Below are 144,179 nucleotides of genomic sequence, written 5' to 3' on the forward strand. Positions count from 1 at the left end.
CAGAGAGTAACTAAGTATCATCAATTTCTGTCAATTTCTTCTAATATTTCTTTCTACTATTTCATCACTTTCTCATGGTCACTGCACCACAACCCTAATCCAAATAATTAATGGCCTGGACTGCTGTTGAAATTTTTTTTAAAAAGATGTTATTTATTTGAGAGAGAGAAAGAAGGAGAGAGAGTATGCACCAGTGGAAGGGGGAGGGGCAGAGGGAGAAGGAGAAGCAGACCCCACCCTGAGCTGGGAGCCTGATAATGTGGGGCTCAGTACCAGGACTCCAAGATCATGACCTGAGCTGAAGGGAGAAACTTAACCAACTGAACTACCCAGGTGCTCCTGGTGCTGAAATTTTTTAACAGTGGACATACATCTTTTTTGCACATAAACATCTGCTAGAGTAAATTTTTTCCAGATGAAAATCTTATCTCTTCACTTTTAGTAAAATAACCTTTAAAATTACCTCTTAAAAAATAAAATAAAATAATCTTTTAATATATTCTCATTCAAAAAATAAACAAAATATTTTTTGGATTACAAAATTAACACAAGCTATTAATAAAACACACAAAATTATTAAAAAATTCTATTGCAGAAGTATCCATTGCTGTAACTGTAGTGTATATTTTTTAGATGTTTTTCTATGCACTCATATATGCACATATTTCCAAATTAGATAGCAGTTAACATATTCCTCAGGAAAGTTAACCAATATGTTTACATTTGGCAATTCATTATGAATATTTTCAGTGTCAATAGCTTATAGGATTAATACTACAATGTTTGATGGCTAGGTACTTCATACTGTCAGATCATAGGGTCTTCTGCATTTTTATCACCTTAAGCAGTATTTTGAGTAGTGTGTGCAAACATACAGAGTGATGAATGAACACGTTGAGGAATTGTTGGCAATAAATATGTAACTTCATTATATTTTATAGGAGGTAGGATTAAGATATTGATGAAACTAGAAAAATAAGCTACGGTTGAATAGTGAAGAGTCTATATGCTATAAAGCTGAAGAATATGAAAAAAGTTAAGTGTGATTTATGTTAATCCTGGCTATAATTTGTCCCCAAAAATGTAAGTGCATATTATTTTTTCACAAAATTTATTCTTCTTTTGAGTTGTTAGAAGTTTAGTCATGTAAATTTCTCATGGAAGTGAAATTCACATAAAATAAAAGTAACCATTTTAAAGCATGTGATTCATGGGCATTCAGCACATTGACAATGTTATGTAACCACCACTTAATATCACATTCTAAAATATTTTCATCACCTTCAAAGAAAACTCCAAATTGATTACACAGTTGATTCCCATTCTCCCTGACTGCTGGTGCCTGACAACTATCAGTTTGCTTTCTATCCTCTGTGGATTTCACTATGCTATTTATTTCACATAAGTGGGATAATGAAATATGTGACCTTTTTGTCTGACTTCTTTAACTTACCATAAAGTTTTTAAGGTTCATTCATGTTATAACATATGTCGGTACTTGGTTCTTTTTTATAGGTTAATAATATTTCATTGTATATACCACATATTATTGATTCATCCATCTGTTGAGTGGAATTGCTGGATCATATGGCAATTCTGTGTTTTGCACAGTGGCTGAGACATGTTGCATCCCCACCAGCAGTATATGAGGGTTCCAATTTCTCCATTTCCTCATCAACATTTGTTATCCCCTCCTTTTAAAATTATAACTATCCTAGTGGTGCAAAGTGTGTCTCATTTGGTTTTTATTTTTATTTTCTTAATGATTAGTGATGTTGAGTGCTTAGTAGCTATTTATATATTTTATTTAGAGAAATATCAATTCAAATACTTTGCCCATTTTCAAAATGAGTGGTTTATCTTTTGTTGTTGAGTTCTGAGAATTCTTTATATGTTCTGGATATTAGACCCTTATTAAACACATGATTTGCAAATATTATCTCCAATTTTATAGGGTATCTTCCACTTTTTTAATAATGTCTTTTGATGCACAAAAGTTTAACATTTTGATTGAGTCCAATGTATCTATTTTTTCTATTGCTACTCTTCCTTTTTGGTGTCATATGAAGAATCCATGGCCAATCCAGCATCATTAAGATTTACACTTATACTTTCTTCTAAGAGTTGAATAGTTATAGCTCTTGTATTTGCATCGTTGATTCATTTTTAGTGATTTTTTATAGATGGTGTGAGGTTGCAATAAATTAATTCATTCTTTGCATATGAACATCCTGTTGTCTCAGCATCATTTGTTGAAGTGACTATTCATTCCTCTATGAAAGATCTTAGCAATCTTGTCTAAAATCATTTGAGTTTATTTCTGGAATGAATGAATAAATATATTCTGTTGGTTAATAGGTCTATCCTTATGCCAGTAACACATTGTTTGATTCCTCTTTGTTGCTTTCTAATTAGTTTTTTTTTTTTTTTTAAGATTTTGTTTATTTATTTATGAGAGACACAAAGAGAGAGGCAGAGACATAGGCAGAAGGAGAAACAGGCTCCATGCAGGAAGCCTGATGTGGGACTCGATCAGGCTACTCCAGGATCCTGCCCCGGGCCAAAGGCAAGCACTTAACAGCTGAGCCACCCAGGCTTCCCTCTAATAAGTTTTTAAGTCAGGAAGTGTGACTCTTCTTTCTTGGTTCTTCTTTTTCAAAATTATTTTGGCTCCTCAGAGCCCTTTGTAATTCTATAGGAATCTGAGGATTGGTTTTTTGTTTCTACAAAAGGTCCATTGGAATTTTAATTGAATCTGTAAATTCCTTAGGGTAGTATTGTGATTTTAACAAGATTATCTTCCAACCACAAACACCAGATGCATTTACATTATTTAAGTTTTCTTTATTTTATCAGTGCTTTAGAGTTTTCAGTGGACAAGTCATCCACTTCCTTGGTTAAATTTATTCCTAGACATTTTATTCTTTTGAATGCTGTTGTAAATGCAATTGTTTTCTTAATTTCATTTTTAGATTGTTCATTACCGGTGTTTAGAAATGCAGCTGACTTTTGCATGCTATAACCTGGCTTAATTTATTTATTAGCTCTAACAGTCTCTGTGCATTTTTATTCCAGCTTTAAGCTCATGACATCTGCAAATAAGGATACTTTTACTTTTTCCTTTGAAATTTGGATGCCTTTAATTTTTTTCTTGACTAATAACCCTGGCAAAAGCAAACATTCTTGTCTTGTTCCTGATCTTAGGGTGAAGGCTTTCAGGCTTTCACCATTGATCATGAAGTTAGTTGTGGATTTTTCATTAATGTTCTTTACCAGATGGAGGAAAATTCTGTTTTCAGTTTGTTAAGTGTATTTTTTCATAAAAGATTGTTGGATTTCACCAAATTCCTTTTATGCCTCAATTGGGATAATTCTATTTAAAACATTGATTCTATAGATGTGCTCATGAAATAAGTCCTATTTGGTCTTTGCAGTGTCCTTGAATGTTTGTATTCCCTCTCACCCCCAATTCACCTGTTGAGACACTAATCTCAGTGTGTTGGTATTTGGAGGCAAGGCTTTTGGGAGGCAATTAGATCACGAGGGTGAGCCCTCATGAATGAGATTAGTGTCCTTATGAAGGACACCAGGGAACTGGCTTTTTATCTCATTCTGCTCTCCTCTATGTGAGGGTACAATGACAGCTGGCCATGTGCAAACCAGGAAGCAGGGCCTCACCAAGAACCTGACCCTGATGGCACCCAGATCTCACACTTCCAACCTCCAGAACTATGAGAAGTTTATGGTATTTTGTTATAGCAGTCTGAGCTAAGATAGTTGTGCTATTAATGTTTTTAATATACTGCTGGATTTGCTTTGTTAGTATGTGAGGATTTTTACATCATTATTTATAAGGGATTTGATCTGTAGTTTTCTTTTCTTACGTTGTCTTTGTCTGACTTAGGTATTAAGATAATGCTGTCCTTAAGGAATGAGTTAGGAAGAGTTCTCTCTTCTGTGTTTTAGAAGAGTTTGAGAAGACCCAATAGTATTTCTTCATTAAATGATCAGTTGATTTCTTCAGGGAAGGCATCTATTCTTGAGCTTTTCTTTCTTGGGAGGTTTTTGATTACCAATTCCATCTCTGTTCTGGTAATAGGTTATTTGGATTGTCTGTTTTTTTTTTCTTGAGTCTGTTTATGTAGTTTGTGTGTTTCTGGGAATTTGTCCAGTTATCTGTGTTGGTAAACAACTATTTATAATATTCTCTTATAATTTTTTATACTTCTATTTGTGCAAGATTGGTAGTAAAGCTTTCTCTTTCATTTCTGATCTTATTCAGTTTACTCTTCTGTGTTTTTTCCCACTTAGTAGAGCTAAGTGCTTGTCAACTTTATTGATCTTTTAAAATAACAACTTAGTTTTTCTCTATTTTTTTGGTATTGTCTATTTCATTTATCTCTGATCTTTTATTATTTCCTTCTTTTTGCTGGCTTTGATTTTAATTTGTTCTTCTTTTTCTAGTTCCTGAAGGTGTACAGTTAGATAATCAATTTGAGGCCTTTCTTCTTTTTAAACATAGGTGTTTATGGCTCTAAATTTCCCTGTGATTTCTTTTTTGATCCATTGGTGAATTATTAAGGGACTATTAATAATTATTAATTTCCATGTATTTATAAATTTTTCAGTGTTCCTGGATTGATTTCTATTTTCATTTTATTATTGCTAGAGAAGCTATTTTGGATGATTTCAAGATTTTTATATTTGTCAAGGCTTATTTTGTGCCCTAATATATGATCTAATCTGGAGAATGTTCCATGTGTCCTATTATTTTTAGGAAAAAAGACAAACATCTTAACATGTCCTACCAAAATAAATAACCTGGCCCTTAACTATTCCTCTAGCCTTATTTTGTACTTAACTCCCCTTACTCTCATTGCTTCTGCCATACTGCTTTCTTTTATGCCCTCAGATTTGCTCAACTTCCTCTCACTAATGGGCTTAATACTGGCTGCTGCTTCTTTCTGGCATGCTGTTTTCCCCCTAACTAAAATCCACATTATAACCTCTTATTGAACCACATTCTTCTCTTTAACAGAGCATTTCACAGTTGAAACATTACATTTATTTCTGATTATCTGATTCATGCTATTTTATCCACTGGACTCTAAATTGTGATAGCAGGAATCAAGTTTATTTTGCCTCTTATTTTGTCTCCAGAGGCTAGTACAGTTCTTGGCACATAATAAGTTCTCTATGAGTATTTGTAGAACACATGTATAAATGAAAGTAAAGGATGTGAATCTTCAATCTTCAAATTGCACCAACTATTCCAATTTTATTTAAGTCTGGTCACTAAACCCAAACATAAAGAAGGGAGTCTAAATGATTAAATTGGCAACTATTTTTCAACACATTCTTAGAATTAATATACAAACATAGTTTCACTTGGAAGGAATGATTTCTTGATGGCACCATTTACTGAGTTATTTGATATATTACATGTATTCTTATGGGAAATTTAAATGCCTATTGTGCAAAGCATTAGACACAGCATATAAAAAATTATTTGATAGTACGTTAAGCATTCAGTTTTTCTCCCCTCATCTTACTTCTCCAATCAAAGCATTTATAAACTATAATCAAAGCTAAGATAAAGGGGATGACTTTTGGATTTCTTTGAAACTGAAAAATTCATAATTTTATCTTTGTGCCACAGAATATGAAGATATATCTAGGAAACACTTTACAGATAATCCAATACTCCCTCCTTAATTTACAAATGTGTAAGTTGAGGTTGAGACTGACTAAATAATTATTTGAAGGCACAGAGCTAGGAATTTAATCCCAAATTTCTAAAACCCTTAAGAAGACATATTCATTATAAAGTGTTGATACCATCATATTTCTCAATTCATTCAATGAATATTTATAAGTTTATTTTCCTTATATTAAAAAAAAAATGTGAGTGCTTCTGGTTTGAACCATGAGGTAGTATGAGGTAGTAATAGATTTCAGATCTTTTAGATCTTCCCACTACAAACCAGGAGAAAACAGCCATATTCAGGCACTGGAGGAAAGACAGCATAGGGCTGGGATCCTTAGGAGAGGGGAATGTCATGAGACAAGTTTCACATGTCCTTGGCTTTCTTACTGGGGGTGCTTTGCAAGCCATGCCATAGGGCATTCAAGCCCAGAGTCTAGTGGGAATACTGGGTGGAGGAAGCACAGAATAAAGTTCAGGGTCACTGAGGTGCCTAGGAACATAAGGAACATGACATAAAAGAAGGTGTCCAGAAGACGAGTTCTGTATAGGAGTTTCCTTGAATTTTTACCCAAATACCAGCACTACATACATGGAATAAGACTCCCTAAAGTCCTGCAGGGAAGAACTACTAGGGCTGTCAGGGTCACACAATGCTGGCAGATGCTGGAGAGCTGTCTTGCCATAGTGAATGCCACAGGCATCCATTTGAGAGCACAACAAGGCCAGAACACAGGGCTATACTAGTCACAGAGTAAAGGATGCTCTCGACCAGTCTAAAAATTAGCACGATAGAATATAATAGAATGAAGCTGATTAGCCAATAAATGAGTAAAACAAATTTAAATATTATCATAAGGAAGGTAACATAAACTCTCTGCAACATAAAATCTACGATTTTCAGAAAGCCATAGAAAATGACTATCCCAAGAGATGTTGGAATTATAAAGTAAGGGCTTCTAAACAGTACTAAGCCTGGGTGGCTCAGTAGGTTAAGCATCTGACTTAATTTCAGCTCAGTTCATGATCTTGGGGTTGTGAGACTGAGCCCCATAATGGGCTTCACACTGGGCATGCAGCCTGCTTAAGATTCTCTCCCTCTCCTCTGCCCCTCCTCACACCTCTGTTCTCTATGTCTAAAAAAAATTAAGTAAATAAATAATTTAAAATTTAAAGCAATTATCAATGTATTCAAGGTTTAAGGGAAAGGGGGATAAAAAAATGACAGATGAAGACTCAGCATAGAAATTCACATTTAGAAAAAGAACCAATAAAAATTCTGCATCAGCAAAACACAATATCTGAATTGAAAATTTTTTTCTGATAGGCTTAATGACAGATTAGATAAGTACAGAAGCCAGATTAGTGGGATTTGAGATGGGGTAACAAAAACTGAAGCAGAGAGAGAAAAATAACTAGAAAAAATCAATGGGACATGGTCTAACATATTTGTGACTGGAGTGCCAGAAAGACAGGAGAGAGAAGTTGAGGTAGAAAAAAATATTTACAGAAACAATGATTGAGAAGAGTCCAGATTTAATGAAAAACATAAACCTGTAAGTTTAAAAGCAGGAAAACACAAACAAACCACAATATTTTGGACTGATGTAAACAGACAAAAGGAAATCTTAAAAGCAGTCAGAAAAAAAAACCACATTTGCCATATTTGATACAGGGGAACAATAATAAAAATAACTGCTAAACATTCATCAGAAACAGAACAATCAGAAGGACAGTAGAATGACTCCTTTTAAATAGCAATATTAACCTTGAATTCTCTATTTTGCAAAAATGACCTATAAAACTGAAGGAAAAATAAGAACATCTCAGATACATAAAGGCTGAAATCATTTGTCTTTGGGAAACCCACTACAAGAAATCCAAAAAGAAGTTCGCTAAAGCTAAGGCAAATTGCAGCAAATTGAAACTTGTGTCTACAGAAGGAAGCAAAGAGCACTAGAAATGATAACTATGTAAGCAAATACAAAATAGTCCTTTTCCTTATTTCTGTCCTTTTTTTAAATTATTATTTCTAGCTGTCTTAAAGGAAAGCTGTTTAAAGCAAATATTAGACACTCTATTCTGGAGTTTATAATGTAGGTAGACATGAAACTCCTATATGAGAGGTAAATGAAAGTGCACTGCTGTAAGATTTTTAAATTACAGCAATAATATGAATTAAAGGTGAATTGAAATAAATATGCATGCTATAATCTCTAAAACAATCTATAAATATGAAGCAAAAAGTGTAGCTTAAAGGTCAACAGATGTCATAAAGTGAAATATTAAAAATTGTTTCAGTGGTGCCTGGATGACTCCCTCAGTTCAATGGCCAGCTCTTTGTTGGGCGCTCTGCGGCAACACAATCAGGGTCCGGAGGGTAAGGGGATGAGGAAAATAAAAGAAAAGTAAAGAGATGGGGACAGGAGGGACACAGTGGATGATGTCCAAGCAGTGTCAGCTTTATTCAAGGTTTTACAGCATTATATAGCATAAGCAAAACAAAGATAAGGAAGTGTCCATTCTTAGCACATTTGTGAATCCCTCCAAGCTTTCCCTTTATCAGCATGCAAGACAGACCCACAGGCGCCAGAAGATTTAGGGTTCTGGTTAATATATAAGCTTGTTGCTCCAGGTGTATATACCTCGAAGGAACATTATATATGGTTAACAGACCAGCAAGGACAGCACAGACCCTTATTTAAGTTTATGACCAGGCCAGAATAAATTGTATCTATTGCGTTATGTGGGTGATCACATAAAAGCAAATTCTGAAAACCATTGCTCAAGCCCTTTCTCAAGTGTCAGGCTCCCTAGCCTTTTGAGTGAATGAGGGATGCAAGTCCGAGCTTGGTTTGGTTTAGTAACTCTAGCTAGTCCGTGGCCGTCCACAGCTCTTGATTTTGGCTCAGGTAATGATCTTGAGGTCCTGGGATCAATCCCTGTGTGAGGCTCCATGGTCAGTGGGGAGTTTGCTTGAGGATTCTCTCTCTCTCTCTGCCTCTGCCCCTCTCTCTGCTTTCTCTCTCTCTCTCTCTAAAAAATAAAGAAATCTTTAAAAAGTTTGCCAAAAGTAGGCAGAGAAAAGAGAAAACAATAAATATAAAGCAAATTAAAAAGAAAAATGGTAGACTTAAAACATATAAAGACATATAAATATCACAGTGAATAAAAATGGACTAAATACACTATTTTAAAAGCAGTGATTATCAGACTGGATAAAAAAGTGAGACAAATGCTATTTGAAAATATATATACTTTAAATAAAAAGACACAGATTGTTAGGAGTGAAAGGATAGAAAAAATACCATGCAAAAACCAACCATAAAAGTTTTAGACTGATTTTTCTATAAGACAAATTAAAATTCAAAACAAGAAAAATTTCCAGAGATAGATACTTCATTATTATAAAGAATCAAATAGTAAAAAAAGTAAAAAATTCCTAAATGTGTAAGCACTTAATAACATATGCAAACAGGCATGAAGAAAGCATTGTTAGGTCTAAGAAGAGAAATAGACAAATTCAAATACACAGTGGAAGAATTTTTTGTACCCTGTTCTCTGTAATGAGTGTAACATGTAGACAACAAATTCAGTAAAGAATCTGAGAATCTGAACTACCTACCACCTTGACCTAACTGAAAATTATCCAACACTATATTTTTTCTAGTTTACGAAGATACATTATTATGCTAGGACATAAAGCACAACTAGATAAATTTAAAAGGATTGAGATCATATAGGACTTGTTCTCTGCTCATAGCAAAATTAAAATAAACACAGTAGCAAAAAGATACCTGGAAAATTACAAATACTTGATAGTCAAGTAACATGCCTTTAAGTAATCTATGGTCCAAGGAAGAAATCACAAGAGAAATTAGGAACATATTTTGTATTGAAAATTAAAACTCAACCATATCAAAACTTGAAATTTATATTTTTAAATGATTAAAACAGAAAAAAAATGTTTAAAATAAAAGATCTTAATCTAGGAGAAGAGCAAATTAAATTCAACATAAGTAGAAGGGAAAAGTAGTAAGGATAAGGGGAGAAACCCCCAGGGGCTTCTCTAGTGGTTCACACAACACTGCCCCTAGTGTCTCTATGATCTGTCTGGGCCACTTTGGTGAGCAGATTCAATCCAATATGGGGAGACCACTAGTCAAGTCTCTGGACACAGTTGGTCATCCATTTCCCCCTTTCATTTTGGACTTTCAAATATAGAAGAAACACTCCCTAAACACCCAGTTTCTTTAGGGGTATACTTTCAACCACAAGATTGTCCTGCCAAGGATCACCTCCTTTAGGCTGGCAAAGTCTAAAACCCTATACCTTTCTGTCTACAGCTAGTCAATTGACTCTTACTAGCATGAGAACCTATAAGCACTGGAACAGACCTGAGGGTGGAGAGGGGTGAATGCCTCCTTAGCAGATGCCCTGGTGCTGAAGGCCTACAGTTTAAGTTTCCTAGCCCCAAATTCTGCAGTCTTGTTAGTACCCCATGGGTTTTGAGACGTTAGTGCTCTAGTCTCAGGCATGGAAGAGTCAACAATAAGATAGTGATTAGTTAAGTTATCCTTCCTAGATCCAGGATATTAATGTTTAATGAATTGATGAATTATAAATAACAATTTAATGTAATAAATCAATGTAATTATACATTAACATAATAAATTAATGAATCTAATGTTAAATAGGTTGAGCATAAGAACGGTTTTAAGGGACCCTTAAAGAAGGACGTAAAATGTAGAAGTTTCTGCCAGCATAGGTATTGGGGAAGATACTTGTGAGCTGGAGTCCAAGGCTTTCCGAGTCATATTGTAGATGAAATTTTCATCTTCTCATAAAGCAGTCTTGACTATACTAGTCTAAATGTGGACATTTTACACTTGGGGCCCTCACACATTCACATTCCTACTCTTCTGCATAAGCTCAAGGGATCTCTCAACTAATAAATCAGGCAGGGGAGGGGGAACTTCTGATTTCATACTTAAAAAAAAAAAGACCACTTCAAAGTTAAAAAATACTTTAAAAATCTTTTAGAGTAACCTTTAGGCCAAAACAGCTGTTTTATATTGGCATTCCACTTCCTACCATCTAATCACGGCATACACAGGGTAGAGCTGAGAAATAGTGTGCCAATACAAGGGATACCGATGAGATAGTTTACAAGAACACAGACGTTGTTACTCTATAAGACAAACACCATATGATCTCACTCATATGTGGAATTATAGAAAGTAGATGAACGTCTGTGAGGGAGGGTGGAAAGGAGAGAGGAAAGAAAACCATAAGAGACTCATAATGATAGAGAACAAACTGAGGGTTGATGGAGGGAGGTGGGTAAGGGATGGAATAGATGGGCGATCGGTATTAAGAGGGGCACTTGTTATGATGGGTGCTGGGTGTTTTATATAAGTGATGAATCACTAAATTCTACTCCAGAAACCAATATTGCATTGTACGTTAACTGACTAGAATTTATTTATTTATTTTTAAAAGTTGTTATTCTATAAAACCTTGCCCCAGCCCTCACCCCTCCCCTGGCATTCACCCAGCTGGGAGTTGGGTCTTATTTTTTTTTCATGCTTCTTGAGTGACTTCTTAAGTAATATTTAAAAACCCTCTACATACATGTTTTAAAAGGCTCTTGAGTGGCATGTCAGAGTCCTCTGCATTCACCTTCAATTTCTTGCAAGGTCAGGATATCCAGCTTCCAAAACACTCCATATCAGCCTCAGCCACACCTAGATTCTCTGAGCTACAAAGGTGGGTTGTGAAGTCTTGATTGACTCTCCTTCCTTCCCACCTCAAAAGAAAGACTCCATTAACCCCAAGTGTCTCATTCAAATTCCAATCCAGTGCAAAGGTAATCACATATTGCATTTCTGGCACATCCCTTGCTTTTAGCTTATGCACAATTCAACATGGTAGCTACCACAGCATTCTAGGACATAAACAGGTTGAGACCAGGAAATATCCACCATAAGGGGCCAAAAGGAAGAAAATCATCTTGCCACACAGTCTGAATGGTTTCCCTTTGGTTGAGAAGGAATTTAAAATGAGGCTTTAGCTTCTTGTAAAGTTTACCATTATATTTACTCAAGCTACCACCTTGATAAAGTTTTTAGAGCTAAGAAGGGTTGTTAAACCTGTAACCTGTAATATAATTCACATTTATAAAGGTAGGGAGGGGAAAGGATCTAAGACTTCAGGCCTTCAAATACGTTGGAAGAATTTCTCCTAGTTCCTACCAGCAGCTCTGTTAATCACATCATGGCAGAAAATACAGAGCTGACTGTTATGATATTGTACTTAGAAAGCTAGGCTTCACTCAGTAAAGTACCTGATAAACTTAGGTTGTTGAATTACAATGGAAAATCCATTGTACACACACAAACACACAAGAACTGGCGACTATTCCATCCTCAATTCCTGGCACTGCTGAGACACAAAGTAAAACAGTGAAGGATACTTAATCCCTAGAGATATTTTGGCTGTGGTGATTTTAAAGGCGCGTTAGCCCTTCCTGGTACTGCGGGTGGAGCCAGAATTGTGTAAATATGGGTGTTGCAGGGGGCCTCCACAAAACAGGACCACAGGCTCTTCAGATGTTGAGTGTGAGACACCCACCTCGTGAAACCTTTATATGGGGATTTTACACCTCTTCTTGGTAATAAAATCAAACCTGTTTTTACACCAAGGAATTCCAACACGGAAATTTCACATATGAAGGACTTTCATGCATAGGGGAAAACTAAAAACTCTCTTCTCACAGCCCTGCCTCCCTGTAGCACAGCAAGGGGCTACCATTTCCCATTCACTGGATGTAGCGGCTCTGCTCCTACCTGTCAGATGCATTTACAGGACCAGGGGGCAGGACTTGCCACTGGATGGCTGTGAGGGAAGGGGAGGATAGGAGGAAAAGAAGGCAAGAAGCTTAAAATGAACTTCAGAGTTGCCACATCTTCTATTAGATCTTAAAGCATTACTAACTTGAAGCCTACATAGACAATGTCTCTTTTGTAATTTGTTTCTTTTGTAAAAAGAATTATGCTATGCCCAGTAACAATTCAAAATAGCTAAATCAGACAAAACTGAAAAAGATTTTGCCTTCCCCCCTCTTACCAGCTGTATATATGGGAGATGAAAGTGGATAGGACCAAGGCAAGGAGCCTGAGAGGGAAGGTATTAAATTTTTTAAGTAAATTGAAACTGAAATTATAAGTGAGTTGGATTTAGCGAATGGATCAATAAGACATGATTCCTACTACTGAACAGAAGTTTTCAGGTCCTGTCTACTCTTTGGGTAGATTTTTGACAGCTTGGTGAAATGAATGAAGGTTTATTCCCGATAGATTCATCAGGACAACCCCACCAAAGCACCTTTGGAGGACAGTGATAGTAAGTGGCTAGCAGTACACTGCTCTTGCTGGTTGGGTCCTTCCTTCCTCCTTTCTTCCCATCTCTCTTGAAGATGCTGCATTTTTGTAGTTTCCAGAGAAGAGCATGAGAAACAAACCACCCTAAATATGGGATGATGGGGGCACAATGGTGAATGTGGGAAGTAATCTCCACCCAAATGCAGTCATGGAAACTGAGGCTGATTTATCTTTGTCCTTTAGTGATGAGGAATTGAATTTAAAAGGAAGAAAAAAAATTTGTCTATGAAGTATTCAAATGGTAGGTCATTTTTCAGAGGATCCTTGAGTTATAAAAAGTTTGAGTTAAGAAAAAAATAAGCCTTTGTAATTTTTAAAAATGATCTGAACTACTATAAGTCCACAAGCAATGGCTCAGACTTGGTGCTTTTTTTAAACCCTAAATCATAAAACAATGTACTAGTTTTTCTTTATTGGGAGCATTAAATCAATTTGGATTAAAATTTTAAATTATTTTAATTTGTTTAATGAATTAATTTTGTGACATTTTAATCTTCATCAAAAGTCTTTAGATTTCAACTTTTTAAACCAGATTTTAAAATGTGTCTTTTTACCAATAAAATTAATGAATATTCTTTTTCTCTGCCAATGGCCTTTCTGCAGCAATTAATTATTGGCCTATTGTTAATTTTATACATCTTTATAAAAATTTTTTTTAAAGATTTTATTTATTTATTCATGAGAGACACACAGAGGGAGAGAGGCATAGACAACAGGCAGAGGGAGAAGCAAGCTCCATGCAGGGAGCCCGATGTGGGACTTGATCCTGGGACTCCAGGATCACACCCTGGGCTAAAGGCGGCGCTAAACCGCTGAGCCACCCAGGCTGTCCCTAAATTTTTTTTATATGTATATTTTTTTATTGGAGTTTGATTTGCCAACATAGAGTATAATACCCAGTGCTCATCCCATCATGTGCCACCTCAGTGCCCATCACCCAGTCACCCCATCCCCCCACCCACTTCCCCTTCCACCATCTCTTGATTGTTTCCCAGAGTTAGGAGTCTCTCACGTTTTGTCACCCTCTCTAATTTTTCCCACTCATTTTTTATCCTTTCCCCTATAAGGTGCTTTTGAAGTATTTCATCCCTCCCTACAAGGCAAAAGCTGCATGGAGAAAGAATGGGCTCTCTACCTCTGTTTAGGGATCAGGAGCTAGAGGGCGCCATTCCTGCTGGGCATGAGTGCCACGAGTAGGCATTCCAGGGGGATTGGCAGCCATAGTCACTGGTGAGCACACTAGAGGCCCGAGGGGGTGAAGCAGCTGGCACTAAAGAAATCCATGATGTCACATTGGCACTGCTGACAGATGTACTGCACCCATCCATTGTAGACGAGCCCATTCATATGCTAGATGAGCCCATTCAAGCCTGGTCCTTCACAACAGCATGGAGATAGGAGTGATCTATGGCCTGTCTTGTGGTAAGCGGTGACTGAAGGCAGATTGCCAAAGCCTGCCCAGAAAATCGAAGACCTCAGGGCAGACAAGCTGCTGGTTTGCATTGTGGTCAAACTGTTCCCATTGCTTACAGGAGCATCTGCCCAGGATATCATTGAAAGGTGGGTCTAATTCCATGTTATATTTGTCAGTGTAGTCATACGACATATATAATCTTCTGACCCCAGAACCTAGGCTATCTTCACTGACTGAATGTAATTTTATGTCAGTGGAAAAATGGCTCCTTCCAGAAGATCATGCTTGCCACATACAACCCAAGCTCTACCTATCCAACCTCTGTAGAATCATACATCTGATAGTCTACAGTAGCTCAAGACCTCTGAAGTATCAGAAAACAGTTTGGATGTTATATTCTTGAGCAGGATGGTAAAACTCAGCCAATCCAGAGTCTGTTAGCCATAGCTTTCTGTGCTCATGACCAGTCATGACATGAAGGAGCTTCACTTCCCATGAAGTATTGTCCTATGCTGTGACAATACTCCGGGGCCTTCAGGATCTCATACACGTAAACCAAGTATCATTGTCTGTTAACAGTGGTACAATTGCTTGAAGTCTGTGTTATTCATGTGTTCAAAAACTGAAGTGGGCTTCGTGATACAGAATCTTTCACAATGCCTGCCAGTGAGGTGATGTTGGGATCGCCTCATAAATTCTTCAAAATTTTTATTTCACACTTGATTTTCTTTGTCTTTATTGGGTTGAGAAGTTTAACAACCTTTTCATTATTTGTAATGTCAATGTTGGCATGGGTCCAACGTGTCAGACAGGATGGCCAACAAAGCTGGATTTGACATTTGGATATCTGGCAGCCCCCAGGTTCCAAAGCCTTGGTAGGCAAGACCTGGTTTCACATCTGTTTTCTTCACACTGCAGGGAAAGTGGCAGCATTGCTTCTGGAACCTTAGCTTTGAACCTCAGTTAAGTTAACTTCCTTCTATCCCCAAATCATTCTTTTTACTAGTAGACTTGTTTTTTGTTTTTTGTTGTTTTTTTGCTAAGATTTTATTTATTCACTTGAGAGAGAGAGAGAGAGAGAGAGAGAGAGAGAGAGAGCGCACAAGCTGGGGGAGTGGCAGTCAGAAGGAGAGGGAGAAGCAGTTTCTCCCTGAACTGGGAGCCCAATGTGGGGCTCAAGCCCTGGACCTGGAGATCATGACCTGAGCTGAAGGCAGACACTGAAGCATCTAAACCATTCAGGCACCCCGTGGTAGACCTGTTTTCAGAAAACTAATTCACATATAAGCAAACAAGCAAACAAATAATGTTTGTGAGAATTTATTTTCTCTCTTGTTAAATAATAATACCTGCATATAACCTTGATTTTGACTTCTGGGTTTCAAAGTCTAAAATATTTACTTCTGACTCTTTATTGAAACAGTTGTTTTAAATCCCTAGTGTAATACCTCTTGTAAGATGAGGCATTTTCTGTATATTTGTGAAAAATCACTGCATTTTTGCAGTGTTTGCAGTTAATATGCCTTGCACAATCAAAGTACCTTGAGTAGAAACCATATATATATATATAATTTTTTCCTTCCTCGGTGCAACCTGTTACTTTTTTGAGGGTCCAAATGGTTCATATGCACCAGGAATTGATATTATTAACTTATACTTGAAAGTATAATTAATAATTTTGGCTATGAAAGTACAAATAGTTTTAACAATGACTTCTACCTTGTAAAAGTCAGTGGTGGTTTTTGAGGCTCCTTTTGGACAAAATATCAATCCTTCCTTTGTTCTTTCCTGGAAGCCATTTGTTCCATGACAACTGCTCTTTTTCCCTCCTGCTTTTCTGACAGTATCTCCTCAGGCCTATTTCTTAATTCTCCACCTTTATTAAATCTTCAAACGTTAAAGTTACTCCAGCCTTAGTCATTAACTCCTTTCCCCCTCCACAATCTCCTTTGTTTTTCTCAATCATTCCCAAAGGCTTCAGCTACTATTTGATAATTCTCAGGTAATTATCTCCTTTCTAGATTCTCCCTTACAGATCCAGACTACCCAGGAGCTTTTCCAGAGTTCCAGATACTTAGTAAGCCCCATGATCAGGAAGACACACACCGATCCTTCAACCTCGCATATCCACACTGAGCTTGTGATTGTTCACTTCCCAAACGGACTTCCTTCCTCATTCTTGTCTCAGTGGAAGGTCTCCTTAGACACTCGGTTGTGCAAATCACATACTTGGGCATTGCTCCCTCAGCCAGTCAAGGCCCATCACCTATAGCTCAAATCAGGTGTACCATTTCCACTGATGGTTATCTATGACCATGAAGTATGGTGACCAGTTGTCCTGGTGTACCCAGGACAGAGGAGGGTCCCAACACTTGGGCCTCTCAGCCTTAAAATCAGATGGTCTTGGGAGACTGGTCCCTATTTCCTTGAGATAGAGGGGTTTCTGGGGATGTAGTACTCTCAGTTGTGAAATTGGGAAAATCTAAGACAAACTGGGGTAAGTTGTTCACCTTAGTTTTTGGACTAAGTAGTTTAAGTTCTTGAATACCCGCCCCCCCCCTTTCCTTTGTTCTCCCAGTTCCGTTCTATGACTGTGTCATCCTGCTTGCTACCTCAGGGCCTTTATTTGTGCTCTTTTTGTTGCTCTTCTTTTTCCTGTAGATTGATTATCTCTTCCCAACCATCAGATTTGAGCTAAATATTATTTCCTCAGAGAAATTTCCCTGATATCCTAGACTAAGGCAGATGTCCCTGTGATATTCTTTCTAATTATTTGTGCACTTTTTAGAATAGTAATTAAGTTATTCAATGTGTGTGTCTCTCTGGCGGAGAACACTTGGAGAGGGGGCAACATGCACATGTGCTTCTTCAATCTGATACCCAGCGCTTGGCACAGTGCCTGCCACAAAGTAAGTATGCATGAGTTATATGTTGAATGAATGTCTTCTTTTACCATCCTATGATTATAATGTCTATTTCCACAGTCACAGTAGTTCCACAGCAAAATGCTCAGGTAGCCCTATTTTCTGTAACTTATATATTTAATCAAATCATGTTGCAAATTCCTAGAATAATTGACCCCTCCCTTTGTTTGCATTACAATTCCCTTTCAGCCAATTAAACTGACTGAATGACACAATCCTCCTTTCCAAAGGTTAAATTCTAGGGAAAATGATGGGCACAACCATGTAACCATATGAGCTAGTATCCATTAAGTAGCCTCTATTTGTATCCTGTGTATATTTCAAGAAGTCTGAATAATAGACCCACTCTATCACATATCACCAAATGAGTAATTTTATAAAGATACCATGGACTCATGAAGAAGAGGAATCACCCTGCAAGCCTCATAATGGGAACTGAAGGAACTACTCCAAAGGATGGCTCTTGATGTCATTTTTCCACCTCTTTTACCTCTCACTGTGGCCTCCAAAATGGGTCTGTCTTGCTCCAGGATAATTCAGGCCCTTCTTATGCTCTGCATACCTCCCACAACAAAGCAAAACCCCAACCCAGGCCTATAAGTCAGTTTCCTGTGCCTTAAGCACAACCTTCAGAGGTCTTGTTTCATTTCCTTTCCACATCCCTTCTTTTCAGGAAACTATATTTTTCCATCCATAATACATAAGCCCATAAGGAGTCTTAAGGCAGTAATTATATAATTAGAAAAGACAATAAGTATCTATCAAGGAAAGACAGATGAAAACTTGGGTTATTTTATTATTATTATTATTATTATTATTATTATTATTATTGGGAAAAAAAACCAACAAGAGAAATTATACTAAAGTTTTGGTCAATAGGGGGCTAGTAACAATTCTCTCCCAAGGAGGCTGTCCCCTCATAAGCACAGAGTGCTTTACCACATGCTGCTCAACTGAACCCAGGCATAAGCCTGTGCAATGGGGCAGACACAGAGAGGTGGTTCTGTGGATGAATCCAGACTTTTTGTCATCAGTTGTGCCTCAGAGGTCTCAGCTGGAAAGAACTGGCTGCAGGTTCTCTGGACCCCACTGAGCTAATGGGGCAAAGAGAGGCAGAGGAGCCACCAAACATGCAAAAACTACAAAAATATGAGCAGAGCACAAGTCAGTATAGCACCTTCCAGGAAAGTCCAGCGCACAGAGAAACACACTGTCATGGGTCAACTGACATCACAATGCCACAGATTCTACTCTAGTTATCTTTGCTGCTTTCTCTGTTGACTAAAACTAGCCAGTCTTGGAAGAATCCTAGAGCCCAACACTATCAGGGATGGAAGAGAACCGACAAATCATCTGGCTCCTCTCCTTCATTCATTAAATAATAATAAAACTCAAGCTTAGAGGGATTTGTGCCACTTGCTAAAAGGAAAGTCACTCAGTTACTTGAATATAATGAAAACAACAGTCCTTCCGGTTGCCAGCTAATTGAGATCCAATCTTCAATGCTCCTCAATAAGAAATTTCCCCTAACATATATGGATTTGTAGTCTAGAAAATCAACATGATCCATGGTGTCTGTTTTTTAAAACAAAAATCAGAGCAAAATGAGTTTTAAAATGAAGAGTTGATTAAAAATAGACTTAGCGGAAATAGCTGTAGTCATTACTCTGCTGTGAATGGCTTGGAAACTTAAAGTGATTTTTAATCATTTATTTCTTTCCCAAAAGTTTAATGTCCATCTTTAAATAAACAGCAGGATTTAATCAGTGGAGTTGGATGAGCAATTTCTCTCCTGAGAATTAGCACAGTATTGAAACTCATTGAGTTTCATAGTTTCCAAACACAGCCTGTTTCAGTGGCCCTTGTATTTCTAGATATTCCTCTAAGTAATTGTGGATAGCCATATGTTGGTCACAAGTCAGACTACTAAAGTCAGAAGTGAAATATATTGACATCCCATTAAAAGTATAGGGGAGCATATTGACCCCAGGAGATATGATATCACAGAACTCTGATCTTTTTACACAGCTGGTCTCCTGAAACTGTTTCATATGGGGCAGCCATTCAGGAGCCCACTGGGAGGTGAGCAACAAATCAAATTCATTTAGCATGGGAAGACAGTTTATATTAAGCACCCATTTTATGCAGGAATAGCTTTTCTTTCTTAAAGACTTCAAGGCTTTTTTAACAGTTCCAATCCTTATCATTGTCTCTCTCAACACTATGCCGGGCACAGAGCAAGGCCGTAATACATATGAACTATTTGATCAGAGACACAACTTAGTGTGTTTTAGACTTTACATACCTTCTCTTGTTCCATCTTTATATTAGTCCTGAGGTAGAACAGAAAAGGTGTTGTCATCACCATGTTATAAATGAAGATGTGCATGTAGAGAGATTGGGCATCTATGCTGAGGTTCAGAGATGCATGCATGCAGGGGTCCTAATCTCTCTGTATTATTGTCACAATATCAGTTAAAGGGAAATGGTAGGGGTCTCACTTTCTATTAATTGTGTGGGTGATTAGTGGGTAAAATGGTTAGCAGAAACTGAGAAAAGTGTCTATACTGCTTCATACTTCCTTTCTCAGAGACAAGAGTGTCTGCAGACTGCGGTGTCACCAGTGATGCTGGGCCATGTATCTCCTTGCCATTCTAGAAGCATCTATGCTAGCTTGGCTCAGAAGCCTTGGTGTCAGGGTTCTAGGTTCCCAGGTATCATATCAGGAAATGAAGACAGATATTCCAAACAAACAACTGGACTTCACGTCTCTAAAGATTTCTTTAGTTTCAACATCTTATGGCCTCCATACTTTTTTTCCTTCACACATGGCCTCAGACACCTGGATGTCACCTGCTTGTCTCCAGGGCTAAGAACAAGGTCTTTTGGCTTCAAGGTCAGTGCTATTTCAAAATACTTCAATTGGAATCCCTGGGTGGCCAAGCGGTTTGGCGCCTGCCTTTGGCCCAGGGCGCGATCCTGGAAACCTGGGATCGAATCCCACATCGGGCTCCCGGTGCATGAAGCCTGCTTCTCCCTCTGCCTATGTCTCTGCCTCTCTCTCTCTCTCTCTGTGACTATCATAAATAAATAAAAATTAAAAAAAAAACAAAAAAACAAAATCCTTCAATTAGTGTGCTGGAGTATAGTTTAGTAATTGAGTTTGAACCTAGATTTGAAGCACGCTCTGCCACTTACCAGTTGTGTGAATAGAGGCACGTTACTTATCTTCTCTAAAGCTTCCATTTTTTCATACTTAAAATATGAAATGAAGGTTGTTGAGAAAATTAAATGAAAAATGTGAAATATGTTGTGCACATACAGAAAATTTATAAGTGGTAGCCATGATGGCTATTAATGCAATTGTTAATATTGCTATTCCTGACTTATGTTCAGCAGAAGAGGGAGCACATGCCTAAAATTCCCTGAAAACTTGCTGAACATAAATTTGATGGAAAGTTTGAAGTTCGCCCTCTTTAACAGAGTTGGACAAAAATCAATTAATCAACACTGTTCTCCCTGAGCCCCAATCAGTGCTGCCACAAGGGTGAAATAAGTTATAGGTGGAACTCAAGAGACAGAAAGAGAGAGAGAGACCCTAAAACCCAGTATAGCGTCTGGCACAGCCCAGCCCACCCCTCCAAATCAAATCTGCACACTTTTCCATCTTGTGTGTGTGGAGGCTGACTTCTTTGCATTGTATTAACCTAGCTTCCTTACTCACTGCAAACAAGTGAATGATGAGACAGCACCCATATCAGGCCCTGATAGGGAAAACTCAGGAAGATGACATCAGTAGGACCAGTATGGATGCTCATTTTCCATCCTTTCTTGAGCAATACTCGGAAGTCTAACAGGGTTGGATGTTGTAATAAAACCTTGGGTTGTGGCATTTTTAGCTGCATGATTAGGGAAGCACAGATCTGTTCAGATGCACAATGTGCCGAACACTTTGACTCTGGTGTTTGCCTTTCAGCTGAGTGTTTGCATGTGTTAGAGGAGCACCAGCTTTGGGAGCCCAAGCCATGAGGTTATCCAGGAAATGTGGCCTTAAGCACTGGGCTCTAGCAGCTTTCCATGGAACTAGAAGGTGACCTGCTATATTGCTTAGAGATCAGTCTGCATGGATCACTCTTGGACAAATTACCTTTACCTTTTACTTGTCAATTTTTGGTTGTGTTTGTACCAGTGAGAGACTGCAGAGGGGACAGACAGAGAGGAGGGGGCATATTGTCCCACCTCTCTGGGGCATTTTGAGTCTGGCCATGGCCTGCCTTCTTGCACTCAGCTCTCCCATGGCGACAACCTGTGGCATCTCAGCCCTTTCTCTTGCCCCTTAGGACCTACAGCTGTTGAGAGTTCTGGTGACTTTCACCACCTTCTTCTTAGGCTCCTCTGAACCCACATTGTAGGCACTGATCCTGACACTGAACTTCTTGTATTTGCTCATGGGAGTGACCATCTGTTTCCTGCTACAACCTTTCCTGGCACACCATGGAAAAATGTCTTATTTATTTAAGATGTGAACATTGCTCGTTTTAGTCACTTGGATGGATCTCTCACATATGGGTCTCTCTAAACCATCACAATTTCTCAATATTTTCAAATGCATCTTTTACTCTAAAGAGAAAAATATAAGAAGGAAGGTGAACTTATGTTACAAAGACAAATGACTAAAAATGCTTTCCTTTGTCCTATTTCACTATCTTACAAGTGATTGAAAAAAACAAGTGTTATTGGAATTCCATAGCTTGCTGTGTAATCAAAGCAAATGTAGAAATAGGAAAGTTCCGTTATTAGAGAAAAATTTCTCAAATGGTTCTGCTGCTCAAAATGACTCATTTAGACATGTCACAGTTCTTTGTTTTTGTACCACACTCTAAGCAAGTACAAATAAAAATAGCCAAGGAGGAAGCTTACGTATAAGCTCTGGTACTAGGGTTTTTCCATGGGAAATTGATTTATTCTTCACAAGTCTATAAATTCAATTTATCCCCATGACTTCCTGTATTGATACAAATGTCATGGATCCAGGGAAAGCTTAAGCAGAGATGTCTGGAAAACATTTCCCATTTTTCTTTCTCAATTAGATGACCTAAAATTGCATTACAGACTACTGTGCTCTGAAAGACCATAAATATATCTAATACCCACTGTCTGGAGAAATATAAAATTGTGCAGGCATCTGCCCTCTCGACCCTGGCTTGTAATTTTCTCACGTCTTCCAGTGAAGCCAGTTTTCCTCATAGTCGTTGTTAGCAAAGAGCTGAAGAGACTGCCCCTGGCTGCCTATTTTTATTTTACATTGCTGAAGAAGTGGTTGATTTTCTTATGTACACTCATATATAAATAATAAAGTTTTAACTTGGTTCACCAAGCTTATGATAACTGGGTTTTAAAGCTGATTTTGGAAAAATCATTTATCACTCATTCATTCAATTCATTGTTAGGAACTTTCTGTGAACATACTAGCCCTTCTTAACATGACTGCAGAGGAAATTAAAGAAGACAAAGTAAAAATGTATAATTCATCTCTGAACATTTGAGAATGTGCCAAATACTGTGGTTTGTGCTGTGTTGGGAAATGAGTGACACAAAAAGAATTAAAAGCTGTATCTCCATCTGGAGGGGTGTGGTATCCTATTGGTGAATGAAGGGGTAGAATCAATAAAATGCTACTAATCAAAATTCTGGCTTTATTCCAGTGAACACATGAAAAATTTTTCAGTGAACTTGTTATTTAAAATTTTGTTACTTTTCCACTGTCAGTTGGAACAATTGCTTATTCAGCACCCTGGACAGAAGGCTAGTTTTAGTCCGTATTTTTATGTGTTGGTCATCTTCAGCCTGTCAGAAGACTCTAGCTGGCCTAACAGAAGCTTGTTCCCAGTAGAACTGCTAGCACATTTTGATGAGTACATCACCTCTCATTGGTGTTTACTGGGGGGAGTAGTCTACAAGGGTCTTTGAAAGTAGACAGGAGAACACACATCTAAGAGCACAGGTTCTAGAAACAGATATCCTGAGTGTAAAAGCTGCTTTTGACAAGTGACTTAAATTTTCTGGGATTCAGTTTCTGTGTAGGAAAAGTGTAAATAATAACAGGACCTATGCTAGAGCTTGTAAAGCATTTAATATGACCATGAAAAATAATCACCGAGTATCAGCTATTAACTATTGTTATCAGTACTTTCCGAGGCTGTAGGACCCTAAAGACTGGTCTAGTCTAAACAGGTGACTGGTAAACTGACAAATTACCTGAAAAAGCACATTGGTGCTATTAATTTTTTCATTTTATATACATTGAAATATTTCTAGAAAGTACTTTGAATACTTAGTCTTATTTAAGATAAAAATATACTTATCTTTGTATAATGAAAAAGAAAATTATAATATTCTGCTCAGTGAGTCAGTACAGAGAAAAAAACTAGAGAGACAGTAATCTAGAACGGGAGCCTCTAAAGAAATGCTCATGGGACCTGACATAAAGTGGCTTAGGCAGGGGGGTGATGAGGGCTCTAGTCATGCCCTATAACATGATGTCCATGAGGGAATGACAAATAAAAATTGAGAAAAATCAATACTGTCCCTTAGTAGTTACTCCTAAAATACATTATTTTCAGTGAACTCTTATTTGATTAAAGATTAATAATTTTAACTCTATTTTTTTAAAAAAAATCTTATTTATTTTTTTTGGGAGAGAGAGAACACAAGCAGAAGGAGAAGCAGACTCTCCACTGAGCAGGGAGCCTGAAGTGGGGCTCAATCCCAGGACCCTGGGATCATGACCTGAGCTGAAGGCAGATGCTTAACTAACTTCACCTGAGCTGAAGGCAGACGCCCCTAACTAGATATTTTCAATAAAATAAAATGCCAATGCTTCCCATTCATTCATCCAAAAAATGTACTAAGAACATACATGAGGCACAGTGGATGCAAAAATTAATAAACTGTGTCTTCCATGACCTTGCAATGCAGGAAGGAGAGACATCACATGGATATGTAGGTCAAAGGTTGGTCTCCAGTGAGGAGCTTTAGAGGAATGTGCAATATATTAATGTATAACTAGAAAATAAAAATAATTTAAATAAATTATGTAAATTACTCAAAATATGTTTTGACACTGGTATTTTCATTTGGTTCATATGTCCAGCTGTTGCATGTTATGGGATTTATAACACATCCTCTGTGCTATGTATCGATGTATTATACCATGTATGCTTGTAATATGTATGTGCCTAATAAACCATTTTTGTGCCTTCTGTTGCCTACCTTTGGCTGAATTAACCTTCACAACATGGATGAGGCTTAGAGTAGCTTCCTGCAAGAAAGCTGCAGCCTGAGGATAGTACCAAAACTTCCAGGAAAGCTGCAAAAGGAAAGAGAGAGTGGTAACACCACCCCACCCCTATTCCTAGTGGAATATTTCATCAGCCTCAATATAGATAAAAACTGTGACAATCTAGAAACTTCTTCAAGAATTAGATTGAAAGGAATTCTAAATAACCAGAAAGACTGTTTGATATGTATATTTATATCCAATATTATTGTCAGTGAATCTCATCCCAAGTGTGTATTCGGTCTTGAGATTTTCATGAATGATAGTAGTGTAGATTTACTATTTATAAATATACTACGTTGATAATGTGTGTTCCAAATTTCTTAATGATAGAGGCATGTGATCAACAGTTTGGAGACTTCTGGATTTATGTGTTATAATTCCAGGAGAGCAGCAAGGGGACATAGGCTTTATTTTCAATATTCTTTTAATCTGCCTTTTCTAAAAAATATTTTCACCATTTTATTTTATGTTAGTTTATTTTTAATTCAAGTATAGTTGACATACAATGTTATAGTAGTTTCATATGTACTATATAGTGATTTGACAATTCTATACATTACTTGGTGCTCACCGTGATGAGAATTGACACCATCTGACACCATACAGCAATATTATAGTATTATTGACCATCTTCCCTATGCTGTACTTTTCATTCCCACGACTTATCAATTTTGTAACTGAATGTTTGTATTTCTTAATCTCCTTCACCTGTTTTGCCCATCCCTCCATCCTCTGAAGAGATATTATTCTAAAGAACGCATCCAGATGGCAAACAGACACATGAAAATATGCTCAACATCACTTATCATCAGGGAAATGCAAATAAAAACCACAGTGAGATAGCACTTCACACCCATTGGAATGGCTAGTATAAAAAAGAGGAAATAACAAGTGTTGGCAAGGATGTGGAGTAAAGGAAACCCTTGTTCACTGTTGGTAGGAATCAAACTGATGCAGCCACTATGGAAAGCAGTATGGAAGATCCTCAAAATATTAAAAATAACTATTATATGATCCAACAATTCCACTTCTGGGTATGGATCCAAGGAAAATGAAAACACTAATTCTAAAATATATGTGCACCCCTATGTTTATTGCAGCATTATTTACAATAGCCAAGATCTGGAAGCATCCTAGTGGTCTATCAATGGATGAATGGATAAAGAAGATGGTGCATATATCTATATTAATAATATATATTATGTACGTAGGCAATATGTTATATATAATGGAATATTACTCAGTCTTCATTAGGTAGTTTTAAACAGCTTTACCCTCCTTATATACCTCATTCCATTTGTACACTGAGAGGTTTTCTTTGTGGTAGATGTGGAAGGACTATTCCAAAGCATCCCATCCAGGTGTGGAGATGCATTTTACTTCTTAGAGATGATACATTACTATTAATTATGGTGTATTATTGCTCATTGTACAGTTGACACTGCTATTGTCAAAAGATTTAAAAAGTACTGCCCTTGAAAAATAGAAGTTTTCAGATTTTATATTCTATTTTTTGTATTTAGACCTTACTGTTAATGTAGAAATGTACTGTAATGTACTGTTAATGTAGAAATTCTAAAGATACTTGGAAAATGCATTTTGAAATTTCTGAATAAAAGTATCTTTTTAAATATAAATGATTTAATTAAATTTTGGTACACTTGTTTTTGAGAGCTTGTGTCTCTTTTTTTTTTTTTTTGGTTTGGTAATAGCACAGGGACACTCTTGTCTTTTTGTTTTGATAGCATTTGTCATTCTCAAAGCATTTTATGCACAGCATCTTGCTTGGCCTCATAGCTGAACAGAGGAAGGTACAGGGCTCTGAAATGAGGTTGACTGGGTTGCCAGTTCTGGTTCTTACCAGTGGGAACCCAGTCTGTGAGCAGCAACCAACTCCCAGGCTCACTTCCCTCATCCATCAACAGTGATGACCAGTCCTACTCCAGGAAAGCTTCAAGGATCATATCTATGAATTACCACTCATTAGAAATTATTTAAGGAGTGTTATCTCTTCTTCTCCATGCAACCTGGCTGGGCTGGTGTGCATGAAGAGGGCCTGTCTGCCCAGACAGTGTAAGAGGCTAAGCCACAGGTAGTTTAAAAATGACTTAGGACTAATAGAAGCCAAAGACATTGAAAATATCTGCATGATGTATTTATTTTAATCTTCCCCTCCCCACTTTGAATAGAGTGCATGCTTATTGTATAAAATATGGAAATTAGAGAAAATGTTAAAGAGTAAAAATCACCCACTACCCAAAGGCTTTCACTATTAACATTGTAGTGTTTGATCACACTGTGCATAAATGTGTTCTGCCATTTTGTTGAATATTATAACATAAAAGTAGTCAATTTTGAAGTCTTGATAAATATTAATTTTCCAACTGTATTATTTAACCTGCATTTATCATGCAGACAAACCATTTTAAATACTGGTGGAATGTCCTTTTTTTTTTTTGTCTAAGTTTTTCTCATGTATTCTTTTAAAAAGATTTCCCAGAAATGGAATTACTAGGTCAAAGGATATGGATATCAGCCACAGAATTTCAAGCTTACTTATGATAATTTGGAAGTGGCCTCTTTGGTTTCAAATACCAGCATTTCAAGGAAGATATGAAACTATAATTTAGTATTTTAACTGGGTTTATCATTTTTTAATCATTTGTGCACAAATAATTTTAATCATCCTTAGGGACAGCATTTTTTTTTCCTGTTCATTTTAACCAACTCTTTAAAAACAATTAAATGTACAAGTAATCAGCATCCAGGAACAAAATTACTTTACTCTGATTTTCAATAGCTGAGTAGGTATCCTATATATACAGAAGGGGAACATGTTAGCTGAAACTTACTAAATTTTGTGAGTAACCAACCTATAGTAGTTACTTTGTTATATTAAATACTTCTCAGGGGTGCCTGGCTGGCTCTGTGGGTAGAGTGTGTGACTTGATTTTGTGGTTATAGGGTCAAGCCCCATGCTGGGTGTAGAGTTGTTTAAAATATATTTCTCTACACACTCTGTGTCAGTAAATCATTTGTGAATTGAGTACAGCATAAGGCACAATTTGCAAGTGCCTTTGCATTAGAAATAATATCGACAAGTGAAAAAATGGTTTTGTTTTAGCAGGAGTATTACTGAAATGGGCATTGAGGTTAATTCAAAATAGGAGTCAGGATTCTATATTCAGTTAGTGTGGAGTGGGGTCTGAAAACAGACTTCAGGACTGTGTGTCATTGCTAAGTAAATATGCATTGTTGTTCTCAAATCTAGCTTTCCCACCTATTCGAGAGTGACAAGATCTAAATGCTAAAAAGTTGGATGTAGAAAGCTCTGTTCTGAGGCATTAGGTACATTTTTTCTTTTTTTAAAAGATTTTATTTATTTATTCATGAGGGACACAGAGAGTGAGAGGCAGAGATATAGGTAGAGAGAGAAGCAGGCTCCATACAGGGAGCCCGATGTGGGACTCGATCTTGGGACTCCAGGATCACACCCTGGGCTGAAGGCAGACGCTCAACCACTGAGCCACCCAGGCGTCCCACATTTTTTCAATCTTCAAAACAGTCATATGATAAGGAAATGTTTTCATCCTCGCCCCACTTAACATGGGGAAACAAACAGAGCCCTCCAGGGCTCCTGCAGGGCTGTAGCTGGGGAGGTTAGGACTAGACGGGCCATCCTGCCTCGCCCTCTGCTCCTCATGTTTAATTCTGCTCACCAGCTGCATGTTACTTACCCCATCAGAGCTTCCCTTTGCTCATTATAAAATGGAAGTGATAATAGATGTTCTGGGGATGTTGGCTATTTGGAAGTAGAAGTGAAAAAGCTATGTGCTCCAGTGTGCTATAAAAGGTTAGTATCGTTGCCTAACTTTCTAATTAGTAAAATTAATAATAAACCTGTTTTATAACACCAATTTCTTTTCTCCAGTAACTAATACAATGTGGTCTGTTAAAGAGCTGCCCTCTTGCTTCTTTTGATTTTGTCAACTTTCCCTGAGTGTGTTCAATGGTGTATAATAGCCAGATATGAGCTGTGGAGCTAGATGGAGTTTGGGAGATGCTAAGTCCAGTGAAAATCTTCAAATTACACAAGAAGTAGGAAACGCACAGCAGTTAAGTTCACTCAGTCATCATGGGTGACTAGAGAAGTACAGGGACATATGTACAACTGCTTGCAGACAACCATATGCTCCCAGCCTCACTCCAACTTTACTTCGTGGAATTAGTTGTTCCTTAGGCCTGGTCCCATTGTTTACTTTTGGGCCTGTTTCCTAGGTCTTTACTGATTTTAGAAAGTTCTACATCCTGGGAAATCCTTCTTAGCAGGCCAAATGGGACTGTTGGTCACTGTGAGACATGGCGCTTTGGCTTCAGTCTCCTTTCTGGGAGCTTCTCTGGTGGAGCTAGACTTTATTAGCTGCGGAAAGTGGATGAGTAATGTAAGAAAAGCAAAAGTCAAACAGAAGTTGTGTACAGACTTGTTATAAAATAGATGCCAGTCCAGTGTCTAAGAGTCACAGTGTTATTCTTTTCTCTGACAATCTAACTACAGAACAATTACAGGCAGGATTTTACCAAACTCTGCTATCGGGTGTAATCTTAACTAAACCATCCCATGATTAAAGATAGACCACAAGTAATTTCCATCCACACCATACAGCCAAATCCCAAAGTTATCTACCAACTGAATTCATAAGGCACTTGTTGTGAAGAAAACCCACATGTATGGTATCCTGTGGTACCTCAGACCTCCAGTGTGCTAGGGTGGCTTTCCATCCCTAAACCAGATTATTCCAGAAAGACAGTTTCCAACCTGACCTCTACAGCTATAGCTATAAATATCAGGGCTTCCTTCCTACACACTGATATTAATGAAACTACAGACAGCCTTCCTTAGAAGCTCCGGGGAAGTCAAGATAAACAAGAAGAGCTGCACTTTAATAATAATTGTACCTACCTATTGGGCTCTGACAATCCCCATGCTTTCATAAACCGATGGAATTACTCTTAATCCAGTTTTTCTTTAAAAAAAAAAAGTTAGATGACATACAAAGTTAGACCAAATCAAGCAAAAAATTTCTAAAGACTTAATGTTGAGAATCCTTTTGGAAAACACATGGATCCTGTAAGCACAACCTCATTTTGGGGGGATTTTCATACCATAGAGAGGCTCAATTAGGCTGTAGATGGTCCTTCTTGTTTTTAGAAGTAAGATGCTGTTTCAGATCAACCTCAGTGCACGGGGGGAGACTTTGCCAAGTTTCTGAAAAACAATTTATGGAGCTCTGGAATGATTTTCTCTTGTTATAATCACATTCTCTAAATTCTGAGGCCAATTTAACTGGTATAGGAAATGTGATAGGTTGTGCCTGAGACCACTGTGGGTTTTAATCAGGTGGATGTAGCATCTGGAGCCAGCTTCTGGGTGAAGCAGTTGCATCTCCAAGCCCTACCACCCTGTCCCTACCAGCCAGGCTTCCTGGACTCACTGGTGCTGAGATCACCCAATGCAGATGCTCTCTTTGAAAACCCGCCTATTCTGTTTTTGACAGACTTCAGGTTCACAGATCTCATTGAGTAGCTTCTAACATTTCCTAGCAAGTCCTGAACTGGGAGTGAATCGCCTTCTACCTCCCCAAACTTTGGCCTGCAAAACCCTTGCTAACTAACACAACACTCACAATGGCTGGCCTCTGAATGCTTTGGCATGGTGCTCTGCAGAGTGACAGGTGCCCTATCTGATCCAGCAGCAAGCACTCAGTTGCCATCCTGGCTCCCTGGAAGCCCTCGTTAATTTCCCTGGTGTCAATAGCTTATTGCTGGGGATGTGGCTGTTCCTGAATCTTTGGTGCTAGACATCCAGAGCCTATAAAGAGGAACAACAGGAAGATGTGAGGGTAGGTTTCTAACATTGTAGAGAAGACCAGAGGACAAAGATTTACATGATCACCGTGTGTAAAAGGAATATAATAGCAAGAATCCTTTGCAACCTCTTTCTCTTCAGTCAGCCATACTCAGAGTCAGCCCTTTCACGAATTGACCCCAGCGAGGCTCTCTCTCTTCATCAGATTCCAAGGAGAAGGCATAAGCATTGGCATTGCTAAGTCAGCTTGGAGGGGTGGGAGGACACACTTGTTTTTCTCACATCCCAATGGTTAAAAAAAAGGAGCCAGAGAAGACAAGATGGAACAATGAAAAGCACATGGCATTTGTTGGAATATTTGTTTACTGCTAATTTGTGGTTCAATTGGGTTTTTGATAGACTTTTTTTTTAACTATCACAAAAATGCATTATGATAGAAAATAGACATCAGCAACAGCTGCCACAAAGTACCTGCAGTTTGGGGTAACTCAGCCAGACCTTATCTTGCAGTCATTAACCTCCTAGGACCTTCTCATCTCCTGTGGGAACCTGTCAACTTTCTGATCATGTCCAGCTTGTGCAGCATGAATTTCTTCCACATATGTGTTTCTAAATCTCCTTTGATCTTTTAATATGTCTGCTGTGGTTGATTGTGGCTTCTTTCTTGTTAATTTTACATTTGAAAAAACGTCGAAAAGCCCAATCTCTTTTCCCCTTTCCTGTCTCCTTGGCCCTATTCCTTTAACATTCCTTCTCTTCTCTCTTTCTCCCACTTGTGTTTGTATATCATCTAGTTTAGAATACCAGGTGAGGGTTTGAATGGAGTAGCCCTGTCCTAGTGCATAGTGAAGGACCAGGACAACAAATACAAGTACCTGCATACCTGCATCTTGTGCCTTCCTTACCCTCACACCTACCACAGTGATCCCCATCCCAAAGATTCTACTCCTACCACTCCATGTCCCAAGCACAAAGTTTCCTGCAGGGATGGCAAGGGAGGGAGGCAATGGCTCAGAGTGGCTGTTACGCTCAGGCGTGAAGGATTCTGCCTTTTTCATGCTATTCTATAAACCTTGTTAAGGGCCACACAAATTGCCATGAGGATTTTTAGTCTGAAAGTTTGACTAGAGGTTTAAGTCTAAAAGTTTGGCTAAGAATCTGCTGCATGTCTACGGCTGTTTCCAAGTACTGGAGCCTCAGAGATTTGAGGGACTTCTACAAAGTTATGGGATAAGACTAGTTAGAGATTAAGCTGCACTGTAGGTCTGCTAAAATATGATTGGTAAAGGCTTACTGGGGTTTTCCATTTCTGGTGTTCTAGAAAAAGATATTTTCATGGCTTAAAATGACATAGAAAATTCTGGGCAGCGTGAATCCAGAGCTTCCCCTTTCTTCCAACTGCCCGCTCATGCCATTCTCTCTAGAGGAAATGTCCAGGTGATCCTGTAGGTTCTCCTTCCACATTCTGAGACTTCTGTAGCATTCCAGGGCCCACTGGGAAACATTCTGAAGTACCTGCCACCTGCTATGTCCCAAGGTGTAGGAAGACACCAAGAGACAGGTAATTACCTCTCCTGGCTGCCTTATATCCCACACCTTCGGGGACATTTAGGGTAGTCAAAGGTGGAGAAGAGGCTAAGTATGGACTCAGTTTCCCTAGGAGTAAGGACAAGCTGATTTGCCTCTTCAGGGAAGATTCAGATAGTAACTACCCCTTAGGTCTGGGCTGCCCTGGGTCTTTGCTCTGATACCTCTAAATCTAGAAACCTGGCCTTCCCACCTGGTGCCTGCTTCCCAGTCCTTTGGACTAACCTGTAATTGCACTGGGGGCTTGTCTTTGGGTTTCCTTAAGAAGTTTTCTTCTTAAACTTTCCTCATCTCTTTAAGCTCCTTCTGGACTTTCACCTGCTTGGGATTGCTACACTGGACTCAGATTTTCTGACATACTTGAAGTATTGGGGCATTCTGGTCACTCCACTGGATGCCTTCCCCTATGTGCAGAGTCCTGAAAATTCTTGATGTTGCTGAGGATCCATTTTACAAACTCTGAAACTGAATGGGTATCCCTCATACCAGCTCTGGATGACCGTTTTTGGGAATAGATGGCTTGACTACTCTCTGTGTGGCCTGAGACATTTTAAATAGTGCTTCAGGTTTCTGAGAGAAGTCATTTCCTATCTGTTTGACTAAATTCTACTTGAATTTCCAAATTTAGTGGAAAAAGCATTTGATTTTAACTAATAAGTACGATGTAAGTTTTTCAAAGTTCCCTATTGTCAAAGGGATTGAAGAAATTTTCTTCTTCATTTGCTGAGAATTTTTATGGTGAAAGGATATTGAATGATGTCAAATGCTTTATCTTTATGATCTGAAAAGGTCATATGATTTTTCTTCTCTATTCTCTTTGCCTGATAAGCTTGGTCACAATATTACATTCAATTTTTTTTCAAAGATTTTATTTATCTGAGAGACAGAGTGTGCATGAGCAGAGAGGAGGGGCAGAGTGAGAAGGAAAGGGACAAGCAGACTCCCCTCACTCCCCTCTGAGCATAGAGCCCAGTGCAGGGCTTGATCCCAAGACCCTAACCATGACCTGAGCTGAAGCTAGATGCTTAACTGACTAAGCCACCCACACACCCTTGCACATTGATTATTTTTTGATGGGTTTGATTTTCCAGTACTTTGTTGAATATTTTTTGTCTGTGTTTATTAGGGTTACTGATCATAATTTTCTCTTGTTATAATGACATCATGTGGTTTTGGTATCAGGTTGTGGCTTCAGAATATTTGTTGGGTAGTGATACCTCTTCCTCCATGATCTGAAAGTCTTTGTGTGAGACTGGTAGTATTTTTCCCTTAAATGCTTGATAAAATCTACTAGTGACACCATCTCAGCCTGGAGCTTTCTTCATTGGAATGTTGTTAGTTGCTCACTAGATTTCCTTAACAGATAATGCTGTTAAGGTTTCTATTTCTTTTTTCTGCCAGTTTTGATTCATTGTGTCAAAGAATTTATAAATTTTATATAAGTTTTAAAGCTTATTGTCATAAAGCATTCATAATATCCGCTTGTTTTTTGTTTAATATCTTTGTGATCTCTGTGATGTCTCTCTTTTTTAATTCTGATAGTAATAATTTGTGTCTCTTTTTCTCTTTTTCTTGGTCAGTTTTTCTAGAGGTTTACCAATGTTACTGATCTTTTTGAAGGACAGAAACAACCAATATTTTTATTTCATTTATTTTCTTTTGTTTATCCACATTCTATTGGATTGATTTTTATTCAGTTTTAGTGTTGCCTGTCTTTTGCTGTTTGGGGCTTAATTTCTCTTCTTTCCTTAATTTACTAAGGTAGACTTACAAACTGATTTAAAATTCTTCTTCTTTTTTATTATATTCATTTAAAGCCATAAATTTATATTTAAACACTTCTTTTGCTATATCCCACAAATACTAATATTTCCATTATCATGGAAATGGATATTTCCATTATAATTCAATTTAAAATACTTTCTAATTTACATATATTTTTTCTTTGACTTGTGGATTATTTAAAAATTTGTTGCTTGATTTCTAACTGGGGCTTTCGAGAGCTCTTTTTAATTTAATTCAGCTATGGTGACAGTACAGACTCTGTACCATTTTAGTCCTTTGAGATTTATTGGCATTTTGTTTAATAATAGACATTTATATTTTTTAAAAGATTCCAGATGATTCTTATATACAATAAGGGTTGAGAACAATTGGGCCAGTTTATATTAGGGAGTCTTTCTTCATTTAGTAATCTAGGATTTCCTCCCTTCCCCCTCCTTTTTTTTTTTTTTTTTTTTTTGTTGTTAGAAAGAAGATTTAAATAATGGTTTTTTAGACAGAAGTGGTTTAAGAAACCTAACCCAATGGCAGGTGAGCTTTGCCCTTTTGACACCTGTTTTGCCAGGAGCCCACTAACAGTGCATCAGCTGTCCCTCAGAGGAGGCATAGAGTTATTTGTTCCAGGCTTACATGACAGGCTCCGGTTATCTTGATTCATATCTTTTACTGTGCTGACTTATTTCCAAGATGCTTTCAAACAAGAGACAGAAGCAGACTTCACTAATAATAATAATAAAAAAAAGCTATTAAGCTTTTCTACATTGCAGACATGTGGCTTGTGCTTTTAATAAAAGAGGAGAACTTAATGAGCTTGATTCATTTAGTAGCCTCACCGGGTGACAGATCATCTGCAGAATATATTAATTGGGTGTATCAAAGAGTAAAGGAATGAATATTGATATTATTAAAGACCTTGTATCAAAATAACTTCCACTGCCAAGTCATAAAAATATGACACTGGAAGGAGATGATATGTACATAGATCAAATCCATCTCAGGTGCTTGTAATGTGCAGTTCCTTTTTGCTTGCATTATTTGGAAGTTAACTCTGCTAAAGCATCTATTTTGGCAGGAAAGTCATTGACAGTCCCAGTGTAGTCCTCTCTTTGACAGAGAATGTGGGGAGAAACATCTCACCAGAGCTTCTGAATTAGTGTGAGAAGACCTCTTAGGTCCTGTTCAGTGGGAGACTTTGTGATTCCTAAAATGATCCTTGAGTTATTTTCATGGTTCTGCTTTGTTTGTGCAGGATTCTCAATGGTTGGGCTCTTTGTCTTTCCCTTACCTGTCCTGATTCTCCAATGAACCCATTTCATTACCTGCCTACATGTACAGGCTGCAGAAGTTGGGAAAGTTGATAGCTAACAGATGTGTTAGTTGAAAGGAACTGTTTTCCTTTTCTTGTTCCAGCCATAGTTCAACATTTTATTTTTAATTTGAACACAAACATTGCAAAGTAGATATTATGATATATACTTTCACAGATAAGGAAACAGGAAACCAAGGCTTAAGAAAATTAAAGATCATCTGCAAAGTTTATCTGATTCTCACGTCTGTATTTTTTCCACATTGCTCTTAAAGTAATACATATGACTCTCAGGAATTCTCTTAGTGGCCATGAAGGACCATTCATCTGAAGGTTCTCTCTAGCAGTCTTTACATTTTGTACCACCCTGGATTTCTTTTAAGGCTTTACTTATTTGACAGAGAGAGAGAGAGAGAGAGAGAGAGAGAGAGAGAGAGAGAAAGTGCACAAGCAGAGAAAGCAGCAGAGGGCAAGGGAGAAGCAGGCTGTCTGCTGAGCAGGGAGCCCAATGTGAGTCTCCAGCCCAGGACCCCAGGATCATGATCTGACCTGAAGGCAGACTCCAGGATCATATACTGACCTGAAGGCAGATGCTTAACTGACTGAGCCATCCAGGTGCCTCTGTATCATCATGAATTTTAAATTCTAGGTTGAGGACTGGAATTCATAGAGATTGAGAGGTAGTGAAGTTGTATACACATACATAATATATATGTTGTAATACACAACATGTGTTATATAATATATATGTTTTATATGTTTATATACATAACTATGTTATATATAGTATGTATATTATGTTAATATATACAAATGATGAGAGGAAGATTTATATAATCTAATAACTGTATTCTTGAAGAAATACAATTTTTAAAAATTGAGTTTTTAACAATTATTTTTATTTTACCTGGGGCAAATTTTAAGTGGTTTGTTATAGAAAAGTCTGTTGATTCAGGAATGATAGAATTGGTAGAAATGATAGAAATATCTAATATCTGTTGATTCAGGGATGATATTTCAAATAAAGAATGGCATCTCTAGTCTCAAACAAAATACAATGAAAACCAAAACAAACAAAAATATTTTAGTGGCTGAAAATGGTTTAATGGGTTATGTTCCTTGACAACATTTTCAGATGGGGAATTTCAGTAACTTCAAATAAAGCAGAGATTTCAGATGACCAGACAAAGCCTGCAAGGGAGATCTATTTGGACAAAGATAGGCTTGGGCACAAGACACTTTGAAATGACCACGTTATGGGCAGCCTGAGAAGAAGAGCAAACCAAGCCCAAATAGGACAGGCCCGGGGACCTGAACTGGGCTACAGCTGTATTTGGTAAAGTGTGATTCAGGGTCAAGTCTATTTCAGATGATAAATGATGTGGTGGAATGGAAAGAAGTGCATTTCAGGGCAAGAAAGACCCTACCATGTCACATGATGGAGATACTAGCACTTCCCCATAGCAGAAAATAGTCCCAGGGCATCAAGCAGGCCACTGGAACCTGTTTTCAGTCTTTAGGACATTGGGGCTGAAGCTGAGCCTGATAATACCTCCTGTGATGGCCAAGAGTGGCCATAAAGTGGGGTGGGCTGCAGTGAGATTGATTCACAAACCCAGATTACCTTCCCCTTGGATACAGAAATTGACTGCTAAGCTTGGCTACTCCCTGGCTACCCAGGGTCCATTCCATTGGACTAAATGAATAGAAGGTGAAGATGAATTCCCATATCTCACATAACCATTTAAATTTTGTGTGTAACCATGCCAGGTGAATACTTCAGTTTCTTCTAAAGGTTTCTTTGTTTACTGGCTCTAATTTGTTTATTTATTTGGTCTGATTTTGGTAGTGATTGATGTGTTCATTGTTCTCTACAAGGATTTCTCATGTAATTTTTCCAAGGGCAAGGATTTGTCAGAATATCCCTTATTTATTTTATATATGGTGATAAACAGGTGCTTAAAACAGTTTTTGAATAATAGGTCATCTTCCTTCAGGGTGGGACATTGGATAATAAATACTGGAGGGAGTCTGCTATAGTTAACAGGGTCTATAAACAGTTTTCCATGATCATCTACAGTCTGTCATGGTTAATGCATGCTTTTAGATATCACCTTGCTCTAGGACAGTGGCTCTCATATTTAGTGTACATGCCATTACCTAGAGATATTAAAACTCACATTTCTGGCCGCTCATCCAGAATTTCTGGTTCAGTTTCTGGAATAGGGCATATCTAATAAATTCCACAGAAGTGCCGATACTGCTGGTCAGGAGACCCACTTTGAGAACCATTGCTTTAGGGAGTAAGCTCAGCATATGAGATAACAGGAGGTTGAGATTGGCTAGCAAATGATTGAAAAACTGACATGGAAACTTCTTGGGCTTCTTTTCTTAAGAAATTATGTATTCATTATTAAGTTCTTATAATTAAGGTATGTAATTGTTCCATATGAAATGGATGGCTTGCCCTTTAGTAACTGATAAGGATGGATGATTAATTGTTAATTCAGTCTGAAACATGTAATGCTATTAGCAAGAGCCTCCCCTACTCTTCACTAACCTGCATTTAGGACAATCTCTTCTGAATAGAGGTAATCATAAGTAATATATGACCAATATTAATGAAAGATGTGGCTATAATTTAGGACGGTCAGCAGTGCATCCAACCAGAAGTAATTATCTGTATTAATTCCACTGGATAGCATCAACTGGGTTAGAGGAGTCCGACTACAAAGAGCACCCCTGAATTTCCTCCAGCCTCTTTGCCTCTCTGTGTCACTATTTGCCCATTTGTATCAATCTGCTTGGCAACTATAACAAAATATTGAGAAGTGGGTAGCTTAAACAACAGACATTTATTTCTCACAGTTCAGGAAGCTGGGAAGTCTAAGCCCAAATTGTGACTAAGCCGATTTCATTCTGAAGCCTCTTTTCCTGATGTGTAGGTACCACTATCTTATTGTTTGCTTACATTACAGAGTGAGAGAGAGGGACAGAAAGAGAGAGAGAGAGAGAGAGAACTCTCTGGTGTCTCTTCTGAAGACGTGAATCCCATTACAAGGTGCCATCATTGCTTGATTACCTTCCAAAGGTCCCATATCCAAATAGCATCACACTGGAAACTAGAGCTGCAACAGAAGGATTTTGAGGGGGACACAATCAATCGTTCATTCCATAACACTGAGCGAATTGAATTATTACCAACACCAAAGAATCATACATTTGGACTAGGTGGGGTAAGGGGTTGGCCTAAGTTAATGTAATATTCAAGTTCTAAGAAATTTTGAGGAATGCAATTCAATATGGAATAACAAATGTTACATTAATCTAAGAAAGACATCAAGTGAATTGAACCACATCAGTATGCATATCAGTGGCCTTGAAATCACCTTGTCTCCTTAAATAGATGAAACATTTTCCACTCATCTCAATTACGTTATTGATTTGTTTAATGACTCTAGTCATTCCTGGATATAATGATTACTTACTCCCAAACCATGAATTCAGAATAATTATATTTTATTAATTTCTTTTATTTCTAATTTTTGAGTTTATTCCTTCTTTTGGGACATTTTACTTGCCTTCATGCTGTAGATTATAAATACCAAATAACAAAATAAAAATGAGATAGTGGATGATGAAATGTTCTGTGGCTTCTTAAGGTAGACACATAAGTGCTTATTAGTAGTTGGCCAGGGTATAATTCAAAATTTGACTTGGGCCTTGAAGTTCCACTTGGCTTGAGTCTGGTTACTAAGCCTTATGTGCTTGTGACAAGTTCCTATAGAATAAGGACTTACTGTACATTTCTGGAACTTTTCCAAAATAATACTTAGCCTTGAATTTAAATATGCTATTGATAAAGGCAGCCTCAAAAACTCTTAAGCGTTAGTGCTTAAGCAATAGATCCACTGTTGTCTACTGGGAAAATCATACTCTAAAATGGTTGTTTGGGGGGCATCTCTAGCAACCCATCCTATGTGAACGTAACTATGTGCAAAAGGTTCTTTTCTTCTTTTCTAGAAAACCCCATGGATTGTTACATGGAAAACATAAGCAGATATTACTATCTTCGATTATGTAACATAGGATATCATGTTTCTAATATTGTGACTCTCAGAGAAATGCAGGTTCAAGTGTCAGATAGGACAGGGGAGGGAATCTATTATTTATTGAAAAGTTACTATTTGCCCATTAGTGTGCTGGGCTCATTCACATACTCTCTTTCATGTAATTCTTTCATTAACCCTGTGAGACTAGAACCACTATTCCAATTTTTATGGATAAAAAAATCGAGGTTCAGAGAAATTAGCAAATTACTAATTTAAAAAAAAATGACTAGTGCCAGTCTCCACCCTCAGCAATTTTGATTTATTTGGCTTGGAGTAGGAACCACTGGCTTTTGGCTTAGAATAGGGCGCTGACATTTTAACAATGTCGCATGTCTGAGTGGGTCTAATGTGCATGTGCTTGGCCCACTGCCCTCCACTCTGCTTTTTTTGGAAGAATAGTATTATTGAACACTTGTGAAAAAAAAATTTTAATTGTTTTTTAGAAATTTGAAAATGGGCTTGTGACAGGGATGAGGACCTTCTATTCTTGGCTCCTTATCGCCTGATACATACCTGGTGCCCAGCTAATCCAAAACTGCCCTGCAGCATTCTACATAGCAGGTGATAGAGGACAAAGGGGGAAACCAACTCCTTGTTGAAATAATTGTGGAAAGGAGGTCACATGAAAGACGCTTATCTCAGAATCTCCACTATAAAGTGAACATGCAATGTTAGTGTTTTAGACAAAATTAGCTGGAACACACATATGGATTACAAAAGATTTTCATATGGTTATTCTGAAGATGAATAATGTACATGAATGGGCATTGTAAACTACAAGATACTTTGAAGACAAATGTAAATACACTAAATATTAATTTTATAAATCACAAAATATAATGAAAATAACAAAAATAAGTTCTTTCTCTATCCCTGTTCACTGAGTTGTCTCAATCCTCCCATTCATATGGTTTTCACAGAAAGGAATCAAGTGCTGTGGAAGGCAGCATAATTGAATCCATGATGGAGAAAATGAGGATGTGCAAAGATATGGTTTCTGTAGAAGCTGTCAGTCAACACTTACAGGAAGTCATCTAAGTGTTCCATATCCTACTTAAAGTGAAGATATTTTAACATTAACAAATTTTTTATATATTTCAAATATTATCTTAATCAAGTAATTATCAAATCAACTGAGCAACCCAAGAATACCAGAGAGCTGAGGCCAAAGAAAAAGCAAAGGATTCCTTAAAGAAGGAATCTGGAAAATAAGGGCAAATAATGCTGACTTATTAAAATTAGCTCACTTTTTACTTTAGTTATGTAGGTAGTAAAGTCCTAGACTTAAATAGCATGAAATGAGATATTCAAGAGCAGTAAGAGATCCCATAAACTGACTAAAGTATTATGCATGATGTATAGCATTAAAGGGTAAAATGAAGCCAAGTAAAGTTCAAAATAGAAATGGAAGAAAATTCTCTTATTAAATGGAGTTTGGAGATCCCATCTGACTCAGCAGTAAGTCAAAATATTTCCCTTTCCCACTGATAATTATTCTCCTCACACCCCCTCTCCCTCCACTCTGGCTGCTTAATCCAGAGAATAAAAAATTGAGGGTAAAACTTTGGATCTCAGGCTGAATATTCTGAAAACATAGTGTGTTTAAGAAAGGAGTACAAGGGAAGATTTTTAAATTAAATTTACAAACTAGCTCAGATTATTTTAGATAATCTCCAATACCTTTTTTCTCCCTGCTGAAATATTCTTTGAAATTATCTGAAATAAAACTCTATTCATCATCGCCTTCAGAGAAGCTGTCCATATGGTCATCCCCTCATGTGATAGACTCAAAGCCTTTCATCACCGCAGGCACTCATGGGGAGTTTGCCTCTCTTATGACTGGAATATACTCAAACAAAACAAAACAAAACAAAACAAGCTTCCTGTCTTGGTACTTGCAAGAGACGTTTGCATTTTAGAAAGTTTTGCAATCAGAGTGCATGGCTGTTTGTTTATTCTGTCAACTGGCAAGCTCCTTCCAACCTGGAGAACAGTTGTAGGAGGTGGTACAAAGTACATAGAAAAGCAACTGTGTAATGAGCTAGCAGCACACTACTGCCAGAGAAAGCCTCATTTCAGGGAGCACCAGCCATCACAGCAGAGTTTATTACAGTCATCATCATCCCTGATTTAGTTTGAAATGAGCAGAAAGGAAAAAAAAAAAGATCTTCATAAAAGCTTTCAAAAATCTGGTGGTGGAGAATTACACTAGCAAGTGTTCTTAGGGCCAAATGGGTCAGAAATCAAAATGATATGTGTGTTTTTGGATAGCACAAACCACGATAATCTTTCACTGCAGATCTAAGGTAAACAAGTTGAAAGCTTTGCTCTTGTGCAGGGAGAGGAAACAACTCTAGGTTACAGGCATATTTCTTTTTGAAGTAGTGTTGAGCAAAAAATTGTTTCAAGGAGTGACAATTCTGAGGCTAGTGATGGAAGTGAGGGAATTGGAAACTTGTCAGCCACTCCTTAGGAGACAATGGGATGTCCTAAATATGGAGGCTCCATGGGGCTGGAGTAGAACCAGTTCTAGTCTGGACTAGAAGAAATAAGCAAAGTCGGAGATTTCTGGGCTGGAGTCTGGGATCTGACCCTAGCCAAGCTGCTTGACTTCTGTAAGTCCTATGTCTCTCATTTACAGAACAAGGATAATAGTATCTAACTTATCAGAAAGTGGTAAGGAATAGGTAACACAGAAAGGAGCTTAACATAGTGCCAGACACATAGAAAGCATGCATAATGTTACAAATTATGAATATTATAGAAAGGAGTGCTTCTGGACTGTAGGAAGAAACACAAGTATTTAGGGACAGGGATGCTTCAGGAAGAACCGCTGTTCTCAGAGCTTGCCTACCATCTCTCAGAGCCAAGTCTTAGAACCTCTATTGTACCCTCTACTGGAATCTCCCTCATTCACACATCATTGACTAGATCACTTCTTCTTAAATTAATGGTGGAAAAAGGATCAGATTTCCTGTTCACGGCAGACTAATGCTTTTTATAAAGCACACACACACAAAAAAAACATTATTAGAAAATAACAAAAATGACAAAACCTAAACCTGCCGATCACATGCTTCGATGTCATGGTAAGATAAATTGCTATAAAAGCTTCTCAGTGGGGCACTCTGGGTGGCTCAGTGGTTTAGCGCCACCTTCAGCCCAGGGCCTCATCCTGGAGACCCGGGATTGAGTCCAACGTCAGGCTCCCTGCATGGAGCCTGTTTCTCCCTAAGCCTATGTTTCTGCCTCTGCCTCTCTCTCTCTCTCTCTGTCTCTCATGAATAAATAAATAAAATCTTTAAAGAATAAAAAGGAAAAAAACTTCTCAGTGCCCACTCTCACGTTTGTACTTATCTTACCATGACAACAGACAGTGATTGACACCAATAGGCAGTCCCTGTTTTGAGAATCACTGGCATAGCTTTCCCATAACCCGTGTTCTTTCTTTAGATCACAATTACGATGTCATTTGGAATGCTTTCTCTGATCTCCCCAAATTGGGCTGGTTACCTCCTATGTTCTTCCTTTGCCCCTGTTCTTCACCCAAGTGTACAAGCATTTGTCTTATTCACTCTCCTGTTTTCATTGCACTCAAAATCTGATGCACAGTTGATGCTCAATAATAAAAACCGAAAGGACATGTTTCTTTCAAGTAAGGAAAGAATTGAGATGCCCATTGTTCAACTCCATGATTACCTGAACTTAGGATAGGATACATTCATTGTACCTTTGGGAAAAATGCTCCCTTGGTAAGAAAATGAAATTAATAAGGCATAATATATTTAGACTCTGGGCAAGTCTCAGTGATAGAACTTACTCATGAAGTGAATTTTATTCATGAGCTTCAGAAAGGAAATTGAAGGTTTAATTTCTATCTTTTCCTTAAAGGTGGATGGATATATCTTTGGAAGCTTTTCCTATCTTTAAGATATACTGCTTTAGAAGATTTGTCTTTGACAAATCATGATTCTGATGGCTCACGGAAGACTTAGTAAAAGTGTAAACTGATGTATGCAACATTTTTTTCAAAACCAGCAAGAAGTAAGGGAATACCAGTGACTGCCTCATCAAGGAAATAGGTAAAATTTTAATCATTTTTTTCTATTTTATAAGTGGAATTTTTACATTTCATCATGGACAGAAGAAAATTCTTTTTTTTCTATTTTATAAATGGAATTTTTACATTTCATCATGCACAGAAAAAAATTCTCATCTTCACTTAATAGAATAGGACATTGTTCAGATGGTCAAAGGAAAACACTGTTCATTTGAAAGATGACCAAATAGCTTTCCTCCTGGTAGCAGGGATCAGTCATTCTCTAGCAATTGGGACTAAATAAATGTTTAAAAAGTGCCCATGTGCAAAATGCAGAGCACAGTGTTATTTGGCTTTGCTCTGAAGAGAAAAGTGACTTTTTTCCTCTTCTCTGGAGACTGACCTCAGCCCTTGCCCACCATTCTCCTCAGGGACATGGATTCAAAACTGGCCACACGACCCTCTTGTCAGTCCCAGAAAATCCTTTTTGTAGCATGGGAAAGAGGACTAAGGCTGTCTTCATGATGCTAAACATCTTGGGATAAACCAAGAAGTCTCATTTGACCAGTAGGAAATCTATCCACAGTCTAGGCACATAGATCCAGTGAGGTAAAGGTAGACAATTGCAGGGCTGTGGAATCAAAGCCAGGCATCTGGACCCCAAATGTGCACCATGCATGATCAGTAGATTGAACACATAACTTTTCTTGGCCACATGTAGGGCTATTCTATATGTATGTAGATTATTATGCTTAATAAATTCAACATTTAAAAAAGAATTATTGCATATATCACATAATTCTTCAGCATTATGTTTTTTCTCAATCAACAGATAATAAAAGTACCATTGCTACTATCATGTGTAGGGTCTGAAAAATGTTGACAGTAAGGAGAGCTCCTGAGTCTCTGTAAAGATTAGAATTTATGATGTGTGCCCTCTTGGTTTCTCATTCTGCATTTGCACAGGCATGTGTAGGGCAGAAAGCCTCTGGAAACTCCAAGGAGGATTTGGCTGCTTCTACATAACAGAGAAAGTAGGTTGAGGACAGGAAGCTGGAAGGAATCTTTGGTGAAGAGAAATCTCAGTGTATAGTTACTCTAACCCTGGTTCTGTCTTACTGGATGGTGACTTAAGAGGTATATGGAGGTCCTTATGTTCTCAAACATCTCTCATACTGGATCTTCAATGCTCTATGTTCCTATAATGAAGAAAGCTTGCCTTTCACTGTGGAGAATTCTGGTTTAAAATGAAACCATATTGGCTTAATGCCATTTAGAAGTGACAGATCTTTTGTCTTCTCTTCTTGAAGAAACACCTTGGTGAGGGGAGAAGTTGACAAGGCACGAGATACAGGGAATATGGGAAGTGAAGAGAGTACCATGGAAGGGAGGAAAGTTCTAGGAAGGGAGGAGAGTCATTTGCATATGAGGTTTGATTTCTCTGTGTAAACATGGAATGGAGTGAGGAGGCAGGAGCTTGTCTATAGGATGTTACCACCGAGGAAATTAATAAAGGGAAACCTAACAAAAGTCGACTCCTGATGTTGGAAGGAGAGCCTAGAATGCGTAATCCTACACCAATACTGATTACAGGTATAATTATCATTTACAGACCCAATAGAAGAATCCTCAATGGGAAAGAATTATCAATTACAGACCCCAGCAGGGAAAGGTGTACATGTATGTTCTACAAGGAATCAGCTATCCCTATAACTCAGTCTATGAGAAACTGTCATCATCCTGAAGTCTTGCTTTTTTCCAATGGACTTTCATTCAAAACAACCCTTTCTCTATAAATAACATTCTTCTCCTAATGTTGGACTTGCCTATGGTTTTGCCATAGCTTGCTTATACTTCATTGCAATTCTCAAATAAACACATTTTTTTCTGCTGATGAAATAACTCACTCTTCTATTTTTAAGGTAAACAACACCCAGCAGAACAGAAAATGAGGGATGGTGGACATGAAGGAAGAAATTCAGCCACACAGGGGAAGCTTGATTACCAAAACAACCATGTTTGAGGCAATGCTTGGCTCTGGAGCTCCAATGTGGCCCTAACAACACAGAAGTAGAACCATGAAGATACACAAGATTAGGGCTTTTCTTGGGCTTCAGATCATCATCCAGAAAGTCTTTTTTTGGAGATCAAAGGTATTTATCACCAAGTAAACTTTTAAGGACCTGGCTCCAAACATCATGAGGGGGATGGACACAAGACTACACCATCACAGAAATGGCAACCAAGTGATGTCACAGATCCAAGTGGTTACATGTGGAATACGTAGCAGAAAAGACCCCTCAGGGACTAATATGGGAATCCAATGGTCAGTACTTTAACATTAAAGCCTGGGACAAAGATAAGAACTAAGCCTTGGAGGGATACTGATAGAAGGGTGTGGGATGTAGACAGATACAGTTTAAATATAGTTAGATGCTCAACCTGCATCTGAGTGTGTTTACAGTGCTCACTTCACATTAGGCAAATGAACAAAGGAGAAGGAAATCCTCTACCCAACCTGGGAGGAAATGACCACATTTGGTCTGCATCCTTCAGTAACCTTAGCTTAGAAAATGGAATCACAGCATGTCCCTCTATAAGCTGCAGGAGTTTTTCATTGAATCTGGGGACCAATCACAACTGCAGGTAAAATGTTTCTTGGCCATGTTTGCTTTCCTTGGTGCATAATGGCTCTCAGAAAGCTCATGGAAAGGAGGGAGCAGTTAGATCACACTAGGATTCAGACATTCCTTGCTCTCTTCATCAAAATGTCATCACTAGACTTGTCCTGATTACCATTTCAACTGTAAAACTTATTGTGGAGGAGGGATGAGGGGGGTAGCATCCTTTGCAGCATTTCCTGGCATGAGAGAAAAGGGAATGAGAGGACTCACTAATTATGCTTTCAAAGTTAAACCCTAGAACACTGAAATTGAAAACTGACCCTAAAGGGTGACTCTCTCTCTTCCATGCAGGTGGACTCCTACTGAGAGGTAGGGCAGAGTGACAAACATGGCAGATTGGAGGTGCATGGGGCAGAGACCTTGCCAATCCTGTTCAATTCTATCGCAAGAACCAAATTCAGATCCTGACACATGGGAGGCCCATAATGAGTATTTGGTTACATTTTGAATGAATGATTTCTTTCTCTTAAAGGCTAACAAGGACCTGTGTAGACAGATTTACTTACTTGAGTTTTACCAAAATGGCATTCCTTCACCCTTACTGACTCCTTCCATTATCACTGTAAAGTTATCATTTGTAGTAGATCCAATAAAAAGATCATTATCTCTGGAGAGATTCTAAAAGAAGCCAATGGGAAACACTCTCCCCTTTATTCATAAGCAGATCTGTTGCTATACTTCCTCAGGAAGCTAGCGGATGTCAAAACCTATGTCACACGTGACTTTTCCATACAAGGTGTGTTTGTACAACAATGCCCACAAGTGCATGTAGAAAGCATTTTTATTGTATAGCATGAAATATGCACCTTATATTCATCATTCTATTTGTGTGTGTGTGAGGAATGAATGAGATTCATGTCATGTACCTAACAAAGCTCTAGGGTGAATGGAGTCACCTCTGGCACCAGTCATAGGGGCTCTGTCACTGTTCATTTACAGGAGATTGTTTCCCCTTTAACGTTCTTTTCATTTATTTGTCTTCTCATTTCCATGCTCTCCTTCTTCTGTTCACTCTAATTTTTCTTTTTTATATTCTACTTTCTTCTCCTTTTAAATTCATATCTATTCTAGAATATCCCAACTTTTGCTCTCCACTTCAAACACACTCATGCAGAGTTCAGTCATAGAGGGGGATGCTCAGCTTTACATTTGGTACACATTCGTTTAAGAAATCCTCTTCCCATGAAGAAACAGGAATTTTCTCCAGGAGATTATGCTTACAAAAAGTTATTTGTTTATTATCTGATTTTTGCCACTAGAATTACAAGCTACTAGAGAGCAGTTTCTGGAACTGTGCCTAATATGTATACCCCCTGAAAAAATATTTGTTGAATAAATGAATATATACTGAATGCCTATGCAGATAGACATGGTAAGTTTTACCGCTTGATGTAAATAGATGTGGTCTGTCTGCATCTGTGCCATCTGTAAATGGTGACCAACCCGCAGCTTTGCAAAGACTCCATTGAATCTCGAGAAAGCAAACCTCTCACATTTCTTTCTTCTCCATCCCTAGGTCTTGCTCTGATTTCTCCAAATCCACAATTTGTGTTGTGCCAGATCATGACTATTTATCTCTGTGATGAATACTTAATGCAAATGGCAAGCCATCCTGAGACAGGCTAGCATCCATCCGTACCCACCGCGAAGGCCAGGGAGCAGTGTGTGAAGCACTGATGTCAAAGGCCATTAACACAAATGAAAATTAACATTTTTCATCAAGGTCTAACAGTGTGCCACCAAACAGGCCAACCACTGTGCCACTTGTTTATAGAAACACATTGCTAATCAGTCAGTAAAATCTGTAATATCTGTGCTTCTGCATACTTGCTTTTCAGTCTTTTGAGAGCATTAAATTAGTCTCAATTAGTAAAGCTAATGTGTGCAGAAATAGTGAACATTTTAATTTAATGGAAAACACCCTGCCGGGTGAGAAATATAATTTCTATCTGGAGCTATAGGCTCCATGTCTTGAAAGGTTAATCACAGGTTAATTGCAATCCAAGACACTGATGTTGACTTTTTTTTTTTTTTGCATTTCTTACAAATCATTAAAAAGCTTAATATTCATTTTTCCGTAGAAGAAGCTCTATCAAGAAGTTAGTGATCTAATGTATGCATTTGAATTTTATCTTTTCTCCTGTTGAAGCAACAAAAGGGAAGTTGCTACATCATGAGTGTTTTCTATCATGTGAATAGCTGCCATACAAATAAAACAGTAAAATATAACCAAGCAACAATAAGGAAACAATTCCCTTTCCCTTATGATAGCCTGTATGTTCTCAGCTCTGTCTTTCATTGCTACTGTTAGCTCTGGTTTATTACTGTGCCTGAGGCCCAATTTCCAATGGGAGGTCTGGTATAATGGAATGCCAGTAGAATTCTAGCTCCCTGTGATTTACATGCTAGCTTTATTCTTGATAATAAAGTGAAAGCACTAGACACAGGTAATGAGAAAATACATTTTATTTACTGGCCAATGTTTAGGTGGAGTATTGGAGTGGTTTAGATTTTCAGCCATAACTAAACTTCCCGGAGTTGGTGACTGACAATTTCCAACCTCCCCATGAATGGTGACAATGGGAGGTAGGCAGGTGGGATGTGGCAGGTAGAAATGCATAAAAAGCACATAGCCATCAAAAGATAGTACCCCAGTAATCAACTACAAGATAAATTAAATGTCATAAAGTAATAATTTATTCTCACCCATATGATCTGAAGGTCACAATGACTCATACCTTGTTGTGTCTATGAAAAAAATATCAAAATGAAAATAGGAAAAAGGTCTGATGTTGACTCAAGGGAGAGGGAAGTACAGAGAGGAAAGGAACTGCATTGTGCCCCATGGGAGTTCCTTGTCTGAAAATAAGGAACGTCTTGACACTGATCTCTGGTGGCGTTTGGACAACGGGAAGCAGCAGCAGAAATTAGAGGAGGGAGAAGGATGACCAACATGCTGACAGCAGAGATAACACTGAAGACCCCTCTGACACCATTCCTCAGAGGAACCACCGGCCTCATGGTGACCACTGGACATATAGACCCCAACTCATTGCTTTTGTGAATGGACACACATTTCAGTTATGGATTTGAATTCCTTACCCATAGGTCTCCTGTTAGAAAGGCTATTCTTGCATTTAAAGGAATCCTTATTCATTGCCATACTATATTACCTCTGACCAAGGGATGCACTTTATGACAAAGGAAGTGTAACAGTAGGCTCCAAGCCCTGGGATTCACGGGTTTTTACCAAGATCCTTGCTATGGTTTGAATGTCTGAGTCCCCCACCCTCAAAGTTCATATATTGAAACTAGAAACTATACTCCACAAATGATAGCATTGGGAAGTGGGGTCTTTGGGAGGTAATTTGATCATGAGGGTGGAGCCATCATGATGGATTAATGCCCTGATAGGAAGAGACAGAAGAGAGCTTGTTTTTTTTTTTTTTTTTTTTGTCTCTGGTCTCTGCCATGTGAGGACAGTGAGAAGAAGCTCAAGGATAAGCCAGGAAGAGAGCTCTCCCTAGGAATTGAATTGGCCAGCACCTCAATCTTAGACTCCTACAGCCCTATGAGAAATAAATTTTTGTTGTTTAAGTCACCAAGTCTAAGGCATTTGTACAGCAGCCTTAGCTATCAGGCTCCCAGAAATCTTTGGCTATTTAAGACTCTTTTGCGGCTCCATATGAATGTTAGGAATATTTTTTCTACTTCTCTAAAAAATGCCACTGGGATCCTGACAGGAATTGCCCTGAATCCATAGATGGATTTTGGTAGTGTTGACATTTTAACAATATTAATTCTTTTAATTTATGGTTTCAGTATACTGTCTAGTTATTTGTGTCTTCTTTGATTTTCATTAAGCTCTTATAGTTTTGAGCATGGAGATACTTTTCCTCCTTGGTTAAATTTATTCCTAAGCATTCTATCATTTTTTATTCTATTGTAAATGGTATCGATTTCTTTATCGTTTTTTCAAAAATTTCATTGTTAGTGTATTGAAATGGTACTAATTTTTGAATGTTAATTTTGCAACGTGTGACTTTACTGAATTCACTGACTAGATATAACAGTTTTTTGGTTGAGTCTTTAGGATTTCCCGTATATAAAATTATATCAGAGAGATGATTTTACTCCTTCCTTTCCTGTTCTAATTCAAATGTTGCACACACATTATCTGCAATGGTTTAAAATTTCCAAAAGTACATTTTCTGAGCAAAGGGATGCAAAAATTATAAAGGCAATTATTTTAATTAATTGACAGGAAGAAAACTTATCAAACTTATAATCTACAATTTTGAGAAACTCAGTTTATAATTTTTCTGTAAATGTACCTAGTATTGGCGTTGTTCATGAAAAACTTACAGACCAGTATAGGATATAGATAGGTAAACAAATAAACTGTGCACATACACAAGTAAAATTACATTAAAAATAAATCATAAATATAAGTGAGAAATTAATTATGTCTGGGAGAGTCAGGTAATGTTTTAGCAGAATTTAAAGTAGGAATATGCTCTTTGGCCAAGAGCAGAGAAGAACAAGACACCTTTGGAAAAGGGAATAGCATATGAAAGGCACAGAGGCACAGAAGAACAGGCTCTTTGGGGAACTCTGAACTCTTCAGGATTTCTGCTTAGTAAAGTTTGAAGAAGGAAATGATGAGGATGACCGTTTGGGGGCATGAAATGGAGGAATTTCTGGCATAAGTAAAAATCTGGGTGTTTATTCTCAAGATTTGGAGCTTTTGGACAGATTGATTAGATGAATGACATAGTTTTGTTTTTTGTTTTTTATTATTTTATTTATTCCTGAGAGACAGAGAGAGAGAGAGAGAGGCAGAGACATGGGCAGAGGAGAAGCAGGCTCCGTGTAGGGAGCTCGATGTGGGACTCGATCCCGGGACTCGAGGACCATGCCCTGGACCAAAGGCAGGCGTTAAACTGCTGAGCCACCCAGGGATCACCCAGGGATGGGTGACATAACTGATATGAATTTTGAAAGCTGTTTCTGGAAAAGCCTACTGTGTAGATCTGAGAAAGTTGAACCTGGAGAAAATGACCCAGGTGTGTGATTGGAAGAAGTGGAATTAAATCAGTAACAGGGAGACTGGAGAAGCAAGGACAGTGAGGAAATGAGGACAGAAACACATGAAGGGCTTGGTGGCTGCAGGTGTGGGATTGATGATCCCCTGGCTCTGACTTAGGCACTTCCATGGATGTTGGTGCCACAAAATAGGAAAGAATATCCAGGAAGAGTAAGTTTGAGTTGGAGACATAACACAATGCATCCTGCTTTGAACAGGAAGTATTTGTGATGTCAGTGGGAGTTTTCAGTGGAAATGGAACTACCAGAGGGACATCTGGATTAAAAATACGGATTTGAGAGATATTGTAGTGTAGATGGTTGTTAAAGCCAAAAATGTGGATACAATGACCTCGTAGGATATATACAAGGAGAAAGACCAATGACAGAACCCTGAATTTAAGAGTGGGAGAGGCAGGGACTCAAGCAAATCTAGGATGGACACAAAACTAAGAAGAGGGCCAGAAAACAGTGCTGTTGAAGAGTGCAAAGGAGGGGCAGCTGTGAGAACTGGTTTGGAGGCAACAAAATGAAATGGGTAAAAAAGGACAATGAAGGCAAAGACTGGAAGTATGCTTCCAGAGGTCTGGTTGAAAGGGGTTGTGAGTGGCCTTCTTAAGAGGTGCTTGGAGGGCATGACATTACATGACAGATTCAGGTGTGAAGAGTTAATGAAGCAAAGCCAGGATAAGTTAGTTTTTTGGGAAGCTGCAATGAGGAGGCAAGGAGAAAGCAGGCTGCTATTCCCACGGGCATGCCCAGACTCAGGACCAGTTACTTCCACAAAGGCCACAGCCCCAACCTCCTGTTTCTGCTCTCACTGTCCCCCAGATCCAGCCTGTATGACAGCATCATATGATTATTCCTAAAGCAAGTGAGTAATTCTCCTGCTCCAAACCTTCACAAACCATACTCACTACTTGGAGAAGATGGGCCAAACTCTTCAGCTTCTCACTGAACTTAGCTGCACTCCACTTCTCTAGATTTCTAGTAACTTCTGTAAGCACATGAGGTTATCAAGGATGTCTCCTTTCCATTCTCTGATCATTTGGCACCCCTTTCCTCTGCACCTACACTGTACCATTCCCTCCACTGGGCATTTCAAAGAACTTCCTGACAATCTATCCCTCACTACCTTCTCTTTCCTCTCTCCAGAGGTGAAAATGGCCCCATTCAAATCTGTTATTTAATCCTGTCCTTAAGGAGAATTTCCCGAGCATTGATTTAGAAGGGAAATGAGTCTACATCAAATCCACTTGATTTTATAGTCGGTTCTGCTCTAATGAAATATACAGACTTCAAAAACCAACAGTGCTATGCAAAACTTCACAACAAATTCCACAGAGTTTATGGGAATAGTGGGATTAGGGACACAACACTCAAAACCTTCATCTAAACAGGTAGGACGAAAAAAGTAGGATTCTAATAAAAATAACAGTGCCATTTTGTACATGTTCGATGGTCTAGAAAAACCTACAAACCACAAAAAATATGGCATTATACCACAAAAAAGCCCCAGGCTAAGCTGGATGAGGGTGTAGCTTGTGAGTTACAGCAGGAGAGTGATGAGATGGAAGAAAGGTGATGGGAGATTGGATGGAAAGTTGTAACACAATGTGGACACATGGTGAGCTGAGGGCATCTGAGGTGCACACATGTATGTACTGTATGTGTCCCGATGTGGCCCCTTGCAATCAGGGGCAGTTTTCTTTTTCACCAGTATTTCTATGGATGACATCATGTATAAGCAAAAACAAAACTTGCCTTGTGCTCGGTTCCCTAATGTATCAATCACATTGGAATAAACTTGTGTTTTCCAAACCTGAGTTACAGCAGAACTGACTATAATTTTTCTCTGACCCCTGCCATCATCCTAATTACTATGGTTCTACCTTGTTCCTTGACATGTCCTCCAAATTATTTATTTTTTTACCTACCATGTGACTGTCTTGATCAGCTACCCACTACCTGAACCTGCTGTGTGCCTCTCAGCTTCTGTTCTGTGCCTGGGGCCCTATCACTTCTTTCTGGGGTCTGTGATTCACATTGCCCACCTGCCTGCCTGTATCCTTGAGTCTGCAAATATTGCCTCTACCCTTCCAGCCTTCTCTTTCTTGCTGGCCCTCCTTGTAGAGAGGACCATCTGTCTGGATACAACGTGGCTTTCAATATTTGTTTTAAGTTAGAATCAACTGGGGAGCTTTGAAAAATCCCAGGGCTCACTTGGTGTCCCAGGCCAATTAAGGAATCACTGGGGAGTAGATTCAAGATTAGGATCGTTTCTAAAAGGTGTAAAATTTATTAAGTCTAAAAACAAAGTAACTGCAAAGAGCTACTGAATATTGGATAGTTCCTTATTTACAAGTTGTACTGCAGGAAGTATGTTTTAATCACCGTTTCAAATAATCAGAGGAGTATAGTTTTTTTCAGAAACAGCAGTATTTCACTCTCCAGGTAGAAGTCTACTGAAAACATCGAGTGATTGTCCCAATTAGAAAGAGATAAATGAATACCTTAAACAAATTTAAAAAAGAGGTAACTTCTACTTGAATATAAACCTCCCCAAATTACTCTTGGGCCTAATTCAGACAATGGCTTAGAAAAGGTAACCTTTTGCCCCCCAAAAAAGTAATACATGAAAATATTTTCATCTAAGTACATGCCCTCAAGAGAGTTTTATTTTTTATTTTTTAAAAGATTGAATGATTGATTTTAGAGAGAGAGCGAGAGCACGAGGGCAGGGAGGAGAAGGGCAGAGGCAGAAGGAGAGAGAATCTCAAGCAGACTCTCCACTGAACATGGAGCTTGAGGCAGGGCACAATCCCAGACCCTGAGATCAGGAGCTGAGCTGAAATTGAGTCCAATGCTCAACTGACCGAGTCCACAAGTGTCCCAAATACATACCCTCAAGCAAATTGTGTTGTTGTTTTTGTTTTATATATTTTTTATTGGAGTTCAATTTGCCAGCATATAGCATAACATACAGTGCTCATCCTGTCATGTGCCCCCCTCAGTGCCTGTCACCTGGTCACCCCAAACCCCTGCCCACCTCCTTTTCCACTACCCCTTGTTCATTTCCCAGAGTTAGGAGTCTCTCATGTTCTGTCACCCTCACGGATATTTTCCACTCATTTTCTCTCCTTTCCGCTTTATTCCCTTTCACTATTTTTTATATTCCCCAAATGAATGAGACCATATAATGTTTGTCCTTCTCTGATTGACTTATTTCACCCAGCATAATACCCTCCAGTTCCATCCACGTCGAAGCAAATGGTGGGTATTTGTCATTTCTAATGGCTGAGTAATATCCCATTGTATACATAGACCACATCTTCTTTATCCATTAATCTTTCAATGGACACTGAGGCTGCTTCTACAGTTTGGCTATTGTGGACATTTCTGCTAGAAACACTGGGGTACAGGTATCCTGTCGATTCACTGCATCTGTATCTTTGGAGTAAATCCCCAGCACTGCAATTTCTGGGTTGCAGGGTAGTTTTATTTTTAATTCTCTGAGGAACCTCCACAGAGTTTTCCACAGTGGCTGACCAGTTCACATTCCCACCAACAGTACAAGAGGCTTCTCCTTTCTCCATGTCCTCTCCAACATTTGTTGTTTCCTGTCTTGTTCATTGAAGCCATTCTTACTGGTGTGAGGTGGTATCTCATTGTGGTTTTGATTTGTATTTCACTGATGGCAAGTGATGCAGAGCATTTTCTCATGTGCTTGTTGGCCATGTCTATGTCTTCCTCTGTGAGATTTCTCTTCATGTCTGTTGCCCATTTCATTATTGGATTGTTTGTTTCTTTGCTGTTGAGTTTAATAAGTTCTTTATAGATCTTGGATACTAGCCCTTTCTCTGATAGGTCATTTGCAAATATCTTCTCCCATTCTGTAGGCTGCCTTTTAGTTTGTTGACTATTTCTTTTGCTGTGCAGAAGCTTTTTATCTTGAATAAGTCCCCTAGTTCATTTTAGCTTTTGTTTCCCTTGCCTTCATAGATGGATGTTGCAAGAAGTTGCTGTGGCCAAGAGCAAAAAGGGTGTTGCCTGTGTTCTCCTCTAGGATTTTGATGGATTCTTGTCTCACATTTAGATTTTTCAACTATTTTGAGTTTATCTTTGTGTGTGGTGCAAGAGAGTGGTCTAGCTTCATTCTTCTGCACGTGGCTCTCCAATTTTCCCAGTACCATTTATTGAAGAGATTGTCCTTTTTGCCAGTGGATAGTTTTTCCTGCTTTGTCGAATATTAGCTGACCATAGAGTTGAGGGCCCATTTCTGGGTTCTCTATTCTGTTCCATTGATCTATGTGTCTGTTTTTGTGCCAGGAGCACACTGCCTTGATGATCAAAGGTTTGTAGTACAACCTGAAATCCAGCATTGTGATGTCCGAGCTCTGGTTTTCTTTTTCAATATTCCCCTGGCTATTCAGGGTCTTTTCTGATTCCACACAAATCTTAACATGATTTGTTCCAACTCTCTGAAGAAAGTCCATGGTATTTTGATAGGGATTGCATTGAATGTGTACATTGCCCTGAGTAGCACTGACATTTTCACAATATTAATCCTTCCAATCCATGAGCATGGAATATTTTTCCATCTCTTTGTGTCTTCCTCGATTTCTTTCAGAAGTGTTCTTTAGTTTGTAGGGTATAGATCCTTTACCTCTTTGGTTAGGTTTATTTCTAGGTATTCTATGCTTTTGAGTGCAATTGTAAATGGGATTGACTCATTAATTTCTCTTTCTTTGGTCTCATTGTTAGTGTATAGAAATGTCACTGATTTCTGGGCATTGATTTTGTATCCTGCCACACTGCTGAATTGCTGTATCGGTTCGAGCAATCTTGGGGTGGAGTCTTTTGGGTTTTCTATGTACAGTATCATGTCATCTGCAAAGAGGGAGAGTTTTACCTCTTCTTTGCCAATTTGAATGCATTTTATTTCTTTTTGTTGCCTGAAGGCTGAGGCTAGGACTTCTAGTACTATGTTGAATAGCAGTGGTGAGAGTGGACATCCCTGTCGTGTTCCTAATCTTAGGGGACTCTAAGTTTTTCCCCACTGAGAATGATATTTGCTGTGGGCTTTTCATAGATGGCTTTAAAGATGCTGAGGAATGTTCCTTCTATCCCTACACTTTGAAGGGTTTTGATAGGGAATGGATGCTGTATTTTGTCAAATGCTTTCTCTGCATCTATTGAGATGATCATATGCTTGTTGTTTTTAGTCTTGTTGATATGATCTATCATGTTGATTGCTTTACGAGTGTTAAACCAGCCTTGCATCCTGGGGATAAATCCCACTTGGTCATGGTGAATAATCTTCTTCATGTACTGTTGGATCGTATTGACTGGTATCTTGTTGACAAGTTTTGCATCTGTGTTCATCAGGGGTATTAGTCTATAATTCTCCTTTTTGGTGGGGTCTTTGTCTGGTTTTGGAATTAAGGTGATGCTGGCCTCATTAAATGAGTTTGGAAGTATTCCATTCCTATCTGTCTTTTGGAACAGCTTTAGTAGAACAGGTATTGTTTCCTCTTTAAACTTTTGATAGAATTCCCCTGGGAAGCCATCTGGCCCTGGACTTTTGTGTCTTGGGAGGTTTTTGATGACTGCTTCTATTTCCTTCCTGGTTTTAGGCCTGTTCAGGTTTTCTATTTCTTCCTGTTCCAGTTTTGGTAGTTTGTGGTTTTCCAGAAATGCATCCATTTCTTCTAGATTGCCTAATTTATTGGCGTATAGCTGCCCATAATATGTTTTTAAAATTGTTTGTATTTCATTGGTATTAGTTGTGATCTCTCCCTTTTCATTCATGATTTTATTTAGAGTCTTTTCTCTTTTGTTTTTATAAGGCTGGCTAATGGTTTATCTATCTGATGAATTCTTTCAAAGAACCAAGTCCTGATTTTGTTTATCTGTTCTACGGTGCTTCTGGTATCTATTTCATTGTGTTCTGCTCGAATCATTATTAACCCTCTTCTTCTGCTTGGTTTAGGTTTTATTTGATGTTCTTTCTCCATTTCCTTTAGGTGCAAGGTTAGCTTGTGTATTTGAGTTGTTTCTAATTTTTTGAGGGATGCTTGTATTGCGATGTATTTCCCTCTTAGGCTCCTTTTCTTGTATCTCAAAAAATTTGAATGGTTGTATCTTCATTCTCATTAGTTTCCATGAAACTTTTCAATTCTTCTCTAATTTCCTGGTTGACCCTTTAGTCTTAAACAGGATGCTCTTTATCCTCCATGTGTTTGAGTTTCTTCCAAATTTCTTCTTGTGCATGAGTTCAAGTTTCAAAGCATTATGGTCTGAAAATATGCAGGGGACAATTCCAATCTTTTGGTATCGTTAAGACCTGATTTGTGACCCAGTTTGTGGTCTGTTCTGGAGAAAGTTCCATGTGCACCTAAGAAGATTGTGTATTCAGTTGCATTTGGGTGTAAAGTTCTGTAGCTATCTTGAAATCCATCTGGTCCAGTATATCATTTAAAGCTCTTGTTTCTTTGGAGATGTTGCACTTAGAAAGTCTGTCTTTTGCAGAAAGTGCTGTGTTCAAGTCTCTCAGTATTAGTATATTATTATCTATGTATGTCTTAACTTTGGTTATTAATTGATTGATATACTTGGCAGCTCCCACATTAGGGGCATAAATATTCATGATAGTTAGGTCCTCTTTTTATAAAAAAAGATTTTATTTATTTATTCATGAGAGACACAGGGAGAGAGAGAGGCAGAGACACAAGCACAGGAGGAAGCAGGATCCATGCAGGGAGCCTGATGTGGGACTCGATCCGGGTCTCCAGGATCATGCCCTGGGCTGAAGGCAGTGCTAAACTGCTGAGCCTCCTGGGCTGCCCAATTGTTAGGTCCTCTTGTTGGATAATCCTTTAAGTATGATATAGTGTCCTCTTCATCTCTTACTGCAGTCTTTGGGATAAACTTTAATTTATCTGATTTGAAGATTGCTACCCCTGTTTTTTTTTTTTTTTTTTTTTTGAGGATGATTTGAATGGTAAATGGTACTCCAACCTATCATTTTCAGGCTGGAGGTGTCCTTAGGTCTCAAATGAGTCTCTTGTAGACAGCAAAGAGATGGGTCTTGCTTTTTTTATCCAGTCTGAAACCCTGGGACTTTTGGTGGGATCATTAAGCCCACTCACATTCAGAGTTACTATTGAAAGCTATGAATTTAGTGTTATCATAATACCTATTCAGTCCCTGTTTTTGTGGCTTAATTCTTTGGACTTCCTCTTTGTTTTACAGAGTCCCCCTTAATATTTCTTGCAGAGCTGGTTTGGTGGTCACATAGTCTTTCAGTTTCTGTGTATCTTGGAAGATCTTTATCTCTCCTTCTATTCTGAATGAGAGCCTTGCTGGATAATATATTCTTGGCTGCATGTTCTTCTCATTTAGGACCCTGAATATACCCGCCTGCCTTTTCTGGTCTGCCAGTTCTCTGTGGAGAGGTCTGCTGTTAATCTAATATTTCTCCCCATATAAGTTAGGGATCTCTTGTCTTGTCTCTTGCTGCTTTAAGGATTTTCTGTTTATCTTTGTAATTTGCAAGTTTCACTATTAAATGTCGAGGTGTTAAACGGTTTTTATTGATTTTAGGGGAGATCTCTCTATCTCCTGGATCTGAATGCCAGTTTCCCTCCCCAAATTAGAGTTCTCAGCTATGATTTTATTTGTTCAAATATTCTTTCTGGTTCTCTGTACCTTTCAGCGCCCTCTGGAACCCCAATTAAACATAGGTTTTTCCTTCTAAGGCTGTCATTTATTTCCCTTAACCTTTCCTCGTGGTCTTTTAGTTGTTTTTCTCTTTTTTCCTCAGCTTCCTTCCTTGCCATCAACTTGTCTTCTATGTCACTCACTCTTTCTTCTATCTCTTTAACCCTCATCAATAGGACCTCCAGTTTGGATTGCATCTCATTTAACTGATTTTTAATTTTGGCCTGATTAGATCTAAATTCTGCAGTCATGAAGTCTCTTGAATCCTTTATGCTTTTTTCCAAAGCCACCTGTAGCCTTATAATTGTGCTTCTCAATTGGCTTTCTGACATCAAATTGTAATCCAAATTCTGTAACCCTGTTGCAGTGAGTACTGTTTCTGATTCTTCTGTGGTGAGTTCTTCTTTCTAGTCATTTTGTTCAGTGCAGAGTGCTAAAAATGCGTTTAGTGGAAAAAGGAAGAAAAAAAAAGAAACAACAAAGCAAAACCAAAAAACAAGGAGGGGCATCCTCTAGTTCTATACTGTAAATCCCTCGAATTCTTCTGGAGCTTTCCAGCACTGCTTGGTCAGGAACTTGCTCTTCCCCTGTCCTTCCTGCTGGTCTTCTGGGGGAGGGGCTGCTGTGCTGGTTCTCAGGGGTGTGCACCTGGGGGAGATGCCCCACCCCCTGCCGGGTCCCCGGCTCAGTGGGAGCTGTTTGTCCTGTGAGGCCCCTCTTCCCTGGCGGCCCCACCCCTCTGAGGCACAGGGTGACACCAGGAGGAAAGCCCTGGCGGCGACCAGCCCTCCAGCCCCGGAGTCAGCTCCCACGGTAACTGCCGCAGTCTCCAGGTCCGCGCTGGCTGGATGCTCGGGGGCGGGCGCTGACCTGCACCGCTTGGGAGGGCTCCGCGGCAGGAGCGTCCTCGCTGTCCTGGGTGCCCCCCGCCTCCGCCTGTCCCGGGGGCAGTGCAGGGTCCTGGGCTGTGTCCCCCGCGCCCTGGGATCCGGGGCCTGCGCTGCTGGAATCGCGCTCCCGGGCCGCGGCTCCCGAAGGCAGCAGGTGCAGCCCCCTCACCTGGAGCCGCCCCCCCCCCCCCCGCCCCGCCCGGCTTCCCCCCTGAGGCCCCGCCTGGCGTGCGCTCCAGCCCTTTACGGAGCTCTGCCGGCGGCGTGCAGCGCGCTCTCCCCGGGCGCACCTCCTCTGTCGGTGACCCCGGGAACCTGGAGGCTCCACGGCCCTCCTGCGGTTCTGCTCGAGTTCCCTGCTGAGCTCCTTTCTGTCCGGGAAGAATCCGGTGCAGATTTTTAAAGTTTCTGCTCCTCCGGGGCGGGGCTTTCCTGTCCTGGAAGCTCCCCCCGCCCGCCCGGCCTTAGCCTGGCTCCTCGCGGGGCCCCTCCCCCACTGGATTATTATTATTATTATTATTTTTTTTCTGCCTTCCTACCTTGTTAGAAGCGCAAACTCTTCTCTGTAGCATTCCAGCTGTTCTCTCTTTAAATCTCAGGTCGAATTCGTAGGCCTTCAGGATGGTTTGAAAATTATCTAGGTAAGTTGGTGGGGCCAGGTGACTTGGGGACCCTACTCCTCTGTCATCTTGCTCCGCCCCTCCCTCAAGCAAATTTTAAAAGAAAAGTGGAATTAGGGTTTCCGGAGCTTTAGGAGTCCACCTTCACTGTAGGTAACAATCAGGTTCTGATGAGGGTGACATGTGATGCCAAGCACATCCTTCCTGTGAACTGTCACAGTTTGCCAGTTTGCCAGTGCCAGTTTGCACCAGTTTGCCAGTGACTGTGCTAAAAGAGGACAGCACAGAGTCCTCCCCTGCACAGTAGATCCATTTGCCACGGGGAGAGAGTGCAGCAAACAAAATCCTCACTTTCTCTCTTACCAGTTACCAGACCTGAAGCTTCTGTCAATCTGTCCCTGCCTTTATTTGATCTATTGCACACCACAAAGTGCTCTGGGTTCTTTTTTTTTCTTTTTTTTTTTTTAATTTTTTATTTATTTATGATAGTCACAGAGAGAGAGAGAGAGAGAGAGGCAGAGACACAGGCAGAGGGAGAAGCAGGCTCCATGCACCGGGAGCCCGATGTGGGATTCGATCCCGGGTCTCCAGGATCGTGCCCTGGGCCAAAGGCAGGCGCTAAACCGCTGCGCCACCCAGGGATCCCAGTGCTCTGGGTTCTTAAGAGGCAGGATCACACTGTTGACAGTGATATCTGCCCCTGCAGTGCTGCCCAGGGATTTAAAGGTATTTGAGCACTGTGAGGTCTTCATGTTCCAGATTTTCACCGTGCCAGCAGAGGATGTGCTAATAATATAATGTCCATCTTTTTATAAAAGTTGCTTCACTATGAAGGAGGAATGGTCATGACATCCTTCAGGGTTTTCCCAGATTGTAATCCATGAATTCTAATTGTCTGATCAAAAGAGGAGCTAAGGATCTGATTGCTATCCTTAGAAAAGCTGAGACAGGTGACACCTTTACTGTGTGCTCTTTCAAACACCATTCACTCTAAATCTTCCATACTTGGATTTGTCCACCTTGGGCCCCTGTTGCTAGCATTTCTGTATTGCTGCTGAAGCATATGTGGAGACAGCATCATCCATCATCATAAAGTCATTGTGGGCCTGCTGCTTAAGATCCTTCCTAATTTTTTCCAGTTACACAGTTCCAGGCTTCAGTGAATCCAACAACAGCCTCAGTGACCAAATACTGACCACCTGGAGAAAATCAAACATATTCCACATGTGATTTCTGACCAAACTTAATATGCGTGCTCAGATGTGTAGGAAACTTTTCTTTTTCCACATCTTTGATAACTGCTTTTCCTCAGAACAGATCTATGGTCACACCAGGAAGGAACAACCCCTGTGCTGCTGCCACTTCAGTGCCTATCCCAGCAATGTCAATGCCATGAGATGAGATGGAGGCACCACTCTGACTTCCCCAGCTAAGGCCTGCACAATCACTGCTTGTTACTACTTCTATTTGGGTATTCCTCACCAGGATTAAAATAAGACCTGGCGAAGAGGCTCTCCAAATGAACATACCCCTCTGGCTGTAGTTTGTTTGTTTTTAACATGATCATGGGGTCAGTCTGTCTCAGGAGTGACCTGGCAGCCCCCCGTTCATGCAGCTCTATCAGTTCCAGAACAACCCATTCATAGAGATCAATGAGGATTTTGTCTGGCAGTTTCAGAGACTGTAGAGCTTGAAAACAGTATCCAATGGCCACTATCAATGTCAGCCACTTTCCGTGCTGTCCATGGTATTCAGAAACACAGTAGTGTCTTCCTGTAAGGTAGCTAATACCTAATGTAAACTGTTCTCCTTCAAATATTGCATGATAAGATGGATCACATCTGAGGACTTGATTTCCATCCACATAATATTATCATCATGGGTGCAGAACTTACTCCAGTCTACAAGATCACAATGTTTGGATGGTCCTCTGGTGTTCTAATGTTCAGTCCAGTTTGAAAACCACTAAACTAGAGTGGGCTTAGACTTTTATGTACATAGGGTCACCTTACATTTCACTGGGTCTGCGATGGGGCCCGACATTCTCCATTTCTGACAAGTTCTCAGGTTTTGCTACTGGCCTAAGGTCCACACATTGAAAAACAAGGTCTACTAAGTAATCATGCAATGTTTTCCACCTTATGTGTTCTCAGGGTGCCATGTTTTATTTGCTTTAAAGAGTTTCTTCCCTGCTACCTGCCCCAGTAGGGGGCTGTGATTGGTCATCAGGCCCTAGCTTCCTCCAATGTGGTCTTCAAGCTAAAGTTATGTCCCACATATCTTGTCCTCTTTTGGTCTCCAACTTAGGTATCAGGCCTCTCCAGCACTCAGAAACGCTGACCAGAGAGGTAAGCTTATACTTGACAGCCCAACAAGAGTGCCAGAGCTGGAATGTCCTGTTATTGTTGCTACAGAAAGTCAGTTCCTTTTTCTTTTAGATGCTATAGCTGTGAAGGCTGTCATAGAATTTTCTCGTGCAGGGACTTTACTCTTTTCTCTGGTCCTGGATAATAACCCAAGTGAGCTCTTTCTGCCTTGGACAAAGGGAAGAATTGGGCTCTGCTATTCAGGGAAATAAAGCTGGAACCCAGTCTTCTTACTACATTCTGAATGCCCCCACCTCTGTCTACAGACCCAACTTTTGAATAATCCGTTCACTGTAACTGCTCATGGCTAAAGTCAGGACACAGGCCCCTTGCCAGCCGGGGCCTGTGTGGAGTGAGGCTCAGACCAGAACTTCCTTCACACTCTCTCCATTACAAGGGGCATCTGCTCCCAAACTCGGAAGTGCATTGCACCCAGAACAGGGGAAGCTGCTCTCATATCTCAGTCTGGTGGGCTTTCACCCACCTGTACTTCTGTACTACATAAGCAAAGACTCTGGAAGCACACAGTTTTAATCCTGCTCTGTTTTCACCCTAGAAAAGATGTAAACTCAATCCCACTAGCACCCTGCATCTGTGTCACTGGAGGCTGCTTAGTGACTCCAGGTGGGAGGTGAAAATCAATTGTAACCTGCCCATTTACTTTCAGGGTTCCAGTTCATGCTAACAAGTGCTAATGGAGAATAAGGGAGAGAACCTAATTCTTATCGATTACCTGTGTACTAGCTGAGATAGATTTTAGCCTCGTTGAAATTTATTAGGGTAGGGAGGTTTAGAATTACACAGGGATTTCTGTGGGCAGTGTTTAACTGTCTGTGCTAACAAGGAAATGACTAGGCACCTAAAATTATGGAGAGGACTCTAAGGAATGGCCTCTAGGAATTCAGCAACCTGGCTGTTGTTGCCCTTGATGTCAGAGCCATGGGTAGGAGTAGACTGAAGTGGTCTGGGTTTGTATACCAAAGAGAAAAAGAGACCAGATGAATGAAATTTGGCCAAAAGCAGCTCTGAACAGTAGCTGTCAGATGTCAAGTATGACATCTAAGGGAGCTTATACAAGAGTCAGGACAGACCCAGGGTAAGTGAGGCAGGACATGACCCTACAGTGGCACTTGGGGGGTTCCTTGGGGTCAGGGAGTGGGATAAGGATGACTCTCCTATAAGAGTGCAGGGGTCTGGTAAGGTGGTTGGTTTCAGAACTGACAAGAACAGTGTGAGCTGATACCCACTGTCCCATCTTTATAGCAAATATTGTGGTGTATTTGGTGACCAAGACTAACTCTGGTTCCCTAACCTCCTAGCTGTATGGTCATGGTGAATTTCTTTAACTTCTCTGACCTGAAGATTCTCATCTGAAGCAGGGGGTGTTAGGGGAGTATTTAATAAGTTAAAAAATATCTAAAGGGTGTGGCACAGGGTCTGGCATTGTTTAATAAATTGCTTAATAAATATTAGTTGTTATTTTGATTGTGGTTTTTTTGGTTATTTAAAACCAAATAAAATAAAACCTTAAACCTCCAAGCTTCCCAGTGGAAGGAGGCTTTCCCATCAGCAAAGGATAGCTGAAAGACAGGTGCCACTCTGCCCTCCACATTTCTTGCCCTTGAGCTCACCTCCATCACTTTGGCCCCTGGTAGGAGTTAAGTAGGGATATTGCTTGTTCCCATTACACTGAGCCCAAGGGAATCCAAAAGCTCCCTGATTCCTCTTGTCAGAGATAGTAGTAACCTGTGAAAGCAAAAACAAAGGGGAGATTAGGAGAAAAATCAAGAAATAAAAATAAAATTTCTTAAAAGTACAATTTTCTTTCTGGAACTCCTAAGTCCCACTATTCTGAGTGAGCTATCAGGAAAAGAGAGACATCTTCCTGCTGAGTTTCCTTATTCCTGACCTGTCTCCCCTCTCTAACACTTATCTTTCCAAAGTTCCCTTCCATCTTCCACCCACCTAGGGTTTTCCCCCACATTCCCACTTCTAGTCTGGGCCATTTCTCTATGTAAGTGATCCATATTGATCCCACTGTCTGCCACAGAAACTGTATCTTATTCTAACGCAACTCCAAATCCATAGTGGTCACGTAGTCAGGATTGTACATAGGCAATAACCAGCTTGTTTTCTCATAGAAGCCAGTTGGCTTTCTTTAGATAATTTGCTACACTATTTGCCAAGGGAATAGCAGTTGTAAATTTATATTTTTCATTGACATTTACAAGTTCAGACCCTAGGGACGAGAAATGAATTTATCCTTACAAAAATATGTCCCCATTTCCATCCATTTTTAGGTTACAGTACAGATCCCTGTACTAGGGGGTGCCCTGGCCACTGCTGCCTGTGATACATGCAGCTGTGTAGGTGACAGACTTTGTCACCAGGTGAAATTCTGGTTGAAAAAAATCTGAAGTCCTACTTGTTTATGTTATGCTCATTCATATTCAATTTAATAGCTGTAGAACATCTACCAGTGTCATGTGTTGTGCAAGGGCATGAGTACACAAGATCTAGTAGAAATGGGTCATCTATGGTTGCTCCACATCTTTTGCATGTTGCCTGCACTTTTGATAGTCTATATCTCACTCTATGCAGATCTTTCTGTAATAATATGGAATCTAAACTATGTTTTCCAGACTTGCTGCAACCTTCTTTCTGACTTTCCTGGGAATAGTTGGAGGATTTGCTCTTCCCACAAATGGAATAGTTCTCTTCTGGGGTGCTGAAATGAAGACTCAGAGATGTACTCTGAGAACTCCATTGGGATGACCCTTGAGCTCTTTAGCTTTTGACACCTGAAATCTAATTGCCCTGAGGCTTTATGATTCCTCCACCAAGATCCTGCTTCTACCACTTCTATGCATTTTAAAGTTATCTTATTTTCCATTGTTCTGTTGAATCCTTTACTTGTTCAGAAGATGCTTCTTCTGTTTAACTTTTGGTTCCTGGTATTCTCCTTGAAAGATCGTACATTCTTTCTGGTTTTCTAGGTTAAAACCTCCTTATTAACTCACACACCTCATGCTATAGAGCATAGAGAACCCATTAGCATTCTCCCACCATCCAGTGCTACTTAGAAACATTATTCTTCTCTTGGAAACTTATTCTTTGAAGGTCGAAACCTACCTCTTATCGCCATCCCCTCTTCTTGTTTCCACAATCAGCACAACTTTCTGTAACTTCTCCTCAGTGAATACTGACAATTTTTTTTAAAGATTTTATTTATTTATTTGAGAGAGAGAGAGAGAGCATGAGAGCATGAGAGCAAGCAGAAGCAGAGAGGAGCAGAGAGTGAGGGAGAAGCAGACTCACTGTTGAGCAGAGAACCCAATGCTGGGCTCAATCCCAGAACCCCTAGATCACCACCCTAACTAAAGGCAGACACTCAACTGACTGAGCCACCCAGGTACCCCTCATTGCAAACTTATGCAGGGGACTCTCCATCTTTCTTTAGTACTCCAAATTATGCCTTCCTTTTTTTTTTAATTTTCTTTTTTTTAATTTTTATTTATTCATGATAGGCACACAGTGAGAGAGAGAGAGGCAGAGACACAGGCAGAGGGAGAAGCAGGCTCCATGCACCGGGAGCCCGACGTGGGACTCGATCCCGGATCTCCAGGATCGCGCCCTGGGCCAAAGGCAGGCGCCAAACCGCTGCGCCACCCAGGGATCCCTATGCCTTCCTTTTAACTTTCATATTATTCAATTGTTGCTTCCTACCCCCACAAATACATTTTGGATTTTTAATGGCCCAGACCTTTGGCACAGCTTCTTAACTTAGGTCTCTACACTGAAACAGTGCGTGACCAAATTGTTTTTCCAAATGTCAACCTTTCCTGCCGTCTGTCTGGGAACTATCATTCTACCTAGCGATTGCAAACACTGAATGAAAATAATGTCTCTATAATAATTAACTTCCACATTATATTTGAAGGTATAAATAATATTTTTCTTTCAGGAAAAACACAGGCTTCCTTTTAAGCCCCAGAAAAACTCATTCTTTAAGGCTCATTGCCAACATTTATGTATCATAATTTTGCTTCCTGTTTTATGTACTAGTTTGATAGTCTGTAGAGTAGAAAAACACAACAGAACCCAATATGCTTTTTCTCACTTTGCTTATTTCATCTAGGATAAGAAAATATTAAAGATAATTAATGTACACTGAAAGGTGATGCCCTGTACCTCTAAATTAAAACAAAAAATACATGTATCTATTCACTTTAGAGAGAAAGAGAGGGTGAGAGGTGGGGAGGGGCAGATGGAGAGAGAGGGAATCTCAAGTGGACTCATTGTTGAGCACAGAGTTGACATGGCGCTCCATCTCAGGACTCTGAAATCATGACCTGAACTGCAATCAACAACTGGACACTTATCTGATTGAGTGAGCCACTGAGGTGCCCCATACCTGCAAATTTTGAAAGCAACTTGAAGTATGTTTCCATAACCCAGATATTCATACTTACTGAAAGATTTCCTCTGAAGTGTGAGTGTGTAATTTATTATTTTTAATTAATTTATTTATTAAATAAAATATATTTAATTAATTTATTAAAATATATTTAATTTATTTTATATGTTTTATATTATATATTAAAACATATATTTATATAAGATATACTCTGCAGAGGAAATCACATTTAAAAGTTATTTTATTTTATTTTATTTAAATTCAATTAATTAATGTGTAGTTAGCTTTAGAGGTAGAGTTCAGTGATTCATCATTTGTGATGGAACTAGAGGGAAATTACATTTTGAAGAGACTCATTCTTTTGCTGCCCTAGAAGAACAGAGTTCAAATTCCAACAAAGAACCCTAGTAAAGGAAGTGGACCTCCCTGAGTAATTTGTATTCTCTATTCTCAATGTATTTATTTATTTATTTATTTATTTATTTATTTATTTATTTATTCTCAACGCCTTTAGATAAGATGTTGCTTTGGGCTCATGCAGCTTTAGTTTCACTCAGTCCCACTCTACCACCTGCCTCCTTGTGGGTAGCACTCACAGAAAGATGGTGGCTTTGGTGCTGGGAAGTTCCACCGGGAGAGAAATGGGTTCATGTGACAGCTCTGCCATTTTTTTTTTTTTTTTTTTTTTTAGCTCTGCCATTTATTTATCTGTCCCTAGGCAGGTGTTCAGCCTCTGTAAGTGATGAGCCTATTAAGGTTCTGCTCTTCCAAAGTGCTGCAAGGGACAGTTTTCTGTCTCTTTGGCATTCTGTACTCTATGCAAACAGTCCCAATTTAGCCAAGCTTCTGGTCCTGTTCAGCTGTGTCCTTTGTTTTAGCCTGCACAACAGGTCTGGTTGGTGAAGGTGCCCTTCGATAAGTGAAGTCTTAGAAATGGAGGCTGTTGGGCCAGTGTAGAATTTGTGTAGGTCCCTCTTCCTTGGGCTGGCTGACTTCAAGGGGAACAGACAAAATCAAATGCAAAGTAATGCAGTTCAGTAAATAATTGGAAGTAGAACACATTAACTCTACCAACTAAAGTTAGAGTTTGGGGCCTTCTGTGGGTTTCAGGTTGGTGTTAATATCCCCTGCCTCTTCAAAGTGTCACTGCTTAAGGCAGATTTCTAAGTTAAAATGGGCACATTGTTACCAGAATCTCAGAAAGTCATACTATATGACATTCAACATAAGTGTTACTTTGTTTTTATTGAAACGTCAAGTGTCAAAAAATACATCCAGTATTAACATATGGCAAAATTGGCTGCAGAAGCAACTGGATCCTTAATATTTCCTCCTGTAGACTGTTTTTTTTTTTTCAGTAAGTTTACTCTTGTGGAAGAAAACATTATCACCATCCACATTTTGATTTACTGTCAATAAGATGACAGCCTAAGACTTACAAATAATTATAATCTTATCTCTATCACTTTATCTTTTTGCATTACTGAAAAAAATAAGGAAATGCAAGTTCATGCACATATATATTGGAATGTTTATATGTTTGTAGTTATATATTATACATTTCTTTGGTTTCTGATTGAGATTATGTGTGCAATTTTTATAGCAAATTATATATAACAAGAGTGATTTTTCATATAGTAGAAAATTGGTAGAAGACTGAAAATTAAGATTAGTTACAGCCAAGGTGGCCAATAGAATTAAAAGGAAACTTGCAACTTCTATTTGCCAAATGGGAATTGACCATGCAATCTTAACTTCTCTGTAAATGAAACAAAAATATACTAAGAAGAAATAGCATCTGAACTAAGGGCATTTGTGAGCAGATGCAGTAGTATCTGTCTCAGGATTCTATTTTGATAGAGCAGATTTTAAAATGTGAGGAGCCAACCTGTAAGAAGCTATAGTATTTTCAAAGGTTTGAGCTGAAGAGTCAAGTCAAAATTTTTTTTTCTTTTCAGCTAAATTGTAGTTGCAGGCCTTTCTTGCATTTACTGGAGGTTAATAAGTCCTGATCATTTTGTTTGGGGAGTTTTACAAACTCTTGCTGGAAAATGGAACATGGAACCAGAAGCATGAGGCTAGGGAAAGTGGAGGGGGTAGGCTGATACTTTTAAGACTCAAATAATTTCCTTCTTGAATCGGATAGATAGATAGATAGATAGATAGATAGATAGATAGATAGAGATCTATATATTTATCTATTTATATATCTATAAATTCATCCTTTGATTAATAGTTATATATAAATACAATATTTAGTAATGAAATTTAATCATACATATTTGTCTATAATTATAAATGTTCTATTTTAATAATATTCATATTTATTCAAATATTTCATCTTAGGGTTATTTCTCCAATGGTTTTAATCAAGTCTATTTATTTTCAGTAGTAGTGAATTTAGAGTTTTATGCCAAAAAGAGCTAGCCACTTGGGAGGCGCTTTCAAAGCGCTTCTACCCTGAAGGACAATTGGGAAGGGCTGTGAGAGTATAAGCAATTCCAAGAGTCTCTGCAAACCACAGCCTGTCTTTGCAAGAATCATTCCTGGCCCCGCCATGCAGTGACTGTGGAGCTCCACGCTTTCCTGAGAGGCAGCCTCTGGTCCCAACAATGACAGAATCACAGATGCCTCAGAAGCCTTGCAATCATGTGTTTACTAATGCGGAAGCAGCAAACTTTAGATTCCTGTTCTTCTGCTAAGGAAAAGTCTCAACTCAAGAGAAGCCACCAAAGTCTGGCTCAATCTAAAATAGTTATCTTCTCTGAACTTTGAGCTTTCATTTGTGAACACAACCTGATCATGGGTATATCATAAACAAACAGTGTCATTTTAATAATCAATCCAGCCACCTGTCTTGTGGCTTGTATCTTGCCAGCCACTTCTCCTTGTAACTTTGGGTTAGGCTAACAGTGGGAGTTAATAGGACTCACCTTCATAAAAGAGCTATTGAAGCTAAGACACCAGCCCCAGACCACATAGGGGGTCTAAGCAGCAGACTTCTGATTCTCTTTGAAATACTTTATAATCTCTGGTGCTTTGTTTTGTTTTCTTATTGCAGGAATATGTCCTTACTTGCAAATAAAAGTGTGTGTGATGAACATTACAGAACACAAATATATCAATGGAGCTTACAGTGTGCCAGGCAGTATTTTTCAAGTGTTTCACTCATTTTATTAATACAGAAAGTGGGGCTGGTGAAGAAACTTGCCAACTGCTAGCAAATATTTTAATCATGATTTGAATGGTAGCCTTGCTCTGGTATCCTTGATCTTAAACACAGTGCTCTATAGAAAAGAAGAAAAACACATCATTTTTTAAATTTAAGTAACATAAACTGAGCTAATTTTTGAAGCTGGCCATTTTGTAAGGTTTGGCACTAAAACTTTCTAAAGGTTCTCTTCATTTTGTGCCCCTTAAAAAATTAATCAGAACAAGACCAGAAAGGGGGAAATATGAAGGATAAAATTACAAAATATCCATTGTGTGCATTAATACATGCACCCCCCCCCCCAGTGGATATATCTGTGCATGATGCCCACGTGACAAATAGAAAGCATTTTATTTGAAAGGGAGTGCTCTGAGTGTGATGGATCAGCTCCTTTTTGTCAATAACCTTGCCTTCAACATCAAGATTGATGGATATGCTCTGACCTTCTTTTCACTCCACCTCTACCCAAAATGAGTGAGTGACCTATAGAATAGTTCATCTAAGGTTGTACATTCAAAGAGCAAACACTTTCACTCAAGATTCAACCAAAGTCCACTTCCTGTCACTCACTCTGCTTCAGGCAAAGAATTATATATTTAGCATCTTCACTGATGACTTTTTTTTTCTCTAAAACAATTTTTTTTTTCTCTTTAGAAAAAAGTCTTTTGGAATCCTAGAAGGTAAAACGAGCCTGTTGATATGTAAATTGTAATTTATACTACAAGTTTTACAGAGATGACAGTGTTAATGAAAATATTTGAGGCCAATGAATCCTAATGCCTGGGCCCCATGTAGGAAACTGATTTAATGCCCTCTGGAGAGGTAACTGGGCCTCTAGGTTCTTAAAAGAGTTCCCAGGAAATTTTAATGTGCAACCATGGTATGAAACTTCAGATTAAATAAGCAGAATTTTCCTTTATAAAACCAGAATTCTAGACAAAAGAAAAGAAAATACACACACATACAGTTCCTGGATTCCAATTTGCTCTTAACTGCATTATCACAATCTTCCACTCTAAAACCATTTTTCTTGGGACATCTGGGTCGCTTAGTGGTTGAGCATCTGCCTTCAGCTCAGGTCATGATTCCCGGGTCCTGAGATGGGGCTCCCTGCAGGGAGCCTGCTTCTCCCTCTGCCTGTGTCTCTGCCTCTTTCTGGGTGTCTCTCATGAATAAATAAATAAATAAAATCTTTGAAAAGAACCTAATTTCTCTTTTGATTTCATCTTTGATCCACTGGTTGTTTAGTAGTATGTTATTTAATCTCCACATATTTATGAATTTTCCAGCTTTCCTTCTTGTCAGCTTCATGTCCTTATGGTCAGAAAAGACACTTGGTATGATTTCAGTCTTCTTAAATTTGCTAAGACATTTCAATGAATTAACATATGAGTATCCTGGAAAATGTTCCCCCTGCACTTGAGAAGAATAAATACAGGCACATCTAGGAGGTGTTGAGGGGTTGGTTCCAGATCACGACAATGAAGCAAATATTGCCATAAAGCAAGTCAAGTGAATTTTTTTATTTTTCCAGTGCATATAAAAGTTGCTACTATATTGTAGTCTATTAAGTGTGCAGTAGTATTATGTCTAAAAAACAATGTACATACTTTAATCTTAAAAATGTTATTGTTGGGACCCCTGAGTGGCTCAGCAGTTGAGTGTCTGCCTTCCGCTCAGGGTGTGATCCCAGAGTTCTGGGATCGAATCCCACATCAGGCTCCCTGCAGGGAGCCTGCTTCTCCCTCTGCCTATGCTGACTTCTCTCTGTTTCTCTTATGAGTAAACAAATAAAAATATTTTAAAAAATTAAAAAAACATTATTGCTGAAGAGTTTCCATGTGCATGGAATATTTTTTCTCACCTTTTTCTTTGAGCCTATGTATGTTCTTGAAGTTGAAGTGAGTCTCTTGTGGGCATAATATAGGTAAGTCTTATTTTTTAAATTCATTCTACTATTCTTTATCTTGTGATTAGAGAATTAATCCATTTATACTTGATGTGATTACTGATAAGTAAAGTCATTACTGATAGTCTCAAGACTATCATTATCTTGTTAATTTTTTTTGTAAGGCTTTTTATGTTCTTTTATTTCTCTTTGGCCATCATCCTTTCTGAATTGATGCTTTTCTGTAGTCATATACTTTGATTACCTTCTCTTTATCTTGTATGTATTTACTGTAGGTTTGTGTTTTGTGGTTAGCATGAGGCTTACTTACCTGACACATCTTGCTAATGTAACAGTCTATTTTAAGCTAGCAACTTAACTTTGATTGCATGACAAAATTCTTCACTCTTATCCACCTGCCCCCATCTTATGTTTTTGATGTTACACTTTGCACCTTTTTATCTTGTACACTGTTTAACAAGCTATTGCATAGCTATTTTAATACTTATTTTCTTTAACCTTTATATTAGAATTAAGTGGTTAATTATCCTCTACAGTATGGTATTAAAGTGTGCTAAATCTGACTTTATGCTAAGCTTTATCAGATTGCTGTATATTTTAATGTTACTAATTAGCATCCTTTCCTTTCAGCTTGAAAAACTCTTTCTTGTAACATAGGACCAGTGGTTGATGAACTCCTTCAGCTTCTGTTTGTTTGCTTGTTTCAACTTGCCTTCACTTATGAAAGACAACTTTGCTGGATAAAGTATTCATGTTTGATAGTTTATCCTTTCAATGCATTGTATGTATAATCCCACTTTTCTGCTGAAAGATCTGTTTATCACCTTATGTAGGTTCCCTTGGAGGAGAGAATATGTTTTTCTTCTTTTGCTTTAAAATTTATTTTTGTCTTTGATTTTAGATAGTTTTATTATAATACTCATTGTAGAAGGTCATTTTGGATTGAAATTATGGGGAGATCTATTAGCTTATTAAACTTGGATGGCCAAATCTCTCTTTAGGATTGGGAAGTTCTTGACCAGTATTTCTTTATGTAAGCATTATCTTTAGCCCCTTTTTCTTTTGGGACTCTAGTGATGTGTCAGTTTTTTCTTTTATTTCTCTATGTGTGCCATAGGCTTTCTTCATTCTTTTTCATTCTTGTTTTCTGTTTGTTTCTCTGACTAGATAACTACAAGTGATCTCTCTTCCAGCTCACTGATTCTTTCTTCTATTTGGTGGAGTCAGTTGTTAAAGCTCTATTGCATTCTTCAGTTTAGTCATTGTATTCTTCAGATTCAAAATTCTGTTTGGTTCTTTTTTATTTTCTATGCTTTTGTTGAACTTCTCATTTTATTATATTGTTTTTCTGATTTTGTTAAATTCTTTATCTGTGTTCCCATATAGCACTCTGAGCATCTTCAGATAATTATTTTGAATTCTTTGTCAGGCAATTCATGTATCTCTATCTTGTTGGGGTCTGTACGTGGAAGTTTATGGTGTCCCTTTGGTGATATCATGTTTCCCTGATTCTTCATGATCCCCATAGCCTTGTGCAAGTGTCTGCACTCCTGAAGAAACTGTCACCTCATCCAGACTTCATGGACTCACTTCAGTAAAAAAGCCCTTCATCTACAGGTAGGAGACCCCTGCAGTATACTGGGACACTGGATCTAGTCACGCAGGGCCATGTGGTGGCTCCAAATCTTGGGTGTAATCCTGTTTCTGGTCCAGGTCTTTGGAGTCCATGGTATCAATAACTACATGGTCCTTGATGTACACTGCAGGTCCACCCTGTAAGGCCTCTAGGGATCCTCCGTGGTACCTCTAGTCCAATGGCTAGGAACAATGGGAGGCAACACTGGTGGCTGGAGCTGGTGTCGTATACATACTTGGTTGGGGGCCAGCTATAGATGCCTGTGTAGTAGTAGGGATTGATTGCAAACACATTTAGCAGTGGGGGCCATGAGCATCAGCAAGGGCCTGGGTCAACTGTGGGTATGTTGGCAGTTGAGGGTTTCCTGAACCTCAGTATGTACTCCTTGGGCTGCAGAGTCTCCTCATTGGTGCATGCATGGCAGTAGAGGGTGGTAAAGGGAGATGGGCTGCTGGTGTAAAGGTGCCTAGCTGGAAGGACTTGCTGCAGGCCTGTGATAGGACCCAGGGCTGGAGCCACGCCCACCAACAACTGTGTGGGTTAGCTGCAGATGAGCTGTGGACAGGGCCAGATCTGGGCCAACAAGCATCTGTTAGGACCTAGGATTTTTGGGTGTACTTCTGCAACTGCAGGACCTTGACACAGGCATAATACATGGCAGTAGAATGCGGTGATGTGTAAATGCACAGCTGGAGAGATTAGCCCTAAAAAATACATGGAGATGAGGGTCACCTTCAAAGGTCTAGGCTGGTGTTTCATCCTCAAGCAGCTGCAGAGGCCTAGGTTGGCTACTGGTGCAGTTCTTGTGCTCTGGATGGTGGGAGTAGCATGGGGCAGGGAGGGGCTATGACTAGTTTATGTGAATGCAAATACTTATAGAGGGAACACCTGAGGGAACACCTAGTAAAATCTGCAGTGGGTTCATGGCTGCTGTGTTGGCCATATGTTTTTTCAGAAGTGAAAGCTGCTGGGGTCCTCTTCAGAGATTATGGGAACCTCAGTCATTCAGCATGGCTGGTACCAGCAGCCCCTGCTTTTATTTCTTGATCTTAGCTGTCTCTCTTCATCTCAGCTTTACCAGTCTCTGAGTGGGGTAGATTTGAAGTGAGGCTTTCATGTGGTGTCCCGAAGGCTGAGGAAGCTGATTGCTCACCCTGCTCTGCTTTTCCCATCGAGGGTCACTCTTTCTACCTAGGTAGTTCCCATTTGGTGATCCGCAGTGCTGGCCTGAGGAATGAGGTGATGCAGGTAAAATGAAATTGTTCTTCCTTACCTTTTTGTGCAGTTATTCCCAGGTTTTCCCATTGTGTTCCTGAAATTTCTTAAGTGGAATCCTGAACTCTCCCAAGGATGTTTTTGTTCCTAGATAGCTGCCTAATTATTGATCGTTGTGGGAGGATGGAGGCTGGGATCTCTTACTTTGCCACTCTGGTGACATCCTGGAGTCTTTCTGTAATATGGTTTATTAAATGAAATCAGCATGTGTTTCCCAAAAATATTAATCCTCTGCTTCCTAATAAATAGAATTAAATGTATTATTATTGCTTGATCTTTGATTTCTACTAGTACCCAATGAAACTGTTGCCTGGTCTCATAAAATTGAATAAATGGTTCTATTTCCATCCCAGAAATAATCTCAAAAGCCTCAGAATCCTTTTGTTGGCTAACAAAAGCATACCACGTGTGTGTTAGGTAATATCTGGAATGATGTTTCTGACCTGTGTACTTACTAATATCCTCTGAGGAAAGATATCTGAGTTCCATAATGCTCTAAGCATCTGTAAGTTTTCTTTGTATAACAACTAGATTAATATGGACAGAATAGTGTTTTTAGGGAATCACATCAGCTTCTGTTCACATATGTTCTCCTTTAATAAAAACCAGAATGGAATATGTGTACAGTTTTGTTTTCTCTGTACCCTTAGTTAGCTGAAATATCTCTAGTAAGGGCACTACGAAGGGCAAAGGCAGGGAATCTTATAGTTTGCTTCTTTTCTAGAAGGGTCATAAATTAGGACACTTCCCCTGAATTATCTAAAGTCCTTTGTAAGATATATCTGAAACCTACAACCTTTTTCTAAAGGCATGAGGCCAGATAAGATAAATAGCTTCCACATAAATAATGGATGAGTTCATGATCTCATGGAAGCTATTCCTTCAGTTAAGAGGGCGAAATTAATTCACAAAGTATGGTTTCTTATAATCATGTGCATTATGACAGTGGTCTTTATAAGTGATGGGTTTTGCTTGTAAAATTAAAAGCATTCTCCTGTTTTCTGTTTGTTTTAGTTTATTTTAGCTCTAGATTTTTAGACATTCCTAAATATGGTTTTAGAAACCATGATAAAGTTGTGCTCTTAGGATATTAGCAAGGGTTGACGTATTCAAATATTGGGAAAATACATATTTATAAAAATGGAAGTGGGTATAGCTTCTACACTTCTCATGTTCTAAAAAGGGCATTTGTAGGTTTACCAACTTTATTCTGTTCATCCAAGTACAGAGTGAAGATACAGGACTCAAGAAGACAAAAATGGCTCAAACCCTTTCTCCATGAGCAACAAAAGGCAAGAGAGGGTCAAAGAGAGATCCTGGCCAGAAATTTTGGGAAAAAAAGACAGAGCCATTAAAGGGTCAGGCACAGTGGGATTTTGACTTATGTGGATAACTTCTGACTTCATGTGGAGTGGTGAAATTTTCCTTTGTCACCTCTTCAAGGTGGCAAATTATGTGAAAGTATATTAGGGGATCCCTGGGTGGCGCAGCAGTTTGGCCCCTGCCTTTGGCCCAGGGCGCGATCCTGGAGACCCGGGATTGAATCCCACGTTGGGCTCCCGGTGCATGGAGCCTGCTTCTCCCTCTGCCTGTGTCTCTGCCTCTCTCTCTCTCTCTCTCTCTCTCTTTCTCTCTCTCTCTCTCTCTCTGTGACTGTCATAAAAAAATAAAAAAATAAAAAAAGTATATTAGATTTGAATTTGCATTTGCTCTGAATGGAAATTATAACAAAGGTTTCTCTTTCTGAACTATCTTATAGAACATCACTTTTCTGCTACTTAGCTACCTTTTTTTTTCCATGAGGACAAAAGATGACAGGAATTTACCATATTAATCAGATTATTTGTTATTGCCCATAAGGCATCATCTGTACCTGTTTGGGTGGCAAGAGTGGGACTTTCCTGTTACATTTTTCGATCAAAATTGTGGATAGGGAGTTAGTTTGCACTTTGTTGTATAGATAAAATTTTTGCTTCAAGTGTAAGGGAAATGTAGTTTTTTTTTTTTTTTAATAAAATGAATACATGTTGACTAGTAGGAACTTTGTAATATGTGAGTAGGCTGACTCTAGAGTTGCTGAGTATCCTTCACCAGTAGTTCCAAGGTAGCCTGAAGGACCACCTGAAAGGAGGAAGTAGGCACACATTACTTAGGGGGTCCAGAAGTTTTAACTGACTCTTTCAAAATTCCAGTGGATCTCTTTTCCCAGGAAAAATTGAAAAAAAGAAAGAAATGATACCAACTACAGCTTCTACCAGTGCACCTGCTTTCAGGGCCAAGATCAGCACTCATTGCCTCCCTTCTCTGCTAGCCATCTTAAATTCCCTTTACTCACACTAGCAAGTCTGCTGATTATGGTGACAGGCTTGGTGACTCATGCATTCCTGAGGGGTCTAAGGGTGGGCCATGATGTCTCCTTTCAGACATATTTCTTGAATTTATCCACTTATACTCACAAGTAAGCAAGAAAATACCAAAAGGCACAGAGTAACCACTTGAATGCTAAATGTATTCTTCCCTGCTATCACTGGGTAAAAGTATTCTAGTGCTCTCTCACCATCAGGGTCAATACCTCATTAAGATGGTGACTTTTCTTCTTGCCTGCTAGAGCCTTGGTAAATGAGCTTGAAGTGCCCAGGTGACAGCTGTGGCTTTTAATGCAATGAGATTCTTGATGATTTCATTAGCCTAAGTATTTCCCTTTTGGGGTCAGGATTTCCACCTATGAGGAGCTCAGAGCTATAGGAATAGGTAGCACAAATTCCCCCACTGGGTCCATAGGAGTGTGGATTAGTAGGGTCAGTTCTGCTTCCCCATTCCTTGGTTCCCAGACACGTTTATTTTTCCTTGTGGGCACATGGCACGAGGTAAAGTTCTTTGATCTACGTTGTATACTGCATCATAGGAAATGGTACTGTATTATCACAAAATCTTTTCTCTGAAGCAGTGTTTCAGCTGTACCTTCAGAAGGTTGTTACACTCTGACAGACAGGCAGCTTCTGGGTCTTCTGTTATAGAATATGAGCAAAGAATCCCATGGACATAGAATCCCATGGCCTACTTGCATACCTCTTTTGCTATAAAGTGGGTCCCTTGGATTAATGCGAGGTTATGAAGGATCCTGTGCTGGAGGAGCCACACCCTATAAACTCTTAGATGAGGGTGCTGTCAATAAAGTCAACCCATCCCAGAAAAAAATATATATATTCTATTGGAAGAATTAATTGCTTACTATTCAGGATTGGAAGAAACCCAATGAAATCAACTTGCCACCATGTGGCCTGATGGTTTCCTCAAGGAATGAAGCCATATCAGAAATCAGTGTTAGTCTCTGTTCCTGGTAGACCAGACAGTTTCAGCAGTAGTATCTAGATCAGTTTAGTCAAAAGGAGCCTGTGTTTCCAGTCTCATCTATACCCTCTATCTCTGCCACTATGACCATTTTATTCATGTAGTCACCATGTCAACATTTGAGTGGTCAATGATAAAGACTCGAGTGGCCAATGACAAAGACTGGCTGGTGTCTTGTATACTTGGTCATTGGTACCTCTTCCAGATGAGAAGGTTTTTTGATGGGAGTACTTGTCTGAGGTATCAAATTTAACACCCTGACAAGGACCCCTGGAGATAGTGTAAACTCATTACTAGGATGGCCCTAGAAACAAGAAAATGTTTTGGCTTTGCTCAGTGAAGATGAAATACCAGCATTGCCATATCAGATAGCAGAGGAAAGGATTAAAACATTCTGGGAAGTGGACTTACTTGAGTGGTATACACTGTAGTGCTGGAAATTCAGCAGTGTTTTCCTGTGTAGGCCAAAGCAGATGGTAGCAGGGGCTCATTGATAGCAGTTGGAGTGATAGGAGATAGGACCTCAAAACAGTAGAGTCCAAATGAAGGTATTCAAATATCAAGAGGCAGGAGACACAATTATAATAATAGGCAACAAGATTGGGTGGTCATTAAGGGGACTTGACTCATAAAAAGTATGGTGATGGTGTATGGCACACAATGTTTTTGGGCAGTGAATACAGATGAAAGATGAGGAAAAATGATTTTTCTTTGCCTATAGAAATGAAGAATTCAGCTGTTTCCCTCACCTCCTGAGTCTTCTTGGAAGGATAATGGGCATGGGTCCTAATTCCAACCCTTTTGGTATTTAAATAAAATCTCTCTAAAATTCAGAAAAACTCAAAATTTGGATTTTAATACCTAGAGATTCTTCTGAGTTCTGAGCTTCATTTCTCCTGAAGTGTAAATACATAGGAAAAAAACATTCCAGTCTACTTGACATCCTTGGATATAATCCAGAGCCCTACTATGGGCTATAGTCGTTTGGTATGAGAAGTTTTCTTATACTTTGGGTCAGATCAATTGACTAGAAAAATGGCCTTAGAGCCAATGCTCATGGTATTTGGAGTTGCAGAAAGCTTGGGCTTTCACAGGAACACTGAGAAAGGGAAGCCTTATTCCCATTGTTTTGTGCAGTTGTGTCAGATGTGTAGATTTGCGTAAGCACTGCCACGATCAAGGTACTGAACAAGTCCATCACCACAATTTTCTCTTGCCATTCCCATTTCAGTTCATGAGAGAATTTGATAGTTTGAGTTGTTCTATAATGAATTGTCTGAATGAAGTATGTCTGGAGTGATATGGAGGACAGATGCAGTTGTTAAATGTAGTTGTTAAATTTCAAGTCAGAGAGATGTTCTAAAGAGCGTCATTTACAGAAAATTACTTGATGTCAAGAAAGGTCAATTAGCTCATCCAAGATGAAACCAGGAAAGAAAGGTAACATGTCCTGACTCCTTGGTTCTATCAGGGATGAAGATAAGAAAGTAGAATTCCTAATAGATCATTAACATAAATTTTGAAAACTTATTTCCCTTTAGGCTTTATTGTTTAAAATTCTCTATACTTTTTCTTAAACTAGAAGGTAGAGTGAACTAAAATTAATTTTAAGTTTTTTTAGCCACCTTTCTTAAAACAATGATCTCAGAATTGTTTTGTAGATAACAGGTGTAAAAACAATAGAAGATTGAACCAAATATGCATAAGGCTGTAGTCAGATAGTTTTATTTTATATTATGTTTTAAAATCTCTAATAAGAACTGGTTTACTGGAGCTTTATAGTTCTCTCTGAAAAGTGAAATGTGGAAAATACTAAACATAGTGTTATTTAATAGGAATTTTATTTAAAAACTAAAATAAAATGAAAAGCTTTTGTTATGGAATAGAAGCCTATGTGGGTTAGATTTTTTCTGAAGGCTAAACATCAATTCAGTGTTGAGTAACAGAACATAGATCATGTGACATCCATTGTATCTATTCACGCTCTGTGAACACAAACAAATGTGGTTGGGGCTACAATTGTTTCACATGCTTTCGACCCAGATTACTCTCTGCACTTAAGTCATAGTTTATATTTTATGCCGTTGGTCATCTGTGCTCAGGACATTTTAACCTATATAGTGTAATATGATTTGCAACGCTTTCTTGATCCTGATACTTTTAAATTTCGTGATAATTTCTATTGATGTCCATCAGCACATTTCCACTCCCACCCCAACACAAACATTTATGGGCTTTGAAAGCCAGCTTTGAGTGGTTTTCAAAAATCAAAATTTGCTTTTTCCATCTCCTATCATTTTTCTTACGTTTAAAAAAAATGAGTCATGTGATTTTAAACTGGATGTGCAGAAATACAAAAAAACAGCTAAATTAAAGAAATTTTTGATTGACTTTCCCAAACCTACAAACCTTCGATAGATTTTCCAGTCCTTATTTTGAGCACAAAGTAGTCTTGGTGACTGGTATTGCCTGAAAATTTCTGCATGAATAATGAGATAAACTTTCCCATAGACTTAGTCACTCCTTAATAAATTCATATTCATATATGGACCACAATTTGGGTGCATGCAAAACAGCACTAAAATTCTGTTACATTAGGTTCTTGAAAAGCCAAATAAAGCCAATATAATCTATATTCAATGTACTTTAAAACATGACTATTCTTTCTTCATCCCTAATTTAGAATCCAGGCTTAAAACGTTTTGAATGTGATAAGATTCATAGGCAAAATAACTTTCTAAATAGCTAAATGTGTTTTGTCCAATTTTCCCGGTTGGAGAGCTATGTTTCTAGTTCTGCATCTTTACACTTTTTAAGTGTGTTCCATTTACCTCATAGCCTTTAGGTATCATAGTTTCAACCTAATAACTAACTGATAAATGCAATTCTCATTTGGGAGACTGAGGCTCCAGAGGTCAAGTGGCTTGGCTAAGATTATAAATGTTGAGATATCAATCTGAGGCGGAGCAGCTACTTGAAGCCATATATGCTTTACTCTGCATTTCTACTCTTACCTACTGTCTTCCAAGTTATGTTAAAATCAGGCCAGAGGCCAAGGAGTGTGAGCCATTCTTGTGCTGTGGCTCACTCCAGCTGCATTTTGCAGCTATACTGGGGGGGGGGGGCTGTTTTCAATTATTCCTCTCATTAATATCCACTACTCTATCATTAGCCTTTTGGTCCTATCTGATTTATGGTTTTAACTGCTCTTGGTTCAAAACTTCATAAACCAACACAGCATTTTGGCTTCAAAATATATAAGGCAGTACTTATTTTAAATAGATAGACATAGCTTTCCAACTGAAAACCAAAACAAAATTGCCTTATACTTTTTGATTATAGAGTATTTAAATAACAGGTGATGGCTGTTTTTTTTTACTGTTTTGGGGTTCTTCTTTGGGTGATTGTATAAAATATGAAGAAGTAATCATTTATCATGTCTTTGGACCGCTCTCAGAATATCTGCCTTAGGAGAATGCTAATGATCAAATTAAACTCTCTTAACACTAGGGTTACAATGAAGAAAGACATACACAGACTCCAATACACATTGTCTATTCTAGCTCCTAATAATTCCCCCTATAGTATAGATTTGTGATAAAACAAAATATAGGCTTTTCAGAAATGTGTCCATAATGGCAGATAAACTCGTATATTTCTTTGCATAACTAATTATTCTTTCCTTCATTCATCCTTAAGTTGATTCTAGGCCCTTCCTCCATATATATCCAAATGCACAAGTGTTTATGATTAAGCTGTAAGAAGACAAAGTTCTTCTGAAAGTATATATAATCACACTTTTAAAGACACTTTGAAAGAGTTAGATAAGAGATATAAAGCACATACTTAGAACATAATGAGAAGCAGTTCTTCACTTAGTGGTTGGTTGTGTATCCTAGATCAGCAATTATCAGACAGCTACTTGGTTTTTAAGATGCAGATTTTCTGATATTAATGGAATAGATATTCTGTTTATTGATTTGTTCATCCCAAAGAAAGGCCTGTGTGCAGTGGCAAAACTTCTTTTCCAGGGAAAATTATTCAATTTTTTTGAGAAATGATATCACAAATTGTCTAAGGCTTACTCAAGGTGAAACATTTCCATTTCATTTTTGTATACATTCCAACAATGAGATGGTTTATTTCAATTCCATTGCATAGTTGTCTTGAAGCACCACTTATATTTGTTTTAAGGGACGGCCGCAAAAAGCCAAATCTAGACATGATCTCCTGAATTGCACCAGCACAATTTAATACAATACCATTACATTGAAAACATTTACACATATTAGAGCTGCAAATCTACTTATTTTAAGCATAGTTTATATAATATTTTGACAGACAAAAATATATGTTTAGAACCATTATATGTATCTGTCCATTCAATAGCAAACTTACAACAAATTACACATGATGCCGGAGTAAATTTTCTCAGAAACTAAGAAGAAAAAGTCACACTTTATGTTTAAAAAACAATGTCAGTTCATTATTTCCAAATGAAAAATGCTAATAGCCATTACATTAGATTCACTTATTTCAAGCTTACATTCATTTCACATTCACATAAAATTCATTATTTTTAACTGTAGCAACAAAGTTGAATTTTGACACTGAGAACTTGAAAGCCTGATGACTTTTCAGTTCAGCTACAAGCTTGATGTTTTGGAAAATATGTGTGGGAAAAAATTTTAAATTACCCAAGAAACATGTTATAATTAATGTGGAAGTATGAAAATAAAATATGTTTTATTTTAATGCTTTATCCAAGTATTGCCTCCAGAGGTTAATATAGCCAGTGTATCACATGTTTCCATTGTCTTATTTTCATCAAGAATGGATTTTTGAAAATTAAATCAACTGACTAGCGGGAAGAATACAAAGCCACCAGCATTACCCATGATGTCAAATCAGAGCAGGGATGAGCATTAGGCAATGTCTTCTGAGTGTCACAACAGTATTCCTTCCCTGGAAATGGGATAATGTGCGTAATGACCCTGTGATCATTTTTTCATTCTTTTTGATCATCAACATTTTTTGTCCTTTAAAATCTACATGTATTAGTGGATTTTATACTAAACTAGTTTTTTATAAATCTAGTTTGAAAGTAGGTATGAAATAACGTGAAATAAAAATAGGACACTATTTGTTGATTCACATTATTTATCTAGTTTTTAATATCTTAGACAAGATAAATTTTCCCTTTATCTTTCTATTATTAGATATTAATGAATGGAATTAAAGAAATTTTCACTGTTAATATTTATTCCATTTCACTGGACTTAAACATAGTTATTGCACATATTTGAACATATATGGACACCTTTTGCCCAGTAAAATTGTAAACTGTAACATCTTCAAAGAGACTCTAAGCCCCTGTTGTATTCTATTGCAACACAGGTGATGTTTTCTATGGAATCTGGTGTCTTACTAGGTTGAAGTAAGAACTCAGAGTGATGGAGTACGTACAGTTATTCAGACGGTGTGCTGGAAAGCATGGCACATCTGAAGGAGCAGATCTGCCAGGAACTGCATCCCCAACAGTTAATCACTTTTCCATGCCAAATGTTTCCATTACTGCACTTTGTCTTTGTGAGCTTCCTGCCCTGGGTTCTTCTCTCCATTCATGTCTTAGAATCTTGGGACTCCCACACTTACAGCTTCTTTCCAAGTCCTTCATTGTATACTAGGTATAGAGAAGATTCTGAGCAAATTGATGAATGAGAAGAATTCTCATTATTATTATTATTCTCATTATTATCAAGTATGGATGATGTTCTATAAAGACTCTGAATGTGACATCATATTCTCCATCAAGCTCTGATAAAGCATTAAAATATGGGACATTTCAACATGTAAAATATTTAATTCATATTTTAAAAATTATCTGATAAAATAAATAAATAAATTACCTGATGAATCTAACTCATGTTTAATGACAAAGGAGACGTATTATTTGATGCTTGTAGACAATTGAAAATTTTTTAAAAGGAATTCTAGCTTCTTGAACACATCTTTTATGCTTAATGTTGAACACTGAATTAACTTCATTTTGTCTACAAATTGCAAAACAAGTGTTTTTGGACAAAGTGCTTTAGTTTAAATAAGTCATGTTGCCTTTCCTTATTGGATCAAATGCTCAGATAATTTAGCTTATCAATTCACTCTGTTTTTATAGACACAGCCCTTGTTATTTCTACAATGTGACTACTGGGAAAGCATTTAAAATTCTAAAATGGATACAAATCATTGCAAATATATATGCCTCATCCCTGCTATATACATATATATACACATATATATACATATAAATGTATATATATATATATACACACACGTATTTTTTAACTCCAGAAAAGAAGTAAAATAATATTTAATGACCATCTCATGAAAGTTATGTGGATGCCAAATGTTAAAATTGATGGCTTTTTCCCTTTAGTACATATTTTTACTTCTGCTTTCTTCTGCATTTTAAAATTCAGTATCTACTCTCTGTAGTGGTGATTTGTCTAGTACCTAAGATTGGCTTTGCATTAAGTGCCACAGAGTTACTGTCTTGACACTAAATCATCTTCATTAATGAATGTCCAAAGTTGAGAGGGTTTTGTTTTTCTAGTTTTATCAAGAGGTGCTGTTCATGCCTCATTAATCTTAACTGGTGCTATGCTGCTACCTCACCTTACATATGACTCAATTTCCCTTCCAATACTAATTTAGATAGGAAACCACAACATTACTACTTTTATCATGAAACAAAACTACATAAACCTCAGATGAAGGTAAAAATCCACTCGTTTTCCTATCACCTTCTGCTTGATGGCATTCTTGATTTATTGCTTTAAGGTTGCCTAATAATCATGCCTTCCACCCTCTAGGAACGTGTCTCAATGCATATGGTAGCTCTTAGATACACTCAAATGAACCAGTGCTTCTCTACAAGATGGATTCGATTTTCCTATTACCTTGTACCTAAAGAAATGCCACAACACAATATGTTGTGTGTGTTTGTTTTGTCTGTGCTCAGAGTAATATGTCGTGCCACTACAAAAAGGGAAATGAATTGCATATTCAGCAAACATTCTAGTTAAGGACATGAAAGAAGGGATTAATCAACACATCAGGATAATCACTGGTTAATTTGTTGCACCATTCATTGGAGTGATGGCCAGTTCCTCTCCTGATTCACTAATGACAATAAACTAAACCCACTAGCATGTTAGTGGACAAGGTCTGGATCAAGTTCACCTGATTTCCTTTGCTCTTTTGTATCTACTTCTTTTTTTCAGAATAAAGATAAATACTCTGTTTGGCCCTCTGTTCTTCGAGTAGGGCTTAATTCGATTTTGAATACTTAACAAAACTAACTAGAGTCAGAATCAAATGGGGATGAGAAATATCGATGCAAGCTGTTGCTTTCACAGATGCTTCCTTGTAGCTTGACTTGCATTTGTGCAATTGCACTTTTATATGGATTTTTGACCTCCTGAATGCTGTTTGTTCTTAAAGTATATTTTTTTATATGCTGCCACCCATCCTTCCTGGACTAGCCTGCTATTGGCACTCTGTTCATGAAAACAGTATTTTATTTGGATGGGGTCATTACAAGTTATCTTCAGTCCCCGATCCTTCTGGGCTGGAGTCGACGTCGACAAAGGCCTCCTTATTGGTAAAAGTGGAGCTGAGAGTTAGGCTCTGTCGGGGCTTCACAGGTGCAAGTTCATCCAATTTAATATTTTCATTTTTGACCAGAACTGTCTTATCCATGTTTTCTTCACTGTGCCTTGCGACAACAGCATCAAATACATCTAATTTGGGTGGCAACTTTCCACTTTCAAATAGGTATTTGGCTAGATAGGAGATGCAAATGTTGGATAAGAATGAGGTAACCATGGCAAGGGTTTTAAATGGGAATCTCTGATTATAAATGCCATTCTTATCAGAGTAATAACCAGGGTAAAAGATCAAGGGCTGTAGGTACAGATACGGCTCCCCTCCGGTTATTCTCAAGAAAAGGCCAGACACATAACCTGCCACGGCCCCATATGTATTGGTTCCCTTGACGAAGAGCACACAGAGCAGCTGTGGGAAGATGATGATGTAAACGAGGTCTGAGCTGAGGTACCAGAGCCCATACACGGTCTTCGTTAGTAAGGCCATGGCTGTGGCTGAAGCTCCAAACACAAACACTGTGATTCGCATAACCCAGATGATTTCCTTGTCTGATGCCTGCAAGAAATTGCCACAGGGACAGCTTTTCACACAGTGCACTGGCTTATTTAGGTAAAGAATGAGATGCATTTCTGTGCCTTAAAGCTGGTCTGAACAATTGCCCTGGTTCCTATAGTTCTACCTGGGCAAAATCAACCTAAACCATGGTATAGGAGGCAAGCAATCTAGGTGGCCTCTCTGGTGGGCCATTGGGAGGGGTTTTTGTGTGTCATGTACAGGAAGCACTAGCAGCTACATCTTTCCCTGAATGTGCAGGGGAGAGGTAAGATGAACTTATGTGCTGTCATAGGGCAATAATAATGCAAGAAAGGATGTCACATACTTTACATGTTAAGTAGTAATTCCTCTGTGGCTATGAGGAGGCATGACCCACTCTGGCTTGCTGTCTCCTGGGACTCCTAGCATCTTTAAAGCCAGCCACTGTAAAAATAACTGGGTGCATTTTGTTTTCACCTAGGAAAACTTGAGAAAGGCAAAGCCTTGGTGAAGGAAGAAAGTGGATAGGGGTTATTGGCTTCTCAGTGACATAACAGCACTGTTCTGCATCTACTTGATTCAATAAAGTCCATTACACTGAGCAACAACTTTCACACCAAAGTGGACTTAAGAGTTTAAACGAAAAGAGGGACAGATGCTACACAAATGCCCATGAAATAATTTACTCACCATGTTCTACTTCACATTTCTTGTCATACTCGATGTAACTCAAAGTTTTTCTAAGATATTTTAGGTTTCATGACTCTTTCATTAGAAGGACAAGAAATGTAAATTACAGCAATATGACTGTACCTTTTGAAGTTTCTCGCTTTGATTTGTTTCCTTCCATACCAACATGATTGATAACATGCATTAAACACGTTCATGTAGAGCTTCAATAAAATTCAGCATTATTTAACCTTGTATGCTTAATCAAAGTAGGGTCAGATTTTAATATAGGATATTAGTAAATACATAATACTACAGATACAATAAATACAACGATGACCACCACTACAACAACAAAAATGTTATGTTTGAAAAAATTTGTTCTTACATTTTGTCTGAATGAAAGCTGGTAGATGTTCCTGGCAAACATGGAACTAGCTGACAAGATTGAAGAATCTGCTGATGACATAACAGCAGCAGAAACTGCACCAAGACCAAAGAAAGAAATGTACACAGGGCAGAGATACTTCAGAACAATTGGTAAAATCATGTCTGCTTCCTTGTTGCCCTTGGGATCTGGAGGCCTGTATGTAGTCTGGTTCCAGTCTGTTGAATAGAAACAAAAAATAAAACAACCACCAAAGAAACATTAGGTTCTTTATCCATCTGGGGGTCATCTTATTTACCAGGAGCTCCTGAAATAAATTCAGAATGCATGAATTAGTCTAATCAGAGGAGAATTCTATAATTAGGTCTAGAAATCTAACAGGGTATGTTGGTCTGAGAAGGTGGGAAGTCCATCGTTTTATATTCAATTCTAGCTTCTAATAGGTTTTGGTTACACTTAGCCTCATTCATAAGACCTGTTATCTATCATCTATCTATCTATCTATCATCTATCTATCTATCTATCTATCTATCTATCTATCTATCTATCATCTATCTATCTATCTATCTATCTATCTATCTATCTATCTAATCTATCATCTATCTGCCCATCTATCTACCAATATCTATATCTATCTATATCAATCTTTATCATCTATCATCTATCTGCCCATCTATCTACCAATCATCTATTATCTATCTACTTACCTACCTACTTAATATCTATTTCTCTTCTGCAATTGTGACATCAAACTGTACAGAATCATAGAAAACAAGCATCATAAAACAAAAGCATAGAGTATTTATTTCTTCGACCAGCTGGAGATATGAGAGGACACTTACTGTTTCAGTCCTCAGCCATACATGCATTAATGAATAGACAATAGTGGGGCTATTCTCACCCATCCTTTTCTTGTATAGGAACTTGGTTTTGGGGCTCCCTCAACATTATTTTTCTCCCAACTAAATTTTTCTTGCATTGGAAATAGGGAGGCATGATAAAGGAAAATCTTTGTTTTATTGAGTAGAAAGTACAGGTATGAGGCTGACATTTTCAGGAGGATTTTGGACTCTGTATAAAAGGACTCAAAGCATAAAAGATAAAAAGCCTTTCAAGGAAGCATGAGGGCATGGGTACCAGAGATGCACAGGCAAACTTTTGCAGCACATCTCTGGCTAAGTCTGTGAGTTAGGCTATTAAAAACAATGAATCAGTTTGACAGTCGTGAGGATAAGGAAGAAATGGGCAGAGAATGGCAAGTGCTTAATCTTGTTAAAGCAAGAAGTAAAAGGAAGAATCATCATTGGATTAAATAAGTTCTTGGCAAACCTGAATGAACATAGGGCTCTCTCAGGCATGCCTTTACAATGCAGAGTTCTAGACTCTTATCCTGAAAGATTCTGATTGCATAGGTTTGAATGATGATAACATTCAGCCAAATCTGGGAATTCATCAAATTATACTAGTCAATAGATTAATCATTGGAGTAAAAATTCATTACAGAGTATTATAAATTTGCTTTATCTCACAAAAATAACACGATGAAGCTGATTTAGAAAAACTAGATGATAAATTCTACAACCACACATTTCCATACTATATATATATATATGAAGGTGTTTTCTTTAAAACCGCAAAGCCGAAGTAAGTAACATGCAGTTTCTTCAAGCATATAAAAAGGTTTTTGGAAAAAATAAAATAGGTAAATGTGCTCTCAAGTTTTAAAATTTGAAACTTAGAAATTATATCTGTATTTTTTCTTATTTCAGCAAGTTTAAGTCTTTTTATCATAATCGAAGGAATTGCATGATCAATTAAACATTGTCAGCAGTATTTCCCAAAATTTTCCATTAACTATTTAAATGCAGCCAAAAACCTGAGTGTTTTGAATTATACAAACTTATCCATTGTCAGTCTAAGACTCATCAACATTCATATTATTCTTCTTCAACAAAATCTGAGATGAGCCACTAAGTAAAATATGCTATAAGATTATTTAGATTTCATAATGAGTTGGTCTGTTTAACTCTAGAATTCATAGAAGGAATTACATCTTTGAATTGAATTTTTTAACAAATGAAATTCTGCATTGTCTAATATGTTTTTGCATATTATTTAGAAAATAGCTACTAAGGTTTTATTGTAAAGGGTACAAAAAAAAATCTTCTGCACCATGCAAGATAGAGAAAAATCATGGTGAAAAAAATAGAACAATAAGTTTACCTTTGAATATTTAGTTCTTTACTGTTTAGTTATACTATCATGTACTGAAGAATACAATGGAATCTTTAAATGCACAGTAGTATAGCTCCTTTTTTTTTTGCTTAACTTTGATGGCATAATTCCAGGACCAAATAGGGGTGATTTCCCTTGGATCCTACCATTTTTTTCTTCCCCCATTTTCCACTACAATTGTTCAAAGCCATTCTTTGTTGAATGCCAATTTTATAGCATTCATTGAAGCCAATTTTATAGCATTCATTGAGATGTTATGGTACCAGAAATAACAACCAACAATGTGAACCTGATCCAAGAAAAAAAAAGATTTTTTTCAGTCTGTTGTTCTACAGCACACACACACACACACACACACAAGCTCACCCACACACATGCACAAGTATATATACATGGCCAGATTTGTTTCCTGATTGTGACATAAATGTTATCTTTTATTCAAAGGCACACAATTACCTTTGTTAGTCATCTTTTTAAGTGTTTGTTTGTGACACGGATGAACAACTGGAATAGAGAGTATGCACTATGGACCATGACTGCTCTTATAAAAGTTACATGATCCAGTAAGTAGTTCTACTAACTGAAAATCAAAATAGCCATGAGAGTATCATCCTGTATCATCTTTTCAAAACACAGTGGAATGAAAGGTAAACTTCTTTAGTCTGTTTTAATGACCCCTATCGATAGGACTCCATTGAATTTGGATTATTCTGATGTATTTTCATGAAATGCTCTTGGACGCTGTATAGCATAGATACATAACTGTTAGGAATAATTAAGAATTCAATTAAGCTAAGGGTGAGATTTAAAAAAATGTTCTAGATAGATGCTAACTAGGAGATAAGCATTTCATAATGCTCTTTTAACCAATTCTGAGTAAGTTATTCTCTAAGACTTAGTGCCTTAAGTCTACCTTAACCTACACACTTATTTATTTCCCCAAGGAAAAAAAACATTTTATTAACAAAATATTAAAAATTTAACGTAGGAATCTGAAATTCAAAGTGGTCCTTAGGTGTCAGGTAAATTTGCAAGCCAGTAGCTTTCGACTCAGGTCAAATTTGACCACCTGAAGGGCTTTAAAAAACACTGATCTTTGGCTCCATCTTAGATTATTAAAATTAAATCCCTGTGAGGTAGAATAGAAATAGGTATTTTTTAAAGTACCTCTCTTCCCCCAGATGATGTCAATGTGCACTTTGGTTGAGAACCACTGCTGACAGGATTACATATACATAATTGATAAGTACATTAACATGGGAAGGGTATGCTCACATACATTTTATTGGTGGGGAGAGCAATCAAAAACTGTTTGGAGGAACTGACGTTTAATAATGATTTGAATGCTATAATAAAGGTTTGTATCTGAATAAGATGAGAAACAATCAACTATGTGGGGGTAAGAGGGCAAGTGGGGGAGGGAGAGCCACTGTGTGGTAATTGATTACTTCAGTGAAGCTTCATGGGTCAATTAGTAAAGCTGCAAGAGATATACCTGTTGATGCTCCTATGGCCCCAATGAGTATGGCTGGTAGAGCCATGATGAGGCACCCAAAAGCTGCCAGGAAAGACAACACTTGAGCATAGGTGGCTGAGGATGAAGAGAGGACCCTTTGGAAGTAGGCTTGCCATGGGATTCCACCCAGCATCTGCATGGGAACAACAGGGACTCAGAATGAGGTGGAGGCAAACAACATCTATTAGGTATTCTTTTTTTCTTTTTTTGTATAATTTTTTTTATTGGAGTTCGATTTGCCAACATATAGCATAACACCCAGTGCTCATCCTGTCAAGTGCCCCCCTTAGTGCCTGTCACCCAGTCACCCCATCCCCTCCGCCCACGTCCCCTTCCTCTACCCCTTGTTCATTTCCCAGAGTTAGGAGTCTCTCTATTAGGTATTCTTAAATCAGATTCTTTTGACAGTCACAATCACAATCGTCCTATGGCTCTGAGGTGCCATAAATGTCCTACATGTCAAATATCTCAATTGCAATCATCTCATTGTCACGTTTTCAACTGTGCAGAATTTCCTCAAGTTTTTTTTCCTTCATAATTACATAACCCAATCTTATCTATTCTTAATTTACCTACTTTAAGCTGCATTACAACTACCCATAAGAAGCCTACAATTTGTTTTCATCTAGAGGTTCTAATCAACACAAAATTATCTAAAAAAAATTAAGATTCTCAAAGGAGGAACTTTTATTTGAATCAATAAAACCCAATAAATATTTCTGGACCAGGTAATGAGATGGTTGTCAAGGGAATGGTTCTTGCTCTGGAGCTCCCTGCTCACCAGAAGAGTCAACGCAAGGCAGTGTTTTCCAGAGTGGGGTGTGCAGAATGTCCCAGATAATATAGAAGGGCATCAAAGAAAATATTAGAATTTCTATTTAGACTCATGTTTACCTCATACTTATGTGTTACATTGTTTTTATTAAATGATTACAAAATGTGTTAGTATGCTATGTATGAGTAATTAATACTTACATATACCTATGTGGGGGTGTGTTTAAAATTCTTATTGAGGATTTGCAATCATGAAACTTTTGGAGACAGTGAACTATAACGTAATTTGTTGCCTGTTATAAAGAGGTTTGTATGGGAAGGAAATTGATGAACAACTAACTATTCAGAGATAACAGGGACAGGGTTAGATGGGAGGAAGGACAGCTGCATGGTAATCACGAAAACCTGCAGAATTGACATGGAGTCAGTCCTTAAACACTGAGAGGGTGTCACTAGGAAAAGATGGAGAGAGAAGCGAACACCTGGCAGAGAATTCAGTGTGAAAAAGGAAGAAAAAAAAAAAGCAATGGAGCAACTCTGAGACCACTGAGAAATTGGCCTAATGAAAGGTCAGGGTGTAGGAGTGGCTAACGAGGAGGTGGAAATACCTTCCTCATGATCACTGTCATGGTTCTCTGACTCACATACAGTCAATGTTCATAAATATTTATCATATGAATGACCGAACTGGTGAATGCATTTTCCATATTACGTTGCCTGTCTCACTGGGCTCTAAATTGTGGGATGTCTTATTTGTCATTGTCACCTCTGTGCCATTCAGAGTGCTTGTTACATATTGATTCCAATGCAATCTCCTCTTTATAGAAGCTATGCATGTTCAAAAGTTTTAAAAAAAGTAAAAGAAGAAATTCTAAAATTCATAATCCATGCCTCAAGTCTATATGCTTCCAAAACTTTTCCTTTGGTTTGCAACCTATAAATCAATACAGATTTTCCTTGACTTATGATGGGGTTACATCCCCATAAGCCCATCATAAGTTGAAAATATCTGAAGTCAAAATAAAAAATGCATTTAATACACCTAACCTCTTGAACATCATAGCTCAACCTAGCCTGCCTTAAACATGCTCAGAATACTGACATTAGCTTATAGCTGGGTAAATCATCTAACACACAGCACATAATAAAGTGCTGAATATCTTGTATAATCTATTGAATACTATACTGAAAGTGAGAGACGGCACGGTGTATGGGTACAGAATGTTTGTCAATGTATCGTTTGTTCAGTCTCCTGGTTAACTGGGAGCTGTGGCTAGCTGCCACTGCCCACCACCCTGAGAGGCTCGTACTACACAGTGCTAGCCCAGGAAAAGATCAAAATTCAAAGTATGGTTTATATTGAATGCTATCGTTTTCTCATCAATGCAAAGTTGAAAACTTGTTAAGCTGAACCATTGTAAGACAGGATTATCTGAGTGAGTATCATTAACATTTTATTTACCAATGAATATTCATCAATAACTTCAATGCCTGTATGAATTGATACACCACAATTTACATGCCAATCTTTCTGGACATTTAAGTCATCAGAGCTTTGTAACTAAAATAAAATCTGCCCTCCGCAGACAAACAGAAGTCCTGATGACAAGGTGGGAGATGGGTTAGGAGGAGTGACATGCAGGTAGGTGGGCTGCCATGTGGAAACTGTGAAGAGCCACCACGACAGGCCAGCTGAGGAATACTGCCAGAGAATAGGTTCAGAGTAGGGCTGGGAGATACCTTGGAGATATCCAGAGCAAGACCCCACAAGTCATTTATGACAAGCAGAAGTGCAGAGAGACAGTTGGAAGATGGGAGATCATTGGTGAAACATTTTAAGGCTTAACTTCTACAGTTCACTCATTCTTTCATGCAACATCTATCATTTCACATCCACTTATGCTGCATTTTGAAGAATGAACATGACTTAGTTATATAATTTTTTTGAGATGGAAGAAACTTTATTAGTCATTGGATATAATGCCTTATCTTAAAGATTAATACATCTGAGGCCTAAAGTGTGGTGTAGGAGAAATGATTTTAGGGTCTTAATGCTCAGGCATTTCGATTCAAATCCCTCACTCAGACAATGGTGTGATTATCCACAGACTGTCGATCTTTTCTGAGTGCCATAATCTCCTCCATATAACCCTAAATAAACCTGCCATGCTGATACAATCTCACACACACATAATATTTAACCCGTTTCTCCCTTCAATTCATAATTATAAGCCATTCTAGAAAAGTGTCAGCCAATACATTTCTTAACAATACTTGGGAAAGAATTTCTCCTCCCTACCACTGGAAACAATTTGTTTGCATGTTTTCCTGCCTTCTTACCTAGAATTTCTTTACTGGGACAGACACATCTACTTTTTTTTTTTTTTTTTTTTTTTAGATTTTATTTCTTTATTCATGAGAGACACGGAGTGAGAGAGGCAGAGACATAAGCAGAGGGAAAAGCAGGCTCCATACAGAGAGCCCAATGTAGGACTCGATCCTGGGACTCCAGGATCACTTCTTGGGCCGAAGGCAGACACTTAGCCTCTGAGCCACCCAGGTGTCCCAACACACACTTTTACTGCTGAAATTTAGCAAAGGGCCATGAATACAAAGTGAAATCACCAAAATATTGTGAATCCTCTAAAAAGTTAACAAAAATAATTTCCCCTTAATTTTGATATAAACATTAATCTATTTCTTATTTTGAAATTAAATATAGTGTTTTATTCTTGTTCGTAACCCAATTAGCAAAATCACAAAGTCTGACAGGTTCTTTTGGCTTTCCCCCTCTTCCCTCAATATGTGATCTTCCTTTATTTTTTCTGTGCCCCACATCTCACTGCCAACACCTTCACCCAAAAGTTCTGTAAGTTCCTAAGCTATCTCTGACTTACCAGTGCTTCTTCTTGGCATCTTTCCTGAGTGACACCTCCTTTCCAAACTTCTGTCTGTACTAAAAACTCTTTGGCAATAATTTACTTATTCAGTAATTAAAGACCAAATGGATTATTTATTTTAGAAGAAGTTGGTTTTAATGCCTTAAATCCAAAATCCAGATTAAAACATTTGATGGCTTAGTTTCAGATTGGGGAAGTCTCTGTGGCTAGGGCATGGTGTTCCTTACTTACAGCACAACAGTAATGTGGATATGCCATACATTACTCCATAGACATTGTCTCTTTAAGACTTTACACTCTCTCCACTTTGACACTAGTCAGCTACCATAGTCAGTAAGTGACTCCATCCTTCCAACGAGAAGTAGTCAGTGCAGAAAGAGACATGAGTCAGCAGGTGAAATTAACATATAAACCTTAAAATCTTAAAAATGCATTTGATTTTAGGAAAAATGAGATTACATTCCTCAGTTAACGGCATTACTTACCAACAGCAGAAAACTATCAAGCCAAGTGTAGACTTCAAATGATTCAATGGTCCCCAGCCAAGGCTTTTGGTACTTGGTATGCAGAGCAGTGTACCCAATGTCAGTAACTGCAGAATGTGACAGGGCAAAAGGGACGCTGATCCACTGTAACCAAAGAGGAATGTGACATAGTTAATCTATGACTTTTGCCTGTCTTATATATGCACGGTTTAGCCACACACTTTGTTTTCTAATAGACCACAAAAGCTCAGTTGTTCTTCCTGTCCACCAGAGAAAAACCTAGAATCATGTTCTCTGTGGGATGCCATGAAATACTGATTTACAAAAGTTAGTAACATATTATCCATGCCTGTGCTTAATTTTATCACGTCATATCAATTATAGGAGCAGTCAGCCAACCTTTGAAAGAAAATATTAAATTTGAGAACATAGGTATATTGGCATATTAACTTTTAATGTTTTCTTTGAGTTAGTAAAAGATGTCCATTAATAAAGTGACAATGAAAAATCTAACTGAGAACTTGGTGAGTGAAACAAAACTTCAAGGGTGAGCTCAGTGCTAATAGAAGGAAGAGAATGGAGAGATCATCTAAATGGAACAAGGCAAAGAGGAGAAGAACATAAAGTGTGTATGCACATATTTCTTGTGTGACAAGGTTTGCTGGTGTGGGAGTGGGTTAGGAACATGGGAAAGAGAAACATAAATACATGGCAAGAAATTTTAATTGCAAGCTAAGGGATTTATATTTTGTTTTATAGGCAACTGGAAGCTAGAAGCATTTCTTCTGACTTATAAAAAGATTTTAGTAGATTTCTTCTGCATTTTAATATCACAGATGTGAACAGTGAGCTTAGGAGAAGGAGGAGTCAGGATAAGCAGTAGGTGAACTGGTATGATCTAGATGAAGGCCTAAAGTAGAGCCATGATATTGGAAATGGAAAGACATTGGTACTGAAAAGGATTATGAAGGGAGATCGAGCAGCTCCTAGATTATAGTAGGAAGAAAGAGATCAGAGGGGGAAGATGAACAGATGAACCTCAAGTTTACAGTTGTCAAGCTCCAAGGATGGTGATAAAATCAACAGAATTGGAGAATTTGAGAAAAGGGGATAGTTTAAGGTGTGAGTTGCTTCATTAATTAAGTGTGCATGCATAGTCTTTTGAAGCTTGGATAACAAACCATAGTTGGCCTTTTACTCAGTCAAGTCAATAGGCTCTTAACTAGTAATCAAAAGAACTTGATTTCTTATCAGTTTAGTTACATTTTGTAGCAGAAAACCACTCTAACATCTATCTCACATATATTTGTCCTATCATCTTTATACTGGCATGCTTGATTTATGCTCCTGTGTGTTTTAAGTTCTGACCTCATGAAAAGCAATGAGAAATTACATCTACCGAGAATAAATAGCTTCATCCCTGGTGTTGGCTTTCTTAGTATATCAAGTGCCTCAGCTAAGAAGTTTGTCATTGTCAAACCAACCTTGCCTCCAAAGTTCCAAACAGAGATTTATTTTTGGAAGTTTATGATGATGCTAAGGAGAATTCTGAATTTCAGCACTGTCCATTTGGTTTTGGCAATTCAAATTAAATTGATTGAGAATTAAATTGACTTGAATTCAATTAAGACACTAGTGAATGAAATTCCATGAAATGCACATAGACACTAGGGGAAAAGAGGAAATGTTGTGATTATTGCTAGCATATGTAAATTTATGGCTTAACTATAATTTTAGTTGTAGTCATTTCTTTTAAAATTTTCCTGCCATTATTAAAGATTCTAGACAATAAAAAAAAACAAAACAAAACAAAAAGTGAGTATGAGATTCGACTCCATTTTTCATTTCTAAGTGTCTAGTGTAAACACCAAAATAGAGGGAAGAGCTTTTCATTATGAGGAAAAAAGAGGAGGCTCAAAGGTGCTTTAATCATCCATGGGAAGGGTATCACGATGTGCAGTCTGAACTTCCTCTGTGGCCTATCTGTGAGGGCACCAGCCCTACACACTATGTCTCTGAGATAAAATACATGTGAGTGAGTACTACGCTACAGTGCCCAGCATGGAGTACTCACACCATTTTCTTTGATATGTCTTAGGTGTTGAATATTATTGTATATAAAGTAATATAGTCTTCACATTTTAAGATGTTGAGCTTACAAAGGCTCAACGTTGACTAAAATGTGTTCATAACACACCAAAGCACTCTTAACATAATACAAGTAATACATCTCATAATTATACAGTACTTTTTACTGAATAAAACACACATATATTTCCTAATTTAATTTAGAACTTATAAACAATACATAACAAACCTTTCTAGTGCCTATATAATTAAGCCTTTTCTTTGTTTTTAGACCCCAGATAGTGATGATTAATATTGAAACCCACAGTTTTTCCAATGGGATAATTTCTGTCTTATGAGAAGTCTTACAGATCAACTAAAATGAATACAAGGGGGAGATTAAGAGACCAGTGCAGGAGGCACCTGGGTGTCTCAGTCAGTTAAGCATCTGCCTACAGCTCAGGTCATGATCTCAGGGTCCTGGGATCCAGCCCTGCCTCAGGCTCCCAGCTCAGAGAGAAGCCTGTTTCTCCCTCTCCCTCTGCCCCTGTCTCGTGTTCTCTCTTTCTATATCAAATAAATAAACAAAATCTTTTTTAAAAAGAAAGACTAATGCAGGTGAGCACCAATGTTTACATTTTAACTCTGAATAAAGTATGTTGCCTTCAAACTCAAGGAATAGCACACATAAGTTTCCATCAAATGTAGGCATGAAGGGAAGGAAGCCCTAGGCCTGTTTAAGAATTAAATTGAGGGCATATTTTCTGTTAAAATCTAACAAAATGACTACAGTTTTTTGTCCAATTAATTCATTGAGAAATTTAAAATTTCAAATGGTATGTGATCTACTATGTATTACTCATGACAGAAAATGACATTTCTATTAATTTTTGCTGAGTTAGCATAATACCACAGTACCTTTTAGAAAGAAAAAGGAGAGGAAAGGAAAAGAAGAAGGAAAGTCTGCAAATGACTCCACTTACCAGGCCTATGAAGATGCAGAAAAGCTGAACTACATCCGTGTAAGCCACAGAGTAGAGACCACCCACTAGTGTATACAGAGTGGCAATCAATGCAGAGACGATGACAGAAGCTTGCACGTTGGCACTAATGATCACACTGATGGTGGCTCCTGAAGAAAGCAGACAAGAGAACACTGTGGTCAAGGTACTCAAATGGATTCCACTTTCTGTTTAAGGATATATTGAATGTTCCGTGACAGTAGGTATTTCCCTGTGTCATGTGAAAAGTATTGGATGATAACAGTTAATGTAAGTTTTCATATCAAAATCTTATAATCTCTATAACTTAAATATGTATATACATATATATACTTACATATATAAATCTACATATATTTAAACACATTCTTTCTCTCTGAAATTTATGCTTTGGTAACTTATTTATGTGGGACACCCAAAATTCATGACATGACTTCAGAATTCCATGAAGTATACTAAATTTAGTACTACTATAAGAACCCGAAATAATTTTACTACCTATCTGAAACAGACTTAATTAAATATATGCAATATATTTACTCATATCCTTGAGATAAGCCCAATCACCCATTTTCCATTAATTCTGACCCCTGCTAGCTTTTAAAATTCATTTTTATTTTCATTTATTTTTATTTTTTAAAGATGTATTTATTTATTGTTGAGAGAGAGAGAGAGAGAGAGAGAGCAGGGGAAGGGGAAGAGGGAGAAAATATCCAAGCAGACTCCCATTGAGTACAAAGCCCAGCATGAGGCGCAATCTCATGACCCATGAAATCAACACCGAATCCAAAACCAAGAGTCAGACACTTAAGCAACTGAGCCACCCAGGTGCCCCCTTGTTAGCTTTTTTTAGATGATGGGTGGTATAAGGTACCAAGGTTTAAGACAAGTGTGTAGATGAAAATAATAAAATTAGCAAATTTTATTCCAGTCCTACTGCTAGGACACCAATGTGTTGAAGGGCCCTAGATTTCAATTGAGATTTTTTTTTAAAAAAGATTTTACTTATTTATTCACAAGAGACACACAGAGAGAGATAGAGGCAGAGACAGCAGAGGGAGAAGCAGGCTCCATGCAGGGAGCCTGATGCAGGACTTGATCCCAGGTCTCCAGGATAACACCCTGGGCTGAAGGCGGCACTAAACCGCTGAGCCAACTGAGATTTTTAAGTAATTTTCATTATCAGAGTTTTAAGCCTGTCTTAGAAATAAAATTTAAGTTTTTCTTACTTTATGTCTTTGTTTATTGAGTTTGTTGATGTCTATATCTTGGATGAGAATATTAGAGAATGTACAATTAGACCACTATGGCTCTTGGACTTCTCTCAGCATTCACTTAATGCTTTACAAATTCTTTTCCCATTGTTCTCAAAAGCTACATATTTTATATTTTATATTGTTAAATGTAGCAATTATAGGAATGCTAACATACATGGAACAAATCTGTGATTTTTTAATATCATTAATTGCGATCTTATATTCTGCCACCACTTCTCAGTTGCATGCTAACAGTGTGTGCAACCCACTAGAGATGAAAATGCATTCATTTTTCTCAAGGAGCAGTATAAAATATTTTGATCTAAGATAACAATACAATTTTTCAAGAATTTTTTTCTTAGTGCTTTGAATATGGTAACAAAATTATTTTCTTGAGTAAAGCAAATGAATAAAAGGAAAAGACTGACAAGGAATTGGAAGATGAAGACAATGGAAGGTAGTCAATTATTTATAAATGACTTTGGGTAATTGACTGAGTTATTGTTGTATGGATATTTAACAGGCTTTTTTTCCCCCTTGCAATTATTTACTTCATGTTGAAACTTTAGTTGCAATTCTTTGCCATTCTTCTTTTGGTCTGGTTTTCTATTTTAATAACATTTCTAAGTACAATTATTACCCTGCCTCTTTGGGTTGCTGTTTAATTTTCTACCCATTAGTGAAAATTTTATTAATTCTACACCTCCAAAAGGAAGGGAAGGAGGCTGTATGCTATAGAAGAAAGATCACTGGACTAGGATTCTAAAGATTTGGATACTGGTAAGTACTACCATTTGGTTGTAACTCAGTGGTTTTAAAGAAGTCTCCCACTTTTCTATTACTATTAAGATTGGGATTAATTTTCTTTAAAATATTTTCTAGATAATTCCATCATTTGTAGTGAGTAAAATAAATTACCTGCTAATGAAATATTACTTTATTCATGCAGCCATAAAATAAACATACTATAAATAAAATCATAAAATTCACTGAATTTGAGCTGTGAGAAGTGTAAATATACATCTTTAAAAGATTTTATTTATTTACTTATTTAGAGAGAGAGAATGCATGATTTTGGAGAAGGGCAGACAGAGAGGGAGAGAGAGAATTCCAAGCAGACCCTAGTCTGAGTGTGGAGGCTGATGCGAAGATTGATCCCAAGTCCCTGGGATCATGAACTGAGCCAAAATCAAGAGTTGGATGCTTAACTGACTGAACCACCCAGGTGCCCCTTACAGATACATTTCTTAAAAAAATGTTTGTAAAGGATGTTGTCCATTTATGGTAAGAAGATAGTTTAAAATTCTCCTAAGTTTCTGTGGTGAACTAAGCACATTCACAGGAAAGTGGTAATAGATATTGTATTTGTCTATTCTTAAGTATTCCAAGTTATTTCTAATAAACACTAATTTTGAATTACGTCCAACTATTATTTTTGAAGAAAATATGTATTAATTTAAAAATACATCTTTTTGGGATCCCTGAGTGGCTCAGCAGTTTAGCACCTGCCTTCTGCCTAGGGTATGATCCTGGAGTCCCGGGATCAAGTCCCACGTCAGGCTCCCTGCATGGAGCCTGCTTCTCCCTCTGTCTATGTCTCTGACTCTCTCTCTGTGTCTCTCATGAATAAATAAACAAAATCTTTTAAAAAAACTATTTTCTTTACCAGAGCATATATTTCAAGCAATAGCAGCAATGTTTTTATACATGTTGTTTGATATGTGTGTGCATCTATGTTGATATGTATATATATCCTAATATTTTACATATATATTGACATACACACAGACATAGAGACACATGCTCATATACAAAAATAATTAATTGAAGCAAGTTCAGAGTTTAGTTCAAGTTTATATTTCCAAAATACTTTAGAAATTAGTTGGGGCACCTGAAACCAAAAGACACCTGGATGGCTGAGTTGGTTGAGTGTCTGACTCTTGATCTTGGCTTAGGTTATGATCTCAGGGTTGGGACATCTAGCTCCATGTTGGGCTCCATGCTCAGCAGGGCATCTTCTTTTCTCTCTCTCTCTCTCTCTCTCTCTCTCTCTCATTCTCCCTTTGCCCCTCCCCCATTCATGCTCTCTTTCTAAAATAAATAAATCTTTTCAAAAGAAGGAAATATTAGTTTATTAATTCAATTCTCCCTTCAGGGCTCAATTGTATAGATTGATCTTTATTTGATGAGAGTGAACATTTTGTATTCTGTTAGCTATTCAGCCCACTCCCTTTTTAATATCTCAGCAGGCAGTTTGTTCTTAAAACCAACATTTTCTAGTGTTGAAACCAATGACAAATAAACTACCCATTGCTTCTTGGCTAATGAGAGCAAGGTGGGAAGAAAGGTGCATTTTTACACAAAATTTCATTAGGATATAAGTGCAGTGGTAATTATGGCATATTATTATATTGCACCAAGAAAGTGCAACATTTTCCACTGAGGTATATGTTACTTTATAGCTATCAAACTCTCTTCTACACCAAATCATCTCTTCATTTTACAGTTGGAGACCAAGAAGGTAAGATTATATGGGAGTTTGAAAAAGAAACGTGTGAAAGGTAATATAAACTAATATCTGATATTACAGAGGACAGATCTGATAATAATACTGAAACCAAAAGACAAGTTTGTGGTATGGAATATATACCATAGAAGGACATTCATCTTTTAAAAAAAATTTAGATTCAATTAGCTAATATATAGTACATCCTTAGTTTTAGGTGTAGTGTTCAGTAATTCATTAGTTGTGTATAACACCCAGTGCTCATTACATCACATACCCTCCTTAATGCCCATCACCCAGCTATCCCATCTGCCTCCACCTCCCCTCCAGCAACTCTGTTTGTTTCTATAGTTAAAAGTCTCTCATGGTTTGTCTCCCTCTCTAATGACTGGAACTGGAGAGTATTATGCTGAGCGAAATAAGTCAGAGAAAGACAATTATTATATGGTTTCACTCATGTGTGGAATATAAGAAACAGTGCAGAAGATCATACGGGAAGGAAGGAAAAACTGAAGGACATTCATCTTATCTTACTTTTGCTTTGATTACTTTGGGTCTAGCTGTAGACTGGAGCCCTTTATCTTCATTTGTAAGATGAGATAAAGAGAAACATATGTAGATGCCTGGATGTTAAATATGGACATATTTCAGTGAGGAAGGTTGTGAAACTTCCAACTCTGTTGATCTGCGAGAAGGAACTCAACACTCAGTTAAATGATCTGTATTTCCCCGTGATCAAAAGGAAGGTTATGAAGCCTGACTGAAGATCTCCCACTATCCCACTGAAATCTCCTGTTTTCTAAACCTTACAAGTGGGTTGAGAATCAGTGGGCCAAGGATAATTTGTCCTTAGGATTAATTGGACTTGGTAGTAAGTTAAACCCTAAGGACTCTAGGTTCATTTTCTAGATCCCTAAACATGTTTATAACCCAGTACTTTAGGATTACATTGAGAAAACAAGTGATGTTTTTCTTTTTCTCTTTTGAAGAAAGTGGAGATAATTTACTCATTCATTCATTTGTGATTAAGATTACTACTATTAACAGGACACAAGTCCTGCCTTCAAGAAATTTATAATCCCTTTTGAGAAGTTGGATTTGGGCTTGATATAGATTAACAGGCACATAATCATACAAAGTGACAAGTCCAATGAAAACAAAATTCCAGGTGCCTAAGGAAGCCCACAGCACGGTCAGGATTACTGGTCCAAGTAAGTGACATGTAAGAGAAGATTGAAGGACATCTCCTGGTTGGCTTGGCAGATGTGCAAAAGGGCAGGCAGGGAACAAGTCAGAAGCAGAGGGCACCTGCACTTGCACAGTGTTAGAGGCAAGAAAGGAGGTGAGGCCTAGAGTTCTGGAAGGAGGGGAAGGGATGGTGAGAGGAATCAGAGTCTCAGTCATAAAAAGCCTATGCACCCACTTAAAAGTTTGGAAAAGAACAGTAAAGGAACAAAATCCGATTTGCATTTCAGAAGAATAGACTAGAGGAGGAAGTCTGAGCAATAAACAGGGAGATGGTTGCATTCACCCAGGTGAGGGAAGCTGCAGGTGGCCTGGCCTGGGGCTTTAAGGGAGTAAAGTTGTGTATGTGATGTTCCCTTAACCAGAGAGAGGCAGAGGTCCTTACCTAAGGCAGAGAAAATGGCTGCAGCCCAAAACATTTCTCCCATTAGAGCGGGAATAAATAGGAGCCCACCCATGCGTTTTCCATAGATCTGTTGAAACGGGTCTAACATGGTCACATATCCCTTGGAACGCATAGGCTTTGCAAAGAACAAACCACCTAAAATAAATTAAACAAATGTTTGTGAGAAAATAAAAAAATACATAATATAATAGTCTTTGCCAACTTTTTTTTACCATGCTATAATTTCTCAAGGGAAATAAATTTTTAGAACACTTATTTGTGTGGAGGAACCAGTCTGAAATATAGTGTGAGTACAGAACCAACACATATTTAGCAATCAAACATGCATTTCTTAACACCTTTGTCATTGTATGCATCCAAAGGGCCATTGGATGGTATATCTGAGGCATGTGGATTGAAAAACATGGACCAGTGTGACACGCACTAAAATGCCTTTGTATCACCCACCATAGCATTCAGATACTAATTAAGCTCAAGATCCAATAAATGTATTTTAAATGAAAGAAAAAAAAGAACTCTGTTATATAATATTCTTGACCTTTTCTTAGTTTGATTTACACAAAGAAATTCAGGTACAATTCAAGTTGATTCATTGTTAATGATATCTTTACTATTTTTAAAAGAAAAAAATCATATGTTAAGAAATTCACTATTCTCTTACCATAGATCAAGGGATTTTTAAAAAACATATTCCGTAATCAAGAGATCAAATAATCTAAGCATTATTGTTACCGACTTCTGGTAGCAGGTACTTGAGAGATTCCTGGTAACATTTTTTTCCACAATAGTTATTCACAGTTTGACTCATTATTTCACTTGTTATTTGTACTCCTCTTCTTTATGCTTTACTGAGTGGGTCACTAAGGTTTAAACTTTCACTTACCTAAAATCAGACTAAGAGAATATCCAATTGGTGCCTGAGCCCAAGCTAGACCATAATCTGGTACATACACTGCTTCAGCTGTCCCATTGATGTAACCTCCTCCGACCCAGGTGGCTGGAATAGAATGAACAGTGAGGGAAAGACACTGCCATACCCCAGACCTGCTCAGTTTAACACAGTGGCCAGTAGCCTCCTATGACTATCGAGCACCTGAAATATGGCTAGTCTGGTTTGAAATGTTCTGAGTGTAAAATACACATTGAAATTGAAAGACTGAGTATGAAAAATTAAATGTAAGCTATCTCAATAATTTTTTTGTATTATTACATGATAAGATGAAAACATTTTCAACATAATTGAGTTACATTCAATTATTTATATTTATTCCCCCTATTTTTTCATGTTTTTAAAGTGGTTTGTAGAAAATTTAACATTCCCTTTGTGGCTCACATCATATTTATCTTGGTCAGTGTTTGCCCTGGGTGTTTTCTGAGTCCATTTAGTCGTCAATACTTTCAAACCATATTGTTATATCCCAGAGTCTGACATTATATACAAAATATTATGTGACTATTTCTATTCTCTCTCTTTTTTAAAGATTTTATTTATTTATTCATAAGAGGCACAGAGAGAGACAGAGGCAGAGACACAGGCAGAGGGAGAAGCAGGCTCCATGCAGGGAGCCCGACATGGGACTCGATCCCGGGTCTCCAGGATCAGGCCCTGGGCTGAAGGTGGCACTAAACCACTGAGCCACCTGGGCTGCCCGACTATTTCTATTCTCAATAATATTACAACCTTTCCCTCCACCCTCCATAACATGAGGTCAAGTTTCTTTATCTTAAGGTCTTTCTGTTTTAATTGTATTGATATTCTCACATTGATCTTCTCACATTGATCAGGTTTATCTTCTTGCGGGGTTAGGGGGAGGGTTTCACGCATGCACAGGTGTGGAGGTATGTGCCTTTTTAAAATTTGTTAATAGGGTCACTTCTTAAACACCCTGAGTATATAGGATTTAGACAGATTTCCATTGTAACATATTGTTTACTTCCCTAAATTGTTAAAGGAGACATCGCACTTTTACTCCAAAGTGTCCTAAAGTGAGTGTAAATTATCTTTCCCAAGTGCCCCGTATGCATTTAGACATAAAAAATGGCATTTAGAATTTGAAAAGTTGACTGAATATCTACTTGCATTCTTTGTTTTAATCTGGGTCTTTTAGTAAGATATTTGATATTTCATGGAGAATAATAAGAAAATGTCTTCTTCAGTTGTCATTTAATAGAATTTCTGTAGAATAATAGCTGAAGGAGGAGACCAAGGAACCAAAGAAAACACGTGATGGTTAATCAAGATTGGACCAAAAAGGATCTATAAACTTTACCATTTTCTGTGATAAGGCAATATCACATATAATTATTGCTAAAAAGCTAAAGTTAATGGAACACTTAAATCTTTACAGTTTATATCCTTTGAAGAGTATTGCCAAGATATTTTTTTAAAATTCTCTGTATAATTTGTGTAAAATTATGAGGAACATAATGGCTTACCAGATATGTGTCTGAATTCTAGGCTATATCATCCAATTGGGGATAAAATTTAACTCTGAAAAGTTCTCTGAAATCTCACAGAATATAAGTAAAATAAATAATATGTACATGAAACTATCAAAGACAGATGTCTCTATTTGTGTTCATGCCAAAATATATCTGGCTTTTGCTCCAAATACAAAGCTAAGAAGAGAGTGTTGTGGGGTTAGTACTATTGCTTAAAGGTTAACATGAAAAGATCTCCCTGCAAAGGAATTTCCAGCACATTTAAATGGAAAGTGTATATACAAAATCCTCAAGTGGACAAATATGCTCTTGGCAGCCACTCTCATCTGCCTGGAAGATTTTACGTGGGTCTTAACAAACAACAAATGCTATAATTTGTTTTTTTCATTGTAAGCCCTCCTGAAAATTTAAACAGTTTCCCTCCTTCACTGGGTGTGTGACTAGGACTTGAAGAAATGATTCTCACAGGTACTGAATCAGACCTGATTCGCCTACTAGGCAACTGGAACTGCTAACACCACCCAGCATCGTCTCATTGCATAAAGTGAATGGTCTTATGAGAACAAAGCCTATTAGTGATCATTTGTCTTTGCGTAGGTCTCCTCTCCCTTGTCCAAAAACAAAACAAAACAAAACAAAAAAAACTTGGTGACTGAATGATTACAAACATTATAATATAGAAATGAAGACTTGGTTACTTATCATGTGAAAGTCCTCCCATTTTTATCAGTCTTGTCCCTTTTATGCCAGAATTTGCTCTGCATGTTTGTATATTTCATGTCAGACTCACCAGTGAAAACAAGAATTCTTTCAAACTATGTGCATTTTTATTTTTTAATCTTTATTCTTTTTCAAATACATACAATCAATGAATGTAACAGGGTTTAGATAATATGGTTCAGAATTTAAATGAATTATAATATTGACCAAGATTCTTTTCAGTTCTGAAAGACTAAAATCTTTCAAAATCGAGCTAGACCATGATACTTCATATGAAATATCATGATTTAAATTTTTCTATATACTTAATTAGACTATTCTGTTGAAAAATAATTCTAGATGATAAAAAAACAAATCCTGGAATATGATCTTTATGAACACAATAGATATAACATTAAACTAGAGTAATAATAGCACATTGTAATGAACAAAATTAACAATGAGCAAAGATTTTGATATGGACAATCTCATTTAGTCTTTTCAACAGTTTTTTGAGTGGGATCAACTCTCATTGTTTTATTTTGCTTTTCTTCTTATTTTCTTTGTACAGGAAAAATCTGAAGGGAATATAATTCACTTCAGACATCAGTATTGCATCTGGATCTTTAGGATAAAGAAGAAATGTTTGTGCTATAATGAACAATGAACATTAAGATGTAAATGTGTATGGTGTTCATCCATAGGTAGATAATAAGAGAACATCTTAAAATGTATACCAGCATTTCAGTAAACATATATGCAGGTGGTAGACTAACTGGATGATTCTCACTCTGTTTTTGTACTTACCTGTGTATATTAGATATTACAGAAAATATTTTGCACGATACAATTTGTTCTATATATGTGTGTATGTAGAAAAACTGAGGAACAGAGGGTAAAAAAGGACCCTTTTACAAATGATGTGCCTTTGTAAAGAAAGGAAGTGAATTCAGCTGGAAGGCTGCAGGCAGTGCATTGAGGAGGGGCCTCAGGGTGTGGCTGCTGGGAGACCTGTGTTGGGTGCTGACTCCAATCCTTGATAATCATGTAACTCTGCATCCTTACTCAACCCCAGAGCCCTTTCACATTGCTCAAATATAAGGAGCTTCATAAAGATCATATGAAACCATATGCAGTTAGCAAAGAGTTAAATGAATATAAAACATGCGTATCTGAAAAATAAAACGTATAGTCCATAAACTATTCTAGAATAGTATAGGTTTCAGATGGCCAGCAGAGATGCAGTCTTCACAGATTGCTTTGGTAAACTATTCCATATACAGAGGAATCATTTTTAAATAGCACCTCAGGGCTGAAATTGGGCATTATTTGGATATATTTCTGATGAGATACTTTCCAATGGGCCCTCAGAGTTCCAGTTAGTGTAGATTATGTTGCTAGTATTAAAAAACCTAGTAAGAATTGGAAGTGAAATGTGTGTTGTTGGTGAAAATGTATCAAATACATTTGTTGTTTTTCAGAACTATTTTCTACAACCAAGAAGATTTAAAAAGAGAAACAAATCACCACTTAAACAGAACCACCTCTGGGCATCAGCTCCTCAGAGCCCAGGGGTGGTTTGAGTGGGAGAAGGCTGCAGATGCTGGCTGAGGCATTCCTGTTAGGACACGCCCTAGCTTGTCCCCTTTTATATCTAGGTTCCTGGGAATCTTTTTTTTTTTTTTCCAGTGCTGTGGATTCCTAACTTGTGATTGTCTTCCTGTGAGGAAATTAGTTTATTAAATGGGAGAATTAGGTTTCAAAACAGGACATCAATCAATTTGGAATTGTGCTGCCCCTAACTGATTTATTCAGTTGCAAACCATCACGAGTTAATGTTCATTGACATTCATCATTTAAGAACACCCAAAGTCACAATTTTGTGCCTAAATTAGTGAACAGGATGAGATGCTGACTTTATTGTGTAACTTTTAAGACTAAGACACTTCTCTACCTCTTTGTTTTTATTCTGTTCCCACCCACTGAATTGTCCAGATAGCTCAGATTCATTTCATCGATATTCTGTCCAGCAATTTACTATAAAATCATTTTGTTCAAGTACCACTGAGTTGAAACCATTTTATTTTTGTTTTAAATAAATGTAAAGTTATTTTTAGAACACATAAGCAGTGAACATAAGGAATCCTCAGAGGACAAAGGCTACGGTTTGCTTCGTCACTCTGGGAGGGCAAGGAGGGGTGGGCAGCATGGCGCAGAGGCATCAGAACCTACCTGTCATGGTAAATGCACCCACCAGCAGACCAATGTCTCGGCCACCAACTATGATGGCCTCGCTGCGCTCTTCTGAGCTGCCGCTGTTTTTGGTTCTCCAGGCAGCCCATATTCCAACCAGTAATATTAGAAGGTAGAATACGATGATAGCTATCAGGCCTTCCACATGGAAAGTCATTTTTATTTTGGGGTCCAGATTCTTCCACAGCTAGCTACTTCATTAAGATCTCTGAAGAAAATACAGTAATGCATTATAAACCAGTCAAGCATGCGTAGGCAGCTGGGAATAAACCAGCTGGCTCCTGAGAGATCCTGTGCCACTTACAGAAAAAACACATTGAAATCACATATGACACTAGCAGTTGCCAACACAAGTCCACTATTTTTTTCCGACTATTTAACAGTTTAACGTTGTTTTGAGTTTTCACGAAAAAGAAAAAAAAAAATAGAAAGTGCCACTTAACAAATGTAACCACAGTCACTTTTAGTGTTTAATGAATTCTTTCAATTTGAAATTGACCTTGTCTTGTGACTTGGTCAAGAGATCATTTCCAAAGACTGTGTATTTGGAACTTACTATTCCATCGAGAATTGTGCAGTCGTCTTACAATACTACTCTGAGAATTCTAACATAGTCATTCATTCATTCATTCATTCATTCATTCATTCATTCATTCATTCCTCTGTCTCTCCTTTCAAACAATATCAGGGAATGGTTCAAAAAGGAATGTGATATGTAAATCTGGGAGACAAAAAAGAAAAAAAAACTTTAGGAAACTCAGTTTCAAAAACACATCAGCTCCAATTTTCAACAAGTGCCTGTGGTCCAAGTTACTGAAGCAACTAAAGATGTTACATCGCTTAAAGACTGCACCTCTTCTTCCTCTTCCATTGTTCTTTGCTCTTTTCATGTCTCCCCCACCCTTTTGTATATACAAGAAAACAATTTAAAAATACAGAATTGCCTAAAAATATAACAGGGTGTCAAAGGTATTAAAAACAAGACGTCGAGTTCTAACGCCTGTTCTTTCTGGAATTCTGCTATTTTTCAAGCCTCGTGACCACGGCTATTTCATGGACTCGCCTTCACACAAGCACGTTTCTGGGGGGAATACAGGTATTTGTGTCCGCAGGTGGGGAATGAGACCTCGGGCGAAAGAACTAGGCTCCCTCGGATTCCGGGGAAGCGAAAGGAGCGCGGCCGGGCTCCGCCAACGCGGGAGCTGGGGGGTCCTTCCTTCTGGGGCCAGCCCGAGGCTCCCCGGCTCCCGCCCCTCGGCCCCAGCGCAGCGCCCAGCCCCGGAGAGCCTGGGGCTGCAGGCAGCGGACCCGCCGCGAGTCCCCCCCCAGGGGGAAGCCGCGTCCCTCCGACCTACAGACGTCGCGGGGCGGCCACCGCGCCCCCGAGGGAGCGGGCTCCGAGGCGCCCCGGTGCCCGCTCCGCTCCTACCTGCAGTGGTCGCCTGGCCGGGAAGCGCTCCGCCGTCCGGGGCTCCTCGGGCAGCGCGGTGGTTGGGGGCTGCGAGAGTGCGGGGGAGCGGGGGGCTGGGGGCCGGGGCTCGGGGGGCCGCGCCCGCGGGGAAGGGCCGGGCGGGCGGCGGGTTCCAGCCCCGGGGCCCCCACAACCTGGGCGCGCGCGGAGCCGACAGGTGTGTGCGCCGGGGCGAGGGCACTGGAAGCGGCCGAGGTGGCGATCGATCCCCGTATTGGCAAAGTCCCCTTTATAAGGGCGGCCGGCGGGGGCGATCGTCAGAGCCGGGAAGGCGGACGTCAGAGCCAAGGGGTGATGGGCGGGTGCTGGGGACCGTGCCCGGCGCGGCGCGGCGCGGGGCGGGTGGGGGATGCGACGCACCGGGCTGAGCTCGCATAGCGCTGGAGCCGCCGCGGGACCCCGCGCCCCGCCGCTCCCGCCCCTCCTCCGGGAACCAGGGCGTGGCCCCAGGGCCGTGTCCCACTCGGTGTTCCCACGACTCTGGTTGGAAGCAGGCAATGGGGAGACGGGGAGGGCTTCGGAGCATCACGTTTTCAGCTGGAGCTGCTGGAAGTCCAGCGGAGGGGAAGGGGCGACAGTTGTCTCGCTAGACTTGGCCCGAAGCGGTTTCTGGCATCTAGAGCAGACGGGCCCCTCGCGCTGCCTCCCGGGGGCCGTGGTGGACGCCGGTGCCACCCACGCCGGGGTGCTCGAGGAAGACATTTCAGGACGGTTTCCAAAGTCGACTTAAAATCATGTCCCTTTCGCTTAAAAACGGGGTTATAATGCACTATTCCTAGGAGTTGTCCAAAACCACAGTGAAGTTATCACACGCGCCAGATGAGGTAGCTTTCCTCGTAGAGCTAACTAGGTTGGTCGCCCATCAAAATATCCTATTCCGGCGTTACAAAAAATTTACTGCATAAGTTTAAAATATCTATCTATCTATCTATCTATCTATCTATCTATCTATCTATCATCTAATCTATCATCTATCATCTATCTATCATCTATCTATCAATCTATCTATCTATCTATTCATCCATCTATCATCTATCTATCCCTAGATATCTATATTAATGCCTAGATTATTTATATGTCCACAGATCCAGTCACACATCTATAGCTCTACTTATATATCTAGATATGTCGATAGATTGATAGCTATAGATATCTGTGCATGTATACACAGACATGAGTGTATGGGAAGAGAGAGAGAGAAGAGCCACAAGTCACAAAGCCACAAGCCCCTCTGGTCACTTTCTTCCTTTTTCCCATATTCCACCATGCCAGTCTATTGAACAATGAAATATGAAAATCTAGTAACTGATAGAATAAATATTTCTTGACTACTGGTCACCTCTTTCTAGGTGAAATTTTGGACCATCCCCATCTTCTTACACAGCATTTGGAAATGAACTTTCAAGTTTTTATCACTACTCCTTTGCTTTGTTCTCTGGGTAAACAATAACTGCATCCAAACACTTTGTTTGGGATAAGAGGCCAATGGAATTAAAGCTGAAATTAGGACCAGGGAGAAGGGTCTGCATGGACAGTTATTTCATCTGGGTTGAATGATATGCTCACTGCTTTTCTGGAAATGGTTTAGAAAGCCTTTCAATGTAACTCCATTTTTTGCACGGAAGGGTTATGAATTTAAGCAATTTTAAGAAATGGATAGAGGGAAAACAGAGATGGAATTTCATATCATTATTCAAGTGCTTTTCAACAGAATCTCTTCATTCTTGATTTTGTTTTTGACAGTTATGTGTGAGTCAATTTCTGATTCCGGACTTTGGTCACAGGTTAATTTGTGTCTTCCCAACCAGAATACACTTAGGGTGACAATGACAAAAAGCTTGTGGTTGTAGCAGGGCAGCGGGTAGGCAAGAGAGTGTATGAAGGAGTGCGCAAGGCTAAGGTTCTGGGGGTTAGACTCAGATCCCAACAGAGACAAAAGAGGTGGCTGTCCACAGAGAAATACCATCTGAGCTTTTGGCTGTAGGAATGGGGAATGCAGCCAGGACACAAAGCTCTCTATGGGGCTCACCTAATCCACTTTAAGAAGCCAGATTTGCCAGCCTCTAGATTCAGTGCCAGATCTGGGAAGGTACAATGATTTTGGAGGTGGCCCAAGCAATTCTGACCTGGCAGAGCGGCTATCCTTCATGATGGAGGGCACCAGTTGAAAATGACAACTGCTGATGTAGTCTGCTTCTGTGGAAACATTTCCTCATTTGCTGAGCCCTGTGAGCCCCTGCATCTGATCTCATGAGGATGCCACTTGTGAATTTCTGCTCCAGGTTGTGCCTTCCCAGACACCCATTCTCTGTTGTCTTCAGTGTGTACCTCTTCATCTACTTCCCTGAGAATATGGGAAATATATGGCAGTGGAAAGCTCAGTTGCAGCTTTGGAAGATAAAAAAGCAGATTTTGCCTTTCCAAATCATTTATGTATTTAACAGACACTTCCTAAGTGCCTTTGGTGTTCTAAGCACTGTTCTAAATACTGAGAAACATGTGGAAAATAATATAGTACCTGCCCCGAGGCAATTTATAATTAGTGAAAGGAAAGCAGGAGCAAACAAGCAAAAGCTCTACTTGAGTCTACCTGCTGGCAAAGATATGTCATATCTACACACACAGATTTTAGGGAAAATACAGAAAAAGGCTTTAATCAGACCGGGGTATTCTGGGAGGACAAGGAGATTTATTCATACAACAGACACACTGTGAGGACCTACTGTGTGCCAGGAATTATGAGAGATACCAGGTACCTTAACAGAAAAAAAGGAAGCCCTGTCCTCATTGAGCTCATAGTCTATGACCCTACAACTCAAAGTATGGTCCATGGAAAAATAGTGTCAAACATCATCATCATCATCTCTCTTTTTTTCTCTCTCTCTATTGTTTTTATAACATTGGTAATTTGAGAAGGACATCACTTGGCATACACACATTGAACATGACTCAGATGTGAATGGCAGTGCATAATGAGATTTTGGGGGATCCATTTTCCTTAAGTCATTATTCTTCATAATGTCCCAGTTTTCTCGTACAACTTTTACTTGAACCTTTCATAATTTCTAATTGGTTATATTCAGCTTCAATTGCAATTTGGCCTGTCATTTGCAAACCAGGGCTATCATCAGAGTCACAGAGTACTTTAAAAATTATAGATACTAGGACTCCAACAGCAAAAAACTCTGATTCAGTAAATCTTGGACAAGAGTTCAGAAATCTTTTTTTAAATAGACTGTTTTTTTTTTTTTTAAAGAGTGACTTAAGTTTACAAAAAAAATTGAATAGAAGGTATTTCCCAAATACTCCCTTCCCAACTCATGCATAGCCTCTACTGCTATCAGTACCACACCCATCCTTATCTCTACCCAGTGGTACATTTGTTACAATGGATGGACCTAGACTAACACATCATTATCACCCAGAGTCTGTAGTTTATGTTAGATTTCACTCTTGGTGTTCTTTCTATGGGTTTGGACAAATGTTTGATGACATGTATCTAACATTGTAGTATCATACAGAGTAGATTTACTGCTCTAAAAATCATCTATACTCCACTGATTCATTCCTTCTTCCTCACTAATCTGTGAAACGCTTTTTTTTTTTTTTTTTTTTTTTACTGTTTTCATAGTTTTGCCTTTTTCAGAATGTCATAGAGTTTGAGTCAAGTGGCATGTTGGTTTATCAGATTGGCTTTATTCTCTTAGCAACATGCATTTATGTTTCCTCTAGGTCTTTTCATGGCTTGATAGCTCATTACTTTGTAGTGCTAAATAATATTCCATTGTCTGGTTGTACCAGTTTATTTATCCATTCCCCTACTAAAGAATATCTTCTTTACTTTCAAGTTTGGGAAATCATGAGGAAAGCTGCTATAAATATCTGTGTGCAGTTTTTTGGGTAGACAAAAGTTTTCATCTCCTTTGGGTAAGTACCAAGGAGCAGGACTGCAGGATCACATGGGTAGGAGGATGCTTAGTTTTGCAAGAAATTGTCAAACTATCTTCCAAAGTGTCTCCCTCAGTTTTTACTCCCCCAGCAATGAATGAGAGTTCCTATTGCTCCACACCCTCAGCAGCATTTGGTGGTACTGGTGTTCTGAAGATTAGCCCTTCTAATAGTTGTGTAATGGTATTATATTTTTATTTTAATTTACATTTCCCTGAGGTTGTATAATGTACAGCACCTTTTCATATACTTATTTGGTGTCTGTATATATTCCTTTATGAGGTGTCTTTTAAGGCTTTTAGCCCATTTTTTTAAAAAAAGATTTTATTTATTTATTCATGAGAGACACACAGAGAGAGGCAGAGGGAAAAGCAGGCTCCCTGTGGAAAGCCCAATGCAGTACCTGATCCTGCCACCCTGGGATTACAACCTGAGCCAAAGGCAGATGCTCAACCCCTGAGCCACCCAGGTATCCTGGCTTTTAGCATGATTTAAAACAGGTTATTCTCTTATTGTTGAATTTTAAGAGTTCTCTGTATCTTTTGGATGAAAGTTCTTTTTTACTTCTGTGTTTTGCAAACATTTCTTCCAGTTTATGGCTTGTCTATTTATTCTCTTGACAGTGTCTTTTGCAGAGCAGCAATTTTTAATTTAATGAAGTCCAGCTTATCGATTACCTCTTTCACGGATTGTGTCTTTGATGTTTTATATAAAAAGTCATCTTCATAGCCAATGTCATCTATTTCTCGTTATCTTCTAGGACTTTTATAGTTCTATGTTTTACATTTAGGCCTGGGATCCATTTTGTGTTAATTTTTGTGATGGGTAAATGCTCTATGTCTACATTCTTTTTTTTTTTTTTTTTTGCATGAAGATATCCAGTTGTTCTAGAATCATTTGTTGAAAAGACTATTTTTGCTCAGTTATGTTGCCTTTACTCCTTTATCAAAGATCAGCCGACTACATTTATGGAATCTACTTCTGGCATCTCTATTCTTTTCCATTAGTATATTTATTTGTTCTTTCACCGATACTACTTTTTCTTATTGCTGTAGCTTTATACTAAGTCTTTTTTTTTTTTTTCTACTAAGTCTTAAAGTTGAGTAACGTGAGTCCTCCAAATTTCAATATTGTGTTGGCATTCTGGTCTTTTGCCTCTCTATATAAACCTGATAATCAGTTTCTCAAAATCCCCAAAATAATTTTCTGGGATTTTGATCGGAATTTTTGACTCTATAGATCAAGTTGGGAAGAACTGACATCTTGATAATATTGGGTCTTCCTATCTTATCCACGAACATGGAATATCTCTCCACTTATTTAGTTCTTTCATCAGTTACATAGTTTTTCTCACATAGATTTTGTACATGTTTTGTTATATTTACATCTGCATTATTTTAGGGGGTGCTAATGTAAGTGTTGTTGCCCTTCTAATTTCAGATTCCACTTGTTCTCTGTGTATATAGGAAAATAGGAAAGCAGAATCTTTTTTCTTTTTTTGAAACCTTCTGTGGTGATCCTGATAACCAGCTAAGTTTGGGGGTCCTACTGCATTTCAGAGTGGAAAAAGTCTTGAAGTCAAAACACACAACTTTAGCTAGTTACGGGAACTTCAAAAAATTATTTTGCTTTCTTTGAATTTTAATTCTCTTTTCTCCAAAGTGGAAATAAAAACCATGCAAAGTTAGTGTTGATCTCATATGAATGTGAAGATTAATTGAGACAGTATTTTCTAAAACATGTAACACATATTTTCCCACTGGTGCTCAATATACAGTAGATAATTGCCACTTTAGCTGTAACTTCTGTTTTATTTGCTTGATTTGCTGTTAAAGCCTGCTGATGCTCCAGCCTCTGGTGGCAGTGAATCACCCAAGGAGTGTGCTGGATAAATGTTCTTGCCCATTTCCTTACCTAATGGCAAATAATTGTTTTACTAATAACCTCAGGGTTGCTTCAGAAGTTCATATATTCCTTGAACCGCATCATAAAATAAGGTCTAGATTCTGCTTCTTGATCAATTTTTAACTAAATTCAATTTATGCTTTTGTAGGTAGGGCTGGAAGGACAGATAATAATTCACTTTCATAGAGATACAGGTGGGAGATACATCCAACTTCTTCCTCTGTCTGAAGCAGCCCTTACCGACAGTCCCCAGAAACTTTTCAGTGATACATTCTTCACTTTAGTCACCTTGTATAAGGTTAACACCTTTTCATTTATGAATCCAAGAGAAACTCCCATGATCCCTGTCTATACCCAGTCAGGGTGATGTGTCCCTCTTTCAAGCTGTTGTCTCATGGCACTTACTACTACCTATTGATTGTTTACAGATCATATGTCTATTTCTCCACTAGCTTGTAAACTCTAGGAAAGGAAAGATCACATTCCATGCATTTTATATAGTCAGTGCTTAGCACTGCTCCTGGAATACCACTAGTCAAAAACTTAGTTGAGCTAAATTGCCTTATTATTCTACAGAAGGAAAAACTGAGATCCAAAATAAATAAAGGTCATTGAATAGACCTCCATGTGATGACAGTAACACTAAAATTAATCACTTGGAAACAGATCCATTAGATTCAAATGCAATTGCCCAGGAAATGCCAAGTTTTTTTCTTCTGTCCTTATGATGGCATATGAGGACTAAATCTTCATACTCTTAAAACAAGAACTTATATGGGAATTAAGTAATTGTATACCCTCATTATAGTTTTTTAAAAAGTATAAGAGTAATGAACAATGTATTTTAGAATCACCTTCTCTTGGTGGTGTCAAAGTCATTCTGTGCAACCATTGCTATCATTCTTGTTGTAGCAGAAGATATTTTTCCTTGTTTCTTCCTAACATTTTATTATGAAAATATTCAAGTAAACATTAAAGTTGAAATACATAATCAAAGTTAATACTTATATAGCCACCATTTAGATTCTATCAAAACAATTATTTTTCTCTTGTCTTCTATCTATTCATCAGTTCATTTTACTTATTTGATGCAAGTATATCATTAGAGTTCAGTCATCATTTACAGTTTTTTTTTTCTTTCCCATTGAGGTAAAATTTACATGCAATGAAATGCATGAAACTTGAGAGTATGTTAGTTGAGTTTTGGTAAATGCAATTACCAAATGCTGATCAAGATATAAAACATTACTTATCCCCCAGAAAGTCTCTTACAACTCTTCTGAGTCAATCCTTGCCATTGTCCCTAAAAGGCAAGTGATGTTCTGATTTTTTTCCTACTATAGATTAATTTTGCATATTCTGGAATTTCATGTAAATGGAATCATACAATAGGTACTTGATCTCAGCATAGTTTTTTGAAATTCATCCATATTGCTGACTGGATAAGTAATTTATTCCTTTTTTATTGTCATTTTTCATTGTGTTAATATAAATATTACAGTTCTTATTACCACAATATCACAGTTGGTGATCTATGTTCTTATTGATAGACAACTGGATGTGTCCAACTATTTTTGTGGACATGGGTTTTTGTTCTTGGGTAAATTCCTAAAAGTTGTATTTCTAGGTCACAGAAAATGTAAGTTAGGATTTTTTAAAAATGCCAGATCTTTTCCAAAGTAGTGGTGTCATTTTACACTCTCACCAACAGCATATAAATTTTGGCTTCATATTTTTGCCAGCATTTGGTGTTATCAGTCCTGTTTTAAAATAATTATATATGTGTTATATATAATTGTTTATATATATAATTGCCATCAACAATTTTTATTGTTGATATATTTTTTTTCCTTTAATTTTACCCATTCTGGCTATTATGTAGAGATATGTCATTGTGGGTTTAATTTGCATTTCCCTGATGTGCTTAATGATCAATAGTATGTGTTCTTTTAGGGCACCTCCATGGCTCAGTGGATAGAGCATGTGACTCTTGATCTTGGGGTTGTGAGTTGAACCTCATATTGAATGCAGAAATTATTTTTAAAAAATAAAATCTAAAAAACATTAGTATGTCTTCTTTTGTGAAGTGTGTATTCAATTTTCCCCATTTATGATGAGTTACTTGTTTTAAAAAATATTATTTAGTTCCAGACATTCTTTTTGTATCTATTTACTTATTGAGGTTCAGAAGTTTTTTTTTTTTTTTTTAATTTTAATGTTTATTTTTATTTATGATAGTCACACACAGAGAGAGAGAGAGAGAGGCAGAGACACAGGCAGAGGGAGAAGCAGGCTCCATGCACCGGGAGCCCGATGTGGGATTCGATCCCGGGTCTCCAGGATCGCGCCCTGGGCCAAAGGCAGGCGCTAAACCGCTGCGCCACCCAGGGATCCCCGAGGTTCAGAAGTTTTAATTCCAATCAAATCTAATTATTTTCTTTAGTTTTATTAAAGTAATTATGAATAGCTTCTTTAGTTTCTAGTTTCTTTAGTTTCTTTCATTTCTCTAAGACTTTCTAGCTCGAGTCAAACAATATTCCCTAATATTTTCTTTTTAGAAAGCTTTATAATTTTAATTTTTGCATTTAATTCTGTAGTCTATCTCAAATTAATTTTTGTGCATGGTATCAGGAAATTTCACATCATCAAAAAATTGTTTCTGCCTCATTCTCTCTTTTCTCCACATCCATGTTTCCGTGTATATGTGCAAAAGACTTTGAATTTGTCCCACAGATTCTTGAAATTCTAGTTGTATTTTCAGTTCAGTTTTTTCCCTTTATTTTTCAGATTGGATCGATCTTATTCAGATATATTTAAGCTCACTGACTTGAAATTCTGGGGTATCATCTCCATTATGCTTTTACCCTATCCGATGTTCTTTAAAATTCACACATTGTATTTTTTAGTTCTGAAATTTCTATTAGTTTCCTTTAAATTGTTATATTTGCTGAATTTCCTATCTTTCCCATCAGTATAACATATTTTCTTTTTGTAATCAAACATAGTTAAAAATAGGTTTGCTAGTATCCTGATCTGCTAATGGCAGATCTGGGTCACCTACAGTTTCTTGCCTATTGCTATATTTTCTACTGGGAATTGGTCACACATTTTTCCATTGCTAATTATGTTGAGTAATTTGGTTTGTATTCTGGACAATGGGAATGATAGATTTTTCGATTTTGGTATATTCCTCCAAAAAGTTTCACTTTATTTATATAATATTTTCATATTCAAATACAGGATTTGTCTCTCTGGAATTTTCGGGTTTTTTGTTTTAAGATTTTATTTATTTATTTGAGAGAGAGAAAGAGAGAATACCAGAGAGAGCATGAATAGGGGAGTCAGGCAGAAGGAGAGGGAGAAGCAGACTCCCCACTGAGCGTGGAGCCCTATGAGGGGCTCAATCCCAGGACAATGGGATCTGAAGGCAGATGCCTGAAGACAGATGCTTAATCAACTGAGCTACCCAGGTGCCCATGTGTCTCTGTTTTTAAAACATATATTGTTGTTTTTAAATTTAAAAAAATTGGGATCCCTGGGTGGCGCAGCGGTTTGGCGCCTGCCTTTGGCCCAGGGTGCGATCCTGGAGACCCGGGATCGAATCCCATGTCGGGCTCCTGGTGCATGGAGCCTGCTTCTCCCTCTGCCTGTGTCTCTGCCTCTCTCCCTCTCTCTCTCTCTCTCTCTCTCTCTGTGTGACTATCATAAATAAATAAAAATTAAAAAAAAAATTTAATTGAAGTATGGTTGACATACATTATATTAGTTTCAGATGTACAACATAAAAATTTGACAATTATATACATTATAAAATGCTTTCTGTAAATGCAGTTACTGTCACCATATAAAGTTATTACAATATTATTGACTATATTTCCTATGCTGTACTTTTTCATCTGTGAGTTATTTTATAAATGAAAGTTTATCCCTCTTAATCCTCTTCACCTATTTGGCTCATCATATCAGCCCCTTCCCTCTGGCAATGCCACTTTGTTCTCTGTATTTATGAGTTTATTTCTTTTTTTAAAAAAAAATTGTATGTTTGTTTTGATTTTAGATCTCACATATAAGTGAAATCATGTGGTGTTTGTCCTTTATGTCTGACTTATCACACTTTGCTTAATACCCTCTAGCTTCATCCATGTTGTCCTGAGTGGAAAGTTTTCATTCTTTTTTATGTCTGAGTAATATTCATTATTGTGTGTGTGTGTGTGTGTGTGTGTGTGTAAAATATTCCATTACTCTATATACATATACATATACCTTATCTTCTTTATCCATTCATCTATCAATGCCCACTTATAGTTCTTCCATATTCTGGCTATTGTAGATAATGCTACAATAAACATAGGGGTATACATACCTTCTCAAATTAGCATTTTTGATTTCTTGGGGGTAAAACAGCCAGAAGAGGAATGACTAGATCATAGGTATTTCTATTTGTAATATGTTGAGGAATCTCTACATTGCTTTGCACAGTGACTGCACTAATTGGCATTTTTACCAACAGTGTGTGAGTGTTCCTTTTTCTCCACGTCCTTGCCAATATTTATATCTTGTCTTTTTTGATATTAGGTGTCCTGAGTGAGGTGATATCTCTTTGTGGTTTTAATTTATATTTTCCATGATGTTGAATGCCTTTTCATGAACCTGCTGGCCATCTGTATGTCTTCTACGTCTTCTTTGGAAAAATGTCTATTCAGGTCCTCTTTGCCTTTTTTTCTTTCTTTTATCTTTCTTTTTTTTTTTTTTTTTTTTTTTTTTAGTTTGAGTGTGTGTGTGTGTGTGTGTGTGTGTGTGTGATCTGAATTCCTTATATATTTTTAATAGTAACCTCTTATTGATGTATCATTTGCAAATGTCTTTTCTCATTTTGTTGGTTGTCTTTTCATTTTGTTGATGGTTTCCTTCAAGATGTGATTGCTTTTAAGTTTGATGTAGTCCCAATTGTTTATTTTTTACTTCTGTTTCTCTTGCTTGAAGAGAAAGATCCAGAAAAATATTGCTAAAACCAATGCTTAAGAGTTTACTGTCTATATGTTCTGTTTGGAGTTTTATGGTTTCAGGTCTTACATTTAGGTCTTTAATTCATTTTGTATTTATATTTGTGTATGGTGTAAGAAAGTGACCCAGTTTCATACTTTTGCATGTTGCTGTCCAGTTTTCTCATCACCATTTATTGAAGAGGTCGTCTTTTTCCCACTGTATATTCTTTGCCTCCTTGGCTGTAGGTTAATTGATCACATGAGTGTGGGTTTATTTCTGTGCTCTTTATTCTGTTCCATTGATCTATGTCTATTTTTAGACCAGTAAGGTGCTGTTTTAATTTGCTTTTCAGTATAGTTTGGAATCAGAGACTATGGTATCTCCAGCTTCATTCTTCTTTCTCAGTGTTGCTTTGGATATTTTGAACTTTTGTGGTTCCATACAATTATTCAGATTATTTGTTCTAGTTCTATGAAAAATGCCATTAGTATTTTGATATGGATTACACTGAATATGTAGATAGCTTTGGGTAGTATGGACATTTTAACTATATTAATTCTTCCAAGCTGTGAGCACTATTTCTTTCCATTCATTTGTGTTGTTTTCAATTTATTTTATCAATATCTTATAATTTTCAGAGTACAGACCTTTGACCTCCTTGGTTAAATTTATTTTTAAGCATATGATTCTTTTTGAAGCAATTATAAGTAGTAGAATTGTTTTCTTAATTTCTTTTTCTTATTAATTATTAGTGTACAGAAACACCTGATTTCTGTATATTAATTTAGTATCTTGCAACTTTGCTGAATTCATTTATTCTAATAGCTCTTTAGTGGAGTCTTTATGGTTTTCTATATATATATAGTATCATGTCATCTGCAGGGAATGACAGCTTTACTTCTTCCTCACCAATTTGGATCTCTTTTATTTCTTTTCTTGTTGACTGATATGCTAGGACTTCCAATACTATGCTGAGTAAAGGCAGTAAGAGGTGACATTCTTGTTTTGTTCTTTTTTTTTTCTTGTTTTGTTCTTGATCATAGAAAGTTGTTCACCACTGGGTGTAATATAAGCTATGGGTTTGTCCTTTATAGCCTTTATTATGTTGAGGTATGTTTCCCATAAACCCACAGTAGAACTTATTTCAAAATTGGAGTCAATCCTCTCAAAAACCCTCTCAACTATGTTTATGTAATATTCTAAATCCTTTGTTGTTATTTCAACAATCTTCACAGCATCTTCACCAAGAGTAGATTCCATCTCAAGAAACCACATTCTTTGCTCATCCATAAAAAGTATCTCCTCATCAGTTCAAGTTTTATCATAAGATTGCAATAATTGAATCACATATTTAGGCTCCACTTCTAATTCTAGTTATCTTCCTATTTCCACCACATCTGTAGTTACTTCCTCCTCTGAAGTCTTGAACCCTTAAGGTCATCCATGAAGATTTTTTTTTTTCCAAACTCCTCTTATCATTGATATTTTCACCTCTTCCCACTAATTACAAATGTTTTAAATGGCATCTAGAACAGTGAATCCTTCTAAAAAGTTTTTAATTGACTTTGCCCAGCTCCCTCAGAGGACTCACCATCTATGGCAGCTATAGCCTTACAAGATGTACTTCTTAAATAATAAGATTTGAAAGTCTCCTTGACCCATAGTTATCAGGCATGAAAACAACATTCATCTTGTTGTTCATCTCCATCAGAGCTATTGGGTGACCAAGTACATTGTTAATGACCAGTCATATTTTATTTTATTTATTTATTTTTAAAGACTTTATATTTATTTGAGAAAGAGAGAGAGTGAAAGAGAGACAGCCTGAGTTGGGGGTGGGGGGAGGGCAGAGGGAAGAGGGCAGAGCCTGACTTGGGGCTCAATCCTGGGACTCTGAGATCAGATCATGACTTGAGCCCAAGGGAGACAGTTAACCAACTGAGCAGTAGCTTCTGAGCAGTAATATTTTAAGAGGATTTTTTTTTCCTGAGCAATTGGTCTCAAACAGTGAGCTTAAAATATTTGGTAAACTGTTGCAAACTGATGTGCTGTCACTTAGCCTTGTTCCACCAATAGAGCACAGGCAGAGCAGATTTATCATAATGCTTAAGGGCCCTATGATTTTCAGAATGGTAATGAGCATTGACTTCACCTTAAAGTCACCAGCTGCCTTAGCCCCTGACAAGAAAGTCAGCCTGTCCTCTGAAGCTTTGAAGCCAGGCATTGACTTCTACTCTCTAACTATGAAAGTCCTAGCTGGCATATTCTTCCAATAGAAGGCTGTTTCATCTATGTTAAAAATCTGTTGTTTAGTGTAACCACCTTCATTAACTATCTTAGCTAAATATTTGGGGTAATTCACTGCAGTTTCTATATCAGCATTTGTTGCTTTAACTTGCACTTTTCTGTTATGAAGACAACTTCTTTGCTTAAACCGCATGAACCAATGTCTGCTAGCTACAAATTTTTCTCCTGCAACTTCTTCACCTCTTACAGCCTTCATGGAATTGAAAAAAGTTAGGAGCCGGCAGCCTGGATGGCTCAGCGGTTTAGCACTACCTCTGGCTCAGGGTGTGATCCTGGAGACCCGGGATCAAGTCCCATTTGGGGCTGCCTGCATGGAGCTGGCTTCTCCCTCTGCCTGTGTCTCTGCCTCTCTCTCTCTGTGTCTCACATGAATGAACAAATAAAATCTTTTAAAAGAAAAATGTTAGGACCTTGCTCTGGAGGAGGCTGTATCTTATGGGAATGTTGTGACTGTTTGATCTCCTATCCGGACCAATAACACTTTCTCTATATCAGCATAAGGTTGTTTCATATTCTTCTTCATGTGCTGGAGGAGCACTTTTAATTACCTCCTAGAACTTTCCCTTTGCTCACACCTCGGCTGTTTGCTACAAGAGGACTAGCTTTCAGCCTATTTCTGCTTTTCACAGGCGTTTTTCACTGAGTGTAATTAATTATTTTTACCTTTTTCTTTCACTTGAACACTTAGAAGCAGATGTAGGGGGGTGTCTGAGTGGCTCAGGCACATAAATGTCTGACTTGATTTTGACTCAGATCATAATTTCAGGGTCCTGAGATCAAGCCCCACATCTGGCTCCGAGCTCAGAGCAGAATCTGCTTGACTTTCTCCCTCTGCTCCCCTTCCACTCTTACTCTCATAAATAAATAAATAAATAAATAAATAAATAAATAAATAAATAAATAAAATTAAAAAGAAAAGAAGTAGTTATAGGGCTATTAAATGGCTTAATTTCAATATTGTTTAGTGTCAGGTAATAGGGAGACCTGAGGAGAGAGAGAGATATGAGGGAATGGCCAGTCAGTGGAGCAGTCAGAACACACACACCATTTATTGATCAAGCTCATTGCCTTATATAGTAAAGTTCATGGGCCCCCAAAACCAGTTACAATAGTAACCTTAAAGCTCACTGATCACAGATCATCATAACAAATGTAATAATAATGAGAAAGTTTGAAATATTATGAAAATTATCAAAATGTGACACAAAGATACTAAGTGAGCAAATGCTGTTGGGAAAATGGCACCAATAGATTTGCGGGGCCCCAGGTTACACAAACCTCAATTTGCAGAAAATGTAATATCTGCAAAGTCCAATAAAGCAAAGCACAATAAGATGAAGTCTGCCTGTATGTGAACCTATGCATGTGATGACATTGCATGCATACAGAAATAAGTACAAGAGAAAATGAGGAAATCCAAATAAGACTGATAAATTGTATCAGTGTCAATATCATGATTGTGATATCGTAGTACTATAGTACATGTACTACAGTTTTGCAAGACATTATCTTTGGGATAAACTGGAAAAATATTAGATCTCTCAGCATTATTTCTTGTAACTGCATCTGAATCTACAGTTGTCTCAATAAAAATTTCAATTAAAAAATTTACCCTCTTTTGTGTGTGTGTATGTGAACCTAAAGATAATCTAGGTACTAAAAAGATTTATATATCTGATTTAAAGACTGTGTTCAAAACATAAAGAACCATTACATATTAGTTAGAGTTCGCCAAAGAGAAACAGAACCGAGAGAACACGTGTGTGGCATATACACATGTAATATATTACTATAACTATATATAATATATAATACATGACTATAATATACAACATATATAATATAAATAATATCACATATGTAATATAAATAAAATTATATATATATAACAGAGCCAAAAGGATGATCACATAATTTATATATATTTTATTTATATATATAAATATATTGCTCTCACAGCTCATGCAGTGAGGCAGAAAGCAAAGTCAATCTTCCTCTGCCCTTTAGCTCTATTCAGGCCCTCAATGAGTTGGATAACGTCCACCTGTTTGGAGAGGACCATCTGCTATACTTAGTTCACCAATTCAAAAGCTAATCTCTTTGGAAACATCCTCACAGACACATCCAAAATATCTGGGCTTTCTGTGGGCCAGTCAAATTGACACATATAATTAACCATCACACAACTCAATAATAAAAGACAAGTAACTCAATTTTTTAAATAGACAAAGTATCCAAAGAGACATTTTACCAAAGAATGTCTAATGAGCATTTGAAAAGATGCTTAAATAGTCATTAGAGTAGTAATATTAAATACAAATTAAATACAAACTTAAACCTCAATGAGATGCACACCTACTACAATGGCAATAATAAGGATAATAGCAAGTGTTGAGAAGGATATGTAGAAACTGGTATCTCATATTATACTGGCAAGAGCATAAAATGAAGCAGTCACTTTGGAAAATAGTTTGGCAGTTTCTGAAAGCTTTAAATAATAATCATAACATGTAACCCAGCAACTTCAGACAACTGAACACAGGAATCCACACAAAGATTTATATGTAAATGTTCATAGTAACATTATTCAGATTAGTCTAAAAGTAGATACTTCAAATATCCATAAACTGGTGTAGGAATAAACAAGACGTGGTATGGCCATACAATGGAATACTACTTAATACTACTTAATAATAAAAGGAATGAATTACTGATACATCCTACCACATGTATGAACTTCAAGAACATTATAATAAGTGAAAGAAAGCCAGACTCAAAAGACTACATATTCGTAATTCCATGCAATAATAAGTTAATAGTGGCAGAAAGGAAATCATTATTTGCCTATGGCAGGTGACTGTGAGTGGGAATAAATTGCATACTGGCATGAGGGATATTTTTGGGCTAAAGGAAATATTCTAAGTCTCAAGTGCAACATTGTTGCACAATTCTATGTATTTACCAAAACTTCACTGAATTTTACATTTACAATAGGTATTTCTCTCTCTTTTTTTTCTTAAAGATTTATTTATTTATGATAGACACAGAGAGAGACAGAGACACAGGCAGAGGGAGAAGCAGGCTCTATGCAGGGAGCCCGATGCGGGATTCGATCCCGGGACTCCAGGATCGCACCCTGGGCCAAAGGCAGGCACCAAACCGCTGAGCCACCCAGGGATCCCAGTATTTCTCTTAAATATAGAGAACAAACTGGTGATTTCCAGAGACGAGAGAGGGGATGCATGGATTAGATAAACGGGATAAACAGTACACTTATCTTGATGAACGCTGAGAAATGCGTAGAATTGTTGAATCAATTACACCTCAAACTAATATAACACTGCATGCTAATTGTACTTGAATAAAATATATTAATCTCATGATATGTGAATTATATCTCAATTAAGCTGTTATAAAATCACTGGTACATGAATCAAACACGGATGAATCCCAAAATCAGTTTACTGAGTGTGATACGCCTTCAGGAAAAAGTACAGACTGTAATGAATGCAGTTACATGAAGTTCTAGTACTAGCTCAACTGATTTGTGGTGAAACAGAGCACTAGTTCCCTCTGTTGAGGTAGGGTGGGCACTGGCTGGAAAGGAACATGAAAGAAACTTCTGGTGCAGTGATAATATTTGATATCTTAACAGCTGTTTGCTAGTATTTTGTGTATCCAGATTTGCTAAAATCCTTTAAATGTGCACTCGAGACTTAAATATTTCATTTTGTAAATTCTACCTCAAAAAACATAAACAGAAATTTATTTTCATAATGAAATGTTTAGGAGTGAAATATGTCTACAACTTACTTTGAAATTGAAAAAATAAGGTAGAAAGAATGATTGATAGAGGAAAGAATGAGTAGACGTGTGAATTTGCAAATATTGCAAGATGTTAATTATAGAGTTTGGGTGATGAGATTGTGCATGTTCATTATATATATGGTGAACAAATATTGTATATTTGGACATTTTCATAATATAATGTGGAAAAATGACCCAATAGATATTGTTCTCACTAGTACTATTTGGTAGAGGCCATAAGCCAATTATATTTAAGAACAATATATTCCTTAATATATTTGGTGAGTATAAGAATCTTCCCAATTTTATTGAGAGAGAACCATTTGTAATTTCTACAAAATTCTTGGTATCACCAGAAGTTGTTCAGTACTATTACTTAAATCTTTGAGAAGATTTAGGATTGCCAGTGCATGTCTTTGTTTCCATTTCAGATTCCAAATTAGCAATGGAAATAAGATGACTGTTAGAGCAGCAAATGCTTGGAGGTCTACAGGAGAAAATTTCAGAATCCTCTAACTGAGCCTAGATTTCTGCTTTAGGGCCTGCTTGGTTTGCAGAATTGAAGTGATATCCAGAATATACATTTTTGGAACAATTATTTAATGTTTCTTTTCTTTTAAAAATTATAGCCTAATGGTCCCTGAGTGGCTCAGTCTGTTAAGTGTCAGGCTCTTGATTTCAGCTCAGGTCATGATCTCACGGTCATGAGACTAAACCCCATGTTGGGCTACATGCTTAGCACAGAGTCTGCTTGAGATTCTCTCCCTTGCTCTCTGCCCCTTCCCCTGTGTACTCTGTCTTTCAAATAAATGAATAAATAAAATCTTTTAAAGGAATTATGCCTAGTATCAAAAATTTATTAAGGTAGCTGGCTGTAATACAAAGAAAACATGAGTTAACCAAAATTGTGTACTTGTATTACATAATGTTTAGGCTAAATACCTGACACTTTTCCTTTTATAAGCTTTTTCTAGTCTTCTTTTCCAAAAAGGTAATTTTAATAAATTTCAATGCTACTTACCCTTAGGAGGATATAATTACATGAAATGTAATTTCCTTTTTCCACCCTTTTCCTTTGATGTGACTTGGTTCTTTGATGTAAAAACTTTTGCACTGAAACTATCAAACAGAAAGTAAAGGCTTCTGTCATACTTAATAATAATATTAATTTCTTTCTCTCTGTATATACATGAAACTATATGTGTGTTTTCTTGTACAGTATGTTACTTAAAAGGTAGAAGGCTTTTATTTTTCAAAACTAGAGTAATATTTTTCTTGCATTCTTTTGAGAAGTTTTTTCCATTAAATTTAAATTATACTCTTTTGAAAGAATAGTTTTATGTGTGCTTTTCATTGATTGAAAAACCTTCCATTTTCAAAGAACATAGGAACATGATATATGATGGATGGGCTGTCAAATGAATTTAATAAACTGTTGCTAAAGCAACTTCAAAATGAATCCGTGAGCTACTGAGCACATTTGACCTTGACCAGTTTATGATGGCAGTAACACCACCAGATTTTGGTCTTGATCACCAACACATTTCTTATTATTGCAAATATAATTTAAAACAACACAGATTCACTGTCTATATTTCAGGTACCATCAGTAAGGACTAGGGGAACAGTAAGCAGAGCAAGCTAGTTTATAGAACTAAAGCCAACAGGGGATTATAAATGCTAGGAATATGGAGAGAGAGCAAGCTCTAATGTAAAAGAAAACCAATTAAATAAAAATTCTACAATTATCATTATTCCAAAAGGAAAGAAATAATGTTTCTCTCAATGAATTTTTATTTTAGAATATTTTTGTATTCCAGAAAAACTGTGAATATATAACAAACTCAATTCTCCGTATTATTAATGTCTTACATTAGTATGGTACATCTGTCACCATTAACTAATTTTGATACATTATTATTAATTAAAACCCATCATTTATTCAGATGTCATTAGTGCTTACTTAACGTCCCTTTCTGTGCCGGGATCCTATCCAGGATGTCATATTACAGTAAGTCATCATATCTCCTCAGGTTCTTCTAGACTGTGGTGGTGTCTCAGATTTTCCTTATCTTTGATGGCCTCAACAGTTTTACGGAGTATTGGTCAGGTGTTTTATAGAATGTACATTGGTTGGGTTTGTTTGATGTTTTTCTCACAATTAGACTGTGATTATGGCTTTAGGGGCAGAGGGCCAGAGAGGTATGATATCATTTTTATCATATTATATCAAATGTACATGCTGTGAACATGGATTCTCACTTGGCTGAGGCAGTGTTTTTATGTATTTCCACTGAAAAGTTACTGTCCCTTCCTTTCCCCCTTTCCATACTATACTTTTTAGAAGGAAGTTTCTATGTGCTACTCACATTTAAGGTGTGGAGACTTATTCTCCCCTTCCTTGAGCAGGGACTATCTACAAAAATTTCTTGGAATTCTTCTGCATGGAAGGATAGAATTGTTAATCTTCCCAATTCACTTATTTATTTAATCATTTATTTATATTGGTGTTGTCTCATGGATATTTGTTTAATGCTCTGGGGTTAATAATGATCCAAAACCAAATTATGTATTTTGTTGCTTAAATTGTTCCAGCTTTAGAATTAGGATCTTTTACAGTTGGCTACTGTGTCTTTTCGACATACTGCCATTGTTGGGGGGGGGGGGCGTAGGTGTGTGTTTGAGCATTTCTTTACCTTCTACAGCTGCAAGATGGTTCAAGCTCATTTTATATATTCCCTACCCCAGTTGTAGAACAAACCATTTTACCAGGAAATTCTAGCTCCTTTTATGAAGTATGGTATTACAAAGTAAGAAATGGTCTCTAGTGTACTCCTTGTTTCTGAAACATTATTGGTTCTACTTCTCTCAGATAAGAGTTTAGAAATAGGTATGAATAATAACCATGTTTACACATATATCTATATTCTACATATCTCCATCTTTATCTATCATCTACCTGTATTCATCTCTATCTATGTTAAAACATGAGTTCAGGAGCACCTGGGTGGCTCGGTGATTGAATGTCTGCCATTCACTCAGGTCATGATCCTGGGGTCATGGGATTGAGTCCTGCAACAGGCTCCCCACAGGGAGCCTGCTTCTTCCTCTGCCTATGTCTCTGCCCCTCTCTCTGTCTCTTATGAATAAATAAATAAAATCTTAAAACAAAACCATGAGTTCATATTGTTGTATCCAACTCAAATCCAAGACCACTTGGATCATTTTAGCCATTGTTATCTTTTTTCTATAACTCCCACTCAAACAATGATAAACCTGGTTTCCATCATCTTCCATCAACTTACTTACTTGTTTAATTTGGTATACTTGTATCGTAGTTTCAGAATTTCAACATCACGTTTTAATAACAAAACAAAAATCATGTTAGCCAAGGCCATTCTTGAACTCTGTGTATTTTTCTGTAGTAAGACAAAGGAGTCTGTACTAAGGACTCACAAGAAATATTTTATGTATTTAAGGAAGTTAAAATCCAGTTAAGATGACTAATTAAGAGTGAACCTTGGTTTTTTGCCTCTAATTCATGCAAATTTTTACTAGTATTTGCTACTTAAAAGTGGAGGTAACTAGAGGAAAAGACATAAGCCAATTCCTCATCCATCACTCTGGGGCCAGAAAGACATAATGCTTCCAGCTTACTGTTGAGAGAAATGTAATACAATGAAAAGACCCAGCTTTAATCCACCCCTTTAACTGTGGAAGAAGTTCTTTTGTTCTCAGCATCTTGATTTCTTTTCTTTTTTTTTTTTTTCAGCATCTTGATTTCATCTAGGATATATATGCTATCTTTTGGGGACACTTACATTTTTAATCACAGAATCGTAGATTTTCAGAGGACAAATATTTTAAAACCTGGAAACTATAGGTATACTTCAGGTCTCTTTGCTTATTTTTTTCCTGATGATTAGTATTGATTTAGTCTTGATATTTTAAAGATTAAAAACTCTAAGCATTAACACTTCACTTAATTCAATTACACAGAAAGTCTCGGAATGTGAATCCACTGCCATTTGGTGAGTCTTTCCTAATTCCTAAGAGACATTGATCATTCCTTAGTCACACAGAATGATCTGGATTGTGCATCATGTTCTCCATATTATAATTGATGATTGGAATCTGTTTGCTGTTCATGTCGAATGTAAATACCTTCTGTTAGTAAATGTTTTAGACATTAAGCATTGCTGCTCAGTAAGGAAGAAAATGAAAATGAACATTATTTTTGCAACTAGTCAACCAATGGCTCAAAACTCAATAGGTGTGGAAATTCAGAAGATATCTGATATAAAAATTAACAGGAATCACTGCTAAAATCATTTACATTACCGACTCCTTTAAATAAACAAATAGAAGATTTTCAGATTTCTTTTAGGATGGATATTATTATATTTCCAATGCAAAATAGTTTTAGAGACATTCTAGGTTATTAAAAGGAAATTTACACTGCATGCTAAGAATTTAATCCAAACAATAGTAAAGCAATTTGACTTATAATTTCCTTTTTAGATACTTTTATGTTTCTATTCAGATTAAATTTTATTAGCTCCATTAGTCTGTAAATAATTGCTTCTAGATGGTTACATAAGCAGATTCAATTATCTGTTTCTGTTAATTTTAGTTATAGATGATTTAGAGACATGTGTGCTCTCTTGCTGAACATGGTAAAACAATCCATTCATTCTTTCAACAAATATATATTGATCACCTACCATGTGCCAGGTTTATATGCATAATAGCTTTTTATTTTTATTTTTATTTTTTTGCATTTGCCATAAAAGTTGAATGATAAAAGTAAAACTTTATTTAAAGACTCATGTAATTATGCAATTGTGATCCTCTGGGAATAAGTATTTCTTCAAACTGTGCTGGTATTGTGAATTAACAAAACAAAACACGTATTACTGTTTGTCTTTTTTCTTTGCTGAACCAGAACAACAGACATTCCTAACTGATTGGCCTAATACTTGTAACTGCACTCTTATTTTCTACTTTACAAAGTATTTCAAGTCATGGGGAGGGTCTACTGGAAGAGGAAAACACAGGCAGAGCTGGCAGTGCCCAAGGGCTCTGTGCCTGACTGAGTATGGGGTGGTGGGGAGGGAGGCACCAGGGCCAAGCCCTGTCTGCGATGTCGTTGTCATTCTTGAACATCGCTGCCTTCATGTTCAGCAGGCCAGAGAGCCCCACCCTGCCCTCCTCGGGCTTTTTTTTTTTTAATTATTCAACACTGACATTTTATTTTCTGAACTTTATCAGATACCTGCCTTTCATGAGGAAAGGCACCTACCAATGTGTAAATGTACCAGCTGTGGCAAAATGTGCACTGGGACAAAGTCTCACTAGGCATGATGTTATATGTGACCCTGACCAGAAGGAAATGAAGCTTGAGGTAAGACTGTCTCCTGGGGAATGGAGTTTGGCCCCTGGTCTCAGTGGAAATCTTCCTCCTAACAGGAGATAAGAACGAGGTTGATCTGAGCCTAAAGATGGACAGTCACTGAACTGTACTGAAGACAAAGTGCTTCCGACGGTTGTAATACTTACCCTCAACGAAACATCAGATCGCGTGGCTCAGAGGACTACAGACCAGTCACTTGGTTATTACATCTCAGAAGCACATTTTTTCTTTACTGAAATCATTGATGCACATTAACAAAAAGGAAGTATTTAAAATAAAAATAAATGTGGCAGTATTACAAAAAGAACAACTGCCTTCTATATTAAAAAAATAGTAACAATTCTTTCCCTTTTTAGATACTGTTGGGCTGTGACTAAGGCATAGTTGGGACCCCCTTGCCTAGTCTCTTCTCTCTGCCTTTTCAGGGTAAGTCATTGTATCTGGGGAATAAAAAACCTGGAGATGGATATGACTTTCTTTTTCTTTCCATCGCAATGATTTCACTAGTTAAGTGAGTCTACATCTCATATATTACAATTGGAAATACACAAGGCTTATTGTTACTGTTGCTATGGCATTGGATGATGTAGCTTCACTGTGGCTTCAACTTTTTCTCACTCAGTTCTCTGGCATTACTGGGTTGCCATATGGCTCATCTGGCAGCAAAGTGGTGTTCCATGAGCTGGATTCAATCTGCACATCTGTTTTGTTTGAGCCACAGAGTTTTGGCGCATCTAAACATCTTAAAATCAGATTTCACATAAAATTTCAGATTTCCCATGAAAGTTGCAAAGCTGACCTGGCTGGCTGTTGGTTCCCATAGAAAAGTGCCAGGCCTGGCTGAATGATCACTACTCCCTTGACATATAGAACCATAGACTTTAGGGACTGCTCTGGCTTTCCTGGGATCAAGGGCAAGCATCACTTTGCCTTTATTTTTGCATATTTACTTTGCCTTTATCAGAGTGAGTGTTAGGAGATAAAGAAAATAGTTATTGAATTAATATCTTTATGAAAAGTGGGAAAATTAAGGATAGAGAGGATCAATTATTTCACCATTTCCCTCTCCCTTATTGGATTATCTGCCTGGAGCCCCCCTCCCCACACTTAAGTTTGTGACCTCTAATATACTTGAATATTATTTTGAACAAATATACACTTGTGTATATATGTGTGTTGGAAGTTTCATTAGCTTAATTCTGTGCAGTGGCCATTGAGTTAATGAGATACTTGCACTTTGTTAGGAGCTGGGTTTACATAAATGAGGGAGACATGATATTATTGTAAAGGAGTGTATGGTGCAGACAGCTACAGTAAAAGTCCATTATAACTGTTTCCTAATTCATTTTACATTTTTAAAATGTACTATCTTTTATTGTGTGTTGCATGATAATCCTTTGAGCCAGAGTTAAATTTCCCATGTAATTTGTTATTAGTACAAATATATACTGGTCTTTAGATAGGAGCCAAAATAAAAACTCACATATTTCAAAGATACTCTCCATTTAAGTCTGAAAACAAATTTCCCAAAACTTACTGGTAGTGTACAGTGAAACAAAAATTTGATAGCTGACATATCAAGGAGGATAAGATTATTTCTATTAAGGAAAAATTAATTCCTGGCAAGAATTATAGAGTGTACCTAGAGAAAAGGAAAATATTCTTCAAAGAAAACTAAAACAATTCATCTGTCATGCCTTGAACATCAGTCAAATCTATCTATAATATTGTCTGAGAGAGAAGGTAAAAAAATAAAATAAATATCTATAATTTCAGGAAGGTATCATCATCACTAACTTTCAACAATTTCACTGCACACACTGGGTGTTCACAACATGATGGTGTCTGTTTCCTAATCCATCTGCCAGAAAAGGCCCACAGGACGGAAATCAATTTATAGGTCACAGTGGCAGTGGCTTTAATTGATGCCTTTATAATTTAAAGCCATAAGTGATTGCCCTGTTGACAGTTTGATAATCCTGAGGTGACTATAGGTGGTTGATGCTCTATTAAAGATGAGATTAGAGACTCTCCAGTATGGAGAAACAGAACAAAACTAAAGAAAAATCCTGTGGCTTGATTCGTAAACTAGATACAAGGAAACATGGGTAGAAGTTTGATAAATTCTTAGGAAAGCCATCATAAATATGACTCTCCCCCACAGCACAGCTGTATCCTAGTTTACTTTTTTTTTTAACCCTTAAAACTTTTCCTGTTTGGAAAAGATTAAAGCAAAACAATTGTCATAATTGAGGAGCATGTGAGGAAAGCACACTTTTAATCTGATGTCCTTAATGTCTCTGGACAGAAAAAAATGCTGTGATTTAATTGCTTTTTACTACTGACAGTCTATGTCTTTAGAACACAGATCACGTTAGTAATTTTTTAAATAATATGACTAAAATGTCATTTCTCATGTTCGAAATTGGCAAATGTTAAAAATCTTGTAAAGATTTCCTAATTTATTGTGTAAAATCTTTTCCCCAAACTGCTTCTAATCACACTGGGAAATGATTTCTTTGTACTTCTCTTCAAGCAAATGATCTTGCAAGTAATTTTCCTTTATACTCAGTCTCATGTATGAATTATCTGCATTTCATAGCAACATTAATTAAGTTATTATTAGATTTCTGGGTGATGAGCTAAAAGTACCACCTGAATAAAATGTCATATCAAATGCTGAGTGATTAACGAGTACCCAAAGACAGGACTCCTTCATACACTTATTCTTTCCTCTCTGGGGAATATTACAAAACTCCTTTAAGGCTCAACATCTTTTTGAATATCTATGTTTTCCATTTTATCATCATTACTACTGGATTGGATTATGGCCTAATTGCCCCAGTAATATAAGCCAGCACAAGTATTGAGCCTTCTGACTATTGTTCAACTCTCTGCATGCCCAGGACAAAAGTGGAGAAGGAATAAGAAGAAAGAATTGGCTACTTACCAGCTACTTTATATTTATTAATTCTTTTAGTCTTTCTAAAGCAGTATGAGGTAGTGTCATTATTCCCATTCTGCTGATGAGTCCACCAAGACTCTCTTGAGATTAAATAATTTCCCTGAATCACTCAACTGGTAAGTGAGTGTTGGAACCAAGAATCAATTGCAATTCTCCATGCCTGTAAAGTCCATGCTCTGTCTTTCTGTCCCTATAATGTCTTTGCGTACACAGAATGGAGCCTTTCCTCTGCCTGTCTTGGGTTCCTCCTTACTCAGTAGAACCAGTTTTAAGATACATGGCACCTGAGTACCACTCCAGGTATCTGCCACTCAATGGATATCATATTCAAGCTTTTGCCCCCACCACAGGGATGGAAACTTCTAGATAAACCTCACAGGAAATGCCACATACAAATTCACCTGGGATAATCATGTCTTGTAGAATATATCCATACTGGGGACTCTATAGGCCAATATTTAATAAATAATAAATATAAATACAATAAACAGAATTACTACCAGAGTTCAATAGGTGTCCATTTGTTGAAACTTGAGAATAAGATGGTAAGTGAAGACTTATGTTAGTTTTTCTGAAATTGATTCATAATATGAAAAAAATAAAATAGTTCTATGGCCATGTAAGTTTAGGAATTGCTCTCATGAGTTCTGAATAGGTTTCTTTAAGGAAAGATATCTGAGAGCTCTTGATATGCTAATGTAGTTGTAAGAAGGCCTTCCCTAAACATATTTGACTCTGTAACATTATATTTTAGGTTTTTTTTTTTTTTTTTTACTCAGGATAGTTTAAGAAATTAGTGTTCCCTAACCACTCTTTAGGAAACACTGGTTTATGCTAACAAAATGAGAAACCAAAAGCTTCTGTCCATCTTTCCCTCTCACACACCATAATGTAGTTGCTGAAAATTACAACTTCTCTATACGATCTCCCATTTGATTCCTATACAATTTATGACATTGTTCTAAAACTTGCTTGCCAGTTTTTAGAAGAAAGAACATGGTGGGCATGTTCTTTCTTAATATTATTAATAAATTAATAAAATATTCCTTAATAAATTGCCCTTATAAAAATTATTTATTTTAAAAACTTAAATTCAATTAATTAATATATAGTGTATTATTAGTTTCAAGGGTAGAGTTCAGTGACTTATCAGTCTTAAATGATAATAATGCTCATTACATCATGTGCCCTCCTTAATGTCCATCACCCAGTTACCCCATCCCCCCTCCTCTCCAGCAACCCTCAGTTTGTTTCCTATGATTAAGAGTGACATATGAGTGAGATCATATGATAATTGTCTTTCTCTGATCGACTTATTTAGTTTAGCATAATACCCTTAAGTTCCATGTCATTGGAACCATGTCATAGCAAGATTTAAATATCTTGGTGGCTGAGTAGTATTCCAAAGGAATCCTTATTCATAATAAATTGCCTTTTGATTACTGAGGAAGCTTTCATTTTATTGGAAAAACACCAACTGAAGGCAATCTGACCCCCTTCATTAGACTCTAGGTGTTGACATCTTCCTCTAATAACTACTCTGAGTTATGTGGATTAACTATGAGCCAGACTTAACATGACTGATGTTAAAATATTTTCTCTTGTTGAATAAGAATTTTCAGTTGCATGATGGCATTGGAATTAAACAATTGAAGAAACCAGAGATCTTTTTTACAGCATCAACTTATTATCTTCCCAATAGACCTCTGTGACAATGGATAGAAGCAATTTTTCTACTGATAAGAATGGAATCTTATGGCTCAAAGTTAGAGACTACTAGGAATAAACTCTAATCCAATCTATTAATCTTTACCTTTTACCAAAAAGTATATCCACAAGACTGCAGGATTCATCATGTTTTGAAATACTGAATATTGTTTAGAAAAGAGAATTTTTCTTTGTTTTTGCAAACGAAAAAAATGCTGTAGCATTGATTGTGTCACTACTGTGATATCTGAATTTATGTATTGGAATGTTTTAAAAATATTATGAGGCTACAAATGAGGTGGGGCTATAAAACTAGTTTTTCTCTGAAAGTTTTTAGCTATGTATATTTCCCCAATAAATGTCACCTCCAGTCATTAGTCTTTGAATAAGTAAGTATCTTGGAAATAATTGCCCTAATAATTTATTCACATTACTATCTAAAGGCAATTTCATTCAGAAATGTAGAGGAAGAATGTTTTAATGGGTGGACATGACATTTGTGAAATACTCATTGGAAATTAGATATCAAGGTAATTCTATTTTTCCTGTGCTCCTAACTTAGGGGTGGAGGGAAAGTAGCAGTGTTATTCTCAGCCATGGCTGACCACAAAACAGTGAAAACACATGCAAAGCATCCAGTGATTGGAAGGATTTTTGGAATTGGCTCCAGGCCTCTTTGTCAATGGTGATTATGTGTTCCTCATTGCTCTTACTCCCTGCCAGGTCCTTACTAAATACTCAGAATATCTAAAAACTCATTGAAAGTAATGCAAATTATGCTATTCTTTAACATATGGAATTCTTAGATTGCTGGAGTAAGGGATATGGAAAAACACCTAGCCTTTAAAACCAGAACATCCAAGTGAAAAGTCAGTACAAAGTCCTACCTTTACATTAAATAAATAAAGAAATAGATAAATAAATAAATAAATACAAATAAAAGGTACATATCAGGAATTGAACTCCTACGTTTTTTCTTCTTTCTAGAGATATGGCATCCATGTTTCCCTGTCAGTAACTCTATCAAACATTTTTCTAAACCAAAGCAGACAGATGACCAGTGAAGCTCATGCTGGGCTAGGCCAGTGGAACACCATCTTGGTAGGACAGATTTTGACAGGAAGAAGGAACTGCAGAGCCCTTACCCAAAAGAAGACCTAATGAACTGAATTGGTACAGAAAGAATCTTAGGCAAACCTGCACCCTTAACATACTGTAAGAAAAGGATACCTTTTAGTCTATTTCTACTATAAGCATACATTCATGGGTGCCCAGAAAAATAGTAACACCAACATAAAAAGCATTGTTGTCTTCATAATACTAACAACTGATAAAATGCTCAACATTTAATACTTTGACTTTTAAGTGGTAATCATGGAAGTTCCAAGATTACATACATTAGCCCAAGTATTCAGGTATAAAAATATTTTTTCAGTGCTTAAAATGGACTTCTAGAAATAACAGAACTATATCAGGGCCAGATGAAGACACAGTGGTACAAGGGCTGCAAATGTAAGAGGAGGAATTGGTCTCCTCTTTTAGGTAGCTTTTAGGTAAAGGACAGCCTTCATGGTCGATTCCTACAGCCAAGACTAGCTGCGATCAGAGAAGTTGGAAATCTCACGATGGGCGACTGGCTTAAATAACACTACCAATAAATGCTCCCAAATAGTCAAAATCCTCATGAGGGCTGAAGGACTGAAACCTCAACTGTTATGTTCATTTAGTAGGACAATAGTATATCTATTTTATTTCATTTCTTTGATTAGTATTATGATTGATTTTAAATGAATTTATCCGTTTTCAGTTCCTCTCTTATGACTGGCCATTTCATAACATTTGTTCATATTTTATTTGATGCTTATTGTCTTCTTTTGATTAATCTTTAACATCTCTATGTACATGAAGCATATCAAGTATTTCTTTCTATCATATTTATATCAAAATACTTTTACAAGTATATTGCTGCATTATTACATCTCTACTTTGGATTTCTTCCATTGCATTTGTAATTCAAAAGTTTTTCTACCTGAGGTTAATTAAATACAGATTCAAATAGTTTTTTTTAAACTATTATTTTTATATTTAATATTCTAACAGAATGCATGAAAATATGTAATATCAGGCAAATATGGAAACTGATTTTATTTTTCAAGTAAGTAGCAATTTTTGTTGTGCCTAAGATTGCAAATCCAAGAAACCACCAAGGAGCTGACACCGATGCAAGTACATGAGGGTTTATTAACAAGATCAAGCTTGGGTCCAAGTATACCTGACACAGCTGAGCTGGGACTTGGACCCCCGAGGTGGGCTCCAGCTGAGTTTTATGGGCTGGTCTAGGGGATCTCCAGAAGGGGTGGAGAAATTTCTCAAGTTCTGTTTACATTCTGATATGGAGGCTTTCAAGGGCATTAAGCTCTGTTCTCATTCTAATATGGGGCTTTCTAGGGCGTTAAGCTGTTTTTTTTCCCTGTAACTGAAGTAAGGTAAAGTTCAGCTCTTATTCACAGGGGCCTGAGATGGCTGTACTTGTGCTAACGCTGAACTTAAGGTGGAATGGCCTTAATTTTCTCGGCCTCCACAATTTTTAGCAGCAACATTTATTGAGTATTCTATTCCTTGTCCCATGGATTTTTTTTCTGATTGTATGTGTATATAAATATAGCTAATATCTTTTTGTCATTTGATTTTTTAAATTCTTGACTATTCTTTCAAATAAATTTTAGAATCATTAAAGTTCTATTTAAGAAAATTGTGAAATAGAGTAAAGCTTTCCTAAATGAACTAGAGAAATACTGAAATAGCTATAATTTTTATTCTCTCTTTTCACTGAATTTTTAGTTGTGTGTTGTTTTTTTAAAAATTTTCTTCCCATAAGTTTTTACAGAATCATTTTTAGTTTTTCTGATTTTCACTCACTGTGACCAGAGTTCTATCTTCTCATTTGGCACTATGGCATTGTTGACATATAGAATACTTTCTCTTTAGTACTAATATTCAAACCTAAGGCAGCCATGCTTTATTGAGACTGTTAAGTCTTCTCCAGTTTCAATGGTGTCTTAAAGGGGCAATATTTAAATAGTATAGTGGTTCCTACAAAGAGTCTATTGGTTTTCCAGGGATCTGCTATACCAAGATTAGAATAAGGGTTGAGACTAGTGATGGTTGTAGGTTGAAACAGGGCTAGCTGAGGACAAAGCACAGCTGATATCCCACAAACAATCCCCGCCTAAGGTGGGATATGTGTGACATTCCTCAGGAAGGTTCCAGTTGACTTAAAGTTAATGCCTTGCTAGAGGGAAAAACAATCTTTAACTTGATAATGGCAAGGCCTCTAGTATCTTATAGGTCCTCCTTAGCATATGAAAATCCTTTTGAAATCTCCTTTTTGTTTACTTCCCCTAAGTCCCAAGTATATAATCAGCCACCCCTTGAAGGCCTGGGGCAGCCACTCTTCCTGTCCAAGGGTCCTGTCCACCCCCACCCCCCCACCGTGCTTTAATAAAACCACCATTTTGCACCAAAGACATCTCAAGAATTCTTTCTTGGTCATTGGCTCTGGACCTCACCTATATTCCAAAACTTCATCAATAGGACCTACTTGATTGACAAGTTTTCTGTACCAGTTACTCAGTTATGGAATAGAAGCTCTTGTTTTGTGCCACGTGTTTACTTTTTAGTCAGTTGTGTTACTCTTTCAGTCTTCTTTCTTCCATTTAAATATTTCTGCCAAATAAACTATTTGAAGTGTCCTTTGCAATCTTCTGCAATATCTTGCCTACGTGATTTTGTTCACAGAACTATCCTACTCAGGAAACCCCTTTCCTCCTCCTTCTTTTTTTTCATATCTGAATCCTACCTATTTTTTCAGTGATTAAATAAAATGCCAATTTATCCATAGAGTAGTTTCTAATCTCTTTAACCAAAAATAACTCTCTTCTGAGTTCTCAAACCACTTTATCTGACGTGTCAATTAGGATGTTTTTATTTTGGGCAACAGAATCTCCCTTAACTTAGGCCAAAAGAAAAAGTTTGAGGTAGCTCATTCTATCAGTGGAAAAGAAGAGTTGGATTGATCTGGAGAACTAGGTAGTATGAACAGAGGGTGAACCTCCACAAGATGCTCATTGGAAATACTCAAGCAGATTATTTTCCATCCTATAGGTTTATTAAAATCCTGAAACCTCTGGAGAGAATATCAGATTGAACTCACTGAGTCAAGCATATTTACCTTGGGTAGCAATGGGGGAGAGTACCATGATGAATGTGCTCACCAGGAGTAGGAGTCTCACCCAAACAGTGGGAATGAGCTAGTTAGTCCTCCTGTGGAAAATAAGGTATTCAGTTACCAAATGAAAGGAGGGGAAAGCTGAATTATGGAAGAAGATGATAGTCACTACACTTTTGTTCTCCATTACTTTTGGCCTCTAATGACAGATATATTGATAAGTCTTACCTTCTGCATTTTATTAATATTTGGTTCCTCACCACACTAACACATAACATGCACACATGCACACGCACACACACACACACACACACACTTTTCTTCAGCAATTACACATAAATGTGACTTCTTTCCATAAGGACAGAGAGAAATGCACAGACAGAATGTCCTAAACAAAGCTTTGAGCAACATACATGGCCTTCCTGTACGTGTTCAGATTACTTCTTCCTTAGGGTATTTTCTTTTCTTTTTAAATTAAATCTTTATCTTCATTATGTTCATATCTTTTAGTTTCTAGGGTACTTTACCCCATGTTCTCAAAATATTTCCTTTCCCAGAATTTACTCAAGGGGATAAAAGGAGCAGAGTTCTCTCCTAGTGGACAGGTCTCCTCTTTCTCTTGATATAAGTTTGGGACTTGAGAAAAAGGTTTATAACTAGTTTAGATTATGATTTTAATCACTGAGGTCCCATGGACAAAACTTTTAGTTTATTTATTTGAAGATTTTCATTGTTCAGTGATTAAAAAAGATTTGTAAGCTTCTCCAGTTAGGAATTGAGGACTTTGAGTGGGAAGACAAAGTCCCTGCTGTGAATGAACTTGTAGTCAGGTAAGGGAGCTCTGAGTCCAGTGATGGGGCTATTTGGGGCAGGCATCAGGAATTGTGTAATTAAATAGGCAGGAACATTAACCAAACTGTATAGCAAAGAAAGTGTCCTGGAGGTGAAAGTCAACATCAAATCTAGTGAGGTCACAAAAGTTAGCCAGGTACAGAAGAGGCTAGAAAATTTCAAGAAGAAGTATGGGCAAAAACCATGGGGACATGAAGGGTGTGATATATTTAGGGAATTACCTGTATTTCAGTTTTTATTTTATTTTATTAACAAATAGAATTTAGAGTGTGTTAGGCTCTGTAGTAAGAGCTTTAGAAGTTTTAATTCATTTAAGGTCCCATAATGTATGTTTAGAATTGGGGTTGGCAAATTAACAACCTAAAGGCCAAATCCAGCTCATAATTCAATTCTGTAAATACAGTTTTATTGGAAACAGTCATGCTAAATTAGTTATATATTATCTGTAGCTGTTTTCATGTTACAATGGCTAAGGTAAGTTATTGCCACAGAGTTCATATAGCCCACAAAGTCTAAGGTATTTACTATCTGACCCTTGACATAAAAAGTTTGCCAACCTCTAGTGTAACTGGAGAGGGAATAGAAGGCTAGGGAGACAGGGAAAAATTATAGAGATTGTTAGTTTAAGGAGATTCATTTATAATATAGGAGAACTGCTTGTGAGTGTAACTGTACCCCAAAACAGACATGATTTACAGTGATTTATTAGAGACTGCTCAAGAAGAACAGTTAATGTTCTTCTGAAACTATAGCAATTCCTCATAGTCTACACAGTTCTACATGAAGTGGTAAACTTCACAAAAACTATGTGTTCAGATCTACAGCTAAGGTTTTGGTTGACTTTGGAGCAGCAACAAAGCAT

The 144,179-nt window shown here is 37.7% G+C and overlaps 1 protein-coding gene, 1 long non-coding RNA gene and 2 pseudogenes across 2 annotated transcripts; 1 reads left to right on the forward strand and 3 right to left on the reverse strand.

The window, feature by feature from the left end:
* Nucleotides 1-11,344: 11,344 nt before the first annotated feature.
* Nucleotides 11,345-16,797, reverse strand: LOC100688991 (annotated as a pseudogene).
* Nucleotides 16,798-17,186: 389 nt separating this feature from the next.
* Nucleotides 17,187-47,710, forward strand: LOC102154326. Its single transcript, XR_005365712.1, has 4 exons — nt 17,187-17,469; nt 43,371-43,561; nt 45,441-45,844; nt 46,494-47,710. It is a non-coding gene; the product is annotated as an uncharacterized LOC102154326 (long non-coding RNA).
* Nucleotides 47,711-60,632: 12,922 nt separating this feature from the next.
* Nucleotides 60,633-62,385, reverse strand: LOC100688158 (annotated as a pseudogene).
* Nucleotides 62,386-82,912: 20,527 nt separating this feature from the next.
* SLC5A7 (solute carrier family 5 member 7) lies at nt 82,913-110,064 on the reverse strand. Its single transcript, XM_038550871.1, has 8 exons — nt 109,708-110,064; nt 105,218-105,331; nt 104,314-104,469; nt 98,904-99,052; nt 95,854-95,997; nt 91,674-91,827; nt 87,944-88,161; nt 82,913-86,907 (listed from the first exon to the last, which is right to left on the reverse strand). The coding sequence occupies exons 1-8, from the start codon at nt 109,883-109,885 to the stop codon at nt 86,281-86,283; spliced, it is 1,740 nt and encodes a 579-aa protein (XP_038406799.1). The 5' UTR covers nt 109,886-110,064; the 3' UTR covers nt 82,913-86,280.
* Between the last annotated feature and the right edge of the window lie 34,115 nt (nt 110,065-144,179).

The sequence above is a fragment of the Canis lupus genome, chromosome 10, assembly GCF_011100685.1.
Source record: "Canis lupus familiaris isolate Mischka breed German Shepherd chromosome 10, alternate assembly UU_Cfam_GSD_1.0, whole genome shotgun sequence".
NCBI classification, from domain to species: Eukaryota; Metazoa; Chordata; class Mammalia; order Carnivora; family Canidae; genus Canis; species Canis lupus.

What these genes read in the sequence shown, in the direction of transcription:
- SLC5A7 (XM_038550871.1), bottom strand. Translation starts at nt 109,885, where the DNA reads ATGACTTTCCATGTGGAAGGCCTGATAGCTATCATCGTATTCTACCTT. An exon ending in TCTGCATCTTCATAGGCCTG is followed by an intron (nt 95,998 to 98,903) that starts GTAAGTGGAGTC and finishes CTTTGGTTACAG; the next exon opens with TGGATCAGCGTCCCTTTTGC. An exon ending in TTGATAGTTTTCTGCTGTTG is followed by an intron (nt 91,828 to 95,853) that starts GTAAGTAATGCC and finishes GTTCCCATGCAG; the next exon opens with ATGCTGGGTGGAATCCCATG.